Raw genomic sequence first — 144,179 nt, forward strand, 5'->3', positions numbered from 1 at the left:
GCAGAAATTTCCAGTTTGCTTTCAGGATCTGTTTTCCCCTTCTTGGTAAAATAGGGCTCTATTTTCAGCTGGACTCATGGTTGCCCAGAATTTGATGTACATTTCCCAGCCTCCTTTAAAGGCAGATGTGGCCATATGGCAAAATTCTGCCAACAGATGGAAGAAGTGTAAAGTGAAGAGTAATTAATGTCTTTCGAGGGAGCAGTGCTCCCTTCTTCAACGTGTCCTCCTTCCCCTGAGATGAATCTTAAGGAACTAAGTTGGACTATCAAGATGCTGGGCAGAATGCAGAAAAAGCTGGATTATAATGGAGCCCCATACTGGTACCAGCTGCTTAGCTCCACCCCTAGTTTATGTAAGAGAGAACTGTCACCTGCAGCTAAGTCTCTTCCTAACCAATATGTACTCTTCCTTGAAACCCTCTTCCCTTTCCTCTGTTTACTTTCTGTTGTATCTGCTCTTTACTGGTCTTCCTCCTATTCATTTTTTTTGAATTTTATTTTATTTACTTTTTTATACAGCAAGTTCTTATTAGTTATCAATTTTATACATTCCTCCCATTATTCTTGATTTTCCAATTCAGTCTTCTTTTCCTTGGTCCATCCCTTAATTATAGTCTCCAGGGTTCCATTCTGAGGTCTGTGCTTATTCGAAATATTCTATGTATGAAACCTCATCAATACCCACACTTTGAATGGCTATCTTATGCTGTTGACTCAGAAATATCAATGTCTCTCTTCTGACTCCAGACTCATGTATGCACTTGGCCTCTGAATGGCTTCAACATTCTCTTCAGTTCCTCCTCCCAGTTAGTGACCCCACCATTCAGTGTGCTGCCTGAGAAAGAAGACTGAATTTCCCTGGACCTCCCTTTTCTGCTCTGTTGCAGCTTCCATGTAGCAGATCTTCTTCTCTTGTTCATACTCTTTTCCACCTACTGGAAAAGACCAAAGTGGTCATTCTGAAAACAACATTGACATGTCACTACCCCAAATCACAACTCCTTTACTGACCGTCTGTTGCCTAAAGCATCTGGTCCATAGACCTTAATATTATATAATAGAAACTTCAGGGACGTGCCTTTTCCTCCAGACTTATTTTCAGCAACTTCCCCTTCAGATTCTCAAACTCCAACAGTACTGAATTATTCACATCTCCCCAGTGAGCCACACTGTCTCTTACTTCTACCCTTTGTAGGTATTGTATGCTTCGAAAATGCACTTTTTCTCTAGGGCATGCCTCTCATCTCCATTTCCTAATGAATTCCCACTTATCCTTCAAGACTCAACTCATAACCTATAATGGAAATTAATCTGAAAAAAATTTATACATATAACTGAATCCTTTACTATAAATTTGAAACTAACACAAGTAAATCAACTATACTTCAACTTTAAAAAAATGACAACTCAAAGATTCTTTCCTCTGAAAATCTTTCCCTGACATCTTCAGGTATATGTAGATTGATACTTTTCTTCAAAGCTTCTAATAATTTCCTAAATATGCACAAGCCTGAATTATATCTGTTATGATGCTAATCATTACTTACACATCTGCAACTCCTACTGGAGTGAGAACTTTTTCTATTTATTTTTAAATTTATTTATTTATTTATTTATTTTTGGCTGTCTTGGGTCTTTGTTGCTGTGTGCGGGCTTCTCATTTCAGTGGCTTCTCTTTGTTGTGGAGCCCGGGCTCTAGGCACATGGGCTTCAGTAATTGTGGTATGCAGGCTCAGTAGTTGTGGTGCATGGGCTTAGTTGCTCTGCAGCATGTGGTATCTTCCTGGACCAGGGCTCGAACCCATGTCCCCTGAATTGGCAGGCAGATTCTTAACCACTGCGCCACCAGGGAAGTCCCAGAACTTATCTTTTTATACCTGGAGTTTTGTCTTCTCCCTGGCACACTGTAGGTATTTAATAAAGTGTTGAAATTATTCATTAATTTAAAAAGATAAAAATATAGGAAAACCAATTGTCTGTTTATAGCTCCATGAATATAGAGCATTATTATGACATCACCAATAACAGTAGATGGAATGGGGTTGCTGCTCAGTGCACAATGATTCTCTGAGTGACCTTGACCATATTCCCTTCCCTTTCACTCTCTACCCTTTATCCTTGGCAGTGGCTGTTAATCCAAGGGTAGAGATGCTAACTGTGCCTAGGCCAGTAGGATGTTCCTTCCCCAGACATTCGACAGTGAATGGAAATCTGCAGAAACTGAAGCTTCTCAGAGTTGAGTCACCTGATGTGAATCCTAAGAGAGGAATTTTGTGAGCAACCAACCTCAGTGATTTCCCTGGATCTGCTCTGATTTCTGTCCTCTGCAAGGTCTGTACTGTCCTTTGATTTTGTGAGCACCCCTTTAACACACTCTCCTAATTCATTTGGATTAGCTAGAGTAGGTTTCTTTTACTTGAAAATGAAAGAATCTTAACCGAAGTGCCAATTATAAAAGTACTGAAGGACGGCAAACATGATTGGCAGGTCCTCTGTTCCGTGGGTTAATGATTAGGTTCTTACAAACCCACACAGTGAAGCTCTTTGAGCAGACAGATTTTATAGCCCTCTAAGAGATTAGATTTAGCAGAAACAAAAGGGGACAAATACACAATAATCTTTTCCACAAACCATAATCAACTCAATTTAAATCAGTTTTTCCTCTTCAGGTGTCTTATTCTCAAGTTTTTCATAAAAAGAATATATATTTTCCCTTTCAAGAAGCTGACTTGTCACTTCACATTTAAAACGTCTCATCAAGTTAGTAAAGAATTTTGGCTTAAATTGTTCCTAGAGATTAGGTCTACTTTCCCTCAATGCCAGTTAAAATGACATAGTCTGACAGAATGTAGTATCTGATGTTTCCATAGCAGCTGGCACTAAGCAGCTTTGCTTACTAATTAGCCTCACAGTACAGTCTGAAATACCCTCTACCCAAAGACCAGAGGTTAGAAGATACAGCCTTTTTGTAAACATAACTTTATGTGACAGGAAACCAAAAAAACAAAATTTACCCGGACAAAACAGAAAGGGGAAATGTGCTCAGCCAAAGTGTTAAATTCAAGCAGAGAGTTGGCAGAGCACTGGGAAGAAAATATCCTCTCCTGATTTGTTATCACACACATACTCAGTGGAATACTTAATAATCAGAAGGAATTAAAGGCTTGTTTTTGTAATGCAGTTTGGCAGTTGGTGTCTCCAATACCCGAGGTCTTTAAATTTTGTCACAAGACATGATTTAACACTGATTTAGAGGACATATCCGTCTGCTGGTTCAGTGACACCACTTCCTGTCAACAAGAACACTAATATCATAAAACTCTTCATGTACCCAGTGGTTATTTAACAAACTAAGCTCAGCTCTCAGGAAATAGAAAATAATCCATCAAGCCAAAGGGCTTAGTGAGAATTCAAAGCTGCAACATAACACCCACGTACTTAAGCTTACCCTGAGCCCTATTTACGTATCTTTTGGACCCAATTCTAATTGGTATAAAAGTATAGTTTTATTGCTCAACTTAGGTGAGGAGCAAATCAGATATGATAGAAGGAAGCTAGAGAAAAGTAATAAAAAATAATTTCTATTACACTGACAGTGAGAGAAGGGGCAAGAAAATTATAGAAAAAGCAATCATAAGACTACAAAACATGGACTTGTCTGGAGTCATTTCAAAGAAAGGCAAATGGGCTTATTCAGTTTAGTAGCCCCCGAGGCAACTCTGTATTATTATTGTTTTGGGCCTTTTTTCTACCCCTTTTTATATTCTGAAATTATAAAGAAAGATACTTTCTGACAATAATAATTTTAGAATGGCAGCTGTAAATTTAACTCCTGGACATAAGTACATACTGTGCACTAAAAAAAATAAAAAAAGCAACAGCACCCAAAGAGAGGGCTATGGAGAGAATAATTGTACTTGGGTGGGCTCTGGTGTGAGGATGTGCCTATAAGTATCAGGCGAGAGGGATGGGACACAACAGAGCACATTTCAAATGCTGGCTGCTCTGTGGATGCCCTCACCCTTCTTGGTACAAGGAGGTGTTCTATGTCCTCGGAAATTAAGCAAGGGCAGGACTCCAGATTTCCAGATGCCCTGGGACCTCTCTTCATCTCATACTTTGTGACCCCACAGATACTTTCTAAAAAAGGTAAATCATTAAAATATAAATTGTGAAGACGAAACAACAAAAAAAATGGAGAAGCAGGTGGTGGAAGGTAGGATCTCAAGTCACGGAGAAGAGTTTCCATCCAGTGTGGAGGCTTCTACTTAAGAACGTAGGGACATATTTATGTAACTTTCTATTAGAATTTATTGTAAGACTGAGTTGAGACCTGGGGAGGGGAGGAGACTAAAGAAAGAAGAGCGATGAGTCCCAGGAAACATAATAGGTGACATGACTATGGGCTGAGTGGTATTGCAGCAGACATGCAGTGAAGGACTTGGAGAGCGAAGGGCAAGGAGAGCTGGAAGCAGTAACTGGAATTGCAAGACCAGAACGTGAACTGCTCTAGGAGTTCGGGGAAGGGAGTTCATGGACTGGAACCAGAAGAAATTACTGTACACAAGAGACCATATAGTGTTGTGCAGGTTGATATGGAAGGTGACAGTCTCCACTTATTAGAATTAATTAATCCGCAGTCAACCTGGGAATTAAGTAAAATTATTTTGGTCATATATCTGTATATGTCAATATCCAGTAGCAAAGTTTGATTTTATTTAAAAGCATGTATGATTGATTTTAAGCAAACATTGTGTAGTGAACTAATGGAGACACAAAAGCAATTAAGAGATGGTGCTTTCAACCTGGTGACTGGGACAGTCACATGCACAAGTCATTCAAATGCAGGTCTGTCCAAAGGAGGTATGAATAGGACATTTACTGAGCTCCTACTTTTTGCCAGGTTGTGTACTAAACATTTAAACATATTATTTAATCTAAATTCCATAGCAATCTTAAGAAGTAGTTATAATTCTGTCACTTTCACAGATGAGGAAACTCAATCTTAAAAGTTCAGTAACATCCCTAAGGCCACGAAGTTCTGGGAGCTAGGGAAGATATATTCAAATTCATGAATCTCATACTCTTTTACTCAAAGGCTTTTCTGCTCTAACCAATTAATTTCTTAGAGTATAAGTGTGTTTGTTTGATGCCTAACAAGATTGAGACATGTATTTATGAGGCTCTTGACTGCTGTACTCTTTCTAGCAGAGTAAAGACCTCTGTTTTGGAGGATGGCGCAATGATATTAAGAGGGAAGGACCTCCATGGATGACAGGCCCCTCTCTGTTATCCTGAAGGGTGACTATAGAGGATGAAGGTCACCTCTGAAATCATTTAAAACTTTGGTTTAAAAACTTGGTTTTTAAACCTCCACTGCTTGCTGCCAGAAAACTACTAGAGCTCATCACTGAATTCAGTAAAGTTGTAGGATACAAAATTAATACACAGAAACCTGTTGTATTTCTATACACTGACAATGAACTATCAGAAAAAGAATCTAAGGAAACAATCCCATTTACCATTGCATCAAAAAAGAATAAAATGCCTAGGAATAAACCTCCTTAAGGAGGCAAAAGACCTGTACTCTGAAAACTATAAGACACTGATGAAAGAAATTGAAGATAACACAAAGAGATGGAAAGATATACCATGTTCTTGGATTAGAAGAATAAATATTTTAAAAATGACAATACTGCCCAAGGCAGTCTACAGATTCAATGCAACCCCTATCAAAATACCAATGGTATTTTTCACAGAACTAGAAAAAATAATTTTAAAATTTGTATGGGAACACAAAAGACCCTGAATAACCAAAGCAACCTTGAGAAAGAAGAACGGAACTGGAGAAATCATGCTCCCTGACTTCAGGCTATACTACAAGGCTAGAGTAATCAAAACAGTATGGTACTGACACAAAAACAGACACATACATCAATGGAACAGAATAGAGAGCTCAGAAATAAACCCACACACTTATGGTCAATTAATATATGACAAAGGAGGCAAGATTATATAATGGAGAAAAGACAGCCTCTTCAACAAATGAAGCTGGGAAAACTGGACAGCTACATATAAAAGAATGAAATTAAAATATTCTTTAACACCATGTACAAAAAAAAAAAACTCAAAATGGATTAAAGATCTACTTGTAAGACCAAATACTATAAAACTCCCAAAGGAAAACATAGGTAGAACACTCTGACATAAATTGCAGCAATATTTTCTTGGATCTGTCTCCTAGAGTAATGGAAATAAAAACAAAAATAAACAATTGACCTAATTAAACTTAAAAGCTTTTGCACAGCAAAGGAAACCATCAACAAAATAAAAAGACAAGCTACAGACTGGTAGAAAATATTTGCAATGATGCTACAGACAAGGGATTGATCTCCAAAATATACAAATAGCTCATACAGCTCAATATCAAAAAAGGCAAACAATACAATCAAAAAATGGGCAGAAGATCTAAAGAGACATTTCTCCAAAAAAGACATACAGTTGGCCAAAAAGCACATGAAAATATGCTCAACATCACTAATTATTAGAAAAATGCAAATCAAAACTACAATGAGGTATCACATCACACAGGTCAGAATGGCCATCATTAAAGAGTCTACAAATAACAAATGCTGGGAAGGGTATGGAGAAAAGGAAACCCTCCTACACTGTTGGTGGGAATGTAAATTGGTACAACCACTATGGAGAACAGTATGGAAATTCCTTAAAAAACTAAAAATAGAGCTACCATATGATCCAGGAATCCCATTCCTGGGCATGCAACTGGAGAAAACCATAATTCAAAAAGATACATGCACCACAATGTTCAATGCAGCACTATTTACAGTAGCCAAGACATGGAAGCAACCTAAATGTCCATCAACAGAGGAATGGATAAAGAAGATGTGGTACATATACACGATGGAATATTAGCCATAAGAAAGAATGAAATGATGTCATTTGCAGCAACATGGATGGATCTAGAGATGATCATACTAAGTGAAGTAAGTCAACAGAGAAAGAGAAATATCATATGATATCACTTATATATGGAATCTAAAAAAAATGTTACATATGAACTTATTTACAAAACAGAAATAGACTCACAGACATAGAAAACAAGCTTATGGTTACAAAAGAGGAAGGCGGGAGGAGGGATAAATTAAGAGTTTGAGGTTAACATAAACATACTACTACATATAAAATAGACAACCAACAAGGACCTACTGTATAGCACAGGAAACTATACTCAGTATTTTGTAATAACCTATAAGGGAAAAGAAACTGAAAAAAATATATATATGTATGTATAATGGAATCATTTTGCTGTACACCTGAAACTAACACAATATTGTAAATCAACTATACTCCAATAAAAAGTTGTTTGTTTTGGAAAAAAAAAAACACTCCCACATAGTATCAAAGCAAATAATGCTCTTTGAGGTATTCTTGTCTTAAAATAGTTCTCCATAGCGGTGAAGTAAGTTCTGGAGAAAGGACTTCAGACAGATGGTCAGAAAAGCAACTAAATAATGAACAGGATGTGCAAAATATCTTCATCTTGATTACTTTCCTCCAACTAGGGCTGTATTTCATGTCTTCCTAAGTTTCACTAAGTTCAAGTATTAGGACTGTTGAACTGGTTTATTTGGGGAGTGCCTCTTTTGGAATGACACATTTGAGAAACATTTGGCAGATCAGATTTATTGTTTAAGCACCTAGGAGGAGTGGGTGTCATTGAGGAAACACAACGCTATTCCTCAGTGAGTGCATTTTCAGCATTCCTCACCTCGAAAAAGAATTGCATAAGGACAGAGGTTTCATGAGGTTTCATAAGGTTTCATGAGATCATGCGGCTTTTAGTCTGTGTTTGGGCATGGTTTACCTAACTTATACCTGAAGAAGACCACTGTGGAACAGCCCTCTTTCTCTCCCCAAAGGTTCCACATTTAAGAAAAGAAAATTGTTTGTTTGGAACAGATGCCTAAATACCACCTAATATCAGGAAACTATACTAAGAGTATGTAATAAATGTGAACCCCCCCAAAACAATTATTTCCAAATTCTCAGCTACTCCTTTAGTTGAAAGTAGCCTTATCTGAGTGCCTTTCTGTTCTTGATGGGATGAATGGGGTGTGGCTTGGTGCCTGGTGGACAGGGAGACACTCAGTAACGTTTCAGTCATGTCGGGACTTTGCAATTAACCTTAAATTCCACCTGCAGTTGTTTGAGATAATTTCCATTCCTCTCCTTTTTCTAAATATCATTCATCTTTTTCCCCCTTAATATATCCATTAATTTTCATCGCTAAAGTGCAATATTCTATGCTTTTGCTGTTATCTACATGCCTTGAACCCTTTGAAGGAGAGAGATAACATAATTAGTTGAATAAACACACAGTGCATGGCAGAGTAAACCTCGTTTGATAATTCAGTCTAATTGTTTTCTCTTTTAATATGCTGCATAAATGAGGGGAATAACCAGTTCTTTATGTATTGTAAACCCCTGTGAGTTTCAAGTTAGATGTTAAGGGTTTGAGCAGGCAGGCAAATTGGATTGAGAGTAATTACCCACATTTACCTCAGTGTTCAGGGGACACCAGGGAGCAATTTTGGTTAATTTCCCTGTTCCTCTGGTTTGTCCTTTGTGGACACCTGTGTTTGTAAGCCACAGGAGGTAGGCTCCATTTAGTTAAGCAGTTCTTGGCTGAAGTGTATTTCTGTGATTGAACTGGATTGGCTTCTGCTGTGGTTGTGCCAAATGTGACTGCAGGCAAAGATGGCAATCTGGCTGCTGTGACTCTCAGCGCATGCTGTGCTTGGTGTGGATCCTGGGTCAGTTTTTCCCCTTTTGTTGCAAGGGTCAGGGGTGGATAGTGATGCAATACCTGCCCCGCATATGGGCTTATTCATTCAACAAATATGTGTTAGATGCCTGCTATGTGCTGAAGATCTCACTTTGGTCCAGAGGAGCCAGCAGGGTCACCACCTTCGAGTGTGTTTCTGTTTTCACTGATTGAGGAGGTGACAATCTTTAAGACTCAGTTGTTTTGGCTTTTCTATCTTCCTGGGTGATGAAAATATCTGTGCCTCAAAGGAAATTTATGGATCCCTGGCCTAGTTATACTGTGGCTTTTCCTACTATTAAATTAAGTACACAAGAAGGACATTAGACTGAGATGGTCCTAATACCTTAGCAGCCTTTGTAAGCAAACCAAAATTTAGACGTGTAAATGCCTCATGGTTAAGAAATAAAAACCTGAGGACAACGCATCACAAACAGCCAAATAAGCTTTCCCAAACAAGGCAGACACATAAGCTATAGCCATTCGAATAATTTCCTTCCTTTGGTTCAGCCTTTTCTCTAAAGTCTTTCTCCTTAGCTGCTGTCAGTGGAGCATGCCTAATTACTTCCAGTTTGGACCTGCCCAAGTGAAATCGATTTTGCTTAAATAAACTCTTAAAATTTTTAATATGCCTCAGTTCGTCTTTTAGCAGTTCTTACTTCGAATCTATGAATTTTGCAGTTGGAAGAATTTGTTCATTCATTCATAAAACAAATTATCTATTAAGGGCTGCCATATGCCAGCCTCTGTGCCAAATACTGAGTATACAGCAGTGATCAAAAAAATAAATATCCTGCTCTCACAGAGCACAGTTGGGCGGGGGGGGACCAACATTACAAAACAAACAAATACATTTATGGTTATAAATTGTGGTAAGATTTACAAGGTAATGAACAGGGTGATTTCAGAGAGACAATAAAAGGTACCTCCTTAAGATTGAAAGAAGTCTTTGAGAAGCTGAATATGCATGATGGTTGTGTACTGGTGGTTTTCACAATTCCAAAGATAGGAAAGGTGCCCACTGGAGCTGGGCAATATGGAAAAATATGATGCTAAAACCTGAAGGAAAGGAGCAAGCCATGTGAGAATCCAGTGGAAAAAGATTCTATGTAGAAAGAAGAACATGGTAACCCCTACATGAGGACAAGTTCAGGGTACTGGAAATCCGAAAGAAGGTCACTGAGCATGGGATAGTGGACAGAGGAAGCCAATGGGAGAAGAGATTGATAAGGCAGCAAAGGCCTGACCATTCTGGGCCTTGTAGGTCGTAGTAAAATTTTGATTTTATTTCAAGTGCAATGAGAAACAATGGAAGAGGTGTTTTGTTTTTGTTTTTTTTTTTAAAGGGTGATAAGTTCTTAGGTCTCTCAGTTGCAGTGGGGATAATGACAGACTAGAGACAGTTAGAGGTTTATGGACCTAATCTACACAAAAGATGATGAGGGATTAGATTTAGGTGGTGGATTAAAGAAATATTTTTCTTAGTAGAATTGGGAGAATTTACTTACGGGCTGTATATGATGGGCGAGGGAGATTAAGATGTCATGATATAACTTATTAACATTTTTAAAATTTATTTATTTTCTTTAATGTTTTGGCTGTGTTGGGTCTTAGTTGAGGCATGCAGGATCTTTCGTTGTGGCACAGGCTCTTCATTGCAGCACGTGGGCTTCTCTCTAGTTGTGGCACGTGGGCTCCCAAGTGCGTGGGCTCTGTAGTTTGCAGTACGCAGGCTCTCTCTTTGAGGCGTGTGAGTTCAGTAGTTGTGGCATTTGGGCTTAGTTGCCCCGTGACATGTGGGATCTTAGTTCCCTGACCAGGGATCGAGCTTGTGTCCCCTGCATTGGAAGGCAGATTCTTTACTGCTGGACCACCAGAGGAGTCCCAATTATTAATATTTTAAATTTAAAACCTTAATAAACCAAAGCTTTCATAACTAGCATTCCAAATAATTTTACGTATTTGGCACCTAGTGTTGAATGACAGCAAAATTATTTCCCAAATTACCCTGGGCATGATATGGCCTGGTACTCAGTAAAGGCTCAGTGCTTAAACGATTAAATGATTAGATAAAATAGGTAGTGTTTCTACTATTCTAGTAATTTATAAAAGTAAATTAACAAATTTTTAAAAAATGCTTCCTCTTTTCTCAAATATTAGTAGAATAATAAAAATTATAATTTCAAACGTTTATATGAAATGCCTTGGCAAGTCAGTTGCTATCAAATCCAGAACATTTGTTGCTGTTGGACTAGAGGAACAGTTTCCACTAGGCTGGGTAGCTGGTGCAATGTGACCCAGGCCTGCTGCTGGTCACCTCTGACCCAACATGGGGAAGAGAGAGAAACAATTTTTAATGAAGTCTTTGAAGCCCTGGGTCCAGTTCCATGAGCTCTTCAAATTCCCAAAGGCATGAGATGGTAAGTTTCCCTTTTGTATTTTAAGCTAGTTTGACAGGATTTCTGTCATTTTTCACAGAACATATTTGGACCGAACAAGAACATCAGTCTTAAACTGGAGGCTGTAACTTAAAGAGAAAATAAAAAATGAAGCCACCATGAAGAAATATATATATATATATATATATATAATTTATATTAAAAATATATATAAAATGGAAGAGACAGGACACTTGAGACCTAGTTTTGGCTCCCATACTCTTAGCTCTTCTGACCACAGTTTCCTTATCTGGAAAACTAGTGTCCATTCTAGTTCAGTTGATTATACTTATAGGTCAGCAATTATTTTCAAACAATCTGCAAAGTTTTCACCTACTTTACTTGCAAAAACCCCAGTAGCATTATTTAATGTATTTGATGGATATGAACATCAATAGTTTTAAGCAGAGTTAGATGCTTTAGCCTATAATGAGAGCAAACTGACTGTGACCCCTGTCCCTCCATCATCTCCATGATTGCCATGACTGAACTTGCTGGCCATGAAGGGAGCCCTTTCCACCACAGCACCAGTTTCCATCCCAAAAGTTATTTTCTCAGCTGAACAAGATGCCCTTCTAAGAGATGAGTGGTATACATGAGTATCTATATTTTATTCATCAAATTAAAATCCTTTCCCATCTATTACTTTCTAACCTGTCATTTTCTTTCATTCCTCAGCCTATGCAGTGGAGGTTTCTAATCTACGTCCATAGACTTCTAGGTTGCTCATGAGTGAATTTTACAGGATCCATACTCTTTTCATATACTATGCAAATTTTTAGGTGAATGTGTAATGTCTATTATTCTAATGGAAGGTATCCACAGTGTTCATCAGATTTTTATAGGGTTATTTGAACCCAAATGATTAAAGCCACTGTTAACAACTCATGTTAAATTCAGTGGCTCAGATAATCCTGGTATTTCACAGAATTACCTCCAGCACAGGAAACAGTTGAACTGTGAACTGCTAATTCCTTATGATATGATTTATCTTTATTTATTTGTATGTGTGGATCTTGCATGACTTTCCTCTGATCTTTCTACTGAAAAGCCTTTCAGGCTCTGAAAGATTTATTCAATATAAACCACTCATCACACCACCAGGGTGAATCCTTGCACACAACCATGTGATCTGGACCCTGGGAGCTGGGATTGATGGTCACCCACCCTTCCATCCCTCCACACATCTTAAGAAATATATTATTTTTTAATAGACCTTTATTGGAGTATAATTATTTCACAATACTGTGTTAGTTTCTGTTGTACACCAAAGTGAATCAGCCATATGCATACATATGTCCCCATATCCCCTCCCTCTTGAGCCTCCCTCCCATCCTCCCCATCCTACCTCTCTAGGTCATCGCAAAGCACCAAGCTGATCTCCCTGTGCTATGCTGCTGCTTCCTACTAGCTGTCTATTTTACATTCAGTAGTGTATATGTCGATGCTACTCTCACTTCACCCTAGCTTCTCCCTGCCACCCATTTTCTTCAAGTCCATTCTCTATGTCTATGTCTTTATTCCTGCCCTGCAACTAGGTTCATCAGTATCATTTTTTAAAATATCTAATCATGAAGATCACTAAAATATTTCCTTTTAATTTTCACTTACATTTGGAATATAAAAAAAAAAAGTCAATCTCATTAGAAGCAGAGAGTAGAAAGTGATTACCAAGTGCAGGGAGTGGTACAAATAGGGAGAGGTTGGTAAAAAGATACAAACCTTCAGCTGTAAGATGAATAAGGTCTTAGAATCTAATGCATTACATGGTGGATATAGTTGTATAACTGAAGTTTGCTAAGAGAGTAAAACTTAAATGTTCTTGCACACACAAGAAAAATGGTGTTAACCTGATGGGGGAGAATCCTTTCACAATATCTATGTCTGTCAAATCATCATATTGTACACTTTAAATATCTTACAATTTTATTTGTCATTTATACCTAAAGGAAGCTGAAAAAATAAAAATTCCTGTGGTTGCAGAAATAAACTGTAATATATTACTATTTCACTCATATTTAAATAAAACCCAGAAAATTAAAAATAAAACCCAAACTGAAACAAAGCAAAAATTTTAAAATGGTGAACATCTTACATAATGAAATATGCATCTCAGCATTAACAGTTAAACAGAGAATGAACTGCTTTAATTTAAAAAAGTCCTACAAAAGAAAAATGTATAAATGATTTAAATCTAAAACTGCTGTTTGTTCAAAAAACGACAAATGTTATAATGATTGTCACCTCTGAAGAGCTAGATTCAGTGTCAGCGAAACTATTGCTGCCAAATCTTATTGGAAAACAAGATGCCACATTGTCACCTGGAGTTGCTTGTTCATATCTGGCCCTGAGGATGTCATTTCTGTCTCCGAATGGCATAGAGGTAGTCCCTCCAGGCCAGAGTCAAGACTCATTTGTAGGTGATATGTGCAGAAAACCACACCTGCCCCGACCACCTGCAAAGATGGCTGGAGAGTAGATGACTTAGGCAGGCCTTAGAAAGGACTTCAGAGAGGCCACAAAACCCTGTAGGACACATTCAACGGATGACTGCTGAGCACCATTGTTCCATTTGTACTACTGTATGAAAGTATCCCAAACTCGGTGGTTCAAAACAACTCTTTTTTCAAGCTCAAGGATTCCATGGGTCAGTAATTTAGGAAGGACTTGTCTAGATAGTTCTCCCCTGGGATTTCTCATGCAGTTGTGGTCAAGTATTGGGCTTGGGCTTTAGTATCTGAAGGATTGACAGGGCCAGACGTGGCTGCTAGTTGATACTATTGGTTGGTGCTCTCCTGGGACTGTCATATTTGTCTATACCTGGCCTCTCCATGTGGTTTGAGTGTCTAAACTTGGCCTCTCTATGTGGCTTGGCTTCCTCACAGAATGGGAGGCTCAGGGAAGCTGGACTACTTAGGCTCTAGCTCAGGACTCCAAAATCCAGTAAGCAAAGGAAACTGCATTGCCTTGGAAGCCATACAGCACTGCTTTTCTGGATTTCGTTGATTATGAGTTAAGCCACTAAGGCCAGTTCACATTCAAGGAGGAAGGACAAAGACCCCATCTCTTGGTGGGGGAGTTTTAAAGAATGTGTAGACATGTAAAGCCACTGCAACCAGTCTCAATGATAGCCCTCTCTATTGATTGGAAGCCTAGTTCTTGCTACCTGAAATGGAGACCTAATACTTTCTTATTTCTTTATTTAGTTATTTATTTTAAAAACTTGTTTCCAACTTTGTCAATAAGAGAGCCACACTGGCTGGAATGTTAACAACATTTCCAGGGATATAAATAGAGCTACTGATATACTTTTACAGCTTGTCAATGATCCTAGTCTTTTTTTTTTTTTTTGCGGTACGCGGGCCTCTCACTGCCGTGGCCTCTTCCGTTGCGGAGCACAGGCTCCGGACGCGCAGGCTCAGCGGCCGTGGCTCACGGGCCCAGCCGCTCCGCGGCATGTGGGATCCTCCCGGACTGGGGCACGAACCCGTGTCCCCTGCATCGGCAGGTGGACTCCCAACCACTGCGCCACCAGGGCAGCCCAGGTCCTAGTCTTTAAATGACATTTTGTGGATCTGGTCAGAGTGATAATTCTCTGGGGACAATTCCTTTCTAATATATTGATTGACACTAGTTTCAATGTGCATCTTCTTAACGTATCTCTTTTCTTTCCAAAGAGAATTCCAACTTGACCAGAGGGATTTCAATTAGTGATCAAGCTGGTGGTGGAAACAGAAAATTGCAGCACAAAGTGACTGAGGAGAAAGCGGGAGGAGGGTGGGAAAGTAATTGATGGGAGGCCAGATAGAATAATGAAGATGTAAAAGAGGAAAATCAGGATGGGAAATTGCTCAGGGCAGGTGGTTTGGCCTTTATGATAGCTTCTGCGTCCTATTTTCATATTTATAAAGCTTATAGATTTTGTGACTATGCAGCAATCTAAAATGTCATCAAAACTCCTAACATCTGCTCTTGTGAGACATACGGGATGAAATAACTAAGAATGATATGGTCTGATAAAGTCACATCTATTCCTCAGCAATTCTATTCCCCACATATTAGTATTAATGCCTCCATTTGTGAAACGGAAGAGAAAATGACTCACAATGACTGAAATGCATCAAACAATAAGGAGAATTTTGTCTGCTGCTGAAACTAAGACAAAACAGGGTGGAACTGCAATCGTATCCTTCTCATATAGCTGCGTCTTACCTGTGAGATCTGACATTGACAGCATTTTTCAAGTGGTAGGCTAAAAGTTACTACTAATGAAACCCCTCAGATCTGATCATCACCAAGTCTTTCTTCACTCTGCAAAGATTTATTTCCCTTTCTCAATGTCTTATTACATTGCTGCCATGCCAGTGGTTAACTCAACTCCTCCACTATCCAGCAAGTTAGCCTTAGTCCAAACTCACCCAGATTCAAAATGGTCATTTCCATTTACTCTCAGCATTCCTAAAGCATTGCAACAAATAAAAGGACGGCATTTTTTTCCCTCAGATATTCGCCAAATATCCTGAGAACTGAAATTGCTAATTCTGAATCCCCTAGCACCACAAATTCTCCTGACTGCAAAACTTTCTTAGAGATTTAACGGGTTCCTGCCCACGGAGAGACTGATAAAGTACTTTCAAACCTTTGAGAATGACGCGAAAGGGAGCTGGATGAAGGGGGGGGGGCATGGCTGGAAGTCGGCACCAGCGCACAGGCAGGATTGGCTGCAGACTGAGAGCAATTTTGGGTATAGAATTCACTGGAATACAATGTTCCAAGACCAACTGCAGCAAATTATACAGGTGGAAATATGACTGATGAAATACTGCTGGGAGGAGGGTGGGAAAGGGATGGTAAGGAGCCTCAGCTTCAATCACTTAGAAAAAGAAATACATTTTTGTCTCATTGTTTTCTACATTGCTTTATGTACCTGATTTGTTGGCCTCGTTTTCTAGCATACGTAATGTTTTTCAAATGTCCATATTCTCCAGTGTGGACCAGTTGCCTGAGGTAAGACAGAGAAGTCAGATCCCAGCAACACTTAAAAGTTGTAAGTTCAAGGCAAGTTCTTCAAATTGCAGAGTGTATCCCCTTCTCTAATAGGGGCACATTCTACAGTACTTGCCTCATGAGGCTATAGGAAATTTGTCTCTATTCACACAATGGTTACACTTGGTGGCTAGGGAACGGGTTTGGGGGATTGGCGGCTTCATTGCTTATATGGAGGGAACAAGAGAAGTATCATCAGCCTGTGGCCTTGTAGCACATGTAGGGCCCCCACGCATGTCATGAAGAGGTGGGTGGGAAGGGCTTAGTCTGAGAATCAACTTTCTCTAAGCTGCCTCTTTCCTATCAGCGTCTTTGCTCTCAACCCTTAAAGAAGCCCAGAATTTTACCCCCATCCTTACCCACCCCCACTGTAGACACCATGGGTGAAAATGTAAAATGTAGATGTCTCCTGACATCCAGGCCTCAGAGTAGAAGACAGCAGCTGCATGCAGGGGCAGGAACAAGTCAGGGAGGATGCTTTCCAGACCAGAGGCCATACATGGGAAGCAGGCTCCCTGGGTCCAGCTGATGGATCTGCACCGGAGCCCTGCACCAGCTGTGGCCCCCCTGCCAACAGAACTGGGGTGTGGCCTAGGCTTCTCGCACAGCTGAGAGGCTAGGCACTTGGCTTTCTTTCTGGCGGTATGAGCCGCTGTTTTTCCTTATGCTTAAACATTCCTATCACTAAAATTATGAAAATGTTCTACAAAAAAAATTCTGAAATTTTGCAGAAAAATTGATTTACTTCTTGGTCTTTGTGCCTAATTCTAGTTACCAGTGTATGTATATTCTCTGTAAATATTCTCACTTGAAGAGCTTTCAAATATATATATATGTTTAATTTTTAAACTATAGCAAATACAGATTTTTCTATTTAGGAATTTTTTATTTTTGAAGAAAGCACTAGAGCAGTGTTTGTCACTTTTTCTTTTTCTGGGTAGCTCTCTGCTACCCAGTTCTACTGAAGTTTTATAGAGAATCCATATCTTGTAAACTGAACCTGTGATTTATGCTTCTGAATGAATAAAATACAACTAATGGAGTTACTTTCTTCTCAGGCAAAGTATGAAGAAACTGCAAGAAAGAGAGGTATACCTTTTATTTAAAGAAAGTTGTGAGAAAATTAGTTATAAGTGGTAGCCTTAATAACAAATTTAACACTACCTGCATCTATGGAATATGATTTGGAATTATGCAGCTTTCCCAAGCCTACCAGATCGAAGTGTATTAGAAAAAAATATGGTATTTTCCACCATATGTGGTCCATGTTGGCTATGTACAGCTCTGGATTTTTGTGGACCTAGGGAAGGGATGGACAGTTAAAAAATAAAGCAGACACTCAGTATTTGGGCCTGTGGAGAATCATGGGAAAGCAAAATACTTTTAATAGATTTGATTTTTAGAAGAACAAAAATAAGAATAGGAAAAGTACCATATGGTTAATTAAAATTAATGTCTAAGGCAAGGTGAAGAATGAGACATAAATGTGGAAGCAAGATTTAAGGCTTCTGGAAGAAAAAGAAATGCTTTGTTTCAGGGTTGGCTTGCTGCGTTTCCAGTCGGTCTGCAATTCATGAAGTGAAGTGTGGCTTAGTGTGATCTAGATAATATAACACGACTCCTATTTCCCTCGGTAACTTCCTCTTAACATTTATGATTTTATGCATTTCAGGCCCCTCACTGGGTTATAAGATTGGAATGTAACTGTTAATTTTAGTTCGATGTCTTTGTGAAATGCATTCGGCTATCCACACGACATTTCTTATTTCTTGTTCCTTCAGCTTGGTATACGCATAAAACACACCATAGTGGAATTGCCTGTTGAATGCCAGCACATTCATCTGTACCTGGGGAAGGAAAAAAAAAACATGGACCATCAACTCTTCTGGAACATACTACTTTGATGAAATAATATTAAGCTACAGACTGGTTTGTATTTGTGCAGTGCTTATCTGTATTTAAATAGACAATTTCTAAATTGTGTCAAAGAAAGAAAAGCAGTAGGAAATTCAGCAAGTCTAAAGGGAGAGCGTCACTCTGCAGAGAAAGGCAGACAACAGTAGTGTAAAAAGTAAGTTTGTAAAATCATAAGACAAGCTCCAAATCTCAGCAGCACTGCTAGCACCAAGATTCCTAGGAGGACTTTGGAGTGTGTGTGTGTGTGACTTTGTAGTGATATTTATTTGGCTTCTAGCTAGTAGGCTGGTCTCATTTAGATAAAGTATTTTTCCTTGGCCACAATTTTTTAAATTTTAAGGTGGTTTTTAGGCTATTGAACTCCCTTTCAGGGTAATGTCACAGGCCTCTGGAATTTGGACCAGGTGATATTATGAGTTTCCTTAGGATGCTCTGCAGCAACTTAACATACAGTTGAATAGTGTTTTTCTGCAGAAGGCAGATCAGTAAAAGAAAATTTTCAAAAAACATTTTTTTAACTGGGGTACAGTCTGAAATGGAACAATTCCTTTATTCTTTTCCATTTAGAAAAAAGGAGAAGAGGTACTGAGTCCCACATGTAATTCTGAAAACCTCAAGCAAAGCAGTCAGGAAGGGGAGGGCCCCTGCTCTTAGAAACCGTCACACATTTTTCCTGGCAAGGGCAGCTCCTTTAACAGCTGTCTTTGCAGCAGAAGGGCAATAGTGTGGAATTTTAAAACATCCCTAACATATGGGAATACTTGCATTGTTTTTACTTCTTTCTAGAGAATCATTGGAAAATGTCTAGAGTAGGACTTACAGGAAGACCCCCATACTGCTTTCTCAAGCCAGTTTAACCCTAAAGTGTGGGTGAATTTCAGGGTTCTCTGTTAGTTCCAATCAGACTGAGATGGAAGGACCAGTGGTTTTAGGGAAATGAATAAAGTACACTAGAAAAAAGTCTCCAGATTTGGGGGACTTTACCTGGCTACACTTCCCCAAAGTCCTCTTGTTGCACACTTCAGTAGCTCAGGAATTGGCTATAAATGGATCAAGTATTCTTTTGCCTTTTCAGGGAAAGAGAATAACCTAGACGGGATGGATTTCCATGCAAATAATTCCTAAGTGTTCTAATTGTGCGCAGGAGTGATAAATCCTTCTTGAAAAAGGGATGGATTCGAGTGGGATGCCCTTAACAGGGTGTGCCCCCTGGGGACAGTCAATATGTGATCATGAGAACATCCTAGCTTTGTTCCTCTAGATAATTACAGAATGGCTGCCTTACTTCCAGAGCTTTGCTATGTGCACATCTGTCTGGATATGACAATCCCACAAGAAGCCATCATATGTGAACCACAGTGCCTTGACTCTCCAAGGCAGAGATACTAACTAATACCCGTTCAAACTATGAATGTATATAATCAATTGGCCTGATCAACTGTAAAAAGAAAACTGTAAAAAGAAAACCCAACTAAAAAAAAAAAAAAGAAATACTAAGACCCAGAGTATGAGAAAAAGAGTGCATAAGCTAGCAGCATTTCCATTTACATCATACCTCACGCTCATAAAACACATCCTCCAATGTCTTTCCCCCACTGCCATCACCTACAGCCTCAAACAAAGGCTTGTATACCTGAAAAACAAAGACAAGAAATTGTTTTTTTAACAAATTTTCATTTTTTATAAATATAAAAACAATATTTTTCCAGCAATATAGAAACTGTGCACCCATCTTAGAAAATCTATTCAGAAGGCCTCAACTTTTCTTGTAGGATCTTTGGCTTCTTGAGGAAATACGAAAAAATCCAAACAACGAGAGTACAGATGGCATTCCATCCTATTGGCTTGTTCAGGCCTACAAGGCAAGAGGCAAAAGCAGTTCTGCTTTCAGTGTACACTGAGCTGATTTCCACATTTGATTCTTAGGGCTAGTTAGACACATTATAGAGGCTAAAGGAGTGCTTGTGGTTTAATCAGTACGGCTTCATGGGTTCTTTGAGATGAAAGCTGATTAAAATTCATTATGGAATTTCAAGTGAGGAACGGGTGGAAACTGGGGAGAAACTCAAACTTTAATATTATGCTAAAGAACCTCTTGCAGTGACACAAGAGATGTCACAAAGGTTCGCGCATTGTCTGCTGGCTTATCTTTCCTGGAGGGTTTCGGAAATCCATAGGCAAAGATAAGAGGGGTGTCATTCCAGTTCTAGAAAAGCTACCTGGAGGGTCTGTATGTTACTGTCTGCAGGTCAGAAGGAACGGTACCAGGGGATGAGGTTATAACCTTGAGCTGAGAAGCTTCAGGCTCTCTAAGAGCAATTGGGTGCTGGAGTGGGAGAGGACATAGCAGCCCTCCTTTCTTTCCCGAATCCTGGACACTGAGCAAAGGGAGTGGTATAAACAGTATGTCCATATTTTCTGCTGTCCTTCAAGTAGACAGTCTGTACCTAACACTGTTTGCCCAATGGGCACTTGAAAGAATGGCTGGGTCAGGCTCTTTTACATAACTCTGGCATGAGCTCACATTTCCAGAACACTGCACCAGTCCCTTGGGGAACTTGCTTTATCAAGCACTTCAAAAAAAAAAAGGACTCAAATGACCGTTCCTTGGAGATTTAAACAAGTACTTGCTTGGCAGGGACCTTAAAAAACACCAATAGCTTGGGTTAGAAACTCAGCGTATTTCTTTGGGGAGACATTACAGCAAGAGATACTGCTTTCTATTGCACAAACATTATAAATGTTTTAGATAGATAGGAAGCGTAAATGTGATATGTGGGCTTCTAAAGTACAGGTGATGAAATCACACAAGACATTTCGGGAACCCGGGATAAACACATACTCCATGGTCCGCTACTCTCTTCATTTGCTCGAAGTCCTCTGCTTGGGCCAGCAGGTGCAGTCCCTCGGGATAGAGCTTGCCACAGGTCGGGTAGAGGGTCTCGCGGTCCTCTTTGCTCAACTCGGTGCCAAAGGAGTTAAGAGTGATGATAAAAGCACGTCTGTCTGCCTCAAACTGAATTTGCAAGACATAAAATCAGTGAAATTGAGCCATCTACTAAACGCTCTAGACAAATTCATTTCCAAAATGATTTGCTTTCCTTTCCTGATCTATGTCTAATTATAATACAGACATGTGTTATTAATGTTCCCGTAGTCTCTTCCTGTAACGGAGTAACTCTGCTTGCCAGAGAAGGATCACACAGCAGTGACAACAGCCCAGGAGCCCAGGACCTCCCACTAAACTTCAGTTCCCAGGATCTCTGTTATTAGTTACTCATGTGTCTCTCTCACATAGGCCACTAGAGTGTCAAATGTGTCTTCCATAATAATTGGAATAAAACCTACTTGCTGGGGTCGATTCAGAGGTAGAACAAGGTAATGTAAATAGAAGGGCCTAGCAGAGTGTTTAGCACAAAATGTGCATGTCACGCATGTTAAACATCCCTTTCTGATTGTTGATGTCAGTAGGAATTTTTACGTAATGAAACTGTGCTACTTACAATTCGTTTGTACTTTCCTGGTTTTGTTTTTCTTCTTTAAAGTTCTAGGTTAGATATCAATAAATTTAAGTCTGTAGCTAAGGATTACAGGGCTCGGGACAAGTGATCTTCCTCTCAGGGCCTCAGTTTCCTTATTTGTAAATGGTGGGGTTTGGCTACACGATCTCTCAAGTGGGTCACATGTACTCCCGGCCTGTCTTCTCTGTGTTGAGCACCACTAGGCACCCAAGTTCCCAGCCCGTCAGGCCTCTCTGTCTTATCTAACCACTGAGTCCTTCTTGAAATTGCCTTCTCTTCCTTTGGACTCCTCTTAGTTTTCCTTCTACCTACTCTGACCATTTCATCTCAGTCTGTCCTCCACGGGCACCTCCTCTGCCCACCATGGGAGTTTGCCATGATGGCCTTGGGCTAAGAAAGCCTTCTCCATCCACCCAAAGCAACCTGCACTTACCACATTATTTTGAAATCTGTGCATGTGTCTTTCACCCCACCACACTCTAAAATCTTTGAGAGATCATGTCTCTCTTGTTGATTGTTCATTTTTGAATATCCAGTGCCTGACACAGGAAGATCTTAACTGTTTACTAAATCCAATGGAATGGTCCACGATTCTACTATGGTTCTACTATTTTAAGAATTCTCTAATATTCTCTACAATGTTGCTATCCAAGGTGTGTTTCAAGGATTAGTAGCTTTGACATCACCTGGAAGCTCGTTAGAAGTTCAGAATCTTAGACCGTAGTCCAGACCTAGTAAACCAGAATCTGCATTTTGACAAGATTCCGAGCTTATTCACATGCACACGAAAGTTGAAATGAATTGCTCTACAATACTATTTTTTAACTAATTAATAACAAATCCAGACTTGCACCAGATTTTACTGGAACTCTTTTGTTAGAACAGGCGTTTCCTATCAGTACAGTGAGAGTTGGTTCCTTCTGATCCTTTTGATTGCTCTCATGGAAATTATGGGTGCGCCAGAAGCGAGGGGTGGGCTTATTTCGGAAGCAAAGGCAGCTGCCTCTGGCTACTGAATATATCCAGTCCTGTCAGTAATTTCAGACTTTCCAGGGATAAAAGAAGAAATGCAAGAGGGAGATTTCATGGCAATTAAAAAAACCTTGAAATAATAGGGCAGGGGGAGCAACAATGGAGTTAATTGTCCCAGATGACCTTCAACGTCCTTTCTAGTTCTAGAATGTTAGAATAATAAGGAGAGAAATAGGGCCAGGTAGGCAGCACTGCAGGTATGCAAGGCAGAGGAGGCAGCTGCATGGAGTAGAGCATGACATATTGGAGGAATGGCCATAGCTCAAACCCTGGGGAAGCAGCTGGAGAGGCAGGATGGACAGGTAGCTGGGAAGAGACTAGGAGAGGCTTCACAAGCCATGCCAAGAAGAGAGGACTTTGACTGACGCAGCTGGTTAACTGAACACGCCACACACTTTCCAACTTCTTGTCCTGGTTAATACTTGTTCCCTTTGCCTACAGAGCACATACTCCATCCCATGACTCTCCAGGTTGAAATCCTACCTGCATCTGAGTGCTCCATCAAATGCAATCTTTTTCATAAGAAGCCCTTCTCTTTCCTCTCTAATTAAATATGATTTCCTTTGACTCCTTATTATAGTTTAATTTCCCTTTTATTATAACTGTCTATCTACTTTACTACTTCTAGCCTAGAGGCTGTGTGTGTCTGTGTGTGTGTGTGTGTGTATGTGTATTCTCTTAGTGAAAAGAACTATAATTTTTGAATTGTAAAGGAGCTATTCTGTCTTTGACCATCCCTAAGCAGACAGTTTGCTATGACATCTGATTATGGAGGACAGTAGATGGGGTGGTACTAGTTTCCTGTAAGCCCTGTATCATTTTCAGAGGGCAGCCAGCCTGTGTGGTACAGTGTACGTCGGATGTCTTTCCTTTCACTCTACCCTTCAAACACTCACGCATTTTAAAACCATAACTTATTTTTTGTTGTTGCTGCAAAAGATAACCATGCAGTGTTGATGTATTCAAAACCATTATCCGTTGCTCATGATGGAGTTGGGCTCATCGAGTCAAAAATTCTGGCCAGTTCCTTACAGGAGGAAGGGTCTCCCTGGTGGGAGCCTTATTAGCATGTGTACTGACTGAGGGAGATGAAACAAGCATATTCTGTGCTTATTTTTCACTGCTTCGTTAACCTTACAGACTGTCAGAAGAGCAGGAATAAGAGGCAAACAGTATACTGCAGCACATTTGTCTGGACCATAGAAAATTTCTTTTTTAAAATATGAAGCTACAGTCTTGTGATTAGGTCACACTTTAACCTGCAAGCCTAGGTTAATGCCCTCTTCCACTGTATTCAGTCTTTTAAAGTCTCCTATCAAATGAGATCAAATGAGAATATGGAAGAACTTCAGAAACTCTAAGTGCTCTATAGCTGCACAAATAAAAGGGGAAGTAATTACATCATCTAGTGTATTTATATAAAACTGACAAGCCTCTTCCAATCATATCATTAGAAATGTTATAACTGCATAACATACATAACTGATATTTTTATATAAATGTACAAAGATAGTTAAATGGATTTTTATTTTTAACACAGCTTGAAAAAAATCTAATCTAATAAGGTAGTATCATGGGTATAGGAAAGGGACAAAGAGAACACAGGGTATATAGTATTTTGACCAAATCCTCCTGGTGATAAGCATTCTGCTAATACTGTGCTATCCTTTTTACATTTACAAAGACATAATTCTCATTTACTTCTGATTTTTGTAGCACGTGCAGTATGATCTTGCTTAAGAATTAGCACAGAAGAGCAGTTTTTATACAAAAGAACTGTGCAGGTGAATTTGATGTAGACATAATTTAACATAGATAAACATATAAGAACTGGAGCCAGACTACCTGTATTCAAATCCTGACACTAACACTTACTAGCTGTTTGACATCAGCCAACTTACTAGCCTTCTCTGTACCTCAGTTGTCCCTTCTGAAAATGAGGTACTAAACTACCCATCTCATTGTGCTATTTTGAAGTCCAAGTGAATTTGTGTATATAAAGCACTTAGGATAGTATCTGGTATATAATAAGTGTTAGCTATTAATAGTGCCATTGTATACCTCTGTAAGGTTATTATTATTTTTTCTTTTTTTATTGAATGAAAGATTCTTTAAATACTAAGTGCTTTACAATTTTGAAGTTTCACATTTCACATAATCCCAGAATAACCCTATTTTCCCCCTTACCCCTATATTACCCCTGCCCCCCTCCCTCTCCCCACTGGTAACCACTAGTTTGTTCTCTATATCTGTGAGTCTGCTTTTTGTTTGTTCGTTTGTTTTATTCACTGGTTTGTTCTATTTTTTAGATTCCACATGTAAGTGATATCATACAATATTTGTCTTTCTCTGTCTTATTTCACTTAGCATAATGCCCTCCAATTCCATCCATCTTGCTGCAAATGGCAAAATTTCATCCTTTTTTATGGCCAAGTAGTATTCCATTGTATATGTGTAACACATCTTCTTTACCCATTCATCTGTTGATGAACACTTAGGTTGCTTCCATACCTTGGCAATTGTAAGTAATACTGCTATGCACATTAGGGTGCATGTATCTTTTCAAATTAGTATTTTTGTTTCTTTTGGCTATATACCCAGTAGTGGAATTGCTGGCTTATATGGTAGTTCTATTTTCCATTTTTTGAGAAACCTCCATACTATTTTCCACAGTGGCTGCACAAATTTGCATTCCCAACAACAGTGTATCAGGGTTCCCTTTTCTCCACATCCTTGCCAACAATTGTTATTTGTATTCCTTTTGGTGATAGCCATTCTGACAGGTGTGATGGTTATTAATTTTAACATTAATCTTTTCCTACATATTTTGTAGGTATAAAGTACATGAACCATTTCTAAACCACAGGAATTATGCCATGTACAAACTACATTTTTTTTTTTTTTTTTGTGGTACACGGGCCTCTCACTGTTGTGGCCTCTCCCGTTGCGGAGCACAGGCTCCGGACGCGCAGGCTCAATGGCCATGGCTCACGGGCCTAGCCGCTCCGTGGCATGTGGGATCATCCTGGACCGGGGCACGAACCCGTGTCCCCTGCATCGGCAGGCGGGCTCTCAACCACTGCGCCACCAGGGAAGCCCCAAACTACATTTTTGAGCCAGAGATAATGTGGCTTTTTATAGTGTGGCTAGTAGTTAAATGTATGAAAAGAAATGGAGGAGCTTCATAGAGTCACTAGGCTGCTTGTGTTATGTTATCAGCATGTCTGGAAGAGACTAACTCACTTTCTGACAATTAGCATGCCATGAAAAAAATGTTATTTATCGATGTGCACTGTCTGTATAATATAGATAAAGACAAAAAGTATTTTTTGGAGTTCTCCAAGGAGTTCTGACTTCAAGGACTGCTTTGACCTTAAAGTTCTAACAGTATCTTTAACTGTAAGATGTTAATAATTAGATATTTGAGGGGAGCTAATTTTATCAAATGCAGTTTCAGAACATTTGGTTGAAATATATGCAGATGAGGTTATTTCAGGTTTTTTTCTCTTCATACCCAAAGGGTAGTTCTTATCAGGCTTTTCTTGAAATCAGAAGTCACTGAACAGCTTAAATATCTACCCACCAGTGTAGAAGCCACTGTAACAGATAATCTAATGGTTAAAGATATTCTTTAGATAAAACTTTGTTTCACAGGGCAAAGCAAGAGCTTTTTAAGCCCAGAATGTTTGTTGTTTTTTTTTTTTAAAGATCCAAGTGAAATAGGAAGCCAGCAAGAGTGATCTATGTCAAATGCTCAGCAAACTACGCCCAGAATTTCCCTCAGACCATTCTGATCTCTGGCCTGAGTCCCTCATGCATGTGCAGATTGACATTGCAAGCAAGAGGTCCTGTGGGCACAGATGAATTCTGTGATGATAAAGATGAATTAAAGAGAATATAATTATTCTCTTTTAGAGAGGTTGGAACCAATGGTGGCATCTGACACATCGTGAAGTTTAAGTGGGCATGCCAACTGTGAATCACTACCCATAGAATCTTCTTGCCAAGAGCGGGGATGCTCAATGGTTGTTTGGGGCAACCTTTATTTTAGGATTTCTATAAGGAACCATGCCCACAGCAGACTTTGTTGCCAAGTTGTGGGGGTCCCCAGCTGCCCAATTTTGGGAGGGAAGTTGGTGATTATTATGAGTGCCTATAGTGCACCGATTGTCCAAAGCATACTAAATTTTTAACTAATTATAATCTGCTTTCTTCATACTACATCAAAGTGAATCATGATCAAACTTCTATCAAAAACATTCTTTTCTAATTCCAAAGTAACTCTTCTATGTAGAAAACTAAGAAAATACCTCTTTCAACTGAAGACATCAAATGATATATGTACAATAAAATATACTGCTATTTTATTTCTAAATAAAAGAACTTCTAAGATTTTAAAAATTGGTAGGATTATATAAATAAAAAGTGTATAAGCACATTATTTGACATAAAAAAATTCAAGGACTCTTTCTTACCTCAAGAATGGGGCACATAATTTCTGCTGTGACATCACCATGATTCTTACAGAATTTATAGAATGCCTCGATGTAAGACTTAAAAAGAAGAAAGATCATAAGGCAAGAAAATGAATATATTTTCCTTTTGGAAATTTCTAGATCAGCTTTCCATGGGTTATTAAACTCTTTAATGGAAATTGAATTACTTCTCCCCTAGGGAGATATTTTATAATAAATTTGGTGTGAACTTTCACCTTGAAGCACATTGCACAGCCTAAAAAAGGAACTCCATAAAAGAACAAAATTGTACTTATCATAGCTTATAATTACTCAACAAGCACTTTTTTGCATGCCTCTTGGATTATTTCTCACTGTTAATTCTTGCTATTCTAACAAGAGTGCCAAACTCTCTTATGAGCTCTGCAAATAAGTCTAGATTTGGTCCTATGCTGATATGTAATGTCTCCTTGTGCTCAGGAGGCACATTTGGGATGGCATTGAGTATGGAAGATACACTGGAAAGGCAGAGTCTAGGCTGTAGAGGCAGCCTGCGTTTGAATCCCAAATCTGTTACTTACTAACTAACTGACTTCTGCCAAGTAAATTTACCTCTCCGTGCTTCAGTTTTCTCATCTGAGGAGTGGGGATGGCACATAGTTTTGCTGGGTGGATTAAGTGATCTAATGCCTATAAATGCTTAAAACAGCGCCTTCCGTTAACTATATCGCAGGGATGCTTCCTCTAAGCCCATAAGTATTTATATGAAAAGGAAAACTGCTGCAATGCAATGCTTTTGAGAGGCCCACATGTTTCAGCATAAGAAGCTAGATATACAGCATGGCAATGTATACATATATGAATATATATATATATATTCATTCAGGTACTCTATGAGAGTGTCCAAAGATGCTGTAGTGGTGTGAGTGAAAATGGATATATTTTGCTCAGCCCTTATTACACAGAGTGACTCAAATGGCGGCAGAATAGTCCAGACAGACAGCTGGTCAGATTATACGAAGTGGTGCCTATGATGTTGTGTCCACAGATGGTCATCTTGGTACGCTGCACACTGTCACTAGATTAAAATTGTGTGGACAGATTAACTGTGAAATTCAGGGACTCTGGTAACAGGATTGAGGACAGAGCTGGACATACATAATACAAGGTTCACTATGTATGCTGGTTCTTTTGAAATGGATTCATATGGTTCACCACACTCATCTATCCACCTACCCATCATCCATCCATCCATCCATCCATCCATCCAATTGACACCTTTTATGTTCCAGGCACCATGTAAAGAGTTAAGGATACAGAGAAGCATGGGATCCTCTCAAGGATCTTGCTGGCTGGGAGAAGTTGACATACATGTATTTAAGCTAGAAGACAGGCCAGGACTAAAAGAGCTTTGTCCCCAGTATGCCTAGCTTCATAATTCAGCAGCTGGCTAACAGGCAAGTAACATTTAATAAAGAACTCTGGTTATGATGCATTATGTAATAAAGAAGAACACAATATTTGGGAAAACAGTTACCTTGTACAGTTTATTGCGCAGTATTTCAATATTCAGTTCGTCTAGAGTATTTTCAGACATACAGTCTTGAAAGAATGGAGCTGAAAGCAGAAATTATTGTACAAAATAAATTAATCAAAACATGATTATAAACTGCAGAAAATGTCTCCTGAACGCACCACCCTCTGCCCACCCCTAACTAGGACACTGTAGAGTGGCAATCCACAGACTCTGTGAGGCTAACTGTGATGGTGACAAGAAGGGTGATTACTTAGGAAGCATTTGCTCTGTGCAAGCTGTCACTAAACACTGGATATACTTGAACTTATTTAATCCTCACAACCTGGAACTACTCACTTTATGGTTTACTTTTTGAAGCCCCCCTGACACCCGCCTTTAGATAACAGTAATATTTACCATTTGCAACCTTACTATGTGCCAATCATTAAGTTGTATTAAAACCGTCTTAGTTTTCAAAACTCTGTTATAGTAAGATATTATTGTTTTTAAAATGAGGAAACTGGAGTGAAATGAATTGTTCCAAGTCACCTGGTTGGTGGTGGGCAGAGCCTGTAATGCTTAGGGATATCTGCTTTCAGACTCACCCTTTTTCTGCCATGCTATGCTCCATTAGCACTGGACACTTAATAAAGATGTAATTTTTTTCTTTTTAAAATTTGTTTTAAACAGCAACTATTTTGATGAATGATCAACAGTGAATAACTATAATCCAGGTTTCCTGACAATAACTGTATAAAATTATCCAATTAGTATTGTAAATGCTACAACTGTTGTCAGTGCCAAATTATAATGAAATTATTACTTATTTCATCATTGCTTCAGGTCATTAGACAGACACTCCTGAGCATCTCAGAAAAATGGCATTCTTAAATTTCCTAAAACAAAATGTTTCCTATATGCAGCCTTATTAAGACAGAAATTTAAAATGAAAAGATAAGGAACTAAACATACAAAACCCAGCTAGAAAATTAATTTTTTGAAAAATTATAAGTTCTATTATTTATTTGCTATGGTCAGGAACAAAGTACAGGGGTTTGGAGGTTGGGAGATGAGCCCTAGCTCCTTCTCAGCTACAAATGGTTTGCATGTGATCTGGTATACTTCATTGTCTTGATCTGAAAAATGAGGGAGCTGGACCAGATGATTCTTTAATGTCCATTTCACTTCTAGGAATCTGTATAGTATGACACTATATTCATGGAGAAAACTGTGAATTGAAAGTGCATTTTCTAATACTGTGAAAACATACACAAGCAGCTGTGCAATTATTTATGCATTCATACCTAATGGTGTTTCAACCAGAATGGCATTAAAGAGATCAGAAGGTGTCTCTGCAATGTTGACTGCTTCCATTTCTGTGAAACGGCCCAACGGGTGGCACTTCACCAGAATTTCTTTCACAGATTTTTTTTGCAATGCACCGTTCATCAGTAGAATCACATTATCTATCATGTAACTGCACCTGGTGTAGAAGAGGGCTCAATCCTTAGGAAAACAGTTGCATGAGAATAAGAAGCATCCCTCAGGTAAAAAACAAAAAACAAAACAAAGCCCCCCCACACATTTCAGGCACACACGCTTTCGTTAAGGAAATATATATCTCCTTTTATTTTAAACTCTGGGTTTTGAGAGATGTAGGTGAGGTAAAATATCTGACTCTCAGAGGGTACCATAGTTTGAAAAACCATGTTCACAGTTATAACACCTGACTGGTGGGACCACACAGAAGATGACCCTTACACAGTAAATGCCAAATGTGGTGGGTGGGGCAGACAGTAGTGAGGGTGTTAAATTGTTTGGTTTCTCATAATGGACTATGGGCTTAAAAAGTTGAGAAGCACAGACCTAAAGGGTTTCATTATACTTCAAAAACTGACTATTTAAATCTTTGATGAAGCCCATTGTTGAGTATTCAAAGTTTTAAACATTTAAAAATAAATAAAAATATTTAGTAATTTTAATATTAAAATGTTTTATATATTAAAAATTAAAGTATTCTGGTTTTTTTTCCTCCTATGAGAGCAGATGGTCAACTTTCTAGCCCTTTCCCCTCCCAGAACCCCAAGAGCCCATAGGTTCACACTTTACGTGATTTCTCTATTCAATATAAGCTCTACCCAGGATATTCCAAGCAATGAGGTCAAGAAGTAAGAGAGACATAGTCGCTTCCTTCACAGAAAATACAGCTTAAGGGAGGCACTGGTACGCAGTGCAGCATACAGTCTGCATAAAGGAGATTACAGGGTGGTGTGGGGATTCAGAGCTGGGCACTAAACCAGTCTGGGATCAGAATTCCTAGGGAGTGACATTCAGGCTGCAACTTGCAGAATGAGTAGGAGCTGTCCAGGCAAAAGTGGTGGCTGGGAAAGAGTGCTTCCAGGCAGAAGGGAGAGCATGTGAAAAGCCCCAGAGACAAGAGGGCCAGGAACAAGGACGTTCTTTTGCCTGCTAAGCACTGGAGGTGGGGCCCAGTCTGAACATGCAGGGTCCTGAAAGACAAGATGAGGAATTTGGATTGAGGGCAATGGGAGATGCTGAACACATCAAGGACAGGGGGAATTATGATCTATGTAGATAGAATATGCATTAAGACAGGATAAGAAGTAAGCCAACACTTATATAGTAAAGTGCTTTACAAAAGTTATTTTATTTAATCATGATAATTACACTGTGATGATGATAGGTACTATTATTACCTCCGTTTTATAGATGAGGAACTGGCAGCCCAGACAGGTAAAAATCTCACCCATAACGACACAGCTAACAAATGAAGAGGGCTGAGAATCAAACTCAGACAGCCTGCTTCTGAAACTTTTCTCTTAATGCTCAGATTATGCTGTTTAGTTGTCAAGGATGACACATAGGTTTCTAGGTTTAACAGTTAGAAGCTGGAGCCATTTATTGAGATGAGAGCACTGGAGGAAGAACGGCTTGTAGTGGGAGCTCATTGGACCGAATGAGTTTAGATGCCCAGGAGGAGATGCCCAATAGGCCTCGGACGTCTAAGTCCTGAAGAGACAGCTGTGGACCAGAGACATTTAGGGAGCATGGGCAGGGGGTGCTAGTTTAAAGGTGGAAGCAGATGTCTTGGGAATGCTTGAGACCACATTCTAGAGTGTATGTCAAGAGTTCTGTCCTGAGAACTCTGGGGAACCCCAACATTTAAGGACCTTGATAGAACCTGAGAAGGAATGACCAGATGGTAGGAAGAAAACCAGGGAAGAGAATTCTAGGAAGAGGTTAAAGGCCACAGGAGAGTCAGGGTAGACATTGAAGCAAGGTGTTCTCAGGATGCAGCCACTAAGAGGTCATCTGGCACCACAAAACATGTTCAGTGGAGTTTGCTTGTGGAAGGGAAAGGGGAGAAGCCAGAAACCTGACCACTGTGTGTTTAAAATGAGTGGGAAGTACAGAGGGTTTTGGTTTGTTTAATTGTTTTGTTTTTTAAAAGAGTTTAAACTATAAAGCAGGGGAAGGCAACTGTATGGAGACCCGGGGGCCAGAGGAGATTTGGACTTTCAGTTTGGGTGTTTTTTGGGGTTTCTTTTGTGTTTTTTAAGGTGGGAGAGAAGAGAACACATTTAAGAGCTGAGGGGAAAGAGGCGGGCAAGAGGCTGAGGTGGCGGCTCAGAAGACGGAAGGGACAGCGAAGCGATGAGACAAGGTCCTCCACGTTTGGCAGTGATGGGACTCAACCACTGCACAATTTAGGCTTGAAAAGAACACCTTTCACTGGATGAAAATGAACCTGGCCACTTAGAAGCCCTGTCACTGGAGTCTGGCGGCAAGGGTTACTGACTTCCTGTGCAAGAATGCATTTCCAGCAGGATAAGAATCTCCTGCGTTGCAATTGAGCTTCTGCAATGTACCCCAATAAAATTTTTACCTAAAGAAGTTTAGAAGAAGGCAATTATCCCTTTATAAAAAGCACATGACTATAAAGTTTCTTCACTCCCCCAAACAGCAGTACCAAATTTGGACATTATGGAATTTTAGAACCTTTTTTATCTCTTGAAAATGATATTAAAATGGAAGTGCTTATTTAACTGTCCCCTTATGGCTCAAAAGCTATTACCTGAGAGGGGAATTGCCAGCACTTAATAATCCTTAGCAGACTCCAGATGTTTAATTGTTCCCCCACAGCACCCCTGTAAGGTAACAGCATATGAGCCGCCAACATTCCCAATGTGCAGAGGACTGTGAGACCAACGCTGACAGGGGCAACCAAAGTCAATGCTGTGAGAATTTAGCCCACATGTAACACTCAAGCCTATGCCTGTACAGTGTGTGTGGGGATGTGCACATGTGTATGTGTGCACATGTGTGTCTGGAGTGCTTTATTTTTTTTTAAGTTAATAGAGAGGCTAGGCCCTCTATTGCAAAGAGAAAGGGCTATGGAGATTGAATTGTTTTATTTCAACTCATTTAAGTGGCCTTGTTTCTAAGATGGGACAACAGTAGCAGTTCTCATAGTTTTGTTCAGAAAATGAAATGAGACTCAGGATTTGGCCCATGTCAGGGGAGAGGGGTATCTTTCCTGTCCCTCCCTCATCTCTGTCACATAGGCACCAGGTATATAATTATTATTGGCTGTTTGGGATGGCGGGGGGATAATGTGCCCAGAAGACAGCTTGCTCTTTCCAGAGTATAATCTTGATAGAACTCTAGGGCCCTGCCTCCAGTGGTTAGGAAAGAAATCTCTACTGGCGTTGCTTGAGTAATGTTTGAGTTTAAAGACATCTGGGTGCTCACCTAGCTCAAACTCCTCATGTTTTAAATAACTGTGCTTATTAGTAGCAACAGAGCCAAAACTAGTGCCCACTCTATTGGGTTAATTTTTCTCCCACTCATGGTCTAGACAAACATCTTCACTTCTAGCCCTTTCTAAATATTTTCTTCTGTAACTTTGATATTGGCACCTGTGAAAATCATGAAGTCACCTTAAATTGTAAGAGTAAATGACTCTATTTCAAAAATTTTAGGTTGTAAAAATAATAATTTTTAAAAATGCCAATGCTTCTTGAGGTTGTTGCTATGTGCCAGGCATTACATGCATTACGCTACATTACATTACATACATGCAGTACCTTATATGCATTACATGCATGTTCCCATTCAAGCCTCCCCACAAGTCAGTGCTCTAAGGACCATTATTACCACCACTTTACACATAAGAAACTGAGGCGGGCTTCCCTGGTGGCGCAGTGGTTGAGAGTCCGCCTGCCGATGCTAGGGGACGCGGGTTCGTGCCCTGGTCTGGGAAGATCCCACATGCCGCGGAGCAGCTGGGTCCGTGAGCCATGGCCGCTGAGCCTGCGCGTCTGGAGCCTGTGCTCCGCAACGGGAGAGGCCACAACAGTGAGAGGCCCGCATACCGCAAAAACAAAAACAAACAAAAAAAAAACCTTTTATTATAAGTTTAAATACTGCAAAAATATTTCTGGTATATTGTGAATATCAGTATTTAAAATGAACCTGTTAAATCAGTCAAATTAAATTATCCAATGAAGTATCTGAATACCCACTTGCTAAAGACAGATTTTCGTCCCCCTAAAATTCATGGTGAAGCCCTAACCCCCAATGTGATGGTATATGGAGATGGGGCCTTTGGGGCTATTAATTAGGTTTAAGTGAGGCCATGAGCGTGGGACCTACATGATGGGATTAGTGTCCTTATAGGAATAGACACCAGAGAGCTTGTTCTCTCTCCCTCTGCTACGTGAGGACATAATGAGAAGGCAGTTGTCTACACGTGAGGAAGAGAGCCTTCCCTGGGGAACCAAATTGGATGGCACCCTGATTTTGGACTTCCATGCCTCCAAAACTGTAAGAAATCAATTCCTGTTGTTCAAGTCACCCAGTCTATACCATTTTGTTACAGAAACCCAAGCTCACTAAGACACTACCACTATTCAATTACAAATACATAAACAGAAGGAAATTATGTTGTTCCTTATTTTTTTTTTTCTGGAAATGTTATTTCTATTCCAATTCTCTGATGAAATTTTACCCTAATATGGCATTTATTTCTTTATATTGAAAGTCTTTTATGGCTCTTTATAACTCTATGTACATATAATTGAATATTAATTTTTCATTTCCTGTGATCACAGGCTTCAAATGTTAGAAGAAATTTTATCAGTTATTATTATGATTACTACTATGTGGGCACACCAGCATGGCATAAATTTTTAAAGCTTTTTATCTTGAAATAATTAGGTTGACAGGAAGTTGCAAAAATAATACAGAGAGGTCCTATGTACTCTTCACCCAGTTTCCACCAGGGGTTACATCTATATAGCTGTAGTGAAACATTAGAATTAGACAAGTGACACTGGTACTCTGTGTGTGTGTAGTTCTGTGTTAGTTTATCCCATGTGCCTATTTGTGTAACCACCACCACAGTCAAGGTAAGGAACTATTGTATCATCCAAAGATCTCCAATGTGCTACCCCCTTCACGGTCACATCCTTCTCTTCCCACCCACTATCTCCTAACCTCTGGCAAATACTAATCTGTTCTTTCTGTAACTTTGCCATTTTGTGAATAATATTTAACAGGAATTGTATATTATGTGACATTTTGAGACTGGCTGTTTTAATTCAGCTTAATTCCCTTGAGACACATATAATACATACAAGTTGTTGTATGTAAATAATTTGTCCCTTTATTGGTGAGTAGTATTCCACAGTATGTGTATACTTGTTTGTTTAACCACTCACCTATTTAAGGCATTTGGTTTTGGGGGTTTTTCCCCCATTTTTTGGCTATTATAAATAAAAACTGTTATGGAAACTTGTGTCAGTTTTTACATGGAAATAAATTTTAATTTATCTCAGATAAATGCCTTAGAAGTGCAATTTGAGTTGCGTGGTAAGGGTATGTTTAGTTTTTTAAGAAACTGACAAACTGTTTTCCAGAGTGGCTGTACAACTTTTAGTGAAGTGTATAAACCTCTTTTAAAATCTCCTTACCTTCTCTATTTATAATAGAATTATCTTAAATATTTCCTCTGCATACAGAAAGGACCACAGCAGACAAGTATTAATTTTTGCTTCAACTGTCAAATATAATTTACAAAATCAAGAGGAGAAAGTCTATCGTATTTACCCATATTTTCCTCCTTTTTTATTGTTCTTTTCCTGTTGTTTCAGACTCCTTCTTTTATCATTTCTTTTCTGTTTCAAGAACTTTGTTCAGCCATTATTTTAGGGTAGGTCTATGGGCCACAAATTCTTAGTTTTCATTCATCTGAGACTGTTTTGAGTTGTCCTTCATTCTTGAAAGATATCTTCATTGTATATAGAATTTGGAGTGGACATCTCTTCCCTTTTGGCATTAAAAAAATGTTACACCGGGCTTCCCTGGTGGCACAGTGGTTGAGAGTCCGCCTGCCGATGCAGGGGATGCGGGTTCGTGCCCCGGTCTGGGAAGATCCCACATACCGCAGAGCGGCTGGGCCTGTGAGCCATGGCCGCTGAGCCTGAACGTCCGGAGCCTGTGCTCCACAACAGGAGACGCCGCAACAGTGAGAGGCCCGCGTACCGCAAAAAAAAAAAAAAAAAAAAAAGTTACACCCCTTCCTTCTGAACGTCATAGTTTCTAATGAGAAATCCACAATTGTTCACGTTGCTTTTCCCCCACAAGTGTCACAGCTTTCAGGCATTTTTGTCTTTATCTTTCAGAAGTTTGACTATGATGTGTCGTGGCTTGGATTTCATTGGGTTGTTCTTGTTTGGGGTTCACTCAGCTTCTTGAATCAGTAGGTTTGTGTTTTGCCATATTTGGAAAATTTTTAATTACTGTTTCTTTGAATACATTTTCAGCTTTTCCCCTTTTCTCCTCTCCTCCTGGGACTCATTGCTGCTGTGTATTTTGAGTCCCAGGAGTGAGGGAGAGAATGGAGTTGGAGGAGTCTTAATCTTAAAGGATGTAGTGGGAAGAACTGGAAGCTTGAAATCCAGAAGCTTGGAGAAGGGCTCTGTGCCCACCTCACCCCCCCAACCCCCCAGTCACCCCTGCAGACTACTCCTGCACTTCCACAGGCTAAGCAGAAGGAGCCATTTGCATCCCATCATATCAAAGGTACATACTATTAGCATAGTTTATGACTGTTTGTGCTGATCTTGATCACCTGGCTGAGGCAGTGTTTGCCAGATGTCTCCACACTGCGAAGGTACTGCCCCCTCTTTCCACATTGTACTCTTTGGAAGAAGTCACTGTGTACAGCCTACCCTTAAGAAGTAGGGAATATGGTTCCCCTCCTTGAGGATGGAGCATCTACACAAATTATTCTACAAGGGAGATTTGTCTCTTCTCCCTCATTTATTAAGTTATCCAATCATTTATTTAGACCAGGATGGTCTCATAAATATTTATTTTACATTTATTTTTATTTGGGGTGATAATTCAGTACAACTTCCTTTATTTTGTTGCTCAAATTGTTCCAGCTTTAGCCACTAAGAGCTCTTGCAGTTGGCTCCTGTGTGCTCCTTTAACATACCCAACCATTGCAGGTTTTTTGTTTTGTTTGTTTCATTTTTCATGTCCTCATATTCTGGCATTCCAAGACAGTTTAAGTTCATCTTATATATTTCTTGCCCCAGTCCTAAAATTAGCTTTTTCTCCAAGGAACACTGATTCCCTTTATGGGAGAATGGTATTAGAAACCAAGATCTGGGCATTAGGTGGGGTATTTACCAGTGTGGTTTTTATTGTAGGCATTCTCAGCTAAGAACAAAGAAATATACACATACCTACTAAGCAAGGATTCCATCAGAGTATTATTCTCACTCAGTAGGTCCCACTTCAAAAACCTTATCCATGGCCACACTTCCTTCTACCACATAGAAGTATACTATTTGCAAATCTTCAGCTCCAGGCAAAACCTCTTTCTCCAGCCTCAGATCCATATTCTTTCACTTCCTTTCTGTGAATATGACTACTGATTTTCTCATAGGCACCTCAGTCACACTATCTCAAAAATCTTATTGCCCCTAATCTTCCTCCTTCTTCTGGAATCTCTATCTTTATCAGCAGCCTCACTACTCTTATTCCTAAAAATCTCTCAATGGCTTCCTTCTGCCTTTAGAATGAAACACAAGTTTCTCATAATTGTATTCAAGGCCCTTCATTCGTTGGTTTCTGATTACTTCTCTGGCTATTGATGTGAATGATAGCGTTAAAAAGAAAGTATATATTTTAGAAGAGAGAATAGAACAGACCCCAAAAACTTTTAAAGGGCGAGAAGAAGACTTTGTAAGAATGAGGAAAGGCCAGGATGGTTAAAGGAGCCCAAAGAGAAAGTGTCATCACAGAATGCACAGGATGAGGACATCTACTGTGGTGAGTTATGAAAAAGCTGAAAATATATCCATTAGACTTAGCAACTAGAGGGGTTTCGAGGGCCTGGTGGGGTAGAAAATAAGACTGGAGTGGGTTGAGTAAATAAGTGAGAATATAGCAGTAGAGACTATCCTTTTTAAGAAGCTTGGCATCAAGGGGGTGGGAAAGGGTAGAATACCATTATCTTCACGTGGTTGCTGTGTAAATTAAATCAAATCACACATATGAAAACAGTTTGGAATCATAAATTGTCACAGTAAAAGGAGCCCAAGCTTTGAAACAGATAAGCCTAATTCTAAGCCCAGCTCTGTTACTTAAAAACCAGTTTAACAAGAGCTTCATTTCCTCATCTTAAATGGAAATATTTATTCAGCTTGAATGGTTGGCACCAGGATTAGTCATACATATGAAAGCATTACTGCAGTGCCTCCTGCAAAGAAGAAGGGTCATACATCCTTAGAGGAAGTTAATTCTCTATAAACCAGACCTTGGAGGAAGAGGAGGGGAAAATTATAAGCCACATACATAGTCTTTAGAGTAAAAAAATTGCAATGTTCATACTCTTTCATCAAGTCTGAGATTTCTACATCTCTGCACTTTTACACTTAGTTCTAGTTAACAGAATCCTTTCTAAATTTACCTATTGCTCTTAGAAGATAAGGGTTTAGGGACTTCCCTGGTGGCGCAGTGGTTAAGAGTCCTCCTGCCAATGCAGTGGACACAGGTTCGATCCCTAGTCTGGGAAGAGCCCACATGCCACGGAGCAACTAAGCCCGTGTGCCACAACTACTGAGCCTGCGCTCTAGAGCCCGCGAGCCACAATTACTGAGCCCGTGTGCAACAACTACTGAAGCCCGTGCACCTAGAACCCATGCTCCCCAACGAGAGAAGCCACTGCAATGAGAAGCCCGCGCACCGCAACGAAGAGGAGCCCCCGCTCGCCACAACTAGAGAAAGCCTGCGTGCGGCAATGAAGACCCAATGCAGCCAAAGATAAATAAAATAAACTAATTAAAAAAAAAAAAAAAGGGCTTCCCTGGTCGCGCAGTGGTTGAGAGTCTGCCTGCCGATGCAGGGGACACGGGTTCGTGCCCCAGTCCTGGAAGATCCCACATGCCGCGGAGCAGCTGCGCCCGTGAGCCATGGCCGCTGAGCTTGCGCATCCGGAGCCTGGGCTCCGCAACGGGAGAGGCCACAACAGTGAGAGGCCCGCGTACCACAAAAAAAAAAAAAAAAAAAAAAAGAAAGGTTTAACTCCTGGTATGGCGTGGAGACAAGAAGCTGAGTGGTAGTCATTTGGAAGACAGAACATCCACAAGACCATAAATCATAATACCTGTTGGGATACTCACCCTCAGGTCTAGATTTATACCTTTCATAAAATCTGTTACCATCCTGTTCTACATCTTATAACCCTAGAATTATCCTTGTGTGGTCATTATTTTATATGATGTTTCCTTTAAGATATCTGAGCTTCAAAATATTTAATGTTGGCTTCCCTGGTGGCGCGGTGGTTGGGAATCCGCCTGCCAATGCAGGGAACATGGGTTCAAGCCCTGGTCCTGGAAGGTCACAAATGCCACGGAGCAACTAAGCCCGTGAGCCACAACTACTGAGCCTGCGCTCTAGAGCCCATGAGCCACAACTACTGAGCCCACGTGCCACAACTACTGAAGCCTGTGCACCTAGGGCCTGTGCTCTGCAACAAGAGAAGCCACCGCAATGAGAAGCCCATGCACTGCAATGAAGAGGATCCCCTGCTCACTGCAACTAGAGAAAGCCTGCGTGCAGCAACAAAGACCTAATGCAGCAAAAAAATAAAGTAAATAAATTTAAAAAAAATTTAATGTTTTCTCTTTGGAAATGTAATCATTAATCTCAAAACAATGCTGGTTAACTCATCATAAATGATAGCTGCTTTTATGTATAAAAAGGCCTGAACCCCTTTGTTAAGATGGACGCTCTTCATGACTCAGTCTGAATTCTCCTTTCGGGCACGACTGGATAGGAAACAACTTGGCGAATTTGGAGATGACAAGAGATTCATCATCTCAAAGCACTGTGACTAAGGTTTGGCTTCATCATGTAAGCCACACCCTGATGTCTAGACTGGTTCCTTCTACCTAAGTGGCTGGATCAGCATCCTTTCCTATGCAACATATAATATAGTGTTCTCAGTGATAATGATGCTGTTTTAGGCAAGCAGGACTGTGATACGATTCTAGGTCACACTTGTACATATGGAAAATACAAGGTCAGGGACATAAAATGCACGATCAAGGGCTTCCCTGGTGGCGCAGTGGTTGAGAGTCTGCCTGCCGATGTAGGGGACATGCGTTCGTGCCCCGGTCCGGGAAGATCCCACATGTCGCAGAGCGGCTGGGCCTGTGAGCCATGGCTGCTGAGCCTGCGCGTCCAGAGCCTGTGCTCCACAGCGGGAGAAGCCACAGCAGTGAGAGGCCCGTGTACCGCAAAAAAATAAATAAATAAAATTTTTAAAAATGCACGATCAAGAGTAATTGTTCATGGAAAGTATAGGGGTGTGTGTGAAATACATTAGGTGTACTTAAGTTATTTCATTCTGAGTGAAACTCCTCAGTGAAAGGTACTGATCCACCCTTAACAAGCCCACTAGTTATTTACTGTCACATGGACAACAGGGCCATGTGGAAAGTATTTTCCCATGTGTTAATTTTCAAATGAAAGTTTTCCTTGATTGTATTGATAAACATTTCTGATATACCCCAGATTTATTCAATCCAATGCTAATCCCATATACTCAGATGGGGCAGCCCTGACATTTAGTCTGATTTGCTAATAGACTGTTGAGATTTAGAATATCCCCATAAACACACTGCTCCCTCTTGAAATCTGACATTTTGGTTAACATTTCTTACTTCCCTGAAATTTCCCATTTTTTAAATAGAGGAAGTGAAAATTAAAACCATTTTTAAAAGCAATTAATTTTGCAGTCACACTCATTTTTTTTTCCTTCCAGGAAAATAAAATACTGAGAAACTACTAAGAAGTCAGCATTGCTGTAACAGCACATTTAGAACAAAAATGTTTATCACTATGCATTTCCCAAACCCTTGGTAGCTCTGGAATCTTTAGAAAACTCTTTTCTCCAGTACTTAAGATTCTCTACACTCTTGGTCTAACGCATTTGTTTGGGTTAAAAATCCTTCAAGCTTATTTGTCCTTTTCTCTATCAGTGTCTTTGTTCCTACTCTTCTCTATATGGATAAAGCATCCCTTCCCCACCAATTGCTAAAAGCTGAGATCTTTCCCATCCTTTAAGGCCAATATTCAAATATTCATTTTAAGCTTTTAAACTGTCTCTAGCTAGAAGTGATATCTTTCTTTTTCTCTCTAAATTTCTGTATTTATATTTATCTTGGTGTGAAATTAATTTTTAATATACAGTGGCAGTAGCAATGGTGAACATGAGCAACAGTTAGCTCATCCATTCACAAATAGTTATTATATATCTAAAGATCTAAGACCTGGATTCCTGCACTAATTTTGCCACTAATCAATTGTCCTTGGGTAAGTGATTTTACATGTTCAAGTGTAATTATTTACAGATAATTCCTACCTATCTTTATTACTTATAGTATCCTTAAAGATAAGGACTTTGTTCAGTACAATTTTTGTACTGAGGCCTGAACCATACTTGCAGAGAACAGGGACACACACTGATGATTTTTTTCAATTGATGAATACATTTTTCTCTATGTTCAGACAAATATGTTAATTCTGATATTCCCTGAGTAACAGAATCAAGAAGATAACTGGCATTTTTTTCTAGAGGTCATAGCTGCTTATTCCTTGCTTTTTCTATACTTTTCTACTGAGGAGAATAACATTAGTGAGATTGCCCCAGTGTCGCCCCTTCTCTAGCACTGTATGTAAATATTACAGAAATTCATAGGAAAACACCAATGGAGTGATACTTCTTGCTCATTAGGCAGTTAAACATGCTGTGTCTATAATAGCTTGTTCTCCACCTAGTCAAGAACAGTGACTGGTAAATCTCATCTTTATTATATTCAAAATACCAGTCACAAAAAATTTTGGAGAATCTTATTTCTTCCAATGAGGAAAGAAAAGAAACAGCTGAGAGGACAGGGTAGAGGAGCAAAATTTTCATACATTGTTGGAGCATGAGAGAGCAATCTGCTAATATCTATCAAAATCTAGAACTTGCACAGCTGTTGACAAAGCAGTTTCACTTCTGGGAATCCAACGTAAGGAAATTCTGGCATGAGGAAGCAAATATATACGTACAATGATGTCTGTTGTAGCATTACTTGAAATAGCAAAGAAATAAACTATATGGACAAAAGGGGGGATGATTAAATAAATCTTGGTACATCCAACACAATGCGATACAATATATGCTTTAAAATAAGTTAGCTCTATATACACTTATGTAGAAAAATCTTAATAGATTACATAAAAAAGACAAATTGTAGGCAATACATAGTATAATCTCACTGTTCTAAAATAAAAAACCAACTATGTGTATTTATATTTATTGGTTTAGATATAAACGTATGCATACACATAAAATTTTTTTCAAATAGAAAGAAATTTGGAAAGGCATGCATAAAACATAAGTGTTTGCCTCTGGGCTTTGGGAAATGGGTACTGGAATATACTCTTTACTTAGAAAACCTCTGTTCTGTATTTCTAAAAAGCCATCTCATAGGATTGTTGTGAGAATTAAATAAATTTAATACATGTAAAGTGATTATAAAATTGCTGGCTTGTAGTAAGCACTAAATAAATTTTTAAATAAAAACTCTTAAAAAATATACACACGTGCCTCATTTTCAATTAAAAAAAACAAAATAAATGAGACAAAATAAAATACAACTAAGGCAGTGGTTATCTGGATAAGTACCACAATGGATTTCAATCTCTCCAGGTTATGGGACAGCCTTAAGTCTTTTACTAAACAATTGCTGGGGAAGGAGCAATACTTTGGAAAACAGGTTGCTGGGATCAATCATGCCCCCTGGTGGTTGATTGCTGCCTAGCCAGAAAGTTGGCAAAGCAAAGGATAGAACCTGTCCACCTTAGCCCTGATGTATCAATATTATACGTTCTGTGGCATCCATTACCTTAACATCGTTAACCCTCAGACACCACTTTTGCCGATGTCAGGCGGCATCGGCAACCCAACAGCCATACTGGTTAAGCCTGTGTTTCTGCTCTCTCTGCTGGATGTGCCTCCTGTTCACGTACAAACAGGGTCATTCTTCAGGCCTCCTTTATGCAAACTTTTCTCACTTTCACAGGTGACTAGACCCCAATGCATAAAGTTAGCTACATTTTTTGTGTATATGTGGATATGTTGTATGTGTAGATTTATTTATGTATTATATATGTGCATATTTTTCAATCAGCCAGTTTCATGGATGTACGATTTGTATAGTCACACAGGATTCCACACTTAGAAGGGCCCTGTGCTTGGTTTAATTCTCTGCTGTTGTTCTCCTGAAATTACTAAAAATTTTTTTTGTGTGTGTGTGTGGTACGCGGGCCTCTCACTGCTGTGGCCTCTCCCGTTGCAGAGTACAGGCTCCGGACGCGCAGGTTCAGTGGCCATGGCTCACGGGCCCAGCCGCTCCGCGGAATGTGGGATCCTCCCGGACAGGGGCACGAACCCGTGTCCCCTGCGTCGGCAGGCGGACTCTCAACCACTGCGCCACCAGGGAAGCCCTACTAAACATTTTTTAACAAGGACCCTGTATTTCATTTCACTGGCCTCACAAAATAATGTTCTACTTTCAATTAAACTCACAACTCTAAATTTAATATAATAACTATTATTTTAGATGAGGAAACCAAGGTTTTGAGTGATTCAGGAACTCTTTTCAGGGTCTCACAACTGGTGTATTGTAGACAGAGAACCTACCTACTGGCTGTAAGAATTTCTCACGTGCATCAGGGTCACCTGATTGAAAGGCTTATTGAAAGTGCAGATTCCTAGATCACAGTCCAGAACCTACTAAAACATACTTTTTAGAGGAATGGTCTTAGAATCTGTACCTTAAGTAACTCTTCTACTGGCTTAGAGAACAAAGTCTATATTCAATTCATCTCTAATCTTAGAACCTAGCATAGGCCTTCACTCATAGCAGTAACTTAATAAACATTATGCTGATTAAGTATCATTCAGTTATAGATGGACCAAGCATCACTTTTGCAGAAGAGCACCAGTGTTTTACCATTCAAGTGCTTGAGAGTTTTATACGAGGAAGGCTTTATCAGCAGCTAGAGTTGAGACATTTTTGTCCTGCACTTGTTCCCCATTGAACATTCACATGGATAGAAAGCCTTTAAGTTAGTGCAATCTTTATATTTCAGAACTTTTCTGGCCAAAGAGTCAGAATCACAAGTGCATAGTGCTGTCAAATAGTCAGTCTCATAATATTATTGGGAATTTGATTCTTGAAATCAGAATTTAACAAATTAAATACTATACAGACTTGGAGGTAAGGAAGACACAAAACATCTAGAATGTTCATGACCAGATGGAAGGCTATATAAACATTTAAAAATATTAGAGGGGGAAGGGGGTGAGGGGAGGAGAGGAGGTGAAGGAGGGGGCATGGGCTCACGCCGCTGAAGTCCACTCACTCGCTGGTCACCTCCTGACAAGTGGAGGGGATCCGCTGAGGACCAAGGAAAGCAGAGGAGCCTGGTGGCAGCCACCCCCTCTTCTGCACTTCCCTGCACTCTCATCTCTCTCGGCCTTGGCCTCTGACACGAGAAAGAGATGCTGGTTGAAAGTTTTGGAGATCCCTGTTTTTTATGGAACACAGCTCTGTAAAATTTTCATAAGATTCCTTGGCAATAACATACACTTGTGATGGACCCTAGAAATACTGCTATGTTAGGATTGGGTTCTGATTCCGAAGGATTTTCAAGAAAGAGTCCCTCTGCCATCAGTACTGGCACACTGGTCAGCAAGAGAGAAGCAGAGCTAGAGAACAGCACAAAGGAAGAAGAGGACCTTCGCAAGTGGAATCGGGAAAGAAACATCGAAGCAGGGAAAGATGATGCTTTGACTGATGTACAGCAACAGTTTTCAGTGAAAGAAACAAACTTTACAGAGGGAAACTGAAAATTGAAAATTGGCCTTCAGGCTAAGAGAACTAAAAAACCTCCAAGGAACTTCGAGAACTATGTATGTCGACCTGCCATAAAAACAACTATCAAGCACCCAAGAAAAGCGCTTAAAAATGGGAAGATGACAGATGAAAAGAATGAACACTGTCATTTCAGTGGTGTCCTCTGATGCACAAACGTTTTCAATTTTGATGAACTCCAATTTGTCTGTTTTTTCTTCTATTGCCTGTGCTTTGGTGTCATAGCCAAGATATCACTGGGAAATCTAACATCATGAAGGTTTTCCCCTATGTTTTCTTCTAAGGGTTTATAGTTCTGGCTCTTAAGTTTAGGTCTTTGAGAGATTTTCAGGTATCCATCTCACTCTGAACTTGCTCCCTGAGTTCAGAAACTGATTAAGATAGCATGGCATACTTTGGACATGGGAAATTGTTATAAAAAATGTAATGTATGGGCTTCCCTGGTGGCGCAGTGGTTGAGAGTCCGCCTGCCGATGCAGGGGACACGGGTTCCCGGTCCGGGAAGATCCCACATGCCGCGGAGCGGCTGGGCCCCTGAGCCATGGCCGCTGAGCCTGCGCGTCCGGAGCCTGTGCTCCGCAACGGGAGAGGCCACACAGTGAGGGGCCCGCATACCGCAAAAAAAAAAAAAAAAAAAAAAATGTAATGTATAAGCTATGGATATTGGACTAGCAACTATTAGTTTGATTAGGTAATACACTCCTATGATTCAGAATTTAAAAGATAAAAAAGGAAACAATAAAACATTGTTACCATCATTACCCTTCTCTCCCCTGAGTACTCAAATCCATTTCGGAATTTCCTTTTAGGCAATCATGTGATAACCCCCTACTAACTATGATAGCTAGTTAAGCAGAACAACAACAACAATTTCTCAACCCAAATGAAGAAAAGTGTTCTGTATATTGAAATTGTCTTACTTGGAAAATAAATCGAAACAAATTGTTTGGAACCAAAATTGTCCAAAGAAACTTCCAGCAGCGTAACTCCATCAGTGCCTTTGATATCTCCCACAAATATATATATATATATATATATATATACACACACACACAAACAAGCAAATATATGCAAAACCCCCCACTTAAAAATATAAATGGTACCATACTGTAAAAAAAAATTAGAAAAACTTACTTGAAAAAAATGCTGATAATAGATATTTTAAATTAATTAAATTATTTTTACATGATTTTCTTTTAAAATGTATAGAAAGAGTATAAAAATATGTCAAATCATGGTGAGATTAAGAATGATTAATTTATTCATATAATTTTATCTAACTTAAATGGGCTTATTCTTTTTGAGTAGAAATAACAAAATCCTTCTTCCGACTTGCAAATTCTTTCTTCCCTTAGCTTAGAATTCCCAGGAATCATTGACTGTTTTCTCTCATTCGTCATAAATCAAGACACTAAATTCTGTTGTCTTCCTCTCAGATGCATCTAACCACTGTCCCCTCCTTCTTAACTCTACTATCAATATTTCCACTCTAAACTTAAAAATAGCTTCCTCTATGGTTTCTCTGCTTCAAGCCTCATTTCTTCAACACATCTTTCACAATACCAACAGAATCATTTTCCTAAAATATGTATCAGATCATTAACCCTCACTTTTCAAGGCAATAAGAGTTGAAAAGTAAAAACAAACAAAAAAGTAAAAGTAGCAGCTTTGAAATGCTATTTGGAGAGCCCTGATGTCGCATCTTAGCATTTCTACTACTTACTGGCTACAAGGACTTGGGCACTTGAAGCATGAAATGGTAGCACCCTTTCTGAAAAGCCTTCCTTGATTGTTACTTATAGAGACTTAGGCCAGAGCCCTAAATCAGGTCAGGCTCTTGACTCTCGTTCCCCAGTCCATGCTCCTGCTCTTGTGTGGGCTCCAGCCACACCTGAGATGACTTATCTCAAGATACACAATCTTATCATGCCTCACTGATGTACACGTATTCCTTTAATCAGATGCCCACTGAAATACTGGTTCAAATTCTACTTTCTCTGCAAAATCTTTTAAAACCAGATTTAGTTATTTCATCCTCCAGACTCCTCTAATTGAATGTTCAAGTCTCTATTATAGCTGTTGCTTATTTCTGTCATCTTTTCACCCTTTGTGGACACATATGCTTGCTCCATTAGAATGGAAGTTCTTAGTGACTCAGAATTAGGTTATTTATGTTTTGACTAACAAGTGATGGGGTAGCCAACTCATCCAGTTTGCTGAGGTTTTTCCTGGTTTGAACATCAAAAGACCTCATCCTGAGAAACCCTTTAGGGCAAACCAAGGTATACAGCCTCCTAATGTACAGCACAGTTCAAAGCCTACAGCAGGGTTATAAAGTGGCACTGGAATAGTCAAGAACTTTGGTTAGCTTTCATAAATGAATGTCTAAAGATTTCTTCACTGTGTGGTCCTTAACCTACGATTCTTGGTCGATGTTACTGTGAAGTATTGAATATTATATTTCCTTGGTCATCCTATATTGAGAAAATTTGATTATTTCAAGAGATTAAAACAATTTTAAAATAAAATTAGTATTTTGAATATTAAAATGTTATTCTAGTCAGATGGCTAATCTCAAAAGATAGGAGAAATTGAAATGCTGCTGGAAAGTGTTGAGTAGGAGGGAAGAAAAATAAAACAATCCAAGCCTACATTACATAGTCTCTTCATTAAAATGCTATTGAATTCATTCCTTTGTTTCATACCACTGTGTATAATTATAGTACATAAAACCTCCAGATCTTCCTGCTATTAGGCATTCAAAAATATCCATTCCAGATTTTCAAAACAAGTTTTACATATACAGTAATTATATCACACACATGTGCAATGCTTAGATTATATTTATCATACCACCTTAAATTTAGACCATCTCTATTAGGCTTGACTTAATCATTTTCATAATGATGCCCTGGGCATTTCCTAAAAGGGCAGGAAGTAATCCTATTTGATGGGAGTTCACAGGCACTAGACAGACACTTGACTTTGCAACATGTTCTAAAAGAAAAATAGTTTCAGAACTATTGGACAACTGTCCTGCACACATACCTTTGTTACCTTTTGTTATGGTGACACATCTTTAGGTTCTACAGAGCACAGCTGGATGCTGCCAGTGTTGGCAAGTCACACGACATGGTGGAACAAACCACGGATTGAGATTCAGAAGACCTAGGTTTCAGTGCAGTTGAGCTCTCTGGTCTCTGACAAGGAGATAATCCTATCCATGTAATTAACTGTGGTGAAAAACTCATAAGAATAATTGTGAAAGTGACTTCCAAGTCATAAAGTTGAGGCACCATAATGGGACATTTTTAATTAGGGGTGCACATCAAAATAACCTGCATGCCTTCCAAAATACAGGTGGGCCCCACTCCAAGGCCAACTGGATCAGAATCTCCTGGGATAGGGATCAGAAATATACTTATTGTTTAAAGGCCCACAGATATTTCTGATTTACTTGCCTTTTTATAAACTATTGGGCCAGTACAAGATCATTAGTTTTCTAGAATGATGGACCTGAAATCAAATCTCTTAATAATGTTGTGATCTTGAAATATACATTAATATGTTGGGCCTCAGTTTCTCTAGTTTGAAAACTGGAGATATAAACACTTCTTTGTGTAGAGATGTAGGTAAAACATCTAGGTCAGATGTCTGATAAGTAACCTAAATACCTGAAGATCATAAGACCAAAGGGAGTGCTGGCAACTGTGGCTAATTGGATAAAGCCTTAATTAAATATATTTTAAAAAATTACTGTAAAGACTGACCTGGTCACACAAAATGTACCTGCAGGCATGACATTTGGTTTTTACCCCTAACATACTGGCCGGTAAATAACCAATTCTCAAGTACTATATAAAATATAAAATCCTGAACTGTCTGAAAGTATGTTTCTATATGTATGTGTAAGATACTGCTAAATACAGGATTATATATTGATTCAGCAAATATTCAGTGCCCATTATATACTTGTAAGTCCAGATAGAGATACTAAAAGAACTAATTCAAAGAGTTTACAGCTGAGAGAGAGAGAGACAGAGAGACAGAGAGAGGCAGAAGATAAATTAAAACATGTCCATTACTAACAATACTGATTCTACCAAAACTACATTTCCACATCTTACTTTTTATTAACATTCTACCCAGGTATTTGTGACTGTCTGAATTCTTATATACAGTTTTTGAACATCGCTAATGACTAGAAATATTTGGAATTTTAAGTAATTGTTTTTAGAAACAGAGTATATTTTAACTAGATTGACATGGTAGTTTGTTGTGAAATAAGAAGGCTAATTAATGCTAAGGCTCCTTCCAGGTTTAAGATTCTATAATTAGGAAGCAATAAATCATGGAATCATCACGTAAGAGGAACCACTGACCAAATGATTCAGAGTTATTCTTAGAGCTGGAGCATCTCTTCACAGATTTGGGGAAAATTTTCATCATGTGAGATCGTCTTGCAACCTAAAAAGTACAAAGCCTGGCAGCTTTCTCATTCAGTTAAAATTGGACTGTCCCCTGTCATCACAGGTCAGATTTTCCGAACTCATCTAAAATCTGAGCAAAATAATTTTACAAAGCCTACTGCTAACATTTATTTCAAATCATGACTCCTCCACTTTTTAGATCTGTGACTTAGGCAAGTTATTGCACTTAAGTTTTCGTTTCCTCATCCTTAAAATGGTGATGATCAGAACTGAATAAGACTTGTCATGAGGGTTAAATGAGACAATATTTGTAAAGCACTTAGCAGAGCCTTGGCATATAGAAATAGTTCATAAATGGTGTCTAGCATTTGGATTATCATTTTTACTGTTACATAACTATGGCCATGTTGTCTTAAAGCTCAGGAATCTTTAATGTCTTCATAATTACCCATGCCAGACATTTTTGCAGGAGGCTTCCCTGCTTGCAAATTCTCTCTCACAGGCAGCCATTCAAGATTAGATATAAACTCGGACCTGACTCAGTCCAAAGCTCAAGTGCATTCTATTTCACCCCAAATGTTATGGAGAGGAATAAATCTTGGGAACAAACCTGGCCTTTTCTTTTGTCTCTCCTACATTTGGGGTTTCTGCTAAAGATTTTATTTTTAAAGAAAGGTCTTGCAGATACCAACAAAACACACACACACGAAAAATACTCTGATGTGATAAAGGCCAGCTTCATTAGCCTGGCCACTGAAGACTCCATTATCTGGTTGGAATTTACTTCTCTAGCCTCTCTTCCCCATTTCTCTCCTTCCTTTTTTGCACAGCCTACTCCAGCCCAAACTGACCAGTTATTCCTCATGCAGGCAGAATCCTTCCCTCTTCATGCATCAACCCCAGATGTTCAGCCTTCTCCCGAATCTCCAAATTCTACTCCATTTCCAGGCTTGGCAACAATGTCGGGCCTTCCAGAATTCTCAAAAAAAGTGCTTGGGCTTTAGACTGAGTCAGACCCAAGTTCATATCTAATCTTCATCCCTGACTAGTTGTATACTGGTGGAGTCTTTAAAAATGTCAGCATCTGTGTCTTGCCTATAAATAAGATTCTATACTACAGTGCTGATAGGAGGATTGACTGCACAAACAAGGAACACAGGCACTAACAACATGTCTCAGGGACATCAGTTGTTACTTCCTGCCTGGAATTATGATCATTTCTTCTACTTGCTTATTTACGGAAATGGTACAGAACAACTGGATCACTATGTGTGAAGAACAATTTAAGCTGGATCTCTAGTCTCATTCCTTACACCAAAATAAATTTTAGATGAATCAAAGTTTTAAATGTAAAAAATGAAACATCAACAACAACAGCAAAAAAATGGAAGAAAAGACAGGTGAGTTTATTGATGAGTTAGAGTGGAGAAGGCCTTTCTAAGCAGGACACAATAATCAAAAGATTGTACAATGAAAAGACTGCCGAATAGCTAATTAAAATTTTTCAATGTTCCTACAGCAAACAAACAATATAAAAATAAAAATATATTATATCAAACTGAGAAAATAAATTTTCAACCCATATGATGAAAGGTTAACTTTCTTAATTTAAAAAGAGCTTTTATATATAAACAAAAAATGCTGAATACCTCAATAAAAATAGACAAAGTATTTGGTCACGTAGCAAATAAAAGTACTTGATTGGGTAGCAAATACACATGACTAGTTAAGTATGAAAAGATGTTCCCTTTTGCTAATAAAAATATATAAATTAAAGCAGAGATACAGTTTTTAACCTATTGGAAGGGCAAAACTTAAGAAGGTAGTATGTGATGTTGGTAATGGTTAGGGCTGCAGGCCTTCTCATGCGCTGTTGGGATGGTTCAACTTAGCAAATTTTGTTAAGATAAAAACGGGGCATTCCTGTTAAAAAAACAAAAAAACAAAACAAAACAAAAAAGAACGGGGCATTCCTTTGATTCACTACTCACACTGCTAGAAATTTAGCTTAGAAATAAATTCAAGACCTACACAGTAATAAGCTAGCTGCAAAACATTTTGTAATTAAAAAAAAGTTAGTTAGTTGTTAATAAATGCCTGATAAATGGAGTCATGATATGTACAAAACACGGACTTCTACGCAGTTATTTTAAAAAGTATGACATTGATGAGGATATTTCTAACAAATATTAAGTGGGAAAAAACTGATTCCGTTTGTATAAATTGAAAATGTGGGGGTAGGGTGGGTTGAATGTGCATCAATATACATACACAATGTACATTTTTTTTTAGAAAAATAATAAGAAACTGAGAAGTACCTACTTTTAGGGAATGGAACTGAGTGGGGAAGGAGGGGACATGTGGAATAAAGGGATATTTTTATTTTATGCCTTTCTCAACCAGTCAAGGCCCTGGATCTAGTAATCATAACTTTGTATATTACATCTAAATTGTATATACATGATAAACAGCTCATCCATTGCGGGCGTTTGTTCCCAGTTTGTCAGCTAAGGCAACTAGAGAGGCCCAAAGTTTTGAGCGCTGGATATAATCTATTCACTGGATTAAGAAATACAATTTGCTATTGTGTAGAAGTTCAAACATTTTTTAAAAAGAAGGGCCTTCACACTGAAAGACTGGAACCACTGGTGATGGAGAGGGATTAAAAATAAAACACATATAACTGTGATGGGAACTCCTTATGCTGTTGAAGAGGAATCAGGAAAGGGTAGGTGTGGCTTTAAGAACGATTTGTGATATTTCAACCCCACCCTGACAAGTGATCTGAAAATGTCGCATATCTACCTTCACGCATCAGCAGTACTTATTTTTTAAAATGAAAACTGAAAACACTGCTTTACACGGAGGCCATCGCCACCTATCTAATCATGTTTATAAATAAATGAAATCTATATTCTAACAGTGAAAATGCAGCTCTGTGAGCTTATCAGTTGCTCAAATTTGAATGTATTCAAACTTTCAAACAGTAGAAGAGGTCTTAAGCCTCATGTCAGCCTAACACCCCACCTGTTAACTGTTCGGGGTTGTTTGCACAATCACACTGGGGAGGAGTAGGGCCTCCTGCTATCACTTACGTCATGTATGTGAAAAAGGTGCTCAGGGGCTCCAGGGAATGATTCCGGAAATACTCAAATTCTCTGCATAGCTTTTTTCTCATCTCTGTGTCAATAATGGAAACAGTAAGAGGATTTGTTTGGTTAGCCAAGAAGTTGCCATAATCAGTGGTCTGGAGATGAATTTTCAGATCTGAAATTAAATGAAACCCCAAATCAGGTTAAATTTTGAACATGCATGAATAACCTTTACAACATTAATTGAAAGTACGGTAACTTTATGACAAATGCATATCTAATTATTATCTTATTAGACCTTAACATAAGGTCTACATATGATTTAGATTTGAGCATCAATCTCTAAAGCAATAAAAAATTCATGTTAACACAGTCTAGTACGATATAACAATTTTTAATTACCTGAAAAATTCTAGAATTATTTAGCACAGCTCAAAAGAACATAAAAAACCACCTAGTCCAGAGATTGCAAATTGGTTTTACCTGAGCCAACTTAGTCATTTGAAAATAGTGCTAGGAAAACTGAGGATACTAAGCCTCCATCTCAGCTTGATGGAAAAGAAAAGTTTATTACTAATATTTACCATGGGTATGGGAGGGCAGCCACCAATATCCTTTGACTACAGATGAAGAAGTTGAGTTTCAGCAGGTCTAAATGGGAGTTATATAGTAGTGGAACTTAAACTAGGAGATGGGTCTCCTTACTCTTGAATTCCAACATCATTTCCATGGGACCATGTTAGATGTCCTTTAAATGGCAATGTTTTTGGTTGCCAGATAATTTAATTGATTTCATTTATTGTCACTTCATCCTGAACAAACCATTTGTTTTCCAGTCCTACACTTCTGTTAATACTGACCCATCTAACTCTATAGAGTTGGCCCCCTCCCCTTTTCAGATTGCTCATTATAATGTATCCTTCAGCATTAAAATAATAGTTACCAGTGATTGAGCACTTATTGGATATCAGGCATTGTATCAAGTGTGTATTATCTCATTTACTATTCATGGCAACCCTATGAGTTAGGAATGATTTTTAGCCCCTTTTACAGATAAGAACCCTGAAGCTCAGAGAGCTTAATAGCTTGCTCAAAATCACGTTGATAAATGGACTCAAAGCCAGCCTCATATCTTAAAAGTCTGTAATTTATTGCCAATCAGTTAAATCAGATTATCAGTTGTGTGTAAAGCCTTAATTCTGTCTGGCAGAATTATTCAATCTCACACTGAATTTCAAAGTACTTGGATAATATTTCTAGCACAGCTCCTGTCCCAGAATATTATAAAGTCTTAATATATTAACTCCAAAAATGCAGTTCTGCTTTCTTCATTATATCTTTTAGTTATATCTTTTATCTTTTGGTTCCTTGTGCAGTACCCAACGTATAAGTGTTCTTAAATATCTGAATATCAAAAATGTCTTTGGGGGCTTCCCTGTTGGCGCAGTGGTTGAGAGTCCGCCTGCCGATGCAGGGGACACGGGTTCGTGCCCCGGTCTGGGAAGATCCCACATGCCGCGGAGCGGCTGGGCCTGTGAGCCATGGCCACTGAGCCTGCGCGTCCGGAGCCTGTGCTCCGCAACGGGAGAGGCCACAACAGTGAGAGGCCTGTGTATCGCAAAAAAAAAAAAAAAAAAAAAAAAAATGTCTTTGGCACCATCTAGCACACAACTGGAGACAATATAGCATCCTGGATCTTACTTTATTTTTCATTCGAACATTTATTAAGCATCTGTTATGTGCTGTTACCACAGGAGGCCCAAAATGGACAAGACATAGTCCTCATCTTCAAGGAAACTCACAATCTGGTGGAGGTAGAGGCATGGCAAACAGATGATGCAAACAACTAAATTCAGTGATAAAGATAAGAACCTTGATATATGGGAACATAGAAAATAAGAGCAAGATGCATAGGGATGAGAGCAAAAAATCCTAGGAGAGTTTCCAGAAGAAGGTTAAGCCAGAGGTGAGCCTTAAGGTGCTATGTAAGAGCGCGAGGAAGGCATTCCATGAATTTGTATGGGTATGGTGGGTGCAAGAAACTCAAAACAGTTCAGTTTGGTGGTTTGAAGCACTTAGTAGGAGAGAAGGAGGGGTAAGAAGTGAAGACAGAGAAATAAGCAGGGGCTGTCCCCAGGAAGGCTTGGTGTGACTTCCTTGATCCAGAGGATAACAGGGAGCCCCTGTGGGCTATGAACTAATTGCTCTGTAAGCTGATGGGAGGGTGGATTTGCAGTTAGGCACTCAAGTGGTTCTTGAGTCTCTGAGATTCAGCAGACAGGCATTCTTCCTTAGTGTCTGGAGTAGGTCATGCAACAGAAATGCTCTTCATCTGATTGACTGCAGAATTTAATTGCTCAATTACCTATTTAATTAAGTTAATTAAAAAAAATCATACTCTTTTGTTATGTCTTCTTTGGCTTTTATTTTGACAATCAGACTTTTATACAGTTTGACAGTTTGCCTTCTCAGCACTGAGGAATATTTGCCAACAGAAGTGACACAAATGGTATTTCTTCCAAAACCGTGGTATATTGCTCATGTGACATATGGTTCTTTTAAGCAAAATAACTTCCAAACCTTTCAGCTGCCAGTGAGATTCTGAAATTAAATGCCTCAAGTGTTTCAGGGCTTCTCTGGTGGTGCAGTGGTTAAGAATCCGTCTGCCAATGCAGGGGACACAGGTTCAATCCCTCGTCCAGGAAGATCCCACGTGAGGCAGAGCAACTAAGCCTGTGTGCCACAACTACTGAGCCTGCGCTCTAGAGCCCGAGAGCCACAACTACTAAGCCCGCGTGCCACAACTACTGAAGCCCGCGTGCCTAGAGCCCGTGTTCCACAACAGAGTAGCCCCCACTCCCAGCAACTAGAGAAAGCCCGAGTGCAGCAATGAAGACCCAATGCAGCCAAAAATAAATAAGTAAAATAAATAAATTTATATAAAAAAAATGTCTCAAGTGTTTCAGACCCTGTAAGCAATCTTGTAATACTGTGCTTGGTGGAGAGACAGTTGAGATAGAAGGAGCCCTGTCTCACCAGCCCCAAGATGATCCAAGGGACATTCGCAATCAGATCCTAAGAAAAGCTTACGACCTGAAATATTTGCTCAGACAATATCATTATCTGTCAGTAATGACAATAATGCTTATAGTTTTATAGTTTTTAAAATAGGATCACATATTTTTCCTCACATTTCCCTAAATGCTTATCTAAATAGGTATGTGATGAATAGAGCTTTGTGGTCAAATACATTTGGAATAAAAAAGCTTCTTAACTGCAGGAACTGAAAGCCTTTAATACATTAATTTGAATGATTTCTTTGGAAAGAGTATGGTACAGAACCTCCCAAGCCACCAGAAATCAACGGAGACACCCACAGAGCACACTTTGGAAAATTACACTCTTTTCTTATCCAGAGTAGTGTGTCAAGTGGCTTTTTTTATTCAAATGAAGAACTGTGAGATCACTACCAACTAAATCAATTTTATAGGTCCCAGATGTAATAACATAAAGAGAACAGATTGAGCTATTATAACAAATATCTGAGTATATCATCCAAAGTAGTGTATATGAAATGTGCCCGCATGTGTGTACACGGGGTCATAAAGTAAAAATGCATCTTCTGTGGGTTGCAGTCCACTGGGTTCAGGGAATTATCTGAGATCTCTTGGCCAGTGAGGCAGGACAACAATCTGGTTGTTACCTCTTCTTTATTAATTTGTTGGATAGGTCTTTTTTTTTTTTTTTCTGTGCAGCTTCCTGTCGATACTCTATAAAAATGAATGTCCAGACCTTTCACACTCCAGGTAGGTTATGCCAAGGAAGCACCTTCAGAGGTACCTGTAAAGGGTGCTATCTTTGAGCAGCCCCCTGCCTCTTCACCACACTCTGCTGGCACTTAACTTATGAACGTTATTTGACCTTTCTGAACTCAGTTTCCTCATCTACAAAATAGGTATAGAAACTATGCTTTTGGGTTGTTGTGGGGATTTTAAAAGATGATGTAGGTGAAGAGCCTTTTTTTTCCTCACTTGTACCCATCTACTTCCAAAGTAACTCGATTCAGTTGGCTAAGACTTTGATTTTTATTCTCTAAACCAGAATTTTCTTAAATAATATATTGGAATCTACCATCATATAATTACTCAGGTTTTAATAAATATATCAGGATCTATAAAACCAGATGCTTCTTCCTCAATTTTTGCTAATGTACTTCCATTCTCATGGTGATAAAACTTCAAGTCCTCTTTGATGCTTTATTAACTCCAAATCCCCTGCATTGTTCCTTAATATCTTCCTGGATTTCCTCTCCTTATATCCCCCATTTCGAATGACCATATCGTAAACCTAGCTCACCGTGGCAATCTCTTAATAGATTCTCCCAGACTTGTTTCTCTCCATGTATTCCATGCCTCAAAGAATATTTCCGAAGAAATATTTTGATCTTATAATGATCCTATAAGTAGCTTGGAACTACTGAGTTTTAGGCAGATTAAAAGCAACTTGCATAATATTTGCAGAGCATTTTACCACTGACAATGATTTTAATATACATTATCTCTCAACCTTAACAATAATCCCCATCTCATAGATGAGGAAACGGGCTTCCCTGACGGCGCAGTGGTTGAGAGTCTGCCTGCCGATACAAGGGACACGGGTTCGTGCCCCGGTCCAGGAGGATCCCACATGCCGCGGGGTGGCTGGGCTCGTGAGCTATGGCCGCTGAGCCTGCGCGTCCGGAGCAACGGGAGAGGCCACAGCATTGAGAGGCCCGCGTACCGCGAAAAAAACAAAACAAAACAAAACAAAAACATGGATGAAGAAACCGATGCTCAGAGAAATAACTTGTTCATGTTGTCTATGCTTACAAGTATTTGACTGAAGATTCAAACATACCTCCTCATCCGATATTTTGAAGCTCCATAATTAGACTTTCAAGGGCCTTCAAAAAATTTCCCAACCTAAATTCTTGCCTTATTCTCCAAGTATGCTAGTATTGCAGCCAAACTGCTTCACTCCTCACCCATATGCTTTTATTGTTTTCTATCTATAGTTCATTAATTCTTCCCAAGAACCTAGAATGTCTTGCCATATCAACTCCCCTCCACCCACCTCCTATGCCTTATCTCACTGGCATTTTCCCAACCTACTGTCTTTCAAGATTTGGCTCACTTTCAAATATATTTTCTATCTATAGGTTTAAACTCTTCTTATATTTTTAATTGTTTTATTTATAGAATGAATATTTCCAAAACAAACCAGTGCTTTTGAAGGCAAATAGAATCAGCTACTTAGAATCATATACCAAACACCATTAACCATAACTAAGAAATGGAAGGATCATTTTAGGGATTCAAAAGTCCAGCAGAAGAGGGTAAATTAATTCTTGTTGTATATACACTGCAGTTCAGGGGGTGTTCTTATGACTTCCCAGGAATTCTTATGGTTTACAGTTTACAAAACATCTTTAGAAATTTCTAACTCCCCTGGTAACTGGGAGTTAGGCCAGGGAGATACCATCTAAACATCAGATAAGAAAGTACCATGACTAAAAGTTAAGCAGCTGGCTTAACACCCCAGAGCCAGAAAGTAGAAGAGCCAGGACTTAAACTCAAACATGCAGACATTTCTAATGTGTATTTTCAGATTCTTACTGTGTGCAAAACATAGCCTTGGGCTAGAGAAGCTAGGAGACAAAAAAGTATACGGTGTGGTTTCTACCCTTAAAAAAAAGTCTTTTTTTTTAAAAAAAAATTCAGTTTTATTGAAGTATAACCAACAACTAAAATGGTAAGACATTTAAAGTGTACATTGTGGTGATCTGATATACATTTACATTGTGAAAGGATTCTCCCACCTAGTTAATGAACACCTCTGTCACCAGACATATTTATAGTTTCTGCCCTTAAGGCTTAAATTTAGGAGGGGATAGATTCATTTATTCATTCAGGAGGTAAGCCCTTAACTGATAATTCAGGGGACTAGATAGATAAACGAGACAAATGTCCTGCCCCAGGGTGACATACTTACGCAAATATCACAGATGTTACACAGAATTAGGTCCATTACAAGGCACAATAGAGCACAAAATTGAGAGTAGTCAATTCTGTCCCAATAGGGATACAGTAGAAAAGGGTTTATAGAGAAATTGACTCGGAAGTGGAGACTTTAAAGAGGAATGGGTGTTCTCCAGGCAAGCAGGATGGTGAATGGAATTTGTGGCTGAAGGAATAACTGTAGAAGGGAAGAAGGGTTCTGAGGAAATGCTTACCAGGTAGAGACAGGACAGACTGCTCCAGCTTTTAAACTGAGTGAAGTTTATCCTGCCTGACAAAAGTATTTTTGAACAGAAAAGTGATGGTATTGTATATGCATTTTTAATACAAGGCAGAGAAAATAATTACTATAATTAGAGGTACAAATAATGTCTAAAGGAGCTTGGTGAAAGCCCTTTGAAATAAGAGTCTTCCTTCTATATGAATTTTTAAATTTAAAAGTAGGTAGCAGGGGGACTTCCCTGGAGGCACAGTGGTTAAGAATCCGCCTGCCAATGCAGGGGACACGGGTTCGAGCCCTGGTCTGGGAACATCCCACATGCCACGGAGCAACTAAGCCTGTACGCCACAGCTACTGAGCCTGTGCTCTAGAGCCCGCAAGCCACAACTACTGAGCCAGCATGCCACAACTACTGAAGCCTGTGTGCCTAAAGCCTGTGCTCCGCAACAACAGAAGCCACCGCAATGAGAAGCCCACGCACCGCAACGAAGAGTAGCCCCTGCTCGCCACAACTAGAGAAAGACTGTGCGCAGCAATGAAGACCCAATGCAGCCATAAATAAATAAATAAAATTAAAAAAAATAGGTAGCAGGTATAAATACAGGTAAACAATGAAAGGTTTCCTACTTGTCACCTACCTATCCACCACCCCCACCACTCATTACTAGCCCCAGTAAATTACTAGTTTTAGTTTCATTTGAATCCTTTCACAGTTTCTTTGTATCGAGACAATCATATAGAAAATATATTTTAAATGTATCTGCCTTTTTCAGTAAAGAGTATCTGTATGCTACACAGTTCTTCCCCTTGCTTTCCTGACTTAATACATCTCACCTATCTTTCCATATCAGTCCTCTTAGAGTGTGTCCTCATGCTCTTTTCTTTTATTTCTTTCTTTTTTTCTTTTCTTTCTTTCTTTTTGTAGCTGCAGAATATCCCATTACGTGACTGTTCCATAATTTATCTAACCAGTTCCCTGCCAATGGACATTTTATTTGTTTTTCATTTTCTGCTATTCCCAACAATGCTACATGAAGTACCAGGTCAAATGTACATGCATATGGAATTTTGAGGCCCAACTGCTATCATTAAGGGATTCTTATTTTTTCAATATTTTTATTCTCTAGAGTTGGAGCCCTTTTAGGGCAGGGACTATTTCTTTTCCATCTTTACTTCCTCGGCTCTAAAGGGAAAGTGCTTAATATATGAATTAATTCCCATGTGAAGACACAGTTGGAAAGTAATGAAGGTCATGTCCCTTGAAAAGGAAATAATTGTTCGTGAGCTATAATCACCTCCTCTCATCCCCTTCCCAAAAATGATGGCAAAGAGGATGAGGTAAAGGCTGGGTCCAGAGCGCTCTTACCACACCCTGAGAGCCAGAGATCACTTTCACCATAAATTTTAGAAAAGGCTATTTCTTACTAAATTCTAAAGCTCTGAAGTATTCATTTTACCACTTTGTCCTTTTTCTGAAGAAGAAAGAATACTTACAAAGTCTTGTTTGTAATTAAACAAAAAAATCTGATGAAAATAGCAATGTTGCCATGAAAAGGCATGGAGGGTCTTCAAAGGTATGTCACTAAGTGAAAGAAGCCAGTCTGGAAAGGCTACATACATACTGTATGATTCCAATTATGTGACATTTTGGAAAAGGTCAAACTAAGGAAGCAGTAAAGTGATCAGTGGTTGCCGGGCTGGGGGTCAGGGAGGGGGAGAATAGTCAGAGTATAGAGGAATTTTAGGGCAGTGAAAATACTATGTATAATACAATAGTGGTGGATACACGTTATCCATTTGTCCAAACCCATAGAATGTACAACACCAAGAGTGACTGAATTATCAACTCTGGACTCTGGGTGATTACCATGTATCAGTGTAGGTTCACTGATTATAACAAATGCACCACTCTGGTACGGGATGTTGATAAGGGGGAGGCTATGCACGTGTGGGAGTAGGGGTTATATAGGAAATCTCTGTCTTTCCTCCTTAATTTTGTTGTGAACCTACAACGGCTCTAAAAAAAGTTTTAATTAAAAAAATTAGCAGTGTTAATTCTTCTAAAGACTATTTCATGTCCCTTTAACATTATTATTTTGGTTCAAGTTAATTTTAAAGAACTTGTTTTAAAAGTTACTTTTTAAGAATTTTCTATGTGAATATAGCCTCCAAGCAGTACCATCGACACAGGCCATGTGAACTGGCTTCCTCTCCTGTCCCCTGGAAGGACTGAGTCACAGAGGGTCCTAGTGACTGGTTCAGGTCACTGTTAGTCAGGGTCAGGCCTTGGAGTGGATGAGTATTTCTGACCACACTCACACAATCATAAATACTAGGATTTTTCAAAGCTTCTCTGGACAATTTTCATGTTTCTCTCTTCCAAATTTACCTGAAACCTTATATGTTCCTGGTAAGTGGTTCTAAAACAACTTGTTGGTATCAGGACACTTTTCTTTTAAAGACTAGAGGACTTCAAAAGACTAAAGGCAAATATAAGCTTTGCCAAGTTAGCTTTCCTTTACAGAAAATGCCTGCTTCAACACATAATACTATCCTGACACTGTTTTACCTACTCTTCTTTACCCATAATTTGTATGGTGCATATTATGTGAGAAAGTAAACAAATCCTAAAATCCTTAACTTCTGTCTCAATGAGTGTCCTTGAGTTCTTCTCTTCATGTCTTAAGCCAGCTCGGAAGGTGGCTGGGTTTCTCTCCGTACATTCACAGATGCAACAGTTGCACTACTTTTCACAAGTGATTTATTTCCCAACATCTTCTAAAATAAACAGGCAGGGCAGACATTATTTTCTATATCAAAATGGAGCTGAGAGCTTCCCTGGTGGCGCAGTGGTTGAGAGTCCGCCTGCCAATGCAGGGGACACGGGTTCGTGCCCTGGTCCGGGAAGATCCCACATGCCGCGGAGCAGCTGGGCCCGTGAGTCATGGCTGCTGAGCCTGTGTGTCCAGAGCCTGTGGTCTGCAATGGGAGAGGCCACAACAGTGAGAGGTCCGCGTACCGAAAAAAAAAAAAAAAAAGGAGCTGAGAGCAACATGGACCTATTCATGTATCTTCCATTCATGCTCAGGAGGCAGACATTTTAGTGGAAAAGCAGATGCAGATGTCTGCATACCCCACCCCTGACAGGGTGGTTAGATTAGTCACAGCCACTCTAAGCCTCAGAGTCCTCAACAGTTAACTGAGGAGATGAAACCCTTACTTTATTTAGATTGATTTTCTCATGCATCATTATAACCTATAGTTTGATGGCTCATATTTGATACTCCTAAGAGTCTCCGAACAGATTGGCAACAGATTCAAACACAGTTGTAAAACGAATGGTTGAAAAAATATATATATTAATGGGAGGAAAGAAAGGTAGAAACCATGAGATACAATGACAATAAAGCAATGGTGTATATAAGAGGGTTTCTTACTCGGGGTGCAGGATGACTTCAGGTAGTCCATGACCGCCTGATGTTATATGGAAAATTCTATACGTATGCACCTGTGTGTATTTTTCTAAGAAGTCCATTCTTCAGGTCTTCAAAAGGGTCTGAAACCTTTCCTTCTCCCCCAAACTGAAGCTGAGGGTGGTTTTTCTCTGAATTCTTTAGTGAGCTGGCTAAACCTTGCTTTGTATCATGAAGACATTTCACATATTGTTTATGTTTAAATTTGTATTCCTCAGCCCATTTAAAAGCTTGACTGAAAACTATTGAGAATTCATTCAAATGGCTTCTCTCAGAAGCATTCATTATGCTCTGTGTTCACTAATTTTTTCTACCTTAATTTATGCTGATTTTATATATATGATTAACATTCTCCAGACACCAAACTCCTAATTAAATATGCTGAAGTGATTTAGGATTTGGGATTATATTGTAATTTTTTGTAGCCAACAGAATTAGGTATCATCTACAAGATTTGTCTAGCTGTTTCCATTGCTTATGAAAGGAGAGGGTCTCCCTCAACTTGGGCAGTTCTACCTTAACTCTGGCTCTAACTGGTCAGAACCATAAAGTGACCTCAGGAACATCAGCCCTACTTGAGAAGCCTGCAAAGTCACCTCCGAGTTTTTGTTTTATTTTGCCTTCTAATACTCTTCCCGGCAGTCTTGATCCTTAGTGCTTTCTTTTTTTTTCTAGAATAATCTAGAAGTTTTAAAGCACCCTATTATTGACATTATTATATTAATTTTATAAGCATGTTTCAAAGTAAACAAATGTAGTGTTTTTAATAATAAAAATACTATATATTTAAATGTGAAATCTTTGGTAAGCCTTTGAAAATACTGTAGCTTAAAGATAATTTCCAGGGACTTCCCTGGTATTCCAGTGGTTGAGAATCCATCTTGCAATGCAGGGGATGCTTGTTCAATCCCTGGTTGGGGAACTAAGGTCCCACATGCAGTGGGGCAACTAAGCCTTTGTGCCGCAACTACTGAGCCCATGTGCTCTGGAGTCTGTGCGCCACAACTAGAGAGAAGCACACGTACCACAACTAAGACCCCACGCAGCCAAAAAAATAATAAATAAATAAATATTTAAAATAAATAATTTCTTTTTTAAGAAAAAGATAATTTCCAGAATGGGGGGGGGAATGAGGAGAAGGATACGAAGTGTTGATTATACAAGGTGAATAAGTCCTAGAAATCTACTGTAGAGCATAAAGCCTATAGTTTACACACACACACACACACACACACACACACACACACAGAGTAATAAAAGAGGGCAGGAGGAAACCTTTGGAGGTGATGGATAGGTTTGTGGCATAGATTGTGGTGATTTCCCAGGTGTATACCTATCTCTAAACTCATCAAGTTGTATACATTAAATATGTACAGCTTTTTGCATGTCAATCATACCTCATAAAGTGGTTAAAAAAAAGAGATAATTTCCATTTGTAGAGTGCTTCACAGTTCTTAACACATTCTCTCATGTCCTGCCTTATTTATTTCTCCAAACAACTCAGCAAAGCAGGCGTTACCATCAAGTTTTACAAATAAGGAATCAGGCTCAGAGGCTTTCAGCCCCAAGTCACCTACCTATTCTTGGCAGAGGTCAAAGTCAGGACTTTTGAATCTAGGATGGCCTCACCACATACCATGCCTCTTGATTTTTTTCTTAAGCTCCATTAAAGACAAACCTCAAATATGCATACTCTCATGTTAATAGATACTGGTAAGTAAAATAGAATAAAATTCTCTAGACCAAGGTTTAGGGTATTATTATTATTATTTTTTGGCCATGGATCCCTGGACAGTTTGGTGATATCCTTCTCCAGATAATATTTATAAATATGTAGAACGAGGGACTTACCTGGTGACGCAGTGGCTGGGAATCCGCCTGCCAATGTAGGTGACACGGGTTTGAGCCCTGGTCCGGGAAGATCCCACATGCCGCGGAGCAACTAAGCCCGTGAGCCACAACTACTGAGCCCACATGCCACAACTACTGAAGCCCACGTGCCTAGAGCCAGGGCTCCGCAACAAGAGAAACCACCGCAATAAGAAGCCCACTCACAGCAACGAAGAGTAGCCCCCGCTCGCCGCAGCTAGAGAAAGCCTACACGCAGCAACGAAGACCCAAGGCAGCCAAAAATAAATAAATATGTAGAACGAAAATACATAGTATTACAAAGGAAACCAAATATTTTAAAACATAGCTATTAAGATATTTTAAAATGTGTAATAACATGATTCTTTATTAAGACATTAAATATCAAGGATGAGAGCAATATCTAGTATAATTTTGAAATAGTGAAAACATAAATGATATCTCAATGTATCTGTAAGAACTGTATGAGGATATGAAAACACTGAATTTCTGTTGGTGACAAAGTACTAACCACCGTGATTTGTTGCCTACATTCATAATGAAAGGAAATGCTACATTTTACTTAGAGAATACTGAAAATAGAGGTGTAATATTTTTTCCTCGTCCAAGTTCAATGAAGTCAATGACTCCTGAAGTCTGGACCCTGGGCCTAAGAACCCGCCCTGGATTCCCAGGCCCCTGGTCCATGCTTCCAGTGGGCAGCATCAATCCCTTTTCTCCTTTTTAAACGGCGAGAAGAGCGGCGCTTACCTTCCAGGGTCTCACACTGGACCAGGTTGATGTAGTCCCGCTGGGTCAGGAGGCCGGCTTTGCATCCTCGCACCAGGCCCTCCAGGTAGCCATGGTCCGCGTTGAAGTACAGCTCGGCGCCCTCAAGCATGGGGGAAGCGGTCGCGGCCGAGAGGGGCTGAAACAGCTCTGCGTCCCTGGCAGACCCCGAGGACGTGCACCAGTCTGGAAAGAGTGCTAGCAGTACTCCGGGGTTACCGGGAAGCGATCTCTCAGCTGATAGTCGGGGTTTCGTGACTAGTTTCCTCCGCTTTCAGTGGCTTTCAATATAGCCTGCCCAGCCCTGTTTTTACATCAACAGTGAGTCAGCTAGATAACCCGAGTGCACCCGGGAGCAAACCCTTGCTGGGAGAGGAGGGTCGTGAGAAGGGGGGGTCAGGGCTCCTTCCCTGCGAGAGCAAATGGCCCCTTCCCCGCTTTGCTATTGGAACCCTAGCTACAGCAGAATGTTGTGTAAACATTCCTTCCCCATCTGAGCTTCTGAGCTTTCAATTGTAAATTACATTTGTCCTAAGTGTCCTGAGGACTATCAATAAGAAGAGAGGACTTTATTTTTTTTTAATTAACTTATATGTAAACAGAGCAAACGTGAGCAGGCAGTTTGGATGAACCCTGAGAAGCTAATTCAGCAGCACCGTGTTTGTAAAACCAATGACTAGTAATGCCTTAACCTGGTCAAAGGTTCATAGCTGCTTCCCTTCCCGCACCCTGTCGTTAGAGGCAGAGACCAGAAAACAATCCTGGGAGCCGATACACAGTGTTGTGATTCTTAATAATAAGCCACTACCTTTGCAAAATCTGACCATTTACAAGGCGCTCGTCATTTTCTTTTTCCCATTTGGATCTCAGGATACTCAGACGAGTATCTGAACTGATAGTATTATTACTCAAATCACAAATAAGGAACCAGTTCTCAGAAGTCGGGAGGCAGCTCAAAATGCACAGCTTAATTAAGCCAGGACGTAATTGTTGTTTCATGCTCCCAAAAGGAATGCTTGTTCTCCCTTACACTTAGCTCTAAAATTGTATCAAATATCCTGAACACTATTTTACATATGTAGTATTTCACTTTCATATATATTGTTTCAAATTCTTAATTGATGTTAAGGTGCCAGAAATTCTCCAGTCTCTTCTCAGTATTTCCAAGACTGTGAGCCATGTGGCAGAGCAGTTCTCCCGGGTTCCCTTACCCTGCTACTCTCCGCCCAGGTGCCCCTTCCCAATAAAATCTTTTGCTTTGTCAGTACGTGTGTCTCCTCAGACAATCCATTTCCTAGTATTAGACAAGAGCTCACTTTCTGGCCCTGGAAGGGGCCCGTCCCCTTTCCTGTTACAGTTACATTGTGAATTGCAAATAATTTGAAGAAATAGTCTTTCAGTATTCAAAAAACTGGTTTATTCAGCAAAGAAGCCACGCACATTACATATGACTTCATTGTTTCATTTTTGTCCTACTCATTAATGTAAATAAAAAGATCAACCAACAGTCATTGGAACTACACTTGTTTGTCAATTGCAACCATAGGTTGGCTACAGATTCTAGAGTTGAACAAAGATAAATGAAAGCATACTGTGAAAATCAATGGAATATATGGGATTTGTAAGAAAGAGTATTATTTTATTGTTATTTGTAAATTGGGTAATATGCATCTTTGATATCATAAAATTTATGATAAACATATATACATATTTTGAGGAGAGAGCCAGTTGTTAAATATTTAGAGCACAACACAAAGTCTTCATAGTTTTGCTGAGAACTAGCCCTGAATGTCCACATGCTCAAAAAAGAATGGATTTTGTGTGAGTGTGTGCGAAAAACTTCAGTTTGCCATGTTTTATATTTATAAGCAGACAAGTTCCAATGTTTCTTTAAAATGATAGACATCTACTTTCTCCACTATTATGAAATTAGTGGATGAAGCAGGCAAAGTATTTCCTTTTCTTCACATTACTCTTCTAACCTAGCAAAAGCAAAAATGCCTCATTCCTGCTACAGGTACCTATCAAAAATGAGATCAAACTCATGGGATATGAGAGGAAACGCAGCACAGTGACACTAATCTGGAGCTTCTTTGTAAATGGGTCCTTCTTGTGAAAATGTAATAAAAATGTTCATTTCAGTGTTTAAACTACCAATGATGTTTAGGAGAGTGGGCTTTGGAGTGCGACAGAGTATGAGTTTAGATGACTTCCTCTCTCTGAGTGCCAGTGTTTTCATGCGTAAAATGAAGATAATAACACTCACCTCAGTTTGTTGTAAATATTAAATGAGATACAATCCTTAATATGCTTAGCAGGTGTGGGCTTGTGTGCTAAGAAGCTACTGCAATGGCTTCCCTTCTTCCTCCTGTTACTACAAGCTGTAATCCTAATTCTTTAACTACACTGAGTTCCTGAAAGCCAGGAAGAGTATCTTATCATCTTTCTGTCTCTCAAGTGCCTAGTAGCATGCCTTGAGGGCGAGCAGAGACTCAAATAGCTGTTTGCTGGATAAAATTGCTCTTACAGAGTCTTCAGTTCCACGTTTCTCTAGGAAACACCATATTTGGTAATTGTATCCAAAGAATGAAGGTATTGCGGTTTTGTAGCATGCTATACAAATATATGTATATGTGTATGTATGCTTATCTATATAGAATATATAGGACTTATTACAAATTTCTGTCAATTTTAAGAGTTCCCAAGAGTCATTAGCTTCGTAGCCATTCCCAGCCAAACAGTCCCTCGGAGTGTCTTTAGAGGCAGTGTTGTGTAGGATACAGTGTTGTGTAGGCCCTCTACACAGTGTTGTGTAGGGCCCTGGAGTGGGCCCAGGATGCCATACTCAGTGACAAAGTCAAAGGCCAAGTCAAAGTCCTTTTCTAAAGCTATCAGCACTTCAAACAAATAAACTTTAAACCTTTTTATTATGGGACATTTCAAACATATATAAATGGAAACAATACTTTATAATTAACCCCCATGTATCCATCACCCTGCTTCAATAATTATTCACTCACGGCCAATCTTAGTTCAGCTTTACCAGGGATCACGAAGGTTTTTCCCCATAGGGCCAAATAGTAAATATTTTAGCCTTTGTGGGCCATACAGTCTCTGTTGCGAATACTCAACTCTGCCTTTGTAGCAAGAAAGCAGTCATAGATCACATAAACAAATGAGCCTGACTGTATTCCAATAAAATTTTATTTACCAAAAACATTGGATTTCCCTGGTAGTCCAGTGGTTAAGAATCCGCCTTCCAATGCAGGGGACATGGGTTCGATCCCTGGTTGGGAAACTAAGGTCCCACATGCTGTGGGGCAACTAAGACCACGCACTCTGGAGCCCTCCCGCCACAACTAGAGAGAAGCCCACGTGCCGCAACTAAGACCCGATCAGCCAAATAAATAAATAAGTATTTAAACAAACAAACAAAACAGGTGGTGGGCCAGATTTGGTCTGGGCCATCGTTTTAGGCCCTGCTCTATAACATTGCCTACTTCCTCCCTATCCTTAATTATTTACAAGTAAATCCAAGATATCATTTTTTATCTATAAATATTTCAGTTATCTCTAAAAGATAAAAATCCTTTAACAATAATATAATATTGTTATATATACTGTATTATATATTATAATATAATCATGACTCCATTGTACTTGAAGTTATTCCTTAATATTATTTTTTAATTTTTATTTATTATTATTATTTTTTTGTGGTACGTGGGCCTCTCACTGTTGTGGCCTCTCCCGTTGCAGAGCACAGGCTCCGGACGCGCAGGCTCAGCGGCCATGGCTCACGGGCCCAGCCGCTCCGCGGCATGTGAGATCTTCCCAGACCGGGGCATGAACCCATGTCCCCTGCATCAGCAGGCTGACTCTCAATCACTGCACCACCAGGGAAGCCCTATTCCTTAATATTAAATATCCAGTTAATGTTCAAATTTTCTCAGCATAATTTTTTTTACACTTGGCTTGTTGGAATGAGGAGACATTATAATTGGGTTACATGCCTCTTAACTTTCTTTTAGGTACGCCTTCCCTCCCTCTAGCCCTGCTCTTTGTTTAAGACACTTGGTCTCAGGTTCTGGAGAGTTTTTCACAGTTTGGAATTTGCTGATTACATCCTGAGGTGTCACTGAACTTGTTGGTCTATCTCCTGTTATTCCTATAAGTTGGTAGTTAAATCTGGCCACTAGATCCCTTTCATGTTAGATTTTTTGCAAGAACACTTCACAGCAGTATTGATGCTTCCATCAAGATGCATGTAACGTATCTCTTTTTTTTTAATGTCAGATGTCATTTATGATTACCACTTAGGTCCACTGTTTCATTCAGTCACAAAATGATTATATTTTAGTTTATCATTCCTTCTTCATTTATTAGCTGGAGAACTATATAAAAAGAGACTTTTCAACAACAACTGTTGGTTACCCTAGTTTACATTTCATATAAGAAAGCAGGATAAAGGCTTAACTCCTTCCATTTACTTACCAGTTTTCCAAATAACAAGTTGGCTCTTAGCATCCTCCAAAAGTGACCAACAAGGGTTTTATTTTTCAAAATAAAAAATATTATTATTAACATATGGATTTAAGCATAGTCATCCTGTTTTCTGATATAACCCCAGTAGTCTTTGACAAATTCCTTGCTTTCTGTAGACAGGCTGTTCCATGCTCATTTTGTTCAATTTTTACCCTGACCTGGAATCGGCTATTTCTCCAAGGAGCTCTGGTTTAACATTGTAGCTCTTAATGAGTTTTCGCAGAAAGGCAAAGTCTCCGCAGTGGAGTGGGCAGTTCAATAAGTGGTGTGATAGCCCCGCGCTGCTCACTGGAAGCTAAGGTCAGTACATGCAGGTGGCTGATTTCTAAGAGCACGTGTGCCCAGTAGAGACAGTGCCTTTGGAGATGGGTTTGTGGTTACCTCTACTTAACTGTTTTCTCCAGTACTTAAGTTTTCTGATTAGAACATATCAAAACAGAACAAACCTCCCATATCAGTCCAAAAAAACACATCATGCTGAAAAATTGAGTTTTAAAGCCACATGAACTTAACTACCGTGTACGTTCTTCAAGAATCCCAACTTGATTAAAGTGGGCTACAGTGAGAAAACCCAGAAAGCATGTGACTGAATTCAGAACAAGAACACAGCAGGCAAAGCAAGACTGCTCCCTTGACATTGATTCGAAACAGCTATCACATTGCGCAGCCAGAGTGTGTGTACTCCTGGTTAACTCCTTTCTTATAAGCCAGAGTGTTCGCCAGCTGTCATCAGCGTCACTGACTTTCTGGGCCACTTCAGCATGAAGGATCTCTCATCTGAGGTTAAAAGTGGGACCATTTATGCTTTGTTGGTTTTGGATAATTTAAAGTTTTAAGGGTGTTTTAATATTTTCTTCTTGCTAAAGAGGATACTAAAAGTACTTCACATGTTGGCTGGTGATGAAATCTGTTTTGTCAGTGATTTGTAATGTGCTGTTTGCCTTAATGATTCAGCTTTTATACTTTATCAAAATTATATTTTTGCTTTTATATGTTAATTAAGGCTGGACCTGATACAGTATGTGTCTTCCTTCATAATAGCTTATTGTTCTTCAGTGACCCTATTTAATTTCTTACCACAAAATCTGTTCTAGGGCGAAAATTTTAATCTGATTAGAAAAGTACAAAAAACAATCATCACTCATAATACTTAGATAAAATATTTATGTAAGTATAACTCTAAAGCAAAGGTAAAAAGTTCAAAACCCTGGGCTTCCCTGGTGCTGCAGTGGTTGAGAATCTGCCTGCTAATGCAGGGGACATGGGTTCGAGCCCTGGTCTGGGAGGATCCCACATGCCGCCGAGCAACTAGGCCCGTGAACCACAACTACTGAGCCGACGGATCTGGAGCCTGTGCTCCGCAACAAGAGAGGCCACGATAGTGAGAGGCCCGCGCACCGCGATGAAGGGTGGCCCCCGCTTGCCACAACTAGAGAAAGTCCTCGCACAGAAACGAAGACATAACACAGCAAAAAAAAAAATTAATTAATAAACTCCTGGGGCTTCCCTGGTGGCTCAATGGTTGAGAGTCCGCCTGCCGATGCAGCGAACACGGGTTCGTGCCCCGGTCCGGGAAGATCCCACATGCCGCGTGAGCGGCTGGGCCCGTGAGCCATGGCCGCTGAGCCTGCGCGTCCGGAGCCTGTGCTCCGCAACGGGAGAGGCCACAACAGTGAGAGGCCCGCGTGTCGCAATTAAAAAAAACCAAAAATCCCCTTCTACCCACAACATCAAAAAAAATAAAAAAAAGGTCAAAATCCTGTTTATTTAAAAAGATTAGGGGCAGTAATTTACTTTAATCCAAATTCTATATTCTGGCTTGCAGAGAAACGAATATCTACCTGAGAAAGATGATTATTTTCCCTTATATTTTGTTTAGTCTGTATCGTTTTCTGCTCTGCTTACCAGGGCAATGCATACTTTTTGCAAAAATTATTACAGGAATATATGAGATGAAAGTCCCTCTAAAACCACTCTGAAGAGATAACCACTGACAATAGTTTGGGGAACATTGAAAGAATGTTATTTAAACTCCAAGATATTTGCTGCTCATGGTGCCAGGATTAATTTTTCAAAGGGTCATTTTGGTTTTGAACCACAAGGGGTCATCATAACATTACAGCAAGCACCTTTTCACTTAATTTACCTGTCAAAGAACAATTCAACAGAGTAAATCTGAAGGCTTTATTCAACAATTCATGAACCAGGAAGCATCCCATCTGGTAACTACAAGAGCCCTCCCAGGAGTGGTACACGAAGAAGGCTTTTATAGAAAGAAGGGTGGGGAGAGGAAGTCATTAGTAAAAGAAAAGAAAGGATTATTTTGGGCCAGGACAACTTATTTTTGGAGGGAAGAGACCCAGAGAGTTTTATCATGCAGACTGCGCCTTCTTCCTTTGGAATGGGGGGGTGGGGGTGGGGTGGGGAGAAGGCCAACATGCTGACTAGAAAATTCCAACTGCGTGATTAAGATTACATTTCTGAGGCAGGTTGAAACTGCAGCTAGGTTAGCTATGAAATCTAGGTGGTACCATGGGCTTTAGCAAAAGTGGTGCCATTGGGGGCCTGTGGTTTTTCTCTTTAACATACATTACCTATAAATTTTTCATTAAAAAAAGTCGCACTGCAGCTTCCACAAGTGACTTCCTGTTGTATGTTAGATGTTTTTGGACATCTCATTAAGTGCCAAGGTGTTCTCCTACTTCCTCTCTCTTGAAGGCTCACCAAACCGTCACTGGTCTTCACCATAATGCAAGCCCTTCTTTTCTTCCTCCTAAATAGCAATTTTTTTTTAATGTTTTCATCTGTTATTTCACAGTCTGGTCCCATTTACCCTACATGTTCACTGCAACTTTTCTTGTTTTAAGGGTCTGTAAACAAAAAGAACAGAGTGTCTGTTGTTTATCATCCAGTTACACAAAGGGATAAGTTGCAATCCACTGCAGTTACCCACCGACTCTACGCCCTGAATTTGCAGTCACCCACCGACTCTACGCCCTGAATTCAGGGAATTCAGGATGGCAAAAACAGGATGAAGCATTCTGTGTTTAGGATTACGGTCCCTAGATGGTTAAGATGCATATCTAAGGAAGAATTTCAGTGACCCCAGATTCTTGCACCTTCCCATACATAGAAAGGCGCTAAACTCATTGACGTGAGATATCTGCTTTTGTGATTAGCAATAACTTATTATCAACATGTTCGCATGACTACATGTATTCCCCAGCCCCAAATTCATATTTATACTGGCTCTTCCCCTACCTCTTCAGAGCAGTACCTCATGTCTCCAGGCTATAGTCCTCAATAAGGTTTCCAAATAAAATAAAACTGAGCTTTCTCCGCTGCTGCCCTTCGCACAGCTTCCCGCTGGACTCGGCAGTTCGTTGAACTTGCCTGCCGGCCGCGTGCCCGCGGACTCAGAGAAGCGGCTGTGCGCGGCCACTGCCGCCACCCTGGGCAAGCCTGAGGACGTGAGCATGGGCCGGGGAGCACCGGGTGGGAGGAGGTTGGCTGACCTGGGTCGGGCTCTGTCCCCGCCCCGGCTCCCCAGCCGTGAGCCCGACCCTTCCGCGCCCGCCCGCCCCGCCGCACGCCGAGTCTGGCCTCCAGTTCTCTGTGACCACGCGGCCCCGTCCCCCACATCCACTCCATGTCGCCTTGCCCAGTCAGGACCCCGACGTGACCTCCAGTAACCCCGGCCGGTGCCCCCAGCTCTAATCCCCTGGGGCTAGCGCATCTCTACCCCGCGCTCCCGCACTCCGCGCGCCCCGGTCCTCAGCACGATCCCGGCCTACACCGGCTTCAGGTTAAGCTTTCGTGTCCCCGCAGCGCGTGAACGTGACGGTGCGGTCCGGCCTGGCCACAGCGGTGAACGACTTGGCGGATCCCGGCGCGTAGCTGCTGGCCTCCTCCATCGGTGTGATGGGCACACCGCCTCTTCGAGTTCCTTACCAAGGAGCTGGAGCTGGCCCAGGACTGGTGCGTAGGGGCAGGGAGAGGACCCTCTTGGGACTGCTGCGCGGCCGGGAGCAGGGATCCCACCTCAGGCCCCTCCTAAGTTTGGGGAAAAAATAAATTTCTCACCCTGTGCAAGAAGGATCTGGTGCCCCAGGGCCCATTGACCCCCTGCCCCCCCCCACCCTCCGTGGTGCAGCCACTTTCAGAGTGGTGGTGGAATTGAATGAATTCCTGGCTCTGCAGTGGTTCCTGTGACACCTGGGTAAGGTGTGGCCTCTTGGACCTCAGTGTTTCCATCTGTGAAGTGGGAAGGCTGTCTTTAACCACTCCCTGGGGGCACTGCATGGGATGGCACTATACCGTACATGCCCTGGCACCTGGCAGGGTGGGACGTTGTTACCCTGACAAAACCAAAGCCAGTTATCATCTGCCTTCAGACTTCTCCACATCCTAGGAAAACAGGAGTAATTTTCTAGAACTTCTCCAAGCAGGTCAGGAGGAATTCTGGGTATGTTCTGAGGCTGGGACTTTTGGGTTCCACGTAAGTTTCCCAGGAGGGCCACGGAGTAGTGGAAAGAGCATTGGACTGAATGTCTGGAGACCTGGGTTCTGGGTCCCGAGCAGCTGGGGGATCCAGACAAACCCGGAAATGAACCATCTCTGGTTTGTACCCTTCTCTTCTGTGAATAGAGAGGCATGGATTAAATGATTCCCAAGAAGCCCCTACGGCTCCCAAACCTGGGATTCTGTGGCAAGGTTAACATTTCTTCCCAGGTGAAAAATATTCCTGAGCCAAGTCCATGCCTATGAAGTACTAAGTGCATGAGAAGCTTGAAAGAACCTTCCAGAATGGAGCCTTCATTGGCCCAGAAAGGCTGGTGAAGAATGGTCACTTCCAGGCGGGGCTCAGACCTGGTCCTCAAGCTGGGGAGCGATAATAATTCTAACAATGATAAGTAATGCGTAATTTACCATGTGCCAGATACTCGATAGTTAACTCACATGCATGATTCCATTTGATCCTTAGAAGTTTTGTCCCTGTGTCCACACCCCTCATGCGGACATGCCATCCCCATGAGGTAGATACCTCCATTATGCCTATTTACAGATGGGAAAACTGAGGTTGTCACATATACCTCCTTGGCCCCAGGTTATCCCAAGTATCCTGTTTCTTCACTGGCATCTCTGTGAGAGAGACACACTCACTCCACAGACATTACGGGGGTGGGGGTGGGGGTGGGAGTCATCCTGTGCTTGGCCTTCTTAAGCCAGGCTTTGGGAAAACAGGCGGCTGTGGGAAAACAGGCGGCTGGAGCACTGCACATGTCCCCAGGGGGCCTGCAGTTCGGAGGAGAGAGGGCTCCCCTGTGAGCCCACAGACAGCATACAGTGACCACGGAGGCTGCCATGCTGAGAGTCTGTCCTGGGAGGGCGATGTTGATGTGCAGTCACCATCCCATCCCTGCCATGCCCACTGCCCTGTTGGGGATTGTGGGGAGAGCATTAATGCGGTGAGGCAGGCTTGCAAAATGCCTGGGGGCTAAGGCAGGCTGGACTGGGAGCCCATGGTGGGTATGCCTGTCTCGGGGTCTTGGAATGTGAGGCATTAGCCCAGGAGCTGATGACATCTTTTTCTCTGTCCCCTGAAGGATGATTATCTGCTTTCTTCCCCTGGATCCCAGGCAGATTGGCAAGAATGGGACAGTCGTGACTTTTTTGTGATTGGCATGAAGGGTGTCCAAGGCACCTGTGAGCTGGCAGCCCCTTCCAGAGAGGCCTCCTGGCAGAGTGAGGGCCTGGTGGATACCAGCTTCTGGCACCCCCATGTGCAGACATGCCTGTGACCTGTCAGTTCTATTCCCCATCCTCATGACAAATAAACGAAGAGAGCTTTGTCTCTCAAACATGAAAAAACTAAAAAATAAAATAAAATAAACCTGAAACAGTGCTCTTAAGCTGTGTGTGTGCGTGTGCGTGTGTGTGTGTGTGTGTGTGTGTGTTTTCTTTTCAGTCGACAGTTTCATAAGAGATGTTCTGTGGGGGTAAAGAAAAGCTCTGTGAAAAAACAGGTTAGATAGTACATCCCACCCTGGACAAAGTGCATGTTAACATACTGAAGTCGCTGAGCAGTCCTTTGGTGATTAGAGCCACTTAACTTTAAAACAGCATTTTCCAAACAGTTGATTGGACAAAGACTCCCTTCGTTTGGGCAATTAATGTCTTTAACAACCTGAAGAAGTAGTATTCTTTGGAATAGTATTTGAGAAATTCTGATTTATAACATTAATTTTAAAAAGCTATAAAACTCGTATATCATACTATTGTATAAATATTCATGTCTCACTTGAAGAAATTATATATTTTTGAATTCACATGTATTTTATAATGTAATAACCTTACAATGTTTTCTTCTGCCCTCCAAATGTTTCTCATTTTTATTTTTTTCTGTCTATTTATTTATTCATTTTCAGCTGCATTGGGTCTTCGTTGCTTCACCAGGTTTTCTCTAGTTGTGGCAAGTGGGGGCTACTCTTCATTGCAGTGTGCGGGCTTCTCATTGCGGTGGCTTCTCTTGGAGCACGGGCTTTAGGCGTGCAGGCTTCAGTAGCTGTGGCACCCGGGCTCAGTAGTTGTGGCTCATGGGCTCTAGAGAACAGGCTCAGTAGTTGTGGTGCACGGGCTTAGTTCCTCGGCAGCATGTGGGGTCTTCCCCGACCTGGGCTCGAACCCGTGTCCCCTACATTGGCAGGCGGATTCTTAACCACTGCACCACGAGGGAAGCCCTATTTTTTTCTATCTTGATGGCAGAGATCCCAGGACCTGTCTTGCTACAGCAGTAAGCTTGTATGGTAATTACATGAACTAATGATGGAAAATTCACCCGTGGGAATAATAAATGGCATTGTTATGCTGAGAACACTGCTTCTATTAGAAAATATGAACTAAGAAAAATGAATTGTTGGGTAGAAAGGTGATTTTACATTATTATAGAGGTCATTATTATACATTATATTTACATTATTAAAGATGTCACAGAAGAAAGATTTGTAATCAGAGAGAGTCTTATACAAACAAACCTTATAGTCTTAGAATAGGAAGGGATATTATCAGAGATAATTTGATAGACTGTCATACCAGCTGAAGAAATAAGGAGGAATTCATGGCTTTTTGTGTCTAATCATTAAAGAATCTGAAAAAGAAATTTCTTGATTTAAGAGTTCTCCAAATGCTACATATAATAGAATTGTAAAACATATTGAAAATTATAAAGAGCTTAGGAACATCAAAAACAGCCTTCTTACCTCAAAGAAAGGGAGGCCCAACTTCAAAAAGTTAAGTAATTTTTTTAAAAAACAGAAGTTACAAATCAGTAATTGCAGATCTGGAGATAAAATAAAGATATTCTGACTCTAGGTTTATGATTAATTCTACTATTTAAAAAGTGATTTATAAGCTATTCATAGTTTTATACAAATATGAGGTTATTACTGGAGTGACCTTAGAGCTGTATTCTGAAATGGGATTATTCTTTAGGGGGGAAATACCTGTACTTCTCCATTTCAACCACTAGATAGCAGGCTACTGAATAAAACACAATATGGGATTTCAGAGGTCTAGAGTGGTAAATAGGGTCAATGAGAAAAATGGCAAATTGCAAAGTCACAAAAGACAGGAAGTTAAAGATTTGGATGAGTTGGGATTTACTTGAGGAGAATGAGGCCGTAACTTTCCCCTACTTCTAACGCAGTGAGAGCCAGGTCTAATGACTCTTGAACCCTGAGATATAATTTGCTTTGGTGATCTCAAATGGGTAGAAAATGGGAAACTGTTCAATCAAAAATACAAAGGCTGGGCTTCCCTGGTGGTGCAGTGGTTGAGAGTCTGCCTGCCGATGCAGCGAACACGGGTTCGTGCCCCCGTCCGGGAAGATCCCACATGCCGTGGAGCGGCTGGGCCCGTGAGCCATGGCCGCTAAGCCTGCGCGTCCGGAGCCTGTGCTCCGCAACGGGAGAGGCCACAACAGTGAGAGGCCCGCGTACCGCAAAAAAAAAAAAAAAAAATACAGAGGCTGATTACACAGTGCATCTCAACATCACAATGTATCCAGAGTAGGAGTCCTTTCTGAGTTCAATGCAAAAGGCAGAAACAATAAAGGAAAAAATTAAAAGACTTCTCTCAAATATTTAAAATATCTGTGTTGAAGGGGATGGTGGTGGCTCATCCCATGTCCACCACACAGTGGGACTGAATATTCAATAACAAAAGAATATTTAATTAAATTGTGGAATATCTACACGATGGAATGCTGGTTAGCCACTTAAAATCATCTTTTAGATATTTTTTTTTGACATGGGAAATAAGGATACTGATCGGTGGAAAAAAATTACATTGAATTATATATACCATGGTATTTTTAGGAAATAACAATATACAAATATGAAAATAAAGGTATTTATATACGTCCATAAATTAAAGTTATTATTAACAGTCAGCTTTCTTTTTGTGTTTTCAAAAAGGTTGTGCTAATCACGTATTACCTCTGAAATTGGAAAACAACAAAACTAAACATTAACAGAAGGGTTGGTAAAGCACCTCCTTTGCCATAATCAGTACCCGATGCTCCCCTGCTGTCCACTGTCCAAGCCATTCAGAGCTTGCCCAGCGCTCTCGCTCTCTCTCTCTCTCTCCCCTTCTCCTGGTGCTGGCTACCTCATATCTGTTTTCCCTGGAGATGATGGCATTTGGGTGGGTCTGTGAATTTACTGTTTAGGTGCCCAGTTTTGCCATTTATGAGCAATAGCACTGAATATGGTTATGATTCTTTGATTTAAATTTTAATGACTTTTACATTTGAATGTCTAAAACAATATTTTCAAATTGTAGTTTACAGACCACTTTACACTGGTTTGTTAAAAATGCAACTTCTTGGTCTTTTTCCCAGGCTCAATGAATCTAAAATTTTGGGAATAGTGTTCTGGAATTTACATTTTTAACTAGCTCCCTGAGTTTGCCTTTTTGTGTTTTTAATTAACGTTTATTTATTTATTTAATTTTGGCTGAGTTGGGTCTTTGTTGCTGCGCGCGGGCTTTCTCTAGTTGCGGCGAGCAGGGTCTACCCCTCATTGCGGTGTGCGAGGTTCTCATTGCGGTGGCTTCTCTAACTGCGGAGCATGGGCTCTAGGCGCACGGGCTTCAGTAGTTGTGGCTCACGGGCTATAGAGCTCAGGCTCAGTAGTTATGGCACGCGGGCCCAGTTGCTCTGCGGCATGTGGGATCTTCCCGGACGAGGGCTCGAACCCATGTCCCCTGCATTGGCAGGCGGGTTCTTAACCACTGCACCACCAGGGAAGTCCCGTGAGTTATTTTTATGCACATTATAGTTTGAGAACCTCTGGTAATGGCTGAGATCAAGCATGAGATAAAAATATCAAACTAGTGAACACACTTAAAGTCTGAATATAAAAAAAAAATAAAGTCTGAATATTTATCAAACTCCTCATCTGAGCTATTTTTCCAGCAGATGCTTATATATTCAATATTTTTAAAGGCAAAACATATAGGGACAAACTAATAATAATAATTTTAATAATCTAAGCACTCCCCCCCCACCCACCAAAAATTTACTACTTCATGAAAGCACCCAGCATGTATGTGGCAATTGAAGTGAATAAACCAAGAAGCAATGTCTTAAAAAATAAAATGAAACAAAACAGCATTTCAGAAATAAAGCTTCACATAATGGAAGAATAAATCTGGATTTAAACATTCTCTGCTATTCCTGATGCCAAATGGCACCTGACAAATTTGGACACCAGAGGAGTTGATGACCTGGTGAAGAGATTAAGTCTTGAAAGCTTTCACAGCTGGCTTTTCAGCTTGACCATGGGCTCCTCTTGGGCACAGGGCTGTGTCCCACATTCTGAGACTAACATATGGAAGGAAACTGTGACCTCCAATTTCAATCCATAGCAGGTTTCTCCAAAATGTTGGAGAGAGAAAATTGGTCACAGACTAACAGTCAGAGAGAAAAGCATTGCCAAGGATGCAGTTGATGGTGTCCTAGGAAGAGAAAGCTATTTCCCTGGAGAGAAAGGCTTGTATGGGAACAACAGGTAGAAGTATCAGGTTGTGGAAATGCCCCGAAACCACAAGTCAATCAAAAACCAAGGTTCTTTTCTCTGTTAACTTTTTTTAGAGTCTTGCTTGAATTAAACATGGCAGCACGGAAATCCAGGACATGTTTCAGTAAATTGTAAAAAATTTTGATTTATTTAGGTTAGAAATCAGTCTCTAAGCAACTGGTTTTTGAAATGTTTATGAAAACTGTGCAGATATTTTTGGAATAAAAGTTTTGATTTTTAAAAATAGTTCATCTAAGTATTCAAATATGGTTTTTTTTCATAACAATTGTCTTGATACTTGATTTAAAAATAGTTCATCTAAGTATTCAAATATGGTTTTCTTTTCATAACAATTGTCTTGATACTTGATTATCTGTGGCAGTCATGAGAATTGCACCTTGAGAACCTCCTACTAGAGGAAGCTGACTGACTGAGGGCCCAGCCAACTGTGCATTTTCGCAGAGGTAACCTCTCTGATGCCCAAGTGTGGTGGGCATACTCAGACCTATTATTGAGAGACAGGGGATGCTTCTCAGCTCACTTTGTTAAAGTTTGAAAGCTACTAAATTCAGGGGAGATTTGTTATAAAACAAGAGATAACTAATACAACCCCTTAAAACCATTTACTTATGTTAGTTTTTAGTGTACTATGTAGTTATTATATATAATATATTACAATAATGATATTTATTGGGCATTTATAATGTTCCAAGTACTGTTCTAACTGCTTTACATGAATGGAGTTATTCACAGCAACCCTATGACATTTGTGTTATTATTACTTCAAATTCATAGATAAGAAAGCTGGAGTGATGGAGAGGCTAGGTAACTTTCCTAAGGTCACCGCACTGGTAAGTGGTGTTAACGGGACTTGAACTTGGAAGTCTACTTTCAGAGCCAAGCTCTCCTGAGGTGGCAGTCAAGCTGTCAACTGGGGCTGTAGTCATCTCGAGGCTCAGCTAGTGGTGGAGAATCTGTTCCCAAGTTCAGTCACATAGTTGTCAGCAAGTCTCTGTTCCTTGCTGTTTGATTTTTGGCAGGAGACTTTCTTCCACACCATGGGAACTTATCTCATTAGTGAGATTACAAATGAGATCATACTATATAGAGTTTTGTTTTTTTACCCCACCCTGAAATATATTGTAAATATTTTTCCATGTAACTAAATCTATTTCTAATCATCATTTTTTTTTTAAGGTTTGGATGCAAATTGTCAACTTGAAAAGACAGACGCTTTTAGGCAAATCAGCTAAAATATCATGGAAATACTCTCACTTTATCTTCTTTGATTTATGCACAATATCAGGGAAACTTCACTCATCAGTTGGCTGTCGACTTCTTTAAGTCATTACTATTAAAAAAAGCAAAATTTGTGTTTTTACTTGACAGCAGAGATCTTACCTGCAATTTATTATTATATACTAACATTTATCTTCTTTTTTTGCAATTATAAGATAACTTATAAAATTTGAAATTCTACAAGAGCTAAATATTCTATTTTTCAGTGCTAAATGTAGAGCTATGCAAATTAACAGGAATGATTCACTACTATAGTGGAGACAAAGTATTTTCAGTAATTGAAAATTTCTTACTGACTTGTCTGAATTATTATGGTTTTTTTGGTGTTATGATAATGAAAAATAGTCTGCCAAGGGTAGCAGGAACATTTCTCTCATCTCGGAATTTCACACGAAGGCATCCTACTTAGGGTTCTTTATTATTGGTTTATGAGAAGAAAGCTCAGAGAGGAGCTTTGCCCTGTTGGTTCCACACTTCACTTTGTATGTGAAATTGGCTTAAAAGAGCCCCATGCTAATTGTCTTTACAAACACAAACCCTGCACCTTGGGGAAAAGGAAGTCAATAAGATGAACACCTACACCTTCAAACTGATGTTTCAGGCATGAGATCACTCTAGAGAAAATTAATCCCAGTAGGTGGGATCTAAAGAAAAGGAAAACTTGAAAAACAACAACAAAATTGCAGCTATTCCAAGAAAAACTCATTCCAAATGAAGCAACTTCTTCATTTTTATCTGTTAAATATGCCTTTTGGTTATATTTTTTTCTTCTTAATCTAAAGAAGAGAGTATAGAATTGTAGGGCTTCCCAGTGTATCACTCCTTGAGACCTCCCTAATTTCTTGCGTTGCTCTCGTTCTTTCACTGAAATGTACTAAATACTTACAATAGAATAGAATACAAAAATTCATAATATTTTTCTGTTTTCCACCAATATTATTCATGTAAGAGAGAAATGAGTTTTCCCTAAATGATAGTCTAAGTCTTTAATGAGTTTTAGATTTGGCATTATTCTGTAAATCCTTTCAGTGCAATATTCTTTAGGGACTGGATTATAACTTGTTGAGTATATCTTTCACACACCAAGTTACTTAGTTGACTCAATTTATGACATATAAGCCAGAGTGTTATTCTAGGAAGTTCCTATGGGTTCAGAATCTCTATTGCCTAGGACTCAATGTGCCCTTCTAACTCTGCTTTTTAAAAACTGGATATAGGAGGGAACCCAGCACTGAGTGATTGGAGCTATGCGTTACATATTGTTTTGAACATTATGGCTGACTATTTAATGAGAATTTGCGACTTTGGGGTAATAAGTGGGAGCTGAGGATGAGGTAAGTTCTTTTTCTTTAGAAACTGGAGGTTCAATTTATTTAATACTCTTCAGAAAACATCACTAGAGTAAAGTTTAGCGCAGAATCAGATGTTGAACACCATTTTCATTTCTTCAACTGGTGTGTTACAGGAAGCCATTTATAGGCACTAAACACAAGGACATAAAAATAAAAGTTCATTTAAAATGGGCCTTAAGTCTAAAACTTACTTGAACAATTTTATTACTTCAATTAAGATAAAATATATAATTTAAATAACTATAAATAATTAATGTGTAAGTAGCATGTGGTCCCAAACAATGTTTGTGTGGCCTCCAAAACAATGAGGCAATTATGCACAATAAAGAGAAATACACACAGGAGACCCTGCAGTAGGATGCTATTCTACATGTTACTGATCCTTTTGGAGGGGTTCGTTGGGCTAAAAGAACACACTGAAGATGTGTGGTTAACATTTTAACATTTTAAAGCTTGGTGAAAACCCTTAAAAGTTTCGAATGCATAAGTAAATTTTGTCTCCTGGAACGGAATTTATATTGTCAACAACACTTCCATTTAATTGTTGGTGCTTTCCAAAAGAGAACTAATCAGTGGTTTCTATTTACTGTTTTCATTTCTAAAGACCTTAAAAACCAGTGTTTGTTTTAGACAATTTTCAAGGAAAATTCAGGCTTAGCAGGAGGCTCTTGACAAAGCTCTCCCTGCTGGGTGGCCAGCTGCCTAGAGGGACTGCCTCGCGGGACTGAGGCAGGCCGTCACCGCTGCCCAGGGCCAGGATTCACGGTAGATGCTTCCTATCTGCTGGGCCGCATGTATCATCACAGCCCTGTGCTCCCTGAACAGGAGAGCTTGCTCTTTCAGCAGCACCTGAACGCTTTACTTCTCTCCATCTCCTCCCTTTTCTTCTCTTTTCCATTCTGCTTATTTTGCCTGTTCTGAAAATTAGTTAAAAACTTGCTACACAAAAGCACGAATTCTTCACCTGCTTACAGCCAACTTTCTCTCTTTGTTTCCCAGTACCTGGCGAATCTTGAGGGTTCTTTTTCATGAAAAGTCTACTATTTGGCACTTAAGCTCCCTTTGCAGGATGGGCTCATTTTCTCTAAGCTAAACCCAAGCTGTATTTTACATTTTCCTTCAAAGTACAGTTCTTCTGGGCAAATCCATGACTAATTGACTCATCACAGATGGTCTCTGTTAAGCCAAACTAAACATTAAACAAAATTAGAAAGGATACGACCATTGAAAGAGCACTAGACTGGGAGACTTGGCCCTCACTTCTGGCTCCTCAGCCTCTGAGGGGTACCTGATCTTGACGTGCCTGGCTGGTTTTGACTGAATTTCACTCCCCACACATCAATTATATAAAAGTTATCAATGTAAATTATACATAATCAATATATTGATATCTGACCAATACATAAAATATCATTTACTAAAACGATATGTATAGCATATACTCATGTATAAATAATTATGAACACAAGGATGAAATAGATAAAATAGATGATATATCATATAATAATTACAATTAATAATTAATATTATACATAATTAATACTATTTTTTTCCCCCACAGATTTTACCCTTGCATTTGCAAAGTGTATTGGGATGGGTTCTAGACAGAGTTTTTCTGTCTCAGATGCATCACTCAGAGGGTGAGGCTCATGTCTCTTACAGATGTAGGAGTTAGTGGAGTGCCAGACACAGACTAGTGTGCTCAATTAATGCAGTAGAGGACAGTGATATTTTATACTTTAAATATTATAAGCTCTTAGAGCTTAAAAATATTATATTTAATGTTCATATCATCTGGATATGAGTGTGCTCTGCCTTGGAGACATAAAAGTCCTTTAGAAGGAAGATCTCCTTTATAAACTATTTAACTTTATATGTTCACGTCCTCATTTCACAGGTGAGAAAACTGAGCCCTTGAGAATTAAGCCCAGGCTCCTGACTTCTCGCCCACTTTGTTTTTACCAGTCAAGCTCTACTATGGATAAGTGGTCAGTGCGGATCAAGGCGGCCGGACTGTAGGCCGGGCCTTCTTTCTAACGAGGGCCCCTGGGCCGGGGGCTCAGTTCTGCCCCCTCTGCTAGCCGGGGATAAGTGGGCGCCGGTACCGGGAGCCTCGGGCCCCGCTCCCTGCCGTGGCCATGGGTTGTGGCGCCAGCCGCCCGCGCCGGCCCGGGTCGAGCGGGAGAGTCAAGGCCAAGGCCGCCCCGGAGTCTCTAAGGATGCAGGTGGCCCGCCTCCGCGCCAAGTTCGACCCCGGGTCCTCCCCAGGTAAAGCGGGACGTGAACCGCAGGCGGAGGGGCTGGGCTGAGCAAGGTGAACCGCTGACCGAGGCGCCCTTAGAGTTCCCCTCGACTTGACCCGACCTTACGCTTCTTTCTGATCAAAGGCCTAAGTCCTCCCTAAATCGTCTCTGCCCTTTGAGATGTAAATCTTTTACAACCCAGGAATGTCTTTCTCAAGGACCTGGGCGCCAACCTTTTGAAATGTAATCAAAGAAAGATCGAGGCTCTATCTACCAGTGTCTGTGGGAGGGTAGGAATCTCACTTCCATGACACCCCTTCCTCCCCTAATGCTCTTGAGTAATTTCCTACAAGTTCACTCCAGCCTTACAACTCTCTTGCCTTGTGTTTCAACAGTTGAGTTCAGTCTCTCCCATCGCAGTAATTTTGACCCCTCTTGCAATAGTCTGGAATAAAGTCTTCCTTGATGTTTTTAGCAAGTGTCCAGTGCAATTTCTCTTTGAAAGAGGGGGGAAGTGCAGAAGATAGGGAAAGTTCAAGACTGAAGAAGTAGGGGCTTCCCTGGTGACGCAGTGGTTAAGAATCCGCCTGCCAATACAGGGGACACGGGTTCGAGCCCTCGTCCGGGAAGATCCCACATGCCACGGAGCAACTAAGCCCGTTCGCCACAACTACTGAGCCTGTGCTCTAGAGCTCGCGAGCCACAACTACTGAAGCCCGCGCACCCAGAGCCCATGCTCTGCAACAAGAGAAGCCACCGCAATGAGAAGCCCGCACACCGCAACAAAGAGTAGCCCCCACTTGCTGAAACTAGAGAAAGCCCGCACACAGCAATGAAGACCCAATGCAGCCAAAGATAAAAATGCAGCCAAAAAAGACTGAAGAAGTAGAAGGAGCCGCAGGGAGGAGAGGGAGAGAATTCCTGACCTCAGAGCCCTGGGGGGACTTGCAATACATACACTGGAGCTGGGGTGTGTGAAGGATCTTCTGTTACGTTCTAGAAAAGGAGATCATAATTAGTGGTAATAGAAACAGGGCTTTGAATCAACCAGACTTGAGATCCACTCCTGTCTTTTCTATTGTGTGTCATTGGGAATGTTCCTTAGCCTTTTTCCTTCCTCAATTTCCACCTCTGTAAAATGGGAATAATAATAATAGCTGCCTCGTAAGAATGCTGTGAGGATGATTAAGTAATATATGTAAATGATGCTGCACAGTGCATGGTGCAGGTCCTCATGTAGATACTGTTATTGTCTTCATAAGATGACCATGTAAGAAATGAACAAGGAAGTCTGGCCGGTTGGTTGGCCCGAGAAAGAATTTCCTCAGGGTGCCCCACGTTGGCCAGGTGGAGGAAGGACATCATGGAATCCCCTCCACTCTGCAGCGTTTGGTTGGACACGGTGGTAGGTGGCTTGACTGGATTCTCAGGGACACTTCTAGTCCTAGGATTATACGCTCACCTCATCACAGTGTTCTGACCAGAGTCTATGCAGAGCCATTTCCTGGCATCCTTGGGAAATTCTGGTACAAGGATGACTTGAGGATTAGTCTAGTATCTGCTAAACTTAGAGAAGAGCAAAGTTGGCTGATGCAACTGAACTTGAATCAGAGGGGATATGGGGTCTTGTCAAGACTGAATTGATTGGGTGGCATCTCTGGTCATCTGTGGCCAGGGGGTCTGGTCTAGTCTTTATCCACCCTCATAACCTCCACCTCCGGGTTAGTCCCAGGCCCTTAGATTATGACAAAGTCATAGAAGTAGAGGATCTCAATATTGGAAAGCTTTAGAGACTAACTAAAGGCTCTTCCTTAACCAATGAGAATTGAGCCCCAAAAGATTAAGTGACTTATCCAAGTTGGTGACAGAAATGGGTCTAGGACACAGTCGTCTTTCCTCTCCATTGTGAGCCCAAATGATAGATGATAGAATTTAAGTCTGACTATATTCACTTTCTTCTTGGGAGTTCATTACAATTGCTTCTGTCAAACCGGTTGCGATATTATTATTGTTTCCATGTTTCATTTTTTTTATCATGTTCAGTTTGTGGCAGCTGAGGTCAAAGTAATAATTTTGTTTCTTATAATCTCTGGGATGATGTAAAATTGCATGACCTACAAACCTGACTTTGAGGCTGCTTTGTGAGAGGGTGGGAGTGGAGGGTGGAAATGGAGGAGGTGGGTTGGCCTTGTAGATGCATCCTCCCATGCCTGATTCCATTCTTAATGTTTTCAAAATAAGGCGATAATTTGGAAATAATATTCATTCAGTGAATGATTCTCTCATTCAACATTTATTGCTGTCCCCTCTGTGCCAGGCGCTACACAAGATATAGTCACCCAAGTCATAAAAATAGTCACCATTGTCATAAAAATTGTCACCATCCTCATAAAAATAGTCACCATCCATGGCTATCAAGGGTTCACAAGCAAGGCCACAGCTTCAGGCTTTTGTTGTGGGACGTTTGTTATCTGAAAGCATTTATTTGCACTATAAATTTTGGCTTAAAGCTTACTGTTTCTTCCAATGCCAAATTACTGACATTTTTTTAAGCATTTGGTTTTTGAAGGCTTATAACAGTGTTGAATACCACTCCTTTTATTTGAGTGAGAGTGTAGCTCCTCAGAAATGGTGATTCGTCTGATAGCTGATGATTAATCCCACGAGCAAATGAATTTTCCTGCGGTTTTGAGGGCATAGTCATAAACTAGTATTTGCAAAGTGCTCTCCTCCACATTAGAGGTAATGTGTTGGTCTGCAAAGCAACAGAATTTGAAATGCCTGTGATTATCTTCAAAATCACACTGGGAGTGCATGTGAATAAAAAAAGCAGAGTTGCAAAGAGAAGAGGGGACAGAATCCATTTAAGATTACTAAATTGCTATCTGTTTTGATAAGGTAATTGGCCAGAAAATTAAATGCACCGTATAGAACAAAGCTATTTTCTGTAAGCTGGTACAGCCAAATGCCATTTTTATTCAGTAAACACAGGAATATAAGGAATAAGTAAGTAGACAAATGAAAAAAACTACAGGAAGAATAAACTCAGCAAAAAGAAGTAAGGCTGTTTATAGTACAGATTGATATTTGCATTTGAATCTTTGGTATTCAATATGTGACTTGAATTACCTTCTCCCTGTGTCCTCCTTGAGTGCATGCCATTCGCTGGCGTTCTTACCTGGGAGAAGTTTTAGTAAAGTGGGAAAAGCACCAAATTATGATGCAAGTAAGGAGACCTGGGTTCTAATCCTCACTCCACAAATTAAACAACCAATCAGCTAACCTGATCTTCAAATGTCTTCATTTGTAAAATGAGGGGTTGGATTAAATCATTCTCTAATATTCTTTCCAGCTTAAAATCATGATTCTAAGTCAAGCACTTTCTCAACATTTCTTAAATAAAGTTAGAAGGTTAAATTTTAATAGGATTCTTAAATTTACATAGACATTAACACAGGTAACTAAAGTTTAAGATCCCTAGCCTTTGAAATCCTAGCTGACTTCCTGGTCTTTCTGAGAGATGATTACTTTACACATTACTGACATACATCCCAGGTTAAAATTTTGTTGGCTGTGTAAAATTGCAAGCGCAGTGGCGTCAGGTAGGGGGATCTATTGAGAGCTGCTGGCTGCAAGGGGGTCCTGACACCATCTCCACCTGTCTTCTGAAAGCTGCACTTATAATAGCGCAACCATGCTGACTTTCGCAATGGTACATCTACTGAGGAGCGATTTGGGGTGATACCTTGGGTGAGATATGAGTTATGCCTGGGACTGAGAGCTCACAGTCTAGCAACATGAGGAAGCCTACTCTTCGTACCCTGTCTCCTGATATGGTTTCCTCCATCTTTGGAGAAGTTATAAATAGGACTAAACTTCTTTTTTATTCTCTCCACCTGGTTTGGTGGTTGCTGTTGCAGAATGATAAAAACAAGAGTTGGAGGGAGGAAAGAAAATGGTAGATGGAGGTCCCAAAATTCTTCAAGGAAATTTTGGAGAAATGCATTTGAAGGAATTGGATTTAAATCCCATCTATTGCAACTATCAATACAATCTGTGTGGCCTTGGGAAATCACTTAACTTTTTAATACCACCCAGCAGGAATTTTATAGGATAGGATTTAAAAAAAATAAAATTCCTGGCACAAAATAAATGTGTAATAAATGGTAGCTATTGTTATTAAGGTTATTTGTCTTTCTACCAACTAATTACTTTTATATCACTTGCCTCCATTTCAAAAGAAGTTTTGGGGTAACTTTCAAAAATAATGAACACAGTTATGCAAGGAAATTGGATGGGGGGAATATAAAGCTCGAAAGGATGATATAAAGCATCTAATTAAATAATTTTAAAAATCATCACTTCAGAGGGTAACAGATTTATTTGGTCTTTCTTCCAACAGATATGATATCAAGGCTCTTATCAGGACAGGCAGTTTCAGCAAGTTTGTCAGAATGGAGCAGAAGACCACCAAGAAACCTTTTGCAATAAAAGTGATGGAAACCAGAATGAGAGAAGGCAGAGAGGCGTGTGAATCTGAGTTCTCCATCCTGCGGTGGGTTAGCTATCATTACATGGTCCAGCTCCTGGAGATCTATGAGATCCAAGATCAAGTTTACATGGTGATGGAGCTGGCTACAGGAGGGGAATTCTTTGATGGACTCATCTCTCAGGGATACTTTACAGAGCAGGATGCTGTCAGAATCCTCCACATGGTTGGTGATGGCATGAGGTATTTGCAACGCATTGAAAATAACTCACAGGGACCTAAAGCCCGAAAATCTCTTATGTCATCACCCAGGTGCAGAGTCAAAATTTTTTATCACAGATTTTGGGTTGGCAACTCTGGGAACAAAAGTGGTGACTGTACAGTGAGTATGCTCTGTGGGACCCCAGAATAAATAGCCTCCGAGATTTTGCTAAGGAAACCTTACACTAGTGCAGTTGACATGTGGGCTTTTAAGGCCTAATCACATGTTTTACTTCATAGATTCCTGCCTTTTGATGGTGAAAGCCATATGAGAATTTACAGGACGATTCTGAAAGGCAAATATAATTACAGAGGAGATGTAAGAGCTCACTTTCTTTCTATTGCCTTGGTCTTGAATAGAGTTTCTCAACCTTAGCGCTATTGCCGTTTAGGGCTAGATGATTCTTTATTGGGGGTGGGGTGGGAAGAGGTGATGGGGTAGGACTGTCCTGTGCATTGTAGGATGTTTAACAGCATCCCTGGCCTCTACCAACTAGGTACCAGTAGGTACACTACTAGCAGATACTGGTAGATACTGAATTCTAGTAGCTACACTAGATACACACCTTCCCCCAGTTGTGACAATCAAAATTGTCTCCAGACACTGTTTTTTTTTTAAAGAACTATTTTTATTTTAATTTTATTTTTTGGCTGCGTTGGGTGTTTGTTGCTGCGCGTGGGCTTTTCTCTGGTTGCAGCGAGCGGGGGCTACTCTTCGTTGTGGTGCACGGGTTTCTCATCACAGTGGCTTCTCTTGTTGCCAAGCATGGGCTCTAGGCACGCGGGCTTCAGTAGTTGTGGCTCATGGGCTCTAGAGCGCAGGGTCAGTAGTTGTGGCGCACAGGCTTATTTGCTGGGAACTTCCTGGACCAGGGCTCGAACTGCATTGGCAGGCGGATTCTTCACCACTGCGCCACCAGGGAAGCCCTGTCTCCAGACATTGTTAAATGTCCCCAAGGGGGCAAAATCACCCCTGGCTGAGAGCCCCTGGTCTCAAGGTAGCAAGAGCCTCGATTACTGAGTTGTCTGTGGTTAGCCCATGACATTGACAATCAAGTAGATGAGTGAGTTTGCTGTTGTTTCTCCAATCATCATGCAGAGCCTGAGCCAGCTGAGTAGATTAATGTGTACTCAGAGGCTCAGCATGCTGCTTGGGTGTTTGATGAGAGATTTTCTGCCTTGATTCTAGATGATCCACACCCTTTTTGAGATGTAGTGTTTCCTCAGTGAAATGTTTAACTTCACAGTTTGTGTACAATATTTATCCATTGTTTAAACTTGGAACTCCCAGTGTTTACGAATGTGTTAACTTTTTTGTTTTGTTTAAGGAAGGAAAGTTACCAATACTTCTCTGTGGGAAGCCTGACAAAATAGGAAATTCACTTCCTGTTGAGCAAATTTATTTTATGTTTAACTATAAAAGGGCTTTTTTTCCCATATAAAGAAAAGTATGGATAGTTTGATTTTACCTACTTAAAGTGTAACATCTATATGTATAACATCTTAAGCAAAATTGAAAGCTAAATAACAAATTGAAAAATAATATTGTCTATACTCTGACAGATTTAATATCTTTTTCTTTTTTTTTTTTTTTGGTACACGGGCCTCTCACTGCAGTGGCCTCTCCCGTTGCAGAGCACAGGCTCTGGATGCGCAGGCTCAGCGGCCATGGCTCACGGGCCCAGCCGCTCCGTGGCATGTGGGATCTTCCCGGACCGGGGCATGAACCCGCGTCCCCCGCATCAGCAGGCGGACTCTCAACCACTGCGCCACCAGGGAAGCCCCAAGATTTAACATCTTATAGTATATGTACATAATTTTTAAAAAACTGATACAAATTGACAATTGAGAACTGAGAATTACATAGGGAGATAGGAAAGGATGGGAAGAATTCACAGACAATGTAAACCACTGATTATTAAAAGCTTGAAAAAAATGTCTAGCTTCACTAATGACCAAAGAAACGCAAATGAAGACAACAATATCTTTTCTTTGTCTTTCAAACTGATAAAGATTAAAAAAAAAAAAACACTCAACTTAATTCTACTCATTGCTGCTAAGAATACTAAGAGATTAGCCCTGTTATTCACTACTGGTAGAGGATAAATTGTTGTAGATTTCTTGGAAAGTAGTTTGAAAAGATACATCTAGAACTTTTAAAAGTTTATGTATTTTGATCTACTAATTCCACTTTTAAGAATCTAAGGAAATAATCTCAGATGCAGCAAAGATTTCAGTGTCAAGAGGCTCATCTGGGCTATACTACAAAGGTGGACAATTGAAAGGAGCGCTAAGAAAATGTTTGAATAAATTATTGAACATTCATATGGTAGTCCCTAAATTATTCATGTTTAAAAATTATAAGGGTATTGGAAAATATTTCCGATATACTGCCAAATTAAAACAAACAAACAAACAGAATACAAATTGTGTACACGGTATTAACACAAATCATGTGGGAAAATGTATGCATAGGAAAAAGTCTTTGAGGAAATACAGTGTAATGCAGTATAATGTTAACAGAGCTTATCTCCCGGTTTATGGATTATGTACCATTTTGGTTTTCCCCTTTATAGTTTGAGTATATCTGTATTTCTGTTTTGGTTTTGTTTACAAAGAACATATATTTCTGTTTTGGTTATCTATTGCCGAATAACAAACCTTCCCTAAACCTAATGCCTTAAAATAACAACCATTTTATCATGACTCATGATTCTGTGGGTTGACAGGGCTCAGCTTGGTGACACTTCTGCTTCACATGATGTTGCAGTCATCTGGTTCTTGACTGCGATGGAATAGCCTTGATGACCCCTCAAATGGCTGACCTCTTGGTGGGAAAGCTGGATTAACTAGGTCACTGGGACCACTCCGCCTTTTTCTCTCTCCTCTCTCTGTACATCTCAGGGCCCTTTTCTCTTCATGGGGTTTCTCCACGTGCTCTCTTCAGCAGGGCAGTCAGACGTTTTACATGGCGGCTTAAGCTTTCCAAAAGGCAGTATTCCAAGAGGGAGACAAGAAGTCGCCAGTCCTCTTCAAGGCTGGGCTTGGAAATGGCACAGCATCACTTTTGCCTCATTCTATTGGCTACTGTGAGTGCTGGATCAACCCAGGTTCCACGTGCAAGGAGACCACATAAAGTGTGGCTCCAGGGGGCCTGGTCCATTGGGGCCACATTTGAACTAGATATCACAATGCCTTTTTTAATGTGCAAAAATAATAAACAGTTATTCTATTAAGAGGTCCTTTTGTCAGGTTTAATTCAGAGGGTTTCTAACATCAGGTTCCTCAGAAGGCAGCCCTGAGAAGAGGGTTCACGTACAAGTAATTTATTAAGGATAGACTCCCATGGACACAGGTGAGGGAGTGAGGGAAGCAGGATGGATAGGGGAGGAGGCCAAGGCCATGGAGGTGAGCCTCATCCCACAGCGTTGTTCCAGCCTGAGGCAGGTGAGCTGGGCCTTCACTCCCACCCCTCTCTGCTGACCCGTGGGGTGGTGGTGATAAGAATGCTGTGGCAAATACTCACTGCTCTCTGGGATCAAGACAGAATGACCCCCGAAGCCCAAGGGTGATGATGAAAAAGATAGAGGTGCTGCGTTTCAAAAGCAAAACACTCCAAAAGAGAAGAGTATACGCACATACTGAAAAGAGGGGCTCAGCGGCAGGATGGAGCACTGATATCTCCATGATGTCACGCTCTGTCTCTTGAGGAATTGCCTGTCTGTAGCCCCAGAGTGCTGAAAGCACATACCACAGAGCAGAAGTGCAACTGCTTTTAATAACTTTTTGGATTTATATTCCCTTGGCCTTCTTCCCCATGCTTGTCAGCCACACATGTCTACATAATAACATTTTCTTTTAATATTACCAAGTGTCTTAGTCATCTTGAGCTGCCATAACAAAATGCTACAGACTGGGTGGCTTAAACAACAGAAATTTGTTTCTCACAGGTCTAGAGTCTAGGAAGTCCAAGATCGAGATGCCAGCAAGGTAGGTTTCATTCTGAGGCCTCTTCTCTTGGCTCACAGGCAGCTGCCATCTCACTGTGTGCTCATTTGACCTCTTCTTTGTGTGCATACAGAGAAAGAGAGAATGAACTCTCTGGTGTTTTTTTCTTATGAGGACACTAATCCTATCAGATCAGGGCCCCACCATAATGACCTCATTTAACCATAATTACTTCCTTAGAAATTTCATCTCCAAATACAGCCACACTAGGGGTTAGGACTTCTATATATGAATTTCGGAGGGACACAAACATTCATTCCATGACACCAAGGAAACATATGTCGATAGACTCAGATAAGGGTATCATCATGTTTTTTCTGTCATAATATTGTTGTCTATACCTATCAAGAAGTCCAGTAATTTCTAAATGCATCAATTTTATTTAAAAACCAGGGTGACCATCAAGTCTGGAAGCATAGGTGTGATAGACAGGATAATGCCGCCACCCCCCTCCCACACACCCGGCAAAGATGTCCACATCTTCATACTCAGAATCTGTGGCTATATTAGTTTACAGGTCTTTATACTAGTTTACAAAAGGAAATTTGCAGACATGATTAAATTAAGGGTTTTGAGATAAGGAGATTATCTTGGATTATCTGGGTGGGCCCAATGTGATCATAAGCATCTTTATATGTAACAGGGAGGAAGAAGGGTCAAAGTTAGAGGACATGTGAAGACAGAAAGATAGGTTGGATTAATGTGTTTTGAGGATGGAGGAAGGGGTCACAACGAGCCAAGAAATGTGGGTGGTCTCTAGAAGCAGGAAAAGGCAGGGAACAGATTCTCCCCTAGAACGTCTGAAAGGAACACAGCTTTGCTGACACCTTGCTTTTAGTCCATCTCTAAGAGGAACATGGCTCTGCTGACACCTTGATTTTAGTCCCTAAGATCCATTTCAGACTTTTGACCTGCAAAACTATAAGATGATAGATTTGCATTGTCTTTTTAAAAAGTCCTGTTGTCTATAACTGAAATTCCAGGTGTGACACATTGTGTGAACCACTTCTTTGCTCTAGAAGTCAGATGGAAGAGTGAAATAAATAGCATCAGAACATCCAGAGATCTCTTATGGTGAAGAAGAGAGACATGTTTAATATAAATAGCTGATACTTTACTAGACACCTGGCAGATCTGTACTCTAGTCTCACCCATGTCTAGGCAAAAAATTAGCTATAATGTTAATGTTTAATTTTTCTTGATTTTAGTGTGAAATACATTCCTTTTCATGAAGCTTTTAGGACCATTCCACTGTTGTTCTTTCCTTTTCTGAATACTGTTTAGGATTACCATAAATTTCTTTTGTTTTGACATTTAATCTATGTGTCATCTTTCTAAGATATTGTAGGCTCCTTGAAGGCTGGGATTCTGTCATATTTTTTTAACCATCTCCAATATGATATCACAAAGAGGTAAGCATAGACATCGCATTTCTTAAAACTAAATTGCTTTTAAAAATTGAGATTCTGATTTATACCTACATGAGTAAATGGATCTCAACCATCACTGCATTGAGCATAGAATACAAATTTTAATTTATGGTATGGTAGGCTATTAGATAACTCATATTTTTAGTTGCTGAATTAATTAGGTACATTCTGGAATATTCAGGTGGTTTAAAGGCTGCATTTATTTTACTGGGTTTTGCAGGATAGAGGTGGCAGTTCCCCATTCCAGGTGCTCCTGGCAATGCCTGAGGAGCAACCAGGGTAACAAGACACAGCACATGGTGGAAAGAGGTGGAAGAGAGCAAAGAGTTCTTCCCCACTGTGTGAGGGAGACCTTTGCTTATCTACTTGGTCACCAATGCCATCACAATGGCTTTCAGCATGGTGGCAGGGCTTGTGCTGGAGTCTCATCCATAATTCTCCTGGAGACCATTTGACGCATGCTCGTGTGTCTCCACCCCTTCCTTCTTCCTGGTTAGGCTTTCTTCATGTCAGGAATCAAGCTCAGCTTGGGGAATACCCACATGAAAAATGCTCGGTGTCCCTGCTCTTAGGGATCTAGTGCTCTTGTCTGACAGTCCACGTATTACTATGTATCTCTTCAAATATGAAGGCTGTGATACACATAGGAAAAATGGCTCAAAGTCCATGGAACAAGGTAAGAGAGCCTCTCACTGTGTAGGAAAGCTGGGTCAGATTTCCTGGAGAAGGGGACATTTGTGCTGTGACTTGGTGGAAGAGTAGGAGTTTCTGAATGGGAGATGAGCACATTCTAAGTAGACAGAACAACATATGCAAAAGCACAGGAAACAGAATAAGTTGACTAGTAAAAATTAAGACTTTTAGAGCATTTGTGTGCATGTGAATGCATATTTATATGAGTCTTTTGTAAAGTAGCATAGTGTAAATGTTAAGAGCACAGTCTGGAGCGATACTGGCTGCCCTTCACTCCCAGCTGTGCCATTTACTAACTGTGTAACTCTGGGCTTGCTTCTTAATTTCTCTGTATCTCAGTTTCTTCATTTGTAAAACAGAAATAATGACAGTATCTGCCTAACAGGGTTGTTGTGAAGATCAAATGAGCTAATAGATGTAAAGTGCTTAGAATAGATTTATATGTTAGTACATATGTAGTCAGTGCTATATATGTGTTGGCTATTTCTGTTATTATTACTATTAATAAGGGAAATATTGGGAATGAAAGTTTGAATTTTGCTTAAGCAATATATATATATATATATATAGAGAGAGAGAGAGAGAGAGAATATATAGTTATCAAGTGTACTTGTCTCACCTTTTAAATGGAATAGTGAGAAACGTGTGGTGTTAGATTTTTAATATTAATGATAAATCAATTACACATTCTTGTCAATTAGTTAAGAAACACATATTTTGCCTAATTATCTCCACTATATCGCAGTAATCTTTTTTTGGTGTGAAGTAAATTGATAATAAAGTGAGTCATAACCATATTAGCTAGCTGACAAGGATAAACACTGGTATTAAAAATATATATATTTTTTTTTTAATAAAATTATTTTATTTATTTATTTGTTTTTGGCTGCGTTGGATCTTTGTTGCTGTGCGTGGGCTTTCTCTAGTTGTGGCGAGTGGGGGCTACTCTTCATTGTGGTGTACGGGTTTCTCATTGTCGTGGCTTCTCTTGTTGCAGAGTACGGGCTCCAGGCACATGGGCTTCAGTAGTTGTGGCTCGCAGGCTCTAGAGCACAGGCTCAGTAGTTGTGGTGCATGGGCTTAGCTACTCCGCGGCATGTGGGATCTTCCCAGACCAGGGCTCGAAGCTGTGTTCTGTGAATTGGCAGGCAGATTCTTAACCACTGCACCACCAGGGAAGCCCTAAAAAGATATTTTAAAAATAACCCACATGAACGTTAATAGAAAGTGGTGCCCATCTGCTTAGATTCACCTATGATTGATGTACTGTTAGGAAGAAATTTACTGATATGTTCCCTTGGAAGGAACAGATCTGATGGATTATGCTCACCAGCCATGACCCCAGTTTCTTTCTATTTCCTTATCTCCACTAGTTTCTCACATTTTTTTCTTTACTATATTTCTCCTCTACTCAGGTTATTAAGTAGGAAAAAAAGGAGAGGAGAGCAGAAGATTTGGTCCTTTAACTCCCGTTCATTCTCTTTCCATCCTGACTAGAATGCCAATAATGAACATTACACTGTATCTCAGGCCATAATTCTTGTAATTTGGTTCCTATTCCTGTGTTTTAGTTCCTAAGTACTTCTGCTCACAAAAAAGTGGTGCTTAATATTTCTTTAATGATATTTTTACTTTAAAAGTTGTTTTACAGAAAATAATTTAAAGATTATAAATCTTTCAAATTGGATTTCATTTTCTGCTTGTCACTTTCTTCATCTCTTCTTTGACTCACCTTAAATTGAATGTATGTATATCTTCTTTTAAACTCCATCACCAATAGTGAGTGTTTGTAAGAATTAAAACATAGAGAAGCTTCAAGATGGCGGAAGAGTAAGACGCGGAGATCACCTTCCTCCCCACAAATATATCAGAAATACATCTACATGTGGAACAACTCCTACAGAACACCTACTGAACGCTGGCAGGAGACTTAGACCTCCCAAAAGGCAAGAAACTCCCCACGTACCTGGGTAGGGCAAAAGTAAAAAAGAAAAAACAGAGACAAAAGAACAGGGACGGGACCTGCACCAGTGGGAGGGAGCCGTGAAGGAGGAAAGGTTTCCACACACTAGGAAGCCCCTTCACGGGCGGAGACTGCTGGTGGCGGAGGGTGGAAGCTCCAGAGCCATGGAGGAAAGTGCAGCAACAGGGGTGCCAGGGCAAAGCGGAGAGGTTCCTGCACAGAGGAGCTGTGCCGACCAGCACTCACCAGCCCGAGACGCTTGCCTGCTCACTCGCCGGGGCAGGCGGGGCTGCGAGCTGAGGCTCTGGCTTCAGTCAGATCCCAGGCAGAGGACTGGGGTTGGCAGAGTGAACACAGCCTGAGGGGGCTAGTAAGCCACAGCTAGCCCGGAGGGAGTCCGGGGAAAAGTCTGGACCGGTCGAAGAGGCAAGAGACTTTTTCTTCCCTCTTTTGTTTCTGGGTTCGCGAGGAGAGGGGATTAAGAGCACGGCTTAAAGGAGCTCCAGCGACGGGTGCGAGCCGCGGCTATCAGTGCGGACCCCAGAGACGGGCATGGGACGCTAAGGCTGCTGCTGCCGCCACCAAGAAGCCTGTGTGCGAGCACAGGTCACTATCCACACCACCACTCCTGGGAGCCTGTGCAGCCCGCCACTGCCAGGGTCCCGTGATCCAGGGACAACTTCCCCGGGAGAACACACGGCACGCCTCAGGCTGGTGCAATGTCACGCCGGCCTCTGCTGCCACAGGCTCACCCTGCATCCGTACCCCTCCCTCCCTCGGCCTGAGTGAGCCAGAGCCCCCAAATCAGCTGCTCCTTTAACCCCGTCCTGTCTGAGAGAAGAACAGACACCCTCAGGCGACCTACACGCAGAGGCGGGGCTAAATCCAAAGCTGAAACCCGGGAGCTATGTGAACAAACAGGAGAAAGGGAAATTTCTCCCAGCAGCCTCAGGAGCAGCGGATGAAATCTCCACAATCAACTTGTACCCTGCATCTGTGGAACACCTGAATAGACAACGAATCATCCCAAATTTAGGAGGTGGACTTTGGGAGCAACGATATATATATATATATATTCCCCTTTTCTCTTTTTGTGAGTGTGTATGCATATGCTTCTGTGTGTGATTTTGTCATAATAGCTTTGCTTTTACCATTTGTCCTAGGGTTCCGTCTGCCCATTTTTTTTTTAATTCCTTAAAAAAATCTTTTTTTCCTTAATAATTTTATTTTAATAACTTTATTTTATTTTACTTTACTTTATTTTATTTTACCTTCTTTCTTTCTTTCTCTTTTTTCTTGCTTTTATTCTGAGCCACGTGGAGGACAGGCTCTTGGTGCTCCAGCCAGGCGTCAGGGCTGTGCCACTGAGGTGGGAGAGGCAAGTTCAGGACACTGGTCCACAAGAGACCTCCCAGCTCCATGTAATATCAAACGGTGAAAATCTCCCAGAGTTCTCTATCTCAATGCCAAGACCCAGCTCCACTCAAAGACCAGCAAGCTACAGTGCAGGACACCCTATGCCAAACAACTAGCAAGACAGGAACACAACCCCATCCATTAGCACAGAGGCTGCCTAAAGTCATAATAAGGCCCAGACAACCCAAAACACACCACCAGATGTAGACCAGCCCACCAGAAAGACAATATCGAGCTTCATCCACCAGAACACAGGCACTAGTCCCCTCCACCAGGAAGCCTGCACAACCCACTGACCCAAACTTAGCCACTGGGGACAGACACCAAAAATAACAGAAACTACAAATCTGCAGTCTGCGAAATGGAGACGCCAAACACAGTAAGTTAAGAAAAATGAGAAGACAGAGAAACACACAGCAGATGAAGGAGCAAGGCAAAGACCCACCAGACCTAACAAATGAAGAGGAAATAGGCAGTCTACCTGATAAAGATTTCAGAATAATGACAGTAAAGATGATCTAAAATCTTGGAAATAGAATGGAGATAATACAAGAAATGTTTAACAAGGACCTAGAAGAACTAAAGAGCAAACAAAAAATGATGAACAACACAATAAATGAAACTAAAAATTCTCTACAAGGGAGCAATAGTAGGATGACTGAGGCAGAACGGATAAGTGACATGGAAGATAAAAAAGTGGAAATAACTACTGCAGAGCAGAATAAAGCAAAAAGAATGAAAAGAATTGAGGACAGTGTCAGAGACTTCTGGGACAACATTAAATGCACCAACATTCAAATTATAAGGGTCCCAGAAGAATAAGAGAAAAAGAAAGGGACTGAGAAAATATTTGAAGAGATTATAGTTGAAAACCTCCCTAATATGGGAAAGGAAATAGTTAATCAAGTCCAGGAAACACAGAGAGTCCCATACAGGATAAATCCAAGGAGAAACACACCAAGACACATATTAATCAAACTATCAAAAATTAAATACAAAGAACAAATATTAAAAGCGGCAAGGGAAAAACAACAAGTAACACATAAGGGAATCCCCATAAGGTTAACAGCTGATCTTTCAGCAGAAACTCTGCAAGCCAGAAGGGCATGGCAGGATATATTTAAAGTGATGAAAGAGAAAAACCTACAACCAAAATTACTCTACCCAGCAAGGATCTCATTCAGATTTGATGGAGTAATTAAAAGATTTACAAACAAGCAAAAGCTAAGAGAATTCAGCACCACCAAACCAGCTTTACAACAAATGCTAAACAAACTTCTCTAGGCAGGAAACACAAGAGAAGGAAAAGACCTACAATAATAAACCCAAAACAACTAAGAAAATGGTAATAGGAACATACATACCGATAATTACCTTAAAAGTAAATGGATTAAATGCTCCAACCAAAAGGCATAGACTGGCTGAATGGATACAAAAACAAGACCCGTGTATATGCTGCCTACAGGAGACCCACTTCAGACCTAGAGACACATACAGACTGAAAGTGAGGGGATGGAAAAAGATATTCCATGCAAATGGAAATCAAAAGAAAGCTGGAGTAGCAATTCTCATATCAGACAAAATAGACTTTAAAACAAAGAATAATACAAGAGACAAAGAAGGACACTACATAATGATCAAGGGATCAATCCAAGAAGAAGATATAACAATTGTAAATATTTATGCACGCAACATAGGAGTACCTCAATACATAAGGCAAATACTAACAGCCATAAAAGGGGAAATCAACAGTAACACAATCATAGTAGGGGACTTTAACACCCCACTTTCACCAATGGACAGATCATCCAAAATAGAAATAAGGAAACATAAGCTTTTTTTTTTTTTTACATCTTTATTGGAGTATAATTGCTTTACAATGGTGTGTTAGTTTCTGCTTTATAACAAAGTGAATCAGTTATACATATGTTGCCATATCTTTACCCTCTTGCGTCTCCCTCCATCCCACCCTCCCTATCCCACCCCTCCAGGCGGTCACAAAGCACCGAGCTGATCTCCCTGTGCTATGCGGCTGCTTTCCACTAGCTATCTACCTTACATTTGGTAGTGTATATATGTCCATGCCTCTCTCTCGCTTTGTCCCAACTTACCCTTCCCCCTCCCCATATCCTCAAGTCCATTCTCTAGTAGGTCTGTGTCTTTATTCCTGTCTTACCCCTAGGTTCTTCATGACATTTTTTTTTCTTAAATTCCATATATATGTGTCAGCATATGGTACTTGTCTTTCTCTTTCTGACTTTCTTCACTCTGTATGACAGACTCTAGGTATATCCACCTCATTACAAATAGCTCAATTTTGGGAAACACAAGCTTTAAATGATACATTAAACAAGATGGACTTCATTGATATTTATAGGACATTCCATCCAAAAACAACAGAATACACATTCTTCTCAAGTGCTCATGGAACATTCTCCAGGATAGATCATATCTTGGGTCACAAATCAAGCCTTGGTAAATTTAAGAAAATTGAAATTGTATCAACTATCTTTTCCGACCACAACACTATGAGACTAGGTATCAATTAGAGGAAAAAATCTGTAAGAAATACAAACACATGGAGGCTAAACTGCACACTATTTAATACCCAAGAGATCACTGATGAAATCAAAGAGGAAATCATAAAATACCTAGAAACAAATGACAATGAAAGCACAATGACCCAAAACCTATGGGATGCAGCAAAAGCAGTACTAAGAGGGAAGTTTATAGCTATACCAGCCTACCTTAAGAAACAAGAAACATCTCAAATAAACAACCTAACCTTACACTAAAGCAATTAGAGAAAGAAGAACAAAAATACCCCAAAGTTAGCAGAAGGAAAGAAATCATAAAGATCATATCAGAAGTAAATGAAAAAGAAATGAAGGAAACGATAGCAAAGATCAATAAAACTAAAAGCTGGTTCTTTGAGAAGATAAATAAAATTGATAAACCCTTAGCCAGACTTATCAAGAAAAAAAAAGGGAAAAGACTCAAATCAATAGAATTAGAAATGAAAAAGGAGAAGTAACATCTGACACTGCAGAAATACAAAGGATCATGAGAGATTACTACAAGCAACTGTATGCCAATAAAATGGAAGAAATGGACAAATTCTTAGAAATGCACAACCTTCCGAGACTGAACCAGGAAGATATAGGAAATATGAACAGACCAATCACAAGCACTGACATTGAAACTGTGATTAAAAATCTACCAACCAACAAAAGTCCAGGACCAGATGGCTTCACAGGCGAATTCCATCAAACATTTAGAGAAGAGCTAACACCTATCCTTCTCAAACTCTTCCAAAATATAGCAGAGAGAGGAACACTCCTAAACTCATTCTATGAGGCCACCATCACCCTGAAACCAAAACCAGACAAAGATGTCACAAAGAAAGAAAACTACAGGCCAATATAACTGATGAACATAGATGCAAAAATCCTCAACAAAATACTAGCAAACAGAATCCAACAGCACATTAAAAGGATCATACACCATGATCAAGTGGGGTTTATTACAGGAATGCAAGGATTCTTTAATATACACAGATCAATCAATGTGATACACCATATTAACAAATTTAAGGAGAAAAAACATATGATCATCTCAGTAGATGCAGAGAAAGCTTTCGACAAAATTCAACAGCCATTTGATAAAAAACCTCCAGAAAGTAAGCATAGAGGGAGCTTTCCTCAACATAATAAAGGCCATATATGACAAACCCACAGCCAACACGTCCTCAATGGTGAAAAACTGAAAGCATTTCCACTAGGATCAGGAACAAGACACGTTTGCCCACTCTCACCACTATTGTTCAACATAGTTTTGGAAGTTTTAGCCACAGCAATCAGAGAAGAAAAAGAAAGAAAAGGAATTCAAATCGGAAAAGAAGTAAAGCTGTCACTGTTTGCAGATGACATGATACTATACATAGAGAATCCTAAAGATGCTACCAGAAAGCTACTAGAGCTAATCAATTAATTTGGTAAAGTAGCAGGATACAAAATTAATGCACAGAAATCTCTTACATTCCTATACAGTAATGATGAAATATCTGAAAGTGAAATTAAGAAAACACTCCCATTTACCATTGCAACAAAAAGAATAAAATATCTAGGAATAAACCTACCTAAGGAGACAAAAGACTTGTATGCAGAAAATTATGACACTAATGAAAGAAATTATAAATGATACAAATAGATGGAGAGACATACCATGTTCTTGGATTAGAAGAATCAACATTGTGAAAATGACTCTACTACCCAAAGCAACCTACAGATTCAGTGAATCCCTATCAAACTACCACTGGCATTTTTCACACAACTAGAACAAAAAAATTCACAATTTGTATGGAAACACAAAAGACCATGAATAGCCAAAGCAATCTTGAGAAAGAAAAACGGAATTGGAGGAATCAGGCTACCTGACTTCAGACTATACTACAACTACAGTAATCAAGACAGTATAGTACTGGCACAATAACAGAAATATAGATCAATGGAACAGGATAGAAAGCCCAGAGATAAACCCACACACATATGGTCACCTTATCTTTGATAAAGGAGGCAAGAATACGCAGTGGAGAAATGACAGCCACTTCAAGAAGTGGTGCTGGGAAAACTGGACAGCTACATGTAGAAGAATGAAATTAGAACACTCCCTAACACCATACACAGAAATAAACTCAAAATGGATTAAAGACCTAAATGTAAGGCCAGACACCATCAAACTCTTAGAGGGAAACATAGGCAGAACACTCTATGACATAAATCACAGCAAGATCCTTTTTGACCCACCTCTTAGAGAAATGGAAATAAAAAGAAAAATAAACAAATGGGACTTAATGAAACTTCAAAGCTTTTGCACAGCAAAGGAAACCATAAACAAGACGAAAAGACAACCTTCAGAATGGGATAAAATATTTGCAAATGAAGCAACTGACAAAGGATTAGTCTCCAAAATTTACAAGCAGTTCAATAACAAAAAACCAAACAATCCAATAATGGATTGGGTTAAGACCTAAATAGACATTTCTCCAAAGAAGATATACAGATTGCCAACAAACACATGAAAGAATGCTCAACATCATTAATCATTAGAAAATGCAACTCAAAACTACAATGAGATATCATTTCACACCAGTCAGAATGGCCATCATAAAAAAATGTACAAACAATAAATGCTGAAGAGGGTGTGGAGAAAACGGCACCCTCTTGCACCGTTAGTGGGAATGTAAATTTATACAGCCACTATGGAGAACTGTATGGAGGTTGCTTAAAGAACTAAAAGTAGAACTACCATATGACCCAGCAATCCCACTACTGGGCATATACACTGAGAAAACCATAATTCAAAACGAGTCATGTACCAAAATGTTCATTGCAGCTCTATTTACAATAGCCAGGACATGGAAGCAACCGAAGTGTCCATCAACAGATGAATGGATGAAGAAGATGTGGCACATACATACAATGGAATATTACTCAGCCATAAAAAGTAATGAAACTGAGTTATTTGTAGTGAGGTGGATGGACCTAGAGACTTTTATACAGAGTGCAGTAAGTCAGAAAGAGAAAAACAAATACTGTATGCTAACACGTATATATGGAATATTAAAAAAAAAAGAAAGAAAGAAAGGAAAATGGTCAGAAGAACATAGAGAAAAGACGGGAATAAAGATTCAGACCTACTAGAGAATGGACTTGAGGATACGGGGAGGGGGAAGGGTAAGCTGGGCCAAAGTGAGAGAGTGACGTGGGCATATATACACTGCCAAACATAAAATAGATAGCTCGTGGGAAGCAGCCGCATAGCACAGGGAGATCAGCTCGGTGCTTTGTGACCACCTTGAGGGGTGGGATAGGGAGGGTGGGAGGGAGATGCAAGAGGGAAGAGACATGGGGACATATGTATATGTATAACTGATTCACTTTGTTATAAAGCAGAAACTAACACACCATTGTAAAGCAATTATACTCCAATAAATATGTTAAAAAAAAAAAGAATTGGAACAGTGGTTCATCTCACTTTGACTGTGTGGATGTTAGCCTTGGCATAAGGGATAGTGATTAGAGTGGAAAATAGCTATTGGCTTCCTTGATTATGTTGCACTTCTTGACGTTGATCTTATCAATGGAATTCATGGAGTTGAGGGGAAAAGAACTATTTGCATAAAGTTTTCATAAACTTAGACATATCTGGATTTAATATTATATTTATATTATTTATATTATGGTTTATGAGGCTTATAATATAGGAACTAGTTCTAAATGTATTTTATGTATGGAAGAATGGGGCAACCGATGATTTAGCATTCAAAGGCCAATTCAATTTTTTGTTATTTTTCTTATCATCCTTCTTTGAGGATAATCTCTGCCGAATCCTTTTAAAGTTTCAGCAGTTTCTTTATCAGTGAAGAACTTAAACCATCCCTCCCCTCATGTCAAGAGCCTCAAAATTATCCTCTTAACTTACAAAAATATCTTCTTTATGAGCCTCATGTAGGATTAATTGGCTCCTTCTCCATTTTTTATTAGATGTCACCTATAATAACTTGTGAATGTCTATTCACTTTTTCCAGGGTTTACAAATGTCCCAACAGATAGAGCATTGTGACATAATTAGTCAAATCAGATAGAGCATTGTGACATAACTAGTCAAATCTTGACTTTGAGCAGTTTCAGCTTTGGCAAATATAAGACCTAATTTGAAGTCTAGGGAGTCTGAATATTGGGAAGAAAAAAAAACCCTTAAATATCTATGACATAAAGATGATGTACAGAATCTCCTGCTTTTTGAAATGAAGAACAATGATTTTACCCAGTCTACTGCTAACAAAGTTATGGAGAGTTGTCAGTACTTTGGGGCACATTTACATAAAATTTAATTGTAAAGCTTAAGTGAAATCCTACCAAGGCCATAAGACTAAAGTTCAAAGAAGGAAGGGAAATGCTTGTCAGAGGTTTATCACCAGGAGAAATTTTAATAAAAACTACAATTTTTGAGGGGATTAATGTTACCTTGAGTGCTCCTATTCCAAGGATTTAAGTGATAGCTTAACTATCTACCTACAAAAATAGATGTTTGTAGTTTTATGAAAACTTATGATTAAATCCACCAGTAATTACACTTTACTTCTATAAGCTCTATATTTATCAAGTTTCAACATTAATTATAATCCTTAAATTTTTTTCTTCCAGTTTTATTGAGGTATCATTGACATACCACACTGTATAAGTTTAAGGTATACAGCATGATGATTTGACTTATATAAATCACGAAATGATTTTCACAATAAATTTAGTGAACATCCATCATCTAATAGAGATACAAAATAAAAGAAAAAGAAAAAGAAAAAATATTTTTCCTTGTGATGAGAACTCTTAGTATTTACTCTCTTAACAGCTTTCATGTATAACATACAGCAGTGCTAATTATTAAATCTTGTATATTACAACGCCAATACTTATTTATCTTGTAACTGGAAGTTTCTACCTTTTAACCACCTTCATTCAATTCCTCTTCCCCCTTACCACCTGCCTCTGGTAGCCAAAAAATCTGATCTCTTTTTCTATGAGTTTTGTTTGTTTTTGAAGTACAATTGTCCTACAACACTGTGTTAATTCCTAGTGCACAACATAGTGATTCAGTATTTCTGTACATTAAAAAACGATTACCATTAAAATGTTTAAAATTTAAGACATTGCATCCAAAATTTTAGGGACTACATCTATATTGCATGTGCTTGTGCTTGTGGTGTCTAGCTTTTAATAATGATTTTTAATAATGATTCTCTGTGGGAATGCGTCAAAGGAACCAAGAAATATGAAAGCTTTGACTAGTCATATGAATATTATTCATTTTTAAACTAGTTACATAGTCAGTTTTTGTATATTTGGTAACCTTCTGCACAAGCTATTACATTACCTTTATTAATCAGTGTTCATTAAAAGAAAAGAATTAACATGGGAATCTGGAATGTAGGACTCTGTAGTCTCTTGCAGGGGGAGCTGGGAATCTCTATGGGGACTCCTGGGGCTCCTGGGGAGGAAAGTGAAGGAGACTATAGGATACAAAGCTGTGGGCAACCCCTAGGTAAGAGAATCCTGGACAAATAATTTAATTTGGGAGCTGATGCATAAAATTAGAGGTGAAAGTAGGGCCTGGTTGTCAGAATGAGGAAGAAGGGCAGGAAAGGATGGGGTGGAGAACAGAGCCAGTGAATGGAATACTGCAGAGAAGGCCAGGGAGCACCAGGTGAAGGGGAAGCTGGAAGACTCTGCTGAACAATAAGCCAGCAAGAGCCTCACTGGGGCAGGATCCAGAGAGCCAGACTCTTTCAAAGGCCCTGCACTTGGGTCACATTAAGAGAAAAGTATTCATCAACAAATTGGAAAGCAATAAACTACTATCATCCCCTACGTCTCTGTTTAGAGGCAAAGGAGTCAAGACATCAATAGAATATGATACCATCCTTCTAACATTTTTTAATTCCTCCAAAGCTAATAGGGCAATTGCTAGTATTGAATTTTACTTTTATACCCTTTTTTGTTGTTGTTTTGTACAGTTTAGCTAGTTTCTATTAGAGAGGACAGAGAAATAGGCAGAAATGAACAAAGGAAGAGAGAAGAAAGTGGAGAAAGCCCCATATTGTCCACAAATATTACAATGTACTTGTAAGTAATTGGATGAGCTTGGGATAAAAGAAAGTGCTGTCTTTCTTTTTACATGGTTCATTACCGCTTCACACAGAATAATTTTTTTTAAGGACCTACATTTATCATGGTAATAATAAGTGGAATTAGTCTGAGAAGTTTGGGATAATTTGCATCTTCTTGTCCTCTAAATATTGTGAGTGAGGTGTCTATAGAAGTACTGAGGAAGAAGTTACATTGTGATTTAATAGTAACCACGACAAAAGCAACAACAATCTTCCTAATATTTTATACTTTGAAAACCATTTTTCACATACTTTATTAATTTGTTCCTAATAGGAGATATGATGATCCCCATTTTTCTGATGAGGAAACCAAGATCTTGAGCTGAGTGTGGCCAGTCAGCCTGTCTGGTCCAGACCCCCTTACCTCAATCTGCGGCTCTTTCCACATTAAGATGGGTTAACTGGCTGGCTGACAGCAGTGTCTCCCTGAGACTGTGGAGAAAAGCCAAATGGGAATTTTCAAGTCAAAGAGTGGGAGTGGCCATGTCTAAGAAGAGAAATGGTGAGGAAAGCCTCATTGGACATAACGTGGATGTGAATGCTGCTGACAGAACTTAATGATGTCATCAGGTGACAGTTGGTCCAGAGTAGGAATTTGATTCAACCTGTGGTGCCACAACCTGATTGGTTTGTGTCATATAACACTATTAGTTCAAAAATTTTGAGCATGCACACTCAGTTTTTATGCATTTCTAGAATATGTACATGTATGTATATTAATCTGTTTTATACTTTATAAAACATAGACAAAAATAAAGTTTGGATTAAGAAGTTAAAAATACAGTAGAAGTCCTAAAATTTTTTTCCTTGTACCTGTTGTCTTCTAATACGTAACATGAAACTGTCTTCTACATACCCTCTAGTTGTTCTTTGTGGCTCAGGGATTCTGTCATTTATAACCTGTGTTTGAATAATGAGCTTTGTCTGAAGAGTTCTTTTCCAGGACACTAGTTACCTTATTTTCTGCAACTGCATTTTCAATGTATATTCATTTGGTCATCTTAATGAGCTCTCCATAAATCTCATTGCACATATTTTATATTCTTTCCAGAAAGATTCAGTTGCTTGTCTTATAATGCTCCACTGAAGACATCTAATTTAACCTTCATTTAACTAGACATGAGCCCAGATAAATATGTCTGGATCCAGGGCCAAATAAATGTCTAGCCAGAATCAGAGGACATGCCATCATGAGTTTCAGCTACTGACATGTTTTGTCTAGAGTTGCAAGGTTTATGTTTTATTTTCCCTGTGTTTGGCAAGTGTGTTCATCTATTTCAGGAATTTTATTTTTGGGATAAACATTTCTCGTATCTCACTTATCTAAATAAACTGAAGGAAAAAAAGAAGAGTAATTCCTTTACTGATTTCTTTGATCCAGATTCTCAGAGTGCTAAGAGATTGGAGGCTGTGATGTTTATGTATGGAGTTTGATTTTTCCTTCCACAAGGACAAAGCAATAGCTTGTAAGGATTCCCTTATTTTTCTTGAGATACACATATCAGCCAGAAATTTCTGTTTGCAATATAGCAAATATATGGTCAGTTTTCTCAATCTCTCTCCTTTCTAGATAAGGAGGGATACAAAACCATAGTATTTTCCAGATACGTGCTACATGTTGATAGGTAACACAGAAAACAAGTTTGAGGAAAAACAACAGCCCTCTTGTCCCCATCCTCACAAAAGTCACTATGAATTTCTGTCATTGTACTTAAATTATGTGCAAAAGCTGTAAATTTTGCCAGAATACGTCCTCGAAACATCAAATAGCTGGTTGAACATGTCATATCTCTGCTATGGGCTGAATCCCGCTTGTAGGCAACTGACTGGGAGTCATGAGGGCCCTGTGTGCTCAAAGGAAAGGCGCTGTGAGGGATTCTTCTCCAAAGTCCTCTTTTCTCTCCAGGCAGTGGAGAGGTAGGCATCGTAAGTCCAGGGTAAGTTTTCAAAGGGAGAGAAAAGTTGATGATTTCCCAGTCCATTCCACTTTCCATTCTAACTCATTCCTGGAGTCATAGGGACTCTCTGACTTGACCACAATGGGGTAAATACTCACCTGATACTGGTGGAGTTCACCAACAAGAGCTGCTTTGCCTTATCCTGCTTACGTGAACAGGATGTGGAAACTTGCATTGCTGCTGGCAGCACACTGGACAGATTTCTGGAAAAGAATTCTCATTCGTTGGACAGAGAGTTTGGAAGAGAATTTTTGTGTTGGTTTTTTTCTTTTGCTAAAGAGAGATTTTTTTTTTTTTTTTTTAAGAACTACTTGAAAGTAATTCTTTTTTTTTTTTTTTTTTTTTTTTGCGGTACGCGGGCCTCTCACTGTTGTGGCCTCTCCCGTTGCGGAGCACAGGCTCCGGACGCGCAGGCTCAGCGGCCGTGGCTCATGGGCCCAGCCGCTCCGCGGCATGTGGCATCTTCCCGGACCGGGGCACGAACCCGTGTCCCCTGCATCAGCAGGCGGACTCTCAACCACTGCGCCACCGGGGAAGCCCTAAAGAGAGATTTTTTTTTTGTCTTTTCAAAAGTGGAATTTTAGGTTCACTACATGTTTAATGATATAATCTCTGAATGGCTTATTTGAAGAAGTCATTTGGATTTAATAAGCATTGACCTTTGTAATTAAGAACATGATTCTGTATGTGTGTTTGTTTTTATTTTATTTATTTTATTCTATTTTATTTATTTACTTTTCTTCTTAGCCTTGGCCAACTATTTCCCACTGGGTGAAGGACTTAACAAACTACTGATTTTGGAGGCTAAACATCAAGTGTCAGCTGGGCAGGCCCTGGACCATCCCTGGGTCCTCATGACTGCAAGATCTTCCATGAAGAATCTTTAGAGGGTCATTTCCCAAAACTTCATGCGGAGGGCATCTCCCCAACCACAGAGTCCCAGATCTGCACAATCTTCTAAGTGATGTTCTTATCATAAATCAAGGCATATGTGGAGCAAGAGAAACTTAAAGGTAGAAGAATCACCACTATCTGCACTTCAGTGAGCAGATGAACTTTAAAATCACTTTATCCAATTTCAAGCCAGATACATTAACTTCATTAATAGCATTACATCAGTAGGGACCATTTCATCATGATTAAGACACCCTAAAGCTCCAGGGATCTGGGAGTATGTGGTTATTGTTGGATAATGGTGACTTTCACTTTTAACATTTTTTGATCTATAATTTGTCGCATATTTATATAGGAAATAAATTCTCCAAAATTACTGCTGTAAACGATGACTAACATAGTAAATACTTAGTGCATTTATGTAATAGGAAAGAGTAGATAAAGAAAATCTCTTAATAATTGATGGATTAAATAAAATATGAGATTATAGGAATAAGGGATGAATATGTGAGGGAATGATGAATCAGAGACATAGCAGGCATTGTTAGATATGGAGAATAAATGTACTTATCCTGAAATTACTGATTTGCAGTTAAGACCAGTATATGGTGTTAATAACCACTGGATAACACTCAGGATAGTTACAGGTGTCTGTTAATTTCATATTTAGTCTGCAAGTATTCATAGAAATTGTTAATTATGGGGCATATAAAAAAGCTTAGCAGGTAACAAGATAAAAATAAACCAGTGGGACTACCTCAAACTAAAATGTTTCTGTATAGCAAAGGAAACAACAAAACCGAAAGGCAACCCACAGAATGGGAAAGAATATTTGCAAACCATATATCTGATAAGAGGTTAATCTCCAATATAAAATGAACTTGTATAGCTCAATAGTAAAAAACAAACAAACAAACAAAAAAACAAACTAATAAACCCAATTTTTAAAATGGGCTAAGGGCTTGAATAGACATTTCTCTGAAGAAGACGTATAGATGGCCATCAGGTACATCATCAGGGAAATGCAAATCAAAACCACAGTGAGATATCACTTCACACCTGTCATTAACAAAACAAAAGACAACAAGTGTTGGCAAGGATGTGGAGAAAGGGGAATCCTTGTACACTGTTGATGAGAATGTAAATTGGTACAGCCACTATGAAAAACAGTATGGCAGCTTCTCAAAAAATTAAAATAGAACTACTGTATGATCCAGCAATCTAACTTCTGGGTATTTATCCAAAAGAACTGAAGTCAGGATCTGAAAGAGAGATAAACACTCCTATGTTCATTGTGCCTTGTTTACAAAAGCCAAGATGTGGAAACAACCTAAATGCCCATCTGCAGATAAATGCATAAGAAAATGTGGTGTATACATACAATGGAATACTATTCAGCCTTAGAAAAGAAGGAAATTCTGCAGTATGTGACAACATGGATGAACCTTGAGGGCATTATTCTTAACTGAATAATCCAGTCACAGAAAAATAGATACCGCATGATTCCACTTATATGAGATATCTAAAATATTCGAATTCATAGAATCGAAGAGTGGAATGGTTAGTTGTCAGGGTCTGAGGGGAGAAGGAAATGGGGAGTCAGTAATTAACGAGTGTAAAGTTTTAGTCAAGCAAGTTTCTAGAGATCAGCTGTACAACCTTGTATCTATAGTCAACAATACGTAATATACTGTACACTTAACATTTGTTAAGAGGATAGATCTCATCTTACCACAATAAAATTAAAAAGCCAAAAATGAATTTTAAGATTCTGTAGCTATCCATCAGAAGCTTACAATCTAATTGGACCATTATTCACTGGAAAATGGGATTTTACAGAATCAGACAATAGTGATGTTTTTCTACTGTTAGCATCCATCACCCACCAGAGTTCACAAAGGAATATGTATGTGATCATCTTGCTTCATTCCTCTACTGTCAACTCTTTTTTGGTTAGCCCGGGTTTCTTCCAGAATCATTTAATCAAATGCCTTGACGGCTCTAAATACCCAGCATGGAATAATTTTAAGTGGTGTATTAAAAGAAATAAACTCCAAAACTCAGTTCTCCAGGCAAGGCACATATGGTCTGATCCCTTGTACAATAAATTTTTGCAAAGTGATACAAAGACTGAAATATTATTAAGTATATCACTTAATATCACTCTTTGAATGGATAAATATAGTAAATAGTGATTCATCAGCTGACATCACTTTATTATGTTAAGTACAATAATAAAACACTACAGTGACATTTAGTATAACCATAAAATTAGTCTTAATTTTCTATTTTATTTTTCTCTTTTAGGTTATATATATGGAACAATTGTGTGTGATATATAAATGTGAATGTTAATTACTGACAGAAATATTTCCAGTATAAATTGTAATGCTGTATCATATACAGAAAACAGTGGTTAATTCCTTTACTATAGAAAAAATACAAATTCATTAAAAAATAGAAAAAAAATGGGCAAATATCTTGACAGGTGGTTCATAAAAATACAAATGGCTAATAAGCATGTGAAAATGCTCAATTTCACTCATAATTTAAAAATGAAAATTAAAACAACAAAGAGATAGGAATTTTTCACCTACCAGATGAATGCAGTTTGACACTTGGATAAAATGTCTGGTGGAGGTTGCAGGAAAGCAGACATTGTCATGCACCCTTGAGACAGAGGAGTGCAAGCTGTTTCCACTTCACCAGGGAAAGTTTGGCAGCAATATCTATTCAAATTAAAAATGCAGTGGCCCTTTGACCTAATAGTGACATTTCTAGAAATTTGCCCTATCCATATTCTTGCCAAAGTGTGAAAAGATAATACGTGAAAAAGTGTATAAAGCATGGTTATTTATATAAACAAGAATCCCAAGAGAATGCCCATCGGTACAGGAACTCTTTAAATAAAGCATGGTACATCTAAGCATAGGGCAACTCCACATTAAAAATGACGTGGTAGATCTGTATGTTATGTTATGTGATATGTTATTGTGTAAAATGAAAAGGCAAGGTGCAGAGAACTATTACAGTATGGTCTCATTTGTGAGAAAAATGCATTTAGAAGCCTGAAAGTTGTAAGAATTTGATGAAGGTAGTGATTATATCTGGGGGAAAAAAAAAGTAGGAGGTCTGGGATGGAAGGGAAAGGTTTATTTTCATTTTATACTTATTTCTACCTTAAATTTTTTAAAACTGATGTATTTACTTTGTCTATAGTGAAAGAAAATCCAGTTGAAAATGCAAGTGGCAGAAGTGAAAAAATCAAAAAGAGAGAAGCTTGAATAAGCAGTCCTAAGAAAATTGGGGACTGATTGACTAAGCTGTGAAAACTAGTTCTTTATATAATTGGAAGTTTTATATCTTTTCCAATTGAAATTTTTCAATTGAAAAAGTACAAGCAATAAAAGTACAAGCAATAAAAACTCTAATGCTAGATGTAGAAAACAAACTTATGGTTACCAAAGGGGAAAGTGGGGGAGGGAAAAATTAAGAGTTTGGGATTAACATACACACACACACACACACACATATATACACATATATAGCACAGGGAACTATATTCAATGTCTTGTAATAACCTATGATGGAAAAGAATCTGAAAAAGATTATATATATATATATATATATATATATATATATCTGAATCACTTTGCTGTATACCTGAAACTAACACAACTTTGTGAATCAGCTATACTCCAATACAAAATTCTAATGCTAATACTTTCAGACTTCTTAAACGATTAGAAATAGCTTTAACATTCAGTCATGTTATTCTAACATTTATTGAACACAGTATTACTCTGTGCCAAGAACTATGCCCAACACCTTTAATATATATTATCTTGTTTACTCTTCACAACAAATTTACGATGCATGTATTATTCCTAATTTGATTTTACACATAGCTCAGAGATGTGCAGTAACTTATTCATGATCACACAGCAGGTAAATAACTCTGGAATTAGAAACTCAGAACTCCGCCCACAATCTCTATGTTGGATTACTTCTAGGAGATTAGAATGCAAGAGGAAGGCTCTGAGGTCTTAGATTTTGTCTATATTGACACAGAGAAATAGTGGAATACAGTATTACCTGAAGTTATGGCATAAATGTAATATCCATGGATAATTTACTTTCATGTCCTTTGCTTATGCAGGTTACCCAGATTTAAAGAGTCCACCTGCAGGCATCCTCTAATCCAGGGGTCCCCAACCCCTGGCTGCGGACCGGTACTGGTCAGAGACCTGTTATGAACCGGGCCGCACAGCAGGAGGTGAGAGGTGGGCTAGCGAGCGAAGCTTCACCTGCCGCTTCCCATCGCTCGCATTACCGCCTGAACCATCTCCCCTGCCAAGTCTGTGGAAAAATTGTCTTCCACGAAACCGGTCCCTGGTGCCAAAAAGATTGGGGACCGCTGCTCTAGTCCAGAGTCAGCACTGGGTTATTGTGGGGCCAACAGAGGGTGTTGAATGCAGGGCACGGAGAAATGTTTAGGAGAGGTAGGGCTGGCTAGGAAGATGGGTCGAGCCTCAGAGATGAACAATGGCAGGGAGCTTGGAATCCAGGGAGGCAGTCTGGGGCAGCAGGGACGAGACAAGAAGCATCAGGAACCCAGGCAGAGGGAGACAATAAGAACTCAGTGCCCCAGGAGAGGAGCCTGACACTGAGTCCAGTGTTCCTCAGGGTCAGAGCCCTTGTTTACATGGCAAATAGGTACCATTAGTGAGAAAACCTATAAGAGGGAAGGACCGAGGGGCAGACAGTTGCTCATGACGCCTACATTTTTAACTTCTCAAGGGCAGGGACCAGACCTTATTTATTTTTGAAACCCCAGAGCCTGGTAATGTGCACTAGCAGGCACTCACTGTTTGAAACTGAAATGTGGACAGTTCTCCCCCTGCCCTTGCCCCAAGGGTTCCCTGCTTAGCAGCCAAAGTTCCCATTGATCTAAATCTCTTAATCATTTGTAGAAGTTGGGTGGATGAGATGCGAAAGGCTCAAGATGTCTAGTGGGATGTACACTATGAATTTTCATGAGCAGAAAAAACACACTTCTTTTTCCTGCTAGCTATTTGTGGACCGTCACTAACAGTCCAGAACCCTTTAAAGGATTTTGAATGGAGGGCTGTGGGTTAGGTAATGTCCCCTTCGCTCCAACTTTTGTAAAGTTCTTACAAATCAACTCACTTTGTTTTTAGTTGTCTCTCTGAAAAATTCATAGTTCTTTCACAGGCTCACTTTCTTGTTATGTTGATTTGATGTGACAAGGAACTTGTAGGTCATATTTAACACCCCAGGATGGAGTTTGTCCCACCCTCTTCTCTCCACCACAAAGAAACAGTCTAAGGAGCAAATCAACCACATTCCTGGCTGTATCATCTTCCGAAATTTTATTTTTGAATAAAATGATTTTGACAGTTCTACAAATCACAGAATTTTGTAGTCAACTCCTGAGAGAAAAATATAAATTCGCAATTTTTTCATATGTGTCGACCCTCTTCTACCATCCTCTGGTGAAATTAGGTATTGCAAACCAATTTTAAAATATTTGGATATTCTTCACTTGGACATTGCTAATATGAACTAAGTGAAAATAAACAGATTATTTTATAAAAGATAATTAAATCTCACATTTCCTTTTACATTTCATTTTTTTACTTTTATGAAATCACTTCTCTCTTTCTCTAATAGAGAAAACAGGTTTATCCTGAATAATAATACCAACTTCCTCTTTCATCACCGTCTAATATCCATTTAGATTTTGTCTTGCATTATTATTTGTTCTGAATTTTCTTATCTTAGTATATTCTGTCTTACCCTTTCTCCCTGTCTCCTGATGGTTATGTGATTGTTTACTATTATCTTTGCTTGCATATTTTAAAAATGTTTCTCAAAAAGATCTACCTTCTGTGATATAAGGTGATAACTATATTTTGAGGAGTTCTATGTTTGATTGACAAAATCTGAATAACAGAAATCATGCGGGTTATGGTTCAAGATGGCAGAGTAGAAGGACGTGCTCTCACTCCCTCCTGTGAGAACACAGGAATCACAATTAAATGCTGAACAAACATTGACAGGAAGACACTGGAACTGACCAAAAAAGATACCCCACATCCAAAACCAAAGGAGAAGCCACAATGAGATGGTAGGAGGGACGCAATCACAATAAAATCAAATCCCATAACTTCTGGGTGGGGGACTCACAAACTGGAGAACAGATATACCACAGAAGTCCACCCACTGGAGTGAAGGTTCTGAGTCCCATGTCAGGCTTCCCAACCTGGGGGGTCTGGTAATGGGAGTTGGAATTCCTAGAGGATCAGACTTTGAAGGCTAGCGGGATTTGATTGCAGGACTTCAACAGGACTGGGGGAAACAGAGGCTCCACTCTTGGAGGGCACACACAAAGTAGTGTGCACATCAGGACCCAGGGGAAGGAGCAGTGACACCATAGGAGACCAAACCACACTTACCTGCTAGTGTTGGAGGGTCTCCTGCAGAGGCAGGGGGTGGCTCTGTCTCACCGTGAGGACAAGGACACTGGCAGCAGAAATTCTGGGAAGTACTCCTTAGGTTGACCCTCCCAGAGTCTGCCATAAGCCCCACCAAAGAGCCCAGGCAGGCTCCAGTGTTGGGTTTCCTCAGGGCAAACAATCAACAGGGAGGGAACCCAGGCCCACCCATCAGCAGTCAAGTAGATTAAAGTTTTACTGAGCTCTGCCCACCAGAGCAACAGCCAGCTGTACCCACCACCAGTCTCTCCAGTCAGGAAACTTGCACAAGCCTCTTAGAGAGCCTCATCCACCAGAGGGCGGACAGCAGAAGCAAGAAGAACTACCATACTGCAGCCTGTGGAACAAAAACCACATTCACAGAAAGACAAGATGAAGAGGCAGAGGGCTATATACCAGATGAAGAAACAAGATAACACCCCAGAAAAACAACTAAATGAAGTGGAGATAGGCAACCTTCCAGAAAAAGTATTCAGAATAATGATAGTGAAGATGATCCAGGACATTGGAAAAAGAATGGAGGCAAAGATCGAGAAGATGCAAGAAATGTTTAACAAAGACCTGGAGGAATTAAAGAACAAATAAACAGAGATGAACAATACAATAACTGAAATGAAAACTACACTAGAAGGAATCAATAGCAGAATAACTGAGGCAGAAGAACAGATAAGTGACCTGGAAGACAGAATGGTGGAATTCACTCATGCAGAACAGAATAAAGAAAAAAGAATGATAAGACTTGAAGACAGCCTAAGAGACCTCTGGGACAACATTAAACACAACAACATTCGTATTATAGGGTCCCCAGAAGGAGAAGAGGGAGAGAAAGGACACGAGAAAGTGTTTGAAGAGATTATAGTCGAAAACTTCCCTAACATGGGAAAGGAAAGAGCCACCCAAGTCCAGGAAGTGCAGGGAGTCCCATACAGGATAAACCCAAGGAGAAACACACAGAGACACATAGTAATCAAATTGGCAAAAATTAAAGACAAAGAAAAATTATAGAAAGCAGCAAGGGAAAAATGACAAATAACATACAAGGGAACTCCCATAAGGTTAACAGCAGATTTCTCAGCAGAAACTCTACAAGCCAGAAGGGAGTGGCACAATATACTTAAAGGGATGAAAGGGAAGAAACTACAACCAAGATTACTCTACTCAGCAAGGATCTCATTCAGATTAGATGGAGATATCAAAAAAATTACAGACAAACAAAAGCTAAGAGAATACAGCACCACCAAACCAGCTCTACAGCAAATGCTAAAGGAACTTCTTTAAGTGGGAAACACAAGAGAAGAAAAGGACCTACAAAAACAAACCCAAAACAATTAAGAAAATGGTCATAGGAACATACCTATTGAAAATTACCTTAAATGTGAATGGATTAAGCGCTCCAACCAAAAGACACAGGCTTGCTGAATGGATGCAAAAACAAGACCCGTCTATATGCTGTCTATAAGAGACACAATTCAGACCTAGGGACCCATACAGACTGAAAGTGAGGGGATGGAAAAAGATATTCCATGCAAATGGACATCAAAAGAAAGCTGGAGTAGCAGTACTTATATCGATAAAATAGACTTTAAAATAAAGAATGTTACAAGAGACAAGGAAGGACATTACATAATGATTAAGGGATCAATCCAAGAAGAAGATATAACAAATATAAATATATATGCACCCAACATAGGAGCATCTCAATACGTAAGGCAACTGTTAACAGCCATAAAAGAGGAAATCGAAGTAACACAATAATAGTGGGGGACTTTAACACCTCACTTACACCAATGGACAGATCATCCAAACAGAAAATTAATAAGGAAACACAAGCTTTAAATGACACAATAGATCAGATAGATTTAATTGATATTTATAGAACATTCCAAACAAAAGCAGCAGATCACACTTTCTTCTCAAGTGCGCACAGAACATTCTCCAGGAGAGATCACATCTTAGGTCACAAAACAAGCCTCAGTAAATTTAAGAAAACTGAAATCATATCATGCATCTTTTCTGACCACAATGCTATGAGATTCGAAATGAATTACAGGGAAAGAAACATAAGAAACACAAACACATGGGGGCTAAACAATACGTTACTAAATAACCAAGAGATCACTGAAGAAATCAAAGAGGAAATCAAAAAATACCTAGAGACAAATGACAATGAAAACACAATCATCCAAAACCTATGGGTTGCAGCAAAAGCAGTTCCAGCAGGGAAGTTTACAGCTATACAAGCCTACCTCAAGAAACATGAAAAATCTCAAATAAACAATCTAACCTTACACCTGAAGGAACTAGAAAAAGAAGAACAAACAAAACCCACAGTTAGCAGAAGGAAAGAAATCATAAAGATCAGAGCAGAAATAAATGAAATAGAAATGAATAAAACAATAGCAAAGATCAGTAAAACTAAAAGCTGGTTCTTTGAGAAGATAAACAAAATTGATAACCCATTAGCCATACTCATCAAGAAAAAGAGGGAGATGACTCAAATCAATAAAATTAGAAATGAAAAAGGAGAAGTTACAACAGACACCGCAGAAATACAAAGCAACCTAAGAGACTACTACAAGCAACTCTATGCCAATAAAATGGACAACCTGGAAGAAATGGACAAATTCTTAGAAAGGTATAACCTTCCAAGACTGAACCAGGAAGAAATAGAAAATATAAACAGACCAATCACAAGTAATGAAATTGAAACTGTGATTAAAAATCTTGCAACAAACAAAAGTGCTGGACCAGATGGCTTCACAGGTGAAATCTATCAAATATTTAGAGAAGAGCTAAGACCCATCCTTCTCAAGCTCCTCCAAAGAATTGCAGAGGAAGGAACACTCCCAAACTCATCCTATGAGGACACCATCACCCTGATACCAAAACCAGACAAAGATACTACAAAAAAAGAAAATTACAGACCAATATCACTGAAGAATATAGATGCAAAATTCCTCAACAAAATACTAGCAAACAGAATCCAACAACATATTAAAAGGATCATACACCTTGATCAAGTGGGATTTATCCCAGGGATGCAAGGATTCTTCAATATATGCAAATTAATCAATGTGATACACCATATTAACAAACTGAAGAAGAAAAACCATATGATCATCTTGATGCAGAAAAAGCTTTTGACAAAATTCAACACCCATTTATGATAAAAACTCTCCAGAAAGTGGGCATAGAGGGAACCTACCTCAACATAATAAAGGCCATATATGACAAATCCACAGCAAACATCATTCTCAGTGGTAAAAAATTGAAGGCATTTCCTCTAAGATCAGGAACAAGACAAGGATGTCCACTCTCACCACTATTATTCAACATAGTTTTGGAAGTCCTAGCCATGGCAGTCAGAGAAGGAAAGGAAAGAAAATGAATACAAATTGGAAAAGAAGAAGTAAAACTGTCACTGTTTGCAGATGACATGATACTATACATAGAGAATCCTAAAGATGCCACCAGAAATCTACTAGACCTAATCAATGAATTTGGTAAAGTTACAGGATACAAAATTAATGCACAGAAATCTCTTGCATTCCTATATACTAATGATGAAAAATCTGAAAGCAAAATTAAGGAAACACTCCCATTTACCATTGCAACAAAAAGAGTAAAATACCTAGGAATAAACCTACATAGGGAGACAAAGACCTGTATGCAGAAAACTATAAGACACTGATGAAAGAAATTAAAGATGATACCAACAGATGGAGAGATATACCATGTTCTTTGATTGGAAGAATCAATATTGTGAAAATGACTCTACTACAGATTCAATGCAATCCCTATCAAATTACCAATGGCAGTTTTTTACACAGCTAGAACAAAAAATCTTAAAATTTGTATGGAGACACAAAAGTCCCTGAATAGCCAAAGCAGTCTTGAGGGGAAAAAGGCAGAGCTGGAGGAATCAGACTCCCTGATGTCAGGCTATACTGCAAAGCTACAGTCATCAAGACAGTATGGTACTTGCACAAAAACAGAAATACAGATCAATGGAACAAGATAGAAAGCCCAGAGATAAACCCACACACATATGGTCAACTAGCCTATGACAAAGGAGGCAAGGATATACAATGGAAAAAAGACAGTCTCTTCAATAGGTGGTGCTGGGAAAACTGGACAGCTACATGTAAAGGAATGAAATTAGAACACTCCCTAACACCATACACAAAAATAAACTAAAAATGGATTAGAGACCTAAATGTAAGACTGGACACTGTCAAACTCTTAGAGGAAAACATAGGAAGAATACTCTTTGACATAAATCACAGCAAGATCTTTTTTGATCCACCTCCTAGAGTAATGGAAATAAAAGCAAAAATAAACAAATGGGACCAAATGAAACTTTAAAGCCTTTGCAAAGCAAAGGAAACCATAAACCAGATGAAAAGACAACCTTCAGAATGAGAGAAAATATTTGCCGACGAATCAATGGACAAAGGATTAATCTCCAAAGTATATAAACAGCTCATGCAGCTCAACATTAAAAAAAAAACAACCCAATCCAAAAATGGGCAGAAGACCTAAATAGGCATTCCTCCGAAGAAGACATATAGATGGCCCAGAAGCACATGAAAAGCTGCTCAACATCACTAATTATTAGAGAAATGCAAATCAAAACTACAATGAGGTATCACCTCACTTAGAATGGGCATCATCAGAAAATCTACAAACAACAAATGCTGGAGAGGGTGAAAAAAGGGAACCCTCTTGCACTGTTGGTGGGAATGTAAATTGATACAACCACTATGGATAGCAGTATGGAGGTTCCTTAAATAACTAGAAATAGAACTACCATACAACCCAGCAATCCCACTACTGGGAAGATACCCAGAGAAAACCATAATTCCAAAAGACACATACATCCCAATGTTCCTTGCAGCACTATTTACAATAGACAGGTCATGGAAGCATCCTAAATGTCCATTGACTGACGACTGGATAAAGAAGATGTGGTACATATATACAATGGAATATTACTCAGCCATAAAAAGGAACGAAATTGGATCATCTGTAGAGACGTGGATGTATCTAGAGGCTGTCATACAGAATGAAGTAAGTCAGAAAGAGAAAAACAAATATCGTATATTAACGCATATATGTGGAACCTAGAAAAATGGGACAGAGGAACCGGTTTGCAGGGCAGAAATTGAGACACAGATGTAGAGAACAAACATATGGACACCAAGGGGGGAAAATGGTATTGGGGGAGGGGTGGTGGTGTGCTGAATTGGGCGATTGGGATTGACATGTATACACTGATGTGTATAAAATGGAAAACTAATAAGAACCTGGTGTATAAAAAAGTAAATAAAATAAAATTCAAAAAAATGTTAAAATTAAAAAAGAAATAGAAATCATGCACATAGAGCTGTAGTTTTTCATTCTATTGAAAATCATACCATTGTTTATTAAAATGCATAATATAAAAATGTGATGGAGAATAGTATTAAAGTGTACAAACTTCTGGAAAGTCAAAACATTTAGGCCACAGTATAAACATCTTCAGCTTAATATATCTTAATAATTACTGATTTGTGTTTGAAATATGTTTTCAAAGTGAAGAAGCTTCACTTTCAAAAAGTCACTTTAATCAAGAGTCAAATTCATAAAGAAAGGTTCTGAAACCTAAAACATGGATTGGTGTGAATTTGAATCTGGAGACCTAAGATGGTGCATTAGTCTCCCAGGGCTGCTGGAACAAATGATCGCAAACTGGGTGGCTTAAAACAACAGAAATGCGTTCTGGAGACCAGAGTCTGAAATCGAGGTACCTGTGGGTTTGATTCCTTGTGGAGGCTCCGAGGGAGAATCTGCTCCATGCCTCTCTCCTGGCTTCCTGTGGTTGCTGACAATGCTTGGCACTCCTTGGCTTGCAGCTGCCCTCGAGTATCTGCATCAGTCTTCATATGGCTTTTCTCTGTGTGTCTGTGTCTCCTTCTCTGACTCTTATAAGGACACTTGTCATTGGATTTTCCACCTTAATTCAGAATGATCTCATCTCTAGATCCTTACCTTACTTATACTTTAAAAGACCCTTACTCCAAATAAAATTGCATTCTGAGGTTCTGCTTGGACATGTGTTTTAGGGTCACCATTCAACCCATTACAGATGGGAATTATCGCCTATATTTGCAGCTCTGAGGTCACACTTGGCATCCTCCTTTAGACCTGGCTTCCTAAATCATTGTCTGTTGCCTGTGGCCCTGGCCTTGGGGCTCCACTTCCAATCTTTCATGAAATGGTACTCAGAGTATTAACTAGTCGATTTTTTAAAAACTATATTCCATAGAATTGTTCCAATTCTATAATTCTATTCTATTTCCTAGTATATCAGGAAAAGAGAACACTTTTATTTGCCTGTGATAAATAAAGTACCAGATATTCCAGTCTTTATTTATTTATTCATTTCCCTGTTCCAAAGATTTTAAGGTATCTTACATAAATAGATAAAAATGAGGTAAAAATCAATTTGAATTAAATAGAAGAGGAAAGCAGGAAAAATGAAAATGAGAGTAGAAGGGATAGGAAGAAGCTAGAAGGTAAAATTATTACATAAAATTTATACATAAAAATATTAAAACCCATAAATGGTAGAAGATGATTTGCTAAAGGTAAACTTCAAATTTGACTCTCAGCTTTCTAGCAGTCCATTCAAAGAAGAAAGTAGGTATGCGCTTCAAAGTGTCCATAAAATTAAAACAAATTAATTTTAATTAGTTGCTTGGAGGAAGTACATTCATTCCTGACTCTTAGAAAATTTCTTGTGGGATCTCCAGGTGAGGATGTGCTATGTAATTAGCAAGTGCAATGCAATTAGCAGCATCTTTAAACACAGTGAGAAGTTTCAACAGGTTTCTTGTTTGTAATGTCCCTCAATATAAACTTCTGGGTGATTTGGTGAAAATAGTTACAGGGAGCTCAAAAGCATTTGGTCCAGGTACAGAGCTCAGTGTTTGTCTGGATTGCTGGAGAGCGGGATTTTTAGAAAATCAAAAAGAAGGGATAGCTAACATGTCTTCCAAGTGATATTCCAAATATACTGTTTCTCAGTACGATTTTGGCTTGTATTGCACAGCAGTTACATCAGGCTGTTCTAGTGAAAATAACCTGGAGGGTGGCTCTCTGCAATGTCAGCTGTCATGTGCTCCAGCTGGCAGCCAGAGGGGTAGGCTGACAACCTATGCTGCGCACATGCTGAAGAGAAGCTGCCCACCCTCCCCACGTGGAGGGAGGATGAGGGCACAGCCTTGGGGGCCACCAGGATTTTCTCCAGGAATTGGGGCCTGCTGCAGTGCCCTGAGGAGAGGGCAACCAGGGCCACCAAAACTCCACAGCAAATGGTGTAGATGTTTTTTATTTGAAAAATCTTTAAATGTCTATGGCAAAATATTTTCTTCATATGTAAAAACATTTCAATAAAGTTTCACAGAAACTTTACTGTTAAATAGTGCTTTTTCTTGGTGTAACTTCTGAAATAAACTAGCATAAAAAACGATTTCTAGGGTAACAGTAAATTAACATGTTGTGTAGACTTAATAGCTTTATGCTAGTTAAAAGTTGGGAATCATCTGACAAAAATGATGGCTTTGATTCTAAAAGATCACTAGCCCTTCTTTCCAACAGATATCAGATAGGCTCACTCATCTACTGAAAGCATACCTAGTTCGTGGCAACAGAGCCTCTTATCCTGCATTTTAAAAAGTGACTGCCTATGACTTTATTTTATACAGGATTCCTTACAAATAATTAACACATTTTCTTAATAAAATAGGTGATCTAACTACGGATAGAAGATAATCTCCTCTCAGTGGCAAGGACTGGAGAAAAGGCGATTTGACTTGCTTGCCATCACTGCAGAGGCTTGGGAAGGTTGAAAGGATTGTCACTTTTAGGCTGGGTCCTTGACCACACATACCTCCTGTCCCCTTAAACACCAGTACCTCCAGCATTCAAAAAATGGGGCAGAGAGCCTGGAGCAGGAGGGCGCAGATGCTGCTCCGTGTCTGTGGGGCTGTCCAGGGGATTAACTTGCAGGGTGCAGTTGGATAGTTTTCTTCTGGATACAGAGGCAGAGCTCTGCTTGTCCTTACAAACCATCTAAAGTTAGATTCATGCCCCAGGCAGTTCTTCTGGTACTAACTTGATGCGGCGGCTCTGGCTACAGTTTAGAGCAACTTCAGAAGAGCCCTGCTCACTCCGTGCCAGGGCTGGCTTCAGGTTGAAAGTGATTAGTGCAGCCCAGGGCTAGATGCCATGCATTAGCAGCACTTCAGTGCTCAGAACATTTATGCCACGATAACTGCCAACTACTCAGTGTGGGTTAGGGACAAGCAGAATAGTGAGAAGGGGGCGGATGGTGTGGGAGAGAGCTTTCACGGCCTTTTAGAAGAGATTTGTGCCCAAAGAGAAACAGAAAACAAAAGGGAAGGGAGTCAAGGACAAGGTCGCTTCTTATCATACACTCCAATGTTGTTGAGGAAACCAAGGGACTCTTCTTCCCCAGCCAGAGCGAATCTGAAGCAAAGCTGCCCTCTGGAGTGGAGAAGGCGACCCAGAAGGAGTCGTGAATCCCAGCTTGGGTTGAGGTTTTCACTAATCCAGGTTCCTGCCAAGACAGAGGACCTGGACAGGCAACTTTCCAAGGGATGGCTGGTCTCCACTGGCATCCTGACAAAGCAGGAGACACCAACAGCTGAGGGGGCATGCTCACCGCTGTCTGGCAGGAAAGCCAGGGAGGAAGGTGGCACTTTGGAAATGTGACTGTACACAGAAGCCACTGTAAAGTGCCCCGTGAACAAAAGTCTTCTTAGTGGACAGTGCATTGCTCCCAGTGGGAATTATTCTCCATGAAAGACCAGTATTACAGGAGCAACTGTTTTCCATGTTCAGATATGGGTGTTTCTGAAAATAGGGCTTTCTTTAAAGTCTTGAAAGAAAAAACACCAAAACAAACAAACAAAACCCTGTAGCTGCTGGATGGAAAAAGAGAGAAAAAAAAAGGAGGGAAAAATCAGTCCAGAATTGGGTCCTCAAAATTCCTACCTATTCAAGCCTTCAAGAAGGAAGGAAACCTATGAACACAACTTTATCAAAAGCCTGTATATAACTGGCAGATAGGTTGAAATATGTGTTGTAACTTAGAAAATGCAACTTTTGATACATTGCTTCCATTGGAATGTACACATCTATGTGAGGACATTTCACAACTGTGACAGCCATTCAAAACAAGCAGAGAAATACATCTCATTTAGAAACAAACATCTAATTACAATGTTGCAAAGCTTAGACAAGGTTTCCAACAATAATGAAGCATAATTAATTATATGATCTTATAAAATATATATTTTAATAAAAGTGAAATATATTTTATTAACAAATGACATTTTATCATTAATAAACAAAATTTAAATTAAAGAAATATTATTTTACCTTTAGTTTGCCATTTTGAAATCACTAGTTTGTGTATTTTCCCTAAAGTCTCTATTAATATAATAGTATTTGCAAATAATTTTAAATATAAATATATAAATACATTTACTGATAAAAACTAGATAAGTTTGGGGATCATTTATCTAAGCTATCAAAAGACTATTTCTTTTTTTTTTTTTTTTTTTTTTTTGCGGTGTGTGGGCCTCTCACTGTTGTGGCTTCTCCCGTTGCAGAGCACAGGCTGTCCGCCTGCCGATGCAGGGGACACGGGTTCGTGCCGCGGTCCGGGAGGATCCCACATGCCGCGGAGCGGCTGGGCCCGTGATCCATGGCCGCAGCGCCTGCGCGTCCGGAGCCTGTGCTCTGCAACGGGAGAGGCCACAACCGTGAGAGGCGCGCGTACCGCAACAACAACAACAACAACAACAACAAAAAAGAATAATATAACCATATATTTACCAGGTTCTATTTTAAGTCTTCAATGGACTGTAGTAGCCTTTCCAAGTTAATGGTAAATATACTCTCAAAAGTATAATGCCGATTTTGAAATTTGTTCAGCCAATGAACATTACCAATGTAAGTAGATGAGAGGAATATGAGAAGTGAGATGCAGCCTATAGGGGTCAATGACCAGAAAATACACATAAGCTTTGCCTGAAGGATTTGTTGCAGTTTCCACAGGGAGCCAGTGAGACAGACATATGACTCAAATGTGGCTTCCCTGCTGGATGAGGAAAACTATCACCCTCACCCACCAGCCCCCTTCTGTCTGGCCCAACTTGAGCCCCGACCCTGAGAGGTGACACGAGGCTCAGGTAAAAGCTGAGGATGTTGCTTCACATGTCACTTAATAGTAAAATTGTAGCAGTAGGAGCAACAACAAAAAAACCCTATACCTGTAATGAATTCTTCTTTTTTTTGGTGGGAGGGTTAGGTCAAAATGTGCTTCTTTAATAAATATACCTACAGGGAACTCTGCTCAATATTATGTAACAACTTAAATGGGAAAATAATTTGAAAAAGGATAGATACATGTATATGCATAACTGAATCACTTTGCCATACACCTGAAACTATCACAACACTGTTAATCAACTATACTCCAAAATAAAATTAAAAGTTAAAAAAAACTAAACTTATATTCTAAAACTAATATTTAAAAAATATCCAGTTTTAAGTTATACATATCATTGCTCTTCTGACCTTGTGCTTGATGCAGAGGTAGCTGGACATATAGTAATAAATTCCATTTATTGCTCCAAGGTTTGTAGGAGCTCTTTGTGGCTATAAGAAGCTAAGAGTAGAGTGGCACACTGTCACGTGCTAAAGGGGACCAGATTTGTAGTTGTAGGATGTTTTCCACTCACATAAATTGTGATAATCAAAACTTCCAAAGTGTGTGCTGGTTCCACCATCACGGTTGAGCAGTAAGTCACCTAAATGTTTTCTCAGTCACTTTCTGATTCCACTGGATCACCACGCCCTGTTCTCTCCACCTCCACGATGCCCCTTTAACCTATTTCCTTCTCACCACCATTTCTGTTGTTCTAGTCCTATTTCAGGCCTCTTATTTTTATTTTTTGTTTATAGTTCCCTGTGCTATAAGTAGGTCCTTGTTGTTTATCTGTTTTATATATTGTAGTCTGTATCTACCAAATTCCAAATTTATCCCTCCCCACCTTTGGTAACTATAAAGTTTGTTTTCTATGTCTGTGAGTCTATTTCTGTTTTGTAAATAAGTTCTTTTATATCAGTTCTTAAGATTCCACATATAAGTGATATCATATGATATTTGTCTTTCTCTGTCTAACTTACTTAGTATGATATTCTCTAGGTCCATCCATGTTGCTGCAAATGGTATTTATTCTTTTTATATGACTGAGTAATATTCCATTATATATATACACCACATCTGCTTTATCCATTCATCTGTTGATGGACATTTAGTTGTTTCCATGTCTTGGCTATTGTAAATAGTGCTGCTATGAACATTGGAGTGTATATATCTTTTCAAATTAGAGTTTTCTCCAGATATATGCCCAGGAGAGGGATTGCTGGATCATTTGGCAACTCTATTTTTAAAAAAAAAATAATTAATTTTTTGGCTATGTTGGGTCTTCGTTTCTGCATGCAGGCTTTCTCTAGTTGCGGCGAGCGGCGGCTACTCTTCGTTGTGGTGTGCAGGCTTCTCATTATGGTGGCTTCTCTTGTTGCAGAGCATGGGCCCTAGGCACGCGGGCTCCAGTAGTTGTGGTGCACGGGCTTAGTTGCTCTGCGGCATGTGGGATCTTCCCAGACCAGGGAATGAACCCGTGTCCCCTGCATTGGCAGGCGGATTCTTAACTACTGCACCACCAGGGAAGTCTCTTGGCAACTCTATTTTTAATTTTTTGAGACCCTCCATACTGCTCTCCATAGTGGCTGCACCGATTTACAATTTACGAGTTTGGATTATCACATTTACAGCAGTGTGGGAGGGTTCCCTTTTCTCCATACCCTCTCCAACATTTGTAGACTTTTTGATAATGGCCATTTATTTGCCCTAAAATTTGCCCTACTGTAGTAGCTTCCTGACTGGCAAATCTGCCTCTGGTTTCTTTTCTCTCAATTCATCTTCCACATGACACACACATACACACACACGTTTCTAAAACACAGATGTTAATTGTGGCATAAATGTGCTGAAAATGCTTGAAAAAATGTCCTGCCAGCGACCTACTGAATATGTCCAAATTCCAAGTAGAATTCTTTCACACCATCTTTCCAAGGCATTTAAAGTCATCTTTCCAGTTTTCTCCCTGTTCCCTAATTGCACCATGAGCTGTGGTCACGCTGTAGCCTCCCGGTTACCGAAACACCGTGCACACTGCAGCTTCTCCCAACTATGACTGTGTAGTCTTGGCGCACTGTGTGAGCCGCATTCTCACCATCTGACTCAGCATGAACCTTACACAGGCACATTGCCTAGGCTAGTCCCGCTGCAGGACATTAGGATAAGTTATTATGAAAATAAAAGCTGGAGGAATTTCATGTAATCCCATCACCTAGGTCCTAAACAGCAATGACACTTGGCTGGCCCCTGTTATATTTGCTGAGTTGCAGTTACAGAGTCATGATTATTTTGGAAGAACAAGGGATGTTTCTGTTTCTTCATTCAGGCTCATGACTCTATCCAACACATGACTCTTCTTCTTCTTAATTTTTTATAGACAACCTTTATTGTTTATTTTTCAGATTACAATGGGCATACATGCTCATTGTACAAATCCATAAACTGCTAAGAGAAAATCAAATTACCCATAATAACAACACCCAAAGATAGCTACTGCTCACATTGCCATACTTTGTAAATATGCACACAGTTTCATAGTATGTTTTTTCTCTATTTTTATATTGTGAATAATTTCTCTTTATTCTTTCATACACTTTTAAAAATGATTACACGGTGCTTCATCATGTGGATAGATCATAACTTATTTAGCCTTTATCCTATTTTTGAGTGTTTAGGTTGTTTCTAAAACTTTGTTATTATAAGTAAAAGGTATAATGAAAATCCATGTAACATCCTTCTTTCCACATTTGTTCTTGGGATAAATCTTCAGAATGGAATTGATGTGTCAAAAGGCATGCACTTTTTATGCTCTAGAAAGTTTATATAAGTTTATACCTCCTACATCCTTGCCAATATACTGGGTACTGGTAGTTTAAAAAGAATCTGGCCTACTCAAATAAGTAAAAAAATGGTATCTTGATTAACTTGGATTTTTTACCTTTCAGTTGTAAATGATTCCAAAGATGAATTAGAGGATAGAGAACAGAGCTAAACATACGTATGCAAGGATAGTGTGTTATGTCATTTTGGCAAGCTTTTAACATTCAAACACCTCCTCCCTCCTTTGTTTTACCTATGAGGAATAAAACAAACAAAATCCAGAGCAGAAATATCTTATTCTATAATTTATTGACACATTATACAAAGTACCTTATTTTAATGAGCTATTCTTGGTAACCATAGTGCCCCGCCTTTTGCTGCCAACATCAGAGCCTAGAAAGGGCTGCCTGACTTCCCGGTCAGGGTTGACACCTGTGTCAACCCGACCTGAATGACCGTAGTGTGATCATGACCTTCAGTTTGAGGCAGGAGCAGGGATAGACTTCATTTGCGCCTGCATTTCTGTGAGCTGAAATACTGATAAAAGAAAGGACACCGACCTTATTGTTACTTTAAGTGCCTGCTCTCACTGAATTCTGCGGCTCTATTTGTTTATGCTTTCAGGGAAGCTGCAGTCAAGTGGATTTGCTCAAACTTGGGAAGTCGTGTCGCACAGGTATGTCCTTATCCAAAAAGGGCAAAACGTAGAAACACTTCTTACCAATAGCTAACAACTTGTCACAAGCAATAAAAATACCAATTTTTTACTTTATTTTGTTGAAATATCTGAGACAATTCAATTTACAATTAAGAAACCAATTCCTACTTTTGAAAAACACACAAGCAAAAACATAATCAAACAAACAGAATGGGCTATTCTTCACTGAGGCTTTGTGTACCATCCCCAAGGATACAGATCAAGAGAGCTGAGGCTGCCTGTGCTTCTGATCAGGCGGACACTGTCATCACAAACCCTTAGCCTCAGCGCCTCTCTCTAGACTGCTACACACATGTGAGTTGCGCTCTGTGAGTAGGGCTATCAACACAGTCAGGCCATCAAAGCTCAAAATGCCAAACGCCTCAACAAAAGCAACTTACAGAAGAAATGATTGTATATAATTTTACCACCAGAGATTTTTGTTATTCTTTGTAAAGATACGCCTTTATCTTGTAAGGAAATTATTTGGACCATAATTTATTTCCTTTTAAAACACATTGTAATTCTACCACATTGTTTATGTTTCTATTCTCATCCATTGTTCCAGGTACTGCGAACAGCATGGTAGCCACAGAGAGGAATGAGACTGGGTTTCTTACCTGTCCAGGACACGGGAAAAGGTCATGTGTGCGAAAAAAACAACAAACACATGAATTCAACGGGTAATAAGTATAGAGTATAATGCTAACAGAGACAAAGGACTGGCCCCTTCCAAATAATGGCTCATGAAATCGCTGTATAGTAGGGATTCTTTAGTCCTAGAAGAGCAGATTGTATTAATAACTCTTTGACACTAGATGGCGCCATAAGGCATTCATGTGTCAGTATTTTGGCGGTCTGGAGTGAGACTAGTTCAAACTAAAGTTTGAGGTTGAAAAAATTTATTAAGGAAAAGGCACAGTTTCTAAAGTCTACACTTTTTCACCGTTATAAAATCTTCAAAATCTAATGGATTATAGACATACATTTTATATGGTTACAAAACAGATTTTTCATTTAAAAATGATATGTAGATATTATTACCAAATGGCAAAATGTTCCATTTTTCATATTTTCAGGCCTAACGTTTATTAAACACTTGCTGTCTTTTATTTTAGACTGAAGTATAATTGACATACTACATTATGTTTGTTTCAGGTGTACAACATAATGATTAGACACAAACACAGCAAAGTGATCATCATAATGTCTAGTTACTGTCACTATTTTTTTTTTTTTTTTTGCCATACGCGGGCCTCTCACTGTTGTGGCCTCTCCCGTTGCGGAGCACAGGCTCCGGACGCGCAGGCTCTGCGGCCATGGCTCACGGGCCCAGCCGCTCCGCGGCATGTGGGATCTTCCCGGACCGGGACACAAACCCGTGTCCCTGCATCGGCAGGCGGACTCTCAACCACTGCGCCACCAGGGAAGCCCCTGTCACTATTTTTAAAACTTTCTTCTCAAGGCTAAATTAGGAATGCTTATTAAGCATTTTTCTTGTGCTGAGAACTTTTAAGATTTATTCTTTTAGCAACTTTAAAATATTCAGTACAATATTACGGACTATAGTCACTATGCTGTATGTTACATCCCCATGGCTTATTTATTTATCTGGAATTTTTTACCTCTTGACCCTCTTCACCCATTTTGCCCCCCTCCCCTCTGGAAACCACCAATCTGTTCTCTGTATTATGAGTTTTGTTTTGTTTGTTTTGTTCTGTTTTTTTAGATTCCACGCATGAGTGAATTCATACAGTATTTGTCTTTGAAAGCACTCACTGTGTTCTATATCAAGATAGTATAAAAGTCAAGTTAATAGTACTTGTAATAATGAAGATGAATTCCATGAATCTCTTCATTTTCAGAACACTTTGACAAAAGAAGAGATAACACTGGTAAGGAAATAGATCAGAAAAATAGAATTACAGTATAAAAATATTTGATTAAATAAATTTTGATTTAATAAATAATTATTGAGTGTCCCTGTGTATTAGGACCTGGGCTAAGCGTTTTCCAAACATAAATAAAGAAAAACTTTGAAATAGTTTTCATGACTTCCATTTTATGGTAGGGAAAACTAAGTCTCAGAGATGTTAAGTAATTTGTAATAGATAGTGTTGTTAATAAATGCCAGTATGCCTTTTTTTTTTTTTTTTTTTAGTGAAAGAACTTTATTATCCCCTTATATTTGCTTTATATCTTGCTTTACAAAGTTAGGAAGTTTTCAGCTTTACACCAAAATGTAAGAAGCCTAAGCTATTTGCTTATAAACATTTTTGCAGTCAAGTGTCATCTGATTTCATTCTTCTAACCCATATTCAATTAAAAAAAATCAGACATCAAGGGTGCTGGCACAGCTCTAGGGCATATATTTCTCTTGAGTAGGAGAAAGATCTTCAATAGCCTTTCCTCCTTGACTCCCTCCTCCCCCAGTTCAGTTGGGCTACTACCTTGAATTTAGAGGAAATCTGGGAAACGTTAGTCACCATGTGACCCAGCAAGGCCACATACTTGGGGGTTGGAGGTGAGGTTAGAGGTTACTGTCTGGTAAGTAGTAGGTTTGCTTTAATCAGGATTTCACATCCACTTGTATATGGAACTCAGTATAACCCAAATCATCTCTACCACAGCTTCTAATTCTAACCATTAGGCAGCTTCTCTGAAATCCTGAGGAATCTGATGGTTTGGGGCAGGGTTAAAATCACTGTTTTAACATTGTGGCAGGCATGGCCTTCTTAACAGATTTAGGAGTTCTCCTTTAGGTAACAGGAGCAAAATTTGTAAGACAGCGTATATAAATTGCAAACCAGAGGGTACCTGCTGTTTAAATCCCACTTCACGATATACTTTACTTTTCCCTCCAATGAATTCTCTTCCATAAAATATACCATACCACTCCGCTAAGTTTTGTACACTTACTCGCACCAAATCATCCACATACCTAGTCACTAAAGTTGTGCACTGTATAATCTACCAAAAAGAAAAAACCAAAACACCCTTTGTTAGGCAAATAATCACTTAAGTAGCAGTAATGTTGCCTATAAGTTACAGGTAGGTCAGGAGCTAAACACTCAGCTGCTAACTCTTCTGAGGCAGAAAAAAATTCTCCACAAAAGCAGGAGTGTAGTAGCAATGACGTTCTCTCCAAATAAATGCCAAAATAGTGTCCGATTGTCAAAGACCAAGTGTACTTTGATGTGAATTTTAATATTTAATTCTGAAAAATTCTTCTTTTGCTCTCCCTGACCATCTAGATTCACTATTTCTGCTACTTCTAGTGAATAAACGTTGGAATGCCTTCATTTATCTTCCAAATATTTTATTTTTTCTCTTTATCACTCCATATCATATTCTGGGTAATTTTCCCCAATTTAACTTCCAATTCTAGTTCTTTCAATTCTGTCCAATCTACTCTTTAATCTTTTGTTCCAGTAATTATATTTCTTATTTCAAAAAATTTGTTTGCTCTTTTTCATTACCTCTTGCTGTAGAGAGCTTATTGGGGAAGAAATTTAGTGCAGAGGTTAAATAAAGATGGAGGTTCCGGAGTCAGACTGCCTGGTTTGCATTCTGACATCTTTGGTTCCAAGCTGTGTGATCTCAGGCAGGTTACTTAACTTCTCTGTACCTCAGTCTCCTCATTTATAAAGCATGATAGTAATACCTACTCATAGGAAATGGAAGTCCATTTTTACCATTTGAAAAGGAACCCTGCCTTGAGAAAGATAAGTTAGAAGGAGGGGAAGCAAGTAATAGTTGTCTCGGGTGATGTGAATTGGGTTCCCAGGGCCTCCCCTGCCTGACCCATCACAAACAGAAGGCTATCAGCTGTGGGGGGTGGCTCTGACAGCTACTTTGCTCTTTTCTTTTCTTCCAGGTGAAGCAATCTGGAAATCTCCCTGGAATTCTCACCCTGTCTGTGGATTCATGTTGGCAGAAAATGCAGGATTTGTGCCTCTCAGGCAGTCTCCTCCTATGATTCTGCCTCCCATCTCTGGTGATATGACTGCTCAGTTTGGGCAACACCCACTTTGTGAGCCCTGGAATGTGGCCCTTGCAGCTGCCAGGCTTGTAAGAGGCTGATACAGAAGGTGCTCCAGATGGTGCCAACACATTTTCCATTATTGCTGCCCACTCTCTTTTCAATAGTCTCTCCTTTCCTCTGCCTCAGTCCCCATTTCCCACTTCCCCACATCCTGACCTCCAAAAGTTATGAATCTAAGACAGAAATTGTTTTTGGGGAAAAAAAAAAGTGAGTGAGAGGGAGGAAACTTTTAGAGGTCATGGTTATGTTTTATGATATTGTTTAATGGTGATGGTTTCACAGGTGTATATTATCTTCAAACTCATCAAGATGTATACATTAAACATGGACAGCTTTTTTGCATGTTAATTATACCTCAGTAAAAAAAGAGTTGTATTCTTTGGGAATTTACTAATAGGGAATCATTGTAATGAAGGTATCTTTCATCCAAGGACATTTATTTATTTATGTAGTTATTTATTTATTTTTTGCGGTACGCGGGCCTCTCCCTGTTGTGGCCTCTCCCATTGCGGAGCACAGGCTCCGGACGCGCAGGCTCAGCGGCCATGGCTCACGGGCCTAGCTGCTCCGCGGAATGTGGGATCTTCGCGGACCGGGGCACGAACCCGTGTCCCCTGCATCGGCAGGCGGACTCTCAACCACTGCGCCACCAGGGAAGGCCCCTTCCTGCTTTTTTAATGGCGTCACCATCCTCCCAGTTTTTAAAGCTAGAAACCTCAGAGCTATCCTCAGCATATTTTCTTCATTGTCCCCTATGTTTAAGTATTCACCGAAGCATGTCAACTCTAACTCCAAAATGCCTCTCAAATGTATCCCCCTGTTGTATTTGCTCTTCCTTACTTAGGGTGACGCTTTATCAGTCTCACCTGGATTGCTTAGTACCTTCTAACTAGTGTCCTTGGCTTCAGGCTTGTCCCCCTCAAATCCATTTTCATACCTATTCGAGGCAGCTTTCTAAAACACAGACCTGGGCTTCCCTGGTGGCGCAGTGGTTGAGAGTCTGCCTGCCGGTGCAGGGGACGCGGGTTCGTGCCCCGGTCCGGGAGGATCCCACGTGCCGCGGAGCGGCTGGGCCAGTGAGCCATGGCCGCTGAGCCTGCGCGTCCGGAGCCTGTGCTCCGCAGCGGGAGAGGCCGCAGCGGTGAGAGGCCCGCGTACCGCAAAAAAAAAACCAAAACAAAACAACACACACACACACACACACACAAAAACAAAAAAAACACAGACCTGGCCCCAATCCTCCCCTGTGGTGATGGCGGCCCGAAACCCAAAGGCTCAAGGCAACTCCTTTACAGGTGATAAGGCCCTTCACAGTCATATAATGGGCCTGTCTGTGCACTTCCCTACTGGCAACTCCTGTGGGTCCTATCAGGATGTTATTCCAGGGAGTGGACAGTGTGCAGGCTTGCGGGTTTTCTCACTTCAACTCAGCAGCAATGTGTGTAGCCCAGGGGCAGTTGTTAGGAACAGCATCCAAAGATGTGCAGGGGCAGAACCCAGACCAAAGTTGAGTCCTCAGTCCAGGGGGACAAGAAGAAACAGGCAAGGTGTAGACCAGAATAAATGGACACTGATGGGAAGTGAGAAGCAAGGAACTTGGGTGGAGGGAGTACGAATAAGCCCCTCACAGGTCTTTGGGAAGCGAGCTGAATGGATCTCTTAGAGGTGTGCCTGGAGGGTCATTTTTATTTTGCGTGGGGAGTTTTTAAAAGGCCTAAAAGGAGCCAATATCCTTTATGAACCTTCCTTCCACTCTGATTGCTGCTCCTCTAACACACTGGGCATCTTGGCTGTATATTTGCTTTCTGCATTCTGATTATTAAGTTATAGATGAACTGTTCAAACATAGGAGATTGGTAATGAGCTTGAAGTTGAAAGGTCATAGATTGGTTGCACCCAAGATAGGGAAAAATGGCATCTGTTATCTTGTGGATATGAGACTTCATGTTTCTTGAGCATAAAGAATAGAGAGACACACGCTGGCCGAGGGAAACTGACACGCAGAGCATAGCAACTGAGATCACCGTTCTCTGCTGCGGGACTTAAAATAGTGTCAATACTGACCAGCTTTGGGGGCAAGAGGCAACTGAACAGAGAGTTACAAGAGAGCAAATAAGAGCAATACCTGTGGCATCGATAGAAATGCATGATAGTGCAGAGGAGTGATTAATTCTGTTTTGTAGCATCTATAGGAAGCCTGTATGGAGGAGGAGGCCACAAACGAGGTCCTGAAAGATGAGTGGAGGCTTGCAACCCGGCAAAAAGAAGGAAGGGAATTCCAGGAAGAAGAAATCTGAAGGTCAGAGTGACACTGAGTGGAAACGGGGTGGAGACAGGTGGTGAGGTAGTGAGGAGACCTCGGCCATGAGGCCAGGTTGTGGTTGGGTTGTGAGGAACCCGCTACACCATACTGAGAAATGTGTGAGTTGTCTTTCAGGGATGGCAATGGGAAAACAGTTTACTTCGTCCATTTAAAAATAGCGCGTCAACGAACAACTTCCTGGGAGATACACTTTTTGTCTGGCATATCTCTGGCGGAATCATCCTTTCTGAGGCTCTCACACTAGAAAATACAGTAAGAGGATTCTTCAGCATAAACGCGACTGCCTTTATTACTTTGGCAATTAAGAGGGTTTCAAATGCAAGTGCAGATTTTCTCACTCCTCAGTGGAGTTCTTCTAGAAGGAGACAGAAGGCAGTATAGTACAGTGGTTCAGAGCAAAAAATTTGGCTTCAGGTTGTCTGCGTTTGAATCCTGGCTCTACCTTGAGTAAACTAGTAACCCCTTAAAACCTCAGTCTCCTCAGCTGTGAAACGATATGAAAATAATGCTACTCACCTCATGGGCTGCATAAGGATGGAGATCATGCTTGTAAAGTATTTAGCTCAGTACCTCTGGCACAGGGAAACACTGCATAAATATTAGCTGACAAAAGGTTCAACTGTTATCCGAGATGTATTTAGTGCACATCAGAATCCTGTCTCCTGTCCATGGAGCCTGAATCAGTCATTGTTCAACTCGAGAGCTGCCTCATTAGAAATTCACTGAAGTTAGAAATGAGTCTTGTTTTCTGAGACCTTATTAAGTATTCCTTCCCAGGCTCTGTATGATGAAATCCCAGTGACTGATGAACAACAGCTATCTGCACATCTGTCACCCTGAGACCCTGAAGTCATTAAGGTTGTAATCTGAATACAAGTAGTTTTGTCTTAATTATTTTTGTGACAATTAAGAACTCTGCAAATCACATTTTTGGTTAATAGGAGGCAGAAAGATTGGAGTAACTTTGGAGCAGTCATTACTCTTGTCATCATAGTGAAAGAATGAAATGAGCTAAAACGTGCAAGTTAATGGAGAGTTATGTGTAAATTCTTATACAACGTGGCTTAGAAAATTCAAAGAAAAGTTGTAGTTAGGCAAGTGGAAGGCCGTGGATGAGAAAGGCCATAATAGAAGAGCTTTAAAAGAAATGGCTGGTAGGAGCAGATATTAATCTCTGTCTCTCCTCCTCTTGGCAGGAGTGGAGGGTGAGATGCAGTGGGGAGGGACTGGCTGAGAGGCTGGGTTAGCACAGCCAAGACAACGATAACTTCCAAAGTCCAGTCCTAGACATTGTGAATGTTTAAAAAAGAAAACACAACAAAATATGCAGAAAAGATTTTCGGTAACATGGTAATTTTTTTCTCCTTCACATTTCATCATGAAGGGAAAGATCTTTTTCATTTAACCCATATTTGCTCGCCACCAGGGTGACCACAGAAAATGGGAGGGAGGCGATTATGTGCAGAATCCACAAAGACTTGAGAAATTCCAAGAAAAAAAATGACGTTAACTTAGAAAACCACCTCAAACCAGAATGTTGATATGACTCTGGGGATTGTGCAACTGAACTCTTCTCATATGTGATGATTATATGGAGAACCTAGTAGGCTTGTACTTAATATTTCTTACGTCTGCTGAGGATTTCATTGCCCCAATACATGTTTTTTCTGTCTCTCTTTTTCAGCCCCCCTCTCTCTTTCAATCCCCTTGTTGAATCACTTCAGTAGTATTTCAAGTGGAAAAACATTAGAAACAAAACCAATGAATGGCTAAATTAACATGCATATATTTTAATTTTTATCTACTAGATTTTAAAGTCCTTAAGAGCAAGAAACGTCATGGTGTTCCCACAACAGCCTATATCTACTTGCAATGTGACTTTGGGTAAGCATCTAAGCTGTCTGTGTCATGCTTTTACTAGCTGTAAAATATGAATAAAAGTATTCCTACCTCGTTTGGTTATTGTGATAATATAATGAAATGACACAAGTGAAGCATGTATTGTGGTGCCTGACACGTGTCCTTTGTTTACTAATATAATGCCCCATATTTGTAAATGCACCATGACACCTTTCACTCAGGGTGTTGTATCTTTCAAAAATTTTATCATCTTACTTCTTCTTTTTTTTTGCCTGTGCCTGCAGCATGCGGGATCTTAGCTCCCTGACCAGGGATTGAACCCGTGCCCCTTGCGGTGGAAGCGCAGAGTGTTAAACACTGGCCTGCCAAGGAAGTCCCTTATCTTATTTCTAAGTACAACAAATTGGGTGGCTTAAAAGAGAAATTTATCATCTCACAGTTCTAGAGGTTAAAAATCCAAGATCAAGATGTTGGCAGGGTCATACTCCCCTGGAAATCTGTAGGAGAGACTCCTCCCTTGCCTCTCCCTGGCTTCCGGTGGTTTCCTGTCAGTCCTTGCCTTGTAGCTGCAGCCTTCAGTCTCTGCCTCTATCATCACATGCTGTTCTCCTTGTGAGTCTGTCTCTCCTTTTTCTATAAGGACACCAGTCATTGTGGGCTAAGGGCCCACTGTATTCCAGTATAACCTCAACCTAACTAATTACACCTCCAGCTAATTACATCCTATTTATAAAGTCACATTGTGAGATACCGGGAGTTAGGACTTCAACATATCTTTTGGGTGACACAACCTATAACATTACTTCATTTTATGTTCGTTAAAACTATGACTACATATGATCATCAAGCAGTAGTTCACAATCAAATAAACAGAGAAAAGGGAGATTGTTTAAATTGCCTAGGATTATGGCAGACTAGAAATCAAATTCTCTGCTTCACAGCTCTTTCCCTAATACAAAATCCTTCCTGCAGTTATATGACTGTAGATTAATGAATAGCAAATGGAATATCAGCATTTTGCTTTATACATATTTACACATATCGTGTTGATTTTAATCTTGAATCAGTTATGATTTTGTTTTATTTTGTTTGTTTGTTTGTTTGTTTGTTTTTGGCCATGCTGTGTAGCTTATGGGATCTTAGTTCTCCGACCAGGGATTGAACCCAGGCCCTTGGCAATGATAGCACAGAGTCCTAACCACTGGACCGTCAGGGAATTCCCATGATTGTGTTCTCATTCCAGGCTCTGTTGTAGCATTACCGAATACAATCACAAAGCAAACAATCTCGGAACAGAGCAAATGGTAGTAGGAACACACCCTGCTACAGATGAGGGGACAAAGATGAAGTTGAAGGCCTTGGCTGTTTCATTTGTGTTTTTTTTTTTTCTGTTTGTTCCATAAAAAAAGAAAGATATTTTTCCAAGAAAAACACTACAGAGGAGATCCAACAAGAAGAGAACTTTTTGAGAATTTTTTTTGGATACAGGTATAGACTTATTTTAAGAAGCTGGCTCATGCAATTGTGAGGGCTGGAAAGTCCTAAATCTGTAGGGCAAACCATAGGTGAGAGGTGATTTTCAGTCTTTTCTTTTTTTTTTTAAATAAATTTATTTATTTTTAAAATTTTAATTTATTTTTGGTTGTGTTGGGTCTTTGTGGCTGCACGTTGGCTTTCTCTAGTTGTGGCGAGCGGGGGCCACTCTTTGTTGTAGTGTGTGGGCTCTCACTGCGGTGGCTTCTCTTGCTGCGGAGCATGGCTCTAGGTGCATGGGCTTCAGTAGTTGTGGCTCACGGTCTCTAGAGCGCAGGCTCAGTAGTTGTGGCTCACGGGCTTAGTTGCTCCGTGGCATGTGGGATCTTCCCAGACCAGGGCTCGAACCCATAGCCCCTGCATTGGCAGGTGGATTCTTAACCACTGTGTCACCAGGGAAGCCCTGATTTGCAGTCTTGAGTGTGGGGTGTGTAGGGCTGGCCAATAGGCTGGAGATTCAGGAAGGATTCCTCTGTTACAGTCTTGAGGCAGAACGCCTTCTCTGAGAAACTGCAGATTTTGCCCTAAAGCCTTCAGCTGATTGGATGAGGCCCACCCACATTAGCAAGGTCAATCTCTCTGTTTTTCACTCTGTGGGATCTCGATGAAGTCAGAACTAAGTTGTAATGTTGTCCAAACTTGAAGGAGCACATGTTGAGAAGAGCAGTATAAACATTTGACTGGCAAATGACTGAGCAGTACCAACGACTAAAAGGATAAGGGAGACAGAAGTGCAGGAATTGACTCTCCTGTAGTTACTGGATGGGGCACGGCTAGAAAGCTGGACTCCAGACCCCTTGCCCAATTCATTGTCTGGTAAGCTTCTAGTTCCGACCCCTGCAGCAGTCTCCTGCCTGGGCCTCCTGCCTCTGTTCCCAACCTCACGAAGTGGCTCAGATCCAAGGCTACATGAGGGCCTCTTTAATCCCACCTCCTCAGAGAGAATGTCATTGGTCAACAATTATTCTCACCACTTCACCCTTGTTTTATGTTTTCATTGTTTTTATTGAAGGGTATCTAATTTTGATAGGTTCTATTTTCTAGGAATGAACCCAATTATTTGAAATTCAGTTCAAAAATCTGCATAACAGCAAGAAAAACTATGGAACATCGATTGAGCAACATTTACATACCAGTCATTGACCTCACTCATCACTGTTCCTGAGAACTCCCATAAACAAAGGTGTTATTACTCCCTGTTCAGAGGTTAGAAAACAGAGACAGTGAGGTTTGTGCTTTGTCCCCGGCCTCTCAGAAGGAAACAATTCAGTCTAAAGTGATCTTAGGATCATCTTGGTTCTTTTTTTCTTTTTTATGCAGGTATAGTTGATTTACAATATTATGTAAGTTTCAGGTGTACAAGGGATCATCTTGGTTCTTAAATGTCTGTACTCCCTTCTGGAAGCTGGCTAGGCCTAAGGCTCATGTTAATCATGCTTCTTGTATGTTGAAGCCTATCACATGGCCATCACTCTGCAATGCATCTTAGCTAAAATAATCTAAAACATGTCCCAGGTGCAGTGAAAGTGCTGGTGGCTCTCAGAGTCACATCTCATAGGGCTGGGAAGCTCTTCCCGAGGAAGCTCATATCTGCAGACATCAGCTCCACTGCGCACCATGCTGGCTTTTCTACATCTCTGCATTCTACAGCTGCTTACATACAGAAATGTGCCAAGAAAATGTACACAGAGTGTTTTGGAAAAGCAAACATTTGTGCAAAAATGATGCTTTTCAGTTTTTTCTGTGTGACTGGTTGCTTTCTTTGGAAGGTAATTTTTACACTGAGTATGGTTAGCACAGAACATCAAAGGTCTCACAATCTCAGTTAATCCCTCAGTCAGCATTTCTACTGAGTTATAAATATTGCATGCACATTCCCAAACCAATTTTGTCTTTCTGGCATTTTCCTGAAAGATTAAGTTCCATTGCTAATGTCAATCACCTGTTTCTTTGACATATTATCATTCAGATCTTCCTTTATATGCAAAGATGAGCAGTCCCTCCTGTGATGAGCTGGTCACAGCTATTTCTGAGATTGAAAGAAGACAATATCATGTAGGGATTAAATGTGTGAGCTGGGGGGCCAGACGGAAGCTCAGAATCCCATCTCTGCTTCTTATTGAAAACAGCTCAATCTCTCTAGTCTCAGTGTACCTATCAGTTAAATAAGGATCATAAAAATTGTACCTAGTTCTTAGGGTTTTAGTGGAGATTAAAGGCAATCATGTACTCACATTGCTTAGCACAATGCCCGGCACATAGTAAATCTAGAATAAATATTAGCTAAAATTATTTTCCCAGTCGTTCCTATCAATTCAGAAGCCAGAGTACTTACATACATACAGGCGTCTTGAGAAATCTTAGATCAGTTTTATGAATTAATGTCTAATTCAATTCGGTTAACACTTGGTGACCATTCCTAGGACACCAGGCACTCAGCCGGGTGCTGAGAGTACGGGTTGACTCATCATGAACCCTGCTTTCAGGAAGCTCACAGCCCGTAGGCGAGGCAGTTATAGAAACGCCTGATTGCACAGTGCGTGTACAATGACACAGGGACAGAGGGATGCAGTAGTTGCAGCAGGAGCACAGGTGCGGCACCAGGTAGCTCTGAGTGGGCCCCAAGGAGAGAACACACAGGGTAAGGGCACCCAGGCAGCATGCGGACTCTTCCTTCTACCCCTTGTTCAGGGCATCATCAGCTCCTACCCAGTTAACCTTTACATGTTTCTTGCCGCTCTGTACAACTGCAGTGTCCCAGTTCCAATGCCCATTAACTCTGGCCTGGCCTATTGCAGTGGTCCCCATGCGGTCTCCAGCTGGTTCGTGCCCAATCTGTTGAAAAATAAAAAACAAGTCCTGACTTAGTAAGGAGAGACTTTGTTCCAAATGATAATTGCTAAGCGAGGAGTGTGAAATGAACTATAGCAATAGGGAGAATGCTCTGACCCTGAGATCTGTGGCCTATTGGACCGTGTGGCAGAGAATGTTCTGAGGATTCAGTCTGCTTTCAGGAGGGATTTAAGGAGGGGCTGCTTGCTGGCTCAGGCTGATGGGGCCAAAGCTCACCTTATCCAAAATTTGATTAAAAAACCCTGTGCTCTGATTGAGCAGTGAGGACAAAACAGTTCAGCTAATTATTTATGAGGCAAAAACGGGAATCTGGAGGGTCTGTGTCTGGCCTTGCCAGAGGTAAATGCAGGGTGTCAACGAGTCTTATCTAAGTCACATGGGGACTTCTTTGCAGTAAGTAAGTGTTTCCAGAACACAAAGGAATTTCTAAAGCTTCCCCATTTTCCAGGAACACAGGGCTCGGGTCAAGTTCAGCATTGTCACCACCCTCTATCCGCTACAAGAACTTTTTCTCTGAATGATGCGTGTGATCAGGTGGCCCTTTGTGTAAAACAGCTCAGTGGCTCTGATCAGACGGCCCTCGCTTACCTCTCCTGCTGAATCTCTGGTTTCCGGCTCCAGCAATACCAAACTGCTCATGGTTTCAGGCCTACACCACGTGGCTTCCAACCTCTCTGTCTTTGTT

General features: G+C 39.9%; 2 protein-coding genes and 1 pseudogene across 2 annotated transcripts; 2 read left to right on the plus strand and 1 right to left on the minus strand.

Annotated features, from left to right (window-relative positions):
- Positions 1-17,684: 17,684 nt before the first annotated feature.
- On the minus strand, positions 17,685-66,311 carry ATP6V0D2 (ATPase H+ transporting V0 subunit d2). The gene is made up of 8 exons (XM_022555018.2): positions 65,191-66,311; positions 52,826-52,997; positions 30,076-30,254; positions 28,793-28,872; positions 27,277-27,354; positions 21,091-21,264; positions 19,804-19,881; positions 17,685-18,178 (listed from the first exon to the last, which is right to left on the minus strand). The coding sequence occupies exons 1-8, from the start codon at positions 65,318-65,320 to the stop codon at positions 18,017-18,019; spliced, it is 1,053 nt and encodes a 350-aa protein (XP_022410726.1). The 5' UTR covers positions 65,321-66,311; the 3' UTR covers positions 17,685-18,016.
- A 5,640-nt stretch (positions 66,312-71,951) lies between these two features.
- On the plus strand, positions 71,952-75,548 carry LOC115803819 (D-dopachrome decarboxylase-like; annotated as a pseudogene).
- Positions 75,549-84,621: 9,073 nt separating this feature from the next.
- PSKH2 (protein serine kinase H2) lies at positions 84,622-90,053 on the plus strand. Its single transcript, XM_089898593.1, is given in 4 exon segments — positions 84,622-84,751; positions 89,080-89,465; positions 89,467-89,566; positions 89,569-90,053. Coding segments are annotated over 4 exon segments (900 nt in total). The 3' UTR covers positions 89,853-90,053.
- Positions 90,054-144,179: the final 54,126 nt, after the last annotated feature.

Source organism: Delphinapterus leucas, chromosome 17 (assembly GCF_059928025.1).
Source record: "Delphinapterus leucas isolate spDelLeu-1000000601 "Yukka" chromosome 17, BTC_Dleu_Yukka2, whole genome shotgun sequence".
In the NCBI taxonomy this organism is placed as follows: domain Eukaryota; kingdom Metazoa; phylum Chordata; class Mammalia; order Artiodactyla; family Monodontidae; genus Delphinapterus; species Delphinapterus leucas.

What these genes read in the sequence shown, in the direction of transcription:
- ATP6V0D2 (XM_022555018.2), bottom strand. Translation starts at nt 65,320, where the DNA reads ATGCTTGAGGGCGCCGAGCTGTACTTCAACGCGGACCATGGCTACCTG. An exon ending in ACCTTTTTCACATACATGAC is followed by an intron (nt 30,255 to 52,825) that starts GTAAGTGATAGC and finishes CTTCTACACCAG; the next exon opens with GTGCAGTTACATGATAGATA. An exon ending in TTATGTGCCCCATTCTTGAG is followed by an intron (nt 21,265 to 27,276) that starts GTAAGAAAGAGT and finishes TTGCAAATTCAG; the next exon opens with TTTGAGGCAGACAGACGTGC.